At 46.0% G+C, this 101,627-nt stretch overlaps 1 protein-coding gene and 1 long non-coding RNA gene across 2 annotated transcripts; both read left to right on the forward strand.

Annotated features, from left to right (window-relative positions):
• Positions 1-4,355: 4,355 nt before the first annotated feature.
• Positions 4,356-85,395, forward strand: LOC139050927 (multidrug resistance-associated protein 1-like). The gene is made up of 28 exons (XM_070527791.1): positions 4,356-4,613; positions 17,797-17,973; positions 18,278-18,406; positions 19,167-19,337; positions 20,982-21,113; positions 29,845-30,050; positions 31,858-32,136; positions 34,396-34,570; positions 36,650-36,904; positions 39,292-39,495; positions 41,386-41,532; positions 43,044-43,125; positions 44,406-44,602; positions 45,868-46,044; positions 49,118-49,285; positions 51,250-51,491; positions 54,394-54,697; positions 55,234-55,450; positions 58,565-58,719; positions 62,630-62,785; positions 63,613-63,812; positions 66,353-66,479; positions 66,610-66,711; positions 69,792-69,938; positions 74,387-74,545; positions 77,685-77,851; positions 78,728-78,922; positions 81,383-85,395. Exons 1-28 carry the CDS (start codon positions 4,575-4,577, stop codon positions 81,492-81,494), a joined length of 4,821 nt encoding a protein of 1,606 aa, XP_070383892.1. The 5' UTR covers positions 4,356-4,574; the 3' UTR covers positions 81,495-85,395.
• A 7,093-nt stretch (positions 85,396-92,488) lies between these two features.
• LOC139050505 (uncharacterized) lies at positions 92,489-93,949 on the forward strand. Its single transcript, XR_011508907.1, has 2 exons — positions 92,489-92,578; positions 92,641-93,949. It is a non-coding gene; the product is annotated as an uncharacterized lncRNA (long non-coding RNA).
• Positions 93,950-101,627: the final 7,678 nt, after the last annotated feature.

Consider the following 101,627-nt stretch of genomic DNA (forward strand, 5'->3'; position numbering starts at 1 on the left):
ACCCAAATAAAGTAGCGGTTACTTCCTACTGCCCCAATCTGTTTTATATTCTTCTTCGCCAAAGACAAGCAAAGAGTGGAAATACCTTCTGCCCTCTGTTACTGCCACAGATGGAGGAATTTCGCTTTGCGAAGTACGTTTTCTCTTTTAACTCGTGTATTGCTTGATCTGGCAATATTACTGCGTGCTAAGCTACAATGCTCTTTTATACCACAATATTTCGTACCCAGACCCTTCGTAACGCTCTTTGGGCCATGAGGGTGTGCTCTTAAAGCGACACTAAAGCGAAACAATAAATAAGTTTAGACTAATAAAGCATTGTTTGAGAACTCTGCAGGCAGTCATTTCCAAATAATAGTTTGGTTATTAGATGAGAAAATGAAGGTCGAAGTACCAGTATTTGAATTTCGCGCCGAAACCCCGACGCCAGTACGTCAATGTGACGTCAGGGACTCCAAAGTGTGTTTTCGCGTTTGGGCCACGTTGGCTGAGTAAAGGTTCCCGAAACTTGCCAGGTTTAATATTTGGTTCCTTTAGAACACAATGTAGTCAATCTGTACCGCAATATACTTAAGTAGGCCCTAGAAGATACCATCAAAATCCATGACGTCAGAGCGACCAGGTAGGGGAATTTCAAGGAGGTGTCGCCACCCGTCCTTCGTTCTTGCGCTTTTTCTGGCTTACCAAGCGTCTTATCGTGGTAAGAGTGGTGTTTTTGGCGTCGTAGAAAGGTAACTTACTGATGCAGAAGAAATTATTTTTCTCTTTAGTGTTCCTTTAAAACATAAATATAAAGATAGTCCCCGTACAGTGTCCTTCCCATACAATTTCTCGAGCCGAGATGAGCGTTAAGTAAAAGAACGTCTAGAATTACTGAGGTATAAATATGTCTGGGGCTAAGCTCATCTCGCCGTTCTGAATGACCGAAGCTATTACCTTATTTACTGTGTAACGGGCCGCGAAATAGTGAAGTAAGACCAAGACAGCAAAAAGTGTCTCTCGCAGACGGTCCTGGTGTCCACTTTATTTCGCTTCTCATTACGCCATAATATGTATGAACCATGTGCACCGGCCACGTAATGCATAGGATGGATAACCGGTGGACCATTGGAGTTACAGAATGAGTGCCAAGAGAAAGGAAGCGCAGTCGAGGACGGCAGAAGACAAGGTGGGGGGGGGGGATGAAATTAGGGAATTCGCAGGCGCAGGTTGGAATCAGTTGGCGCAGGGCATAGGTAATTGGAGATCGCTGGTAGAGGCCTTCGTTCTGCAGTGGACATAAAAATAGGCTGTTTAATTATGATTATGATGATGATGACGTATGACCCAACTATAGCCCAGCAATAGTGAATATATTGCTGTTCCGGCAATAGGCTTGTCTAACTATAGAACCACCGGGTCCTTCGGGAGACAACTGTATCTCCAGAACGCCTCTGAATCGTGTCAACAGTTTAACCTCACCTGAACGATCCTCACGCGGCGGCAACAACGCAGAGACAATTGGGGAACACAAGCTCAGCCTCGCCGGACTCACGATGATAAGATAATTAAGCGTTCTGACTGGGAATATACACGCAGTTTGCGAAAGTTATCTCCGCCTTTCGCTGCGCGCGATAACATCTGGGTCACTCACGGACCTGAGAACGAGACTGTAACACTGTGAAGGCGTCAGGAGGCGATATCGCCTAATTGCGATGCGCCGGCATCTGGTGGCCTCGAAGTTATCAGATGCCATCTGGAGGTGGGCAGGCCTGCTTATCTCGTTATCTTCGAGCATCTGCTCGAAGATAACACTTGAATGTAGCTATATGTAGGCGTCGGCGTTTGCATTGGACGGTTGCTGCGAAGTGACGACTGAAGGAACAGAAATAGTCAGTCAATGGGGAGATAAAACGCGAATCGTAACAATTACGCATCAGTTACACGGTAACGAATCCCAGGCGATCGAAATTAATGCCGGGTCCTGCCACTATACGGTGTTCCTCATAATGAGAATGAGGTCTTGGCACTTGAAACCACAGAATTTAATTTTGTATACGCTATAGTAGGCTAGGCAAAGAAGGCCTCGCTTTAATAACAACTAAAGAGTTCTACCAGCTGTAAATCACACAACCACTCTGTTCAACCGGTTAGGTTTTAGTCTTTAGATCATTCCACGCTAACTGTCAACCGACTTGCATAAGCGCCTGTCTAATTACTGTACCGAGTTATTTTAGAGTTTAGGACTCCGTGATAAAAACGGTGCTGAGAAATCCGCTTTACTCATGAGCGCATTTGTTGAAACATTCTCAATATTTCAAAGAGTGGTTCGAAACGGGAATCTCGAAGCCAGACTACATTAATATGCTGCACAACAATGTCTTTTGACCGTTATAATATTTTGGACTCAACGAATCCAGCTTCGTCACATTGTGCGTCACTCCGTTTGGTATTTCATGCCAAAAAGTCGCGCCATGTAGCTAAACTTACAACCAAATTTTGCAGTGTTGGGTCTCAAATACATCTTTTTTCATCCAAAAAATCGTCTTTAAAAGTTTTGCTCCGAGTAAATACTTGATGTTCTTCTCTATATGATGACCACTAATTGCCAAATCTTTGCAGGGACCACCACAACATTCTACTGAAGCGTAAACATGCATAGGCCGAAATACTGTGTTTTCAAAGTGTAGTACTTTAGCTGTATAAACTCGTAGCGGTGACAATACTCGGACGAGAAATCGAAGTGTATAATCGACTAATTAGCAAAATTTAACTATTTATACGTTAATCAATAAATTTCCGGCACCTATCGCAATTTACGGATCGTAGGCGGTGAGTTTGCAAGGCATATCCACATGGAACGACTTAGATATGCGCCGTGAAACTTGCAGCAAATGCTTCTCCAAGAGGCGTCACACGACGTCATCTGGTGACATCATCACTTAACGAATACGTCGTCGCGTGACATCATCAGATTACGCCATCAGGCGATATCGTCACATGACGATGCAGTTATTCTCGTATGTTCGAATTACAATCCGAAGCTGTCATGTCTGCAGCTTGCGTGTAAGTCGTACCACACGAATTTTCCCGGCACAATTTGCCTTGAGGAATTTAATTAACTCACTTGCGCTTGGCAGATGGCCTGGGAGAATGAGGACGTACGGTGCAATACATAGTATGCACGTACGTCATTCAAGGATACTCCGTGACTTCCGGTTTACGGCAGAGTCATCTTGGGGAACCTATAGTATAGTGAACTAGAATATTCTAGTACACTGTACCTATAGGCCTATGCGCGCGCCTGTTGATAAGGTTCCCCAAGATGGCGGAAGGTAGCGGAAGCAGACGACAAAAGCGGATGTGACGTCATGTGCGTGCGTGACGCACATCGCTTGGGCTGGTGGTGCTTGTCCAACGCTGGCAACATTTTCGCTGTACATCCACTTTCACGGGGTGGAATGGAGGCAGATTTTTGATGCATCGAAGCAAACAAGAAACCGGAGAGCCCATGTATTTCGTTGCATACTTTGGCAATGAATATCTCGAAAGTGCTGTCATCCTGAAATATCGCTCTAACCCTTGCAAGCTCACAGGCTACAATTCACAAATTGCAGTATGGATCCTAAAGCAATTACTTAAAACCTAATTTAGTGATTATTTTGTTAGCTGGTCAATTATAGATTTAGATTTCTCGTGCAAGTGATTTCCGCCTCCTTCGGTAATCCAGCTCACTGAATAGACTTATATATTGCCTGCCACAGGCGATTTTTAAAAATTCTGTATGCTGAAAAAAGAAAAGGCCTGGTATAATTTACCCATCTGTCTGGGGTATAAATCAATCTTGTGACAATGAAGAAAATAACGATCTTAGGTAATTTTGTTTCTTACTACTAGTTTGGCGCCGTTATATGACCCTGAAATTTGCAAAGCTAATATTTTGCTGACGTAATTTGAGGAAAGGTTACTATTTATCTTGAACCTTCTCGAATAAAATCTGAGACGGTCGAGCGCAGCACATCGCATGGAATTACCCTATCGCAACCCTAGGAGTCTACCTATTCAATGATAAGCATACGAAAATTCTTTGCACTGGCTCCCAGACGCCCGCTAACTAACGCAAACACTTGCAAGCTCGCTTGCTTATGGCGCAAGCCGCGTAACCCGCATTAGTCACGGATAAAGTCGCACCCACCGCGAGATATCTCTTTCAAGACGTCCCGATTCATTACCGCAGCTTCTAGAACCTTAGTCACCCACCGGACGCGATCGGCGAGGCGCCCGGGGTTATCACCGCAGCCGACGAACTGACGCAACAAGCGCGGATCGCTGACGTCACCCACCGAGGCTCGCTCTCCTGCGCGTAAAAACAGTTAGCGACACGGGATCGCGACGCCGTGGCCCTTATCGCGCGCACAACTGCGCCCTGCGGTGACGGCAACAGTTGGCGTTCACGACCGCCCACCGTAGTACTTCCGAAAGTCGCGCTTCGCACGCGGCATCAACTTTGTGGCGCGGCGGGGAAGCTCGTCGCATTTGACATTTTCGTTTCCTGCTGATTCTCTCTCCAGTCGCCAGGCGTCGCGTGGGCAGGAATGAGTTCCATGGATGCGTTCTGTGGCTCGCGGTTCTGGGTGAGTATTTTTCCGCATATTTTCGGCGTTCTAAACGCGCCTGGCCCGTGTGCGATGGCTCATGCGGGTTCTCGAAGGGCTCCCGAACCGCGACGATCGGTTACCGAGCGATGTTGATCGCTTCGAGCGACGCGGCCTTGTGTAACCGGCGCCGGGATGCGCTCGAGAGAAACCGGGACCCGATCGCTGGATCTCTTGGAGGTTGATTCATAGGGGTGGGGGGAAGGAACACTTTTGTTTCGCTGCCGGAAATGAGGGGGCAAAAAAGAAAACTCATGTTTCGGCTCCAATGTGGCCTGACGTGACCGACGGTGAAGAATTCTTGGGGGGAACGCGGCTCTGCTTGTCGCGTACGGCGGCTTTTCTTTCATCGTCCGCCTGCCTTCCCTTTAATTAGCGAACCGATCGCTCCGTGCACGTGTTGCGCCTTCCAGCCGCCTGCGCTTCTCCGGTTGACACATGACCGTGCGTTTCCTGCGGCCCTCGCGAAGCTGCCGTCGTACGCCCCCCTTTTCCTTGCCCCGGTCGACGTACGGTCATTCGAGAGCGGTGCCAGCTTCGCCTTCGGCGCACATCGCCGGCGGCTGTCTCGGCTCGTGATCCCGTCAGTAGTGCAAACACGGGATGATGCGCTTCTCAATTCGTTCTGCGCCGTGCGATCGAACGCTATTCGTGATCGCGACTCGGTGCAAATGTCGCGCCGGCTCTGTTGGCAACAACAACAAAAAAAAAGTCGAGAGGCGTACTCGCACGTGGTTTGATTTCCCCGGCGCTGTAATGTTGCAATATTCGGATGCGTGAGGGATTCCTGATGGTGCGGTAGGACGGACAAAAAAATAAGTCACCGATTTTGCAGCTGCGCGATGCGTCAGAGAGCGGTGGCTTCATGCGTTCAACTTTTCCGTTGTAATGTTTGGCGATATGCGCATTTTAGGTAGCGGATGCGCTGTTCCAAGGACACTAGCTGCGCTCCCGAGCCGTTTAATATTTTGTGCCCTACTCGATGCGCTGACTTCCGAGTTTGTCGGCGCGATTTCTCTCCCGTTTCGTCCGCCCTGTTCGATTTTCTTTTTAATGCGATAGCATCAAAGGCCCCGCGTCGCAGAAAATCCAGCGTCGGACGTCTCATATACAAAAAGAATTTCGTACCAAATCCAAAACTATGCATACCCAACCGCTCTTATACCAACAAAGTTGCTCATACCTTGTCTTTCATTCTTCATTAAGTTATTCCTCGGAATTTTGAGAACGGCAGCCCACAAACAAATGCAATGAAAAAAAAAAGAACACCAACAGCGCATATCTCTTGTGTTAGCTCTTCTCAGAATGAAATATTAAAAGTGCGAAACAGTAACAGGAGATCGATCCATGCAAGAGGCTGCGTTTCTACCAGAAAGCTTGCCATCGTGCGTAGTGTTTGCTGCCAGCATTTCCCAGTAAACATGGTTATACACAAGCTGCAGTTACAGGGAAGCGTGAGACACAGTCAGGGGTCTTTGAATGCTATCACGTCCCACTCTTAAAGGCAAAGCTTAAGCATTCTCCAAATTTTTCACTTGCTTGCACATCGAACAGTGTGTCTCTTCTGTTAAAAAAGAAAAAGGTGTTTCGATAGGCCTCAGGTTTATTTTTCCCTTGCTCTAATATGGCCCTTAAGAAAGGGTGCATATGATTTTCTAAATAAACAAACCAATTCGATGCTGATGCGGCACGGTGGAAAAGCGTACAATGTGTTTCAAATCCTACAGAATGACCGCGTTTTTGGTTAGCACGCAGCAATGCATAACATTGAAACCTGCTGAAAGAAAGGTGTATATACAGCACCTTGGAGACAATTTAAATTTTAGCTGAGTGCTGCCTATATTTAGAGTCTGGTTTCATACGTCACACAAATGGGGCGTGGTAAAGTTCTTGTAGCAAAGAATCAAGTTGCAGAAAGATGTGTTTTACGCTGACACACCTGCTATGGTGATAAAAGGAGTCTTGATGCATTACCATTGTGTTTCTTTATGAATGGGCTGTCATCGCATTAGCTAAGCCCTCTAGTCTAGCGATTGTGTAGGGTTGATGTGCTGTATTGAGCTTTCACTACAAATTACCCTGTCTCTTTCACCTGACAGCTAGTTGTAGAATTGTCAAGTGAATCACTTATCATATATTCGCATTGTTCTTAGTGTGAGGTATGAAGCATGTGTGCTCTCCGATGCCAATGCTTTGCCCTCTCCCTCTTTCTTTCTTGTTCAGTAGTCGTGCGTCACTGCTATGCACATTATACTGCATTAAAGATGTAAGAACGACATAAAAAGTAACTTAAAGTAAGAAATACTTCATACACCAATTCGCACCTGCTCCCTGGATTGTTATAAGTATCGGCTAATGATGTCGTCGTTCAGTAATGTCAGCCAGATTTCAAGGAATGTGTCATGGATAGAGGGATAATGGTCACAAAGGGAAATGGCTCATTCCAGGCTTAATTTCATCATCACCCATCTATCTTTTGTTCACTGCAGGATGAAGGCTTCTCCCAGTGACCTCGAATAACTCCTTTCATGCATTATCTAACTGTCTCCAGTGCCTACAAATTTCCTCTACAAATTCCCTAATTTCATCACACCACCTTTACCTTTGCTGACCTTGACCATGTTTTCCTTCCCTTGGAACTTATTCTTTAGGACTGATGGACCACCTCTATGCATTGCATGTCCTGCCTAACTCTATTTCTTCTTTGAAACCTTAACTAGGATGTCATGTATGCCCAATTGCTCTCTGATCCACATCGTAGTTTTCCTGTCTCAACATTACACCCATCATTCTTGTTCCATCAGTCATGGTGCAATTTTTGGCTTCAGGAATTTATTTTTTGGCAAGTGCTCATGTTTAGTCCTGGTTCAATAGAAGCGGTCTGTCAGCACACTTGCAAACTCCAAAATTTCCTTGAAACTTTATGAATTTCGGTTTGCTTTTATGACTTTACGAATGTTGCATCAAGTTTTACGAAAAAATAAATTCTATTAGCAAAAGATTCCCTGTTCGGTCTCCAAACCTGCCTTTGGAAGTCTTCGGATACGTTAAGGATGCAAGATGGGCAGATGCTTTGATCAAATTTATACAACTAAGTGCCAAAACATGTGAAATTGCCAGCAGCAAACTTGATAAAGTAGCTGTGATCTAAAAAGTGGTACTTGTTAGTCTCTGTTGTTCCAGCCAAGTTTGCTATTTGGGTGCTGCATGTAAAGCTACTCAGCGCAAGCTTTAAAATTACAAAAAAAGCATGCTGTTCCATGCCTCCTTCCCATGATGTCGTGTCTGTGTGATATTTACAAAATCTGAGCTTCGCAGGTTAGCAGCTATGCTTTCAGACACCCAAGGGTACTTGTATCTTTGGAGTCTTTGTATCAGTTTGACGTGCTTCAGCAAGCGCGAATGGGAATCTTGTGTCAAGTGGGTTTCACCATATGGAGTGCTGTGGTACATGAAGCATTTTAATCTGAGTGACGCAGAGGTCAACGATAACACAATGTTCGAGTCGTCGGCTGAAGTAAGCATGTCGTCAGGACATTCCTGTTCTTGTTTCTTGCCTAGTTCGCCAACCTGCTTGCATGCTTAGCAATTACGTGGTGTCTGAGCTAATGTTGCTGTGGTAGGAGTATCGTCAGCTTGTCATGTCGCTTGGTTCTAACTGTTGTTTCGGGATTCATAGTAGTCTTTGCACCAAATTTAGTGCATCATAATGGTATAACGTTGAACTGAAGATAATAATGACAATGAGGAAGAGGAAAGTTTTGCATATTCAGACTAGGCCTGTACATTGAGGGGCGTGTAGTGGAAGGCTCTCGGTTAATTTCATCTGTGTTGTGTTCCTGGAACTGAGCCAAATTCCTGTGTCACGATACACGGGTATTTTTTCTTTTTCATGCTGCATTATTTTGATGTTTTCTGTCGTACGTACGGTTGCTACGTTTTGAAGGCTTAAATTCAGTGGGCTGTAAAACCTGCAATGGAGTAATAAACTGGTTTCAGCATTCCGTTCCTTAGTCTATATAGGCTAGTAACTATGCCTTAAATGTAACTTCTTCTAACCCAGCAGGGTAGCCCAGTGGCAATGGGGGTGTGCTGCTTAGCTTAATTTCGCAGGTTCAGTCACAGTCACGGCAGCTGAATTTCTGTAATAATGTATTGCAAAAACCTTAATGCACAAAAGAACTTCAGGTGTACAAAACTAATGCAACCACTGCGGCCTGCCTCATAGTCAGATTGGGATTGTGGTACAAAAAACACAAGAAATTTATTTGATTAATTTTTTTTCCTAACTATGCAATTGAAATGTTAACTAGCTCAAGAAGTAATCAGCCTACACCGAAACTTAATCCTGCACATATGCAGTGTGTACATAAAACGTTAAGTTTCAAAGTTTCACGAGTGCTGATTTAAAAAAGAAGCTGAATACCAGTGCCCCCCCCCCCCCCCCCAAACCTTCTTCAATATTAGCTGGAAGGGATAGTCCCCAGAGTAATAGTTTTTCATTTCTGTGATCCAAGCTTTCAACTTCATTTTGATTTCTGCCTCTGGCTGTTCAGAGAACTTGTACTTACAGCAGCAGTTGCTCCCCTATTATCCTTCTGAAAGCTTGAAACCACAAAGTGGCTTTGTGGTCATGTCTGTGTTGTCAGGGAAATTGCTAGATATATGGGCCTCATGTCAGACTCTCGCTTCCATGATAACCATGGGAGAGCACTTGTGACAAGCACATCTGTTTAAACTTGTTTAGCAGCACATTCTCTCCTAAGCCTTTACATTCAGTGACTGGTCAGTAATGAGTTTGAACAGAGTGCGCTTTTGATAACATCCTTTGAACCGCCTTCTTTATTTTTTGGGACTGTGGAGAAATCTCTTGGGGCTAACAAAGCCCCATGGACACACCATCCACTAGTTTGCAGAACTTTTCCACCTTAAGGTGGCATACTTTTCTGACATAACATTGCACAAAAGTGAAATTTTGTTGAGAAAATAGAGATGTAAAAATTTCACTTCCCCCCGTCTTTTTTATCTGCCCCATAAAATCCAAGAGCACACACCAGCTCGTCCAGCTTAAGTTCTCCAGACAACACCTGATAAAATCCCAAACTGATTACTTATTTGAACTTGGCACGTCATAATGCTTAAGGAGTCCCAGTGTCATTGATTCATAATCACAGATAGAGATTGAAAAGCAGGATCCCCGCCTTCCGCGCCTTATCAGTGTACAAGCTTGAAGACAGGAGGTTGGTCTTCAAGAGGTGCGTGACAATTTTTGAGAAGGAAACCCACCAATGCACATGGGCTTTTGATGTGTGCTTGTTACGTGTGCTGGGCTGATTGACTTGACAAGTAGACCACTTGGAGGTTGCGTATCTTTCAGTGCCTCATGACATCGCTTAGCATAAGAAAATCTGCTACCACTCCATTTCAAGTTGTTTGCATGCGACAAGGAGGTGACGGGCTCCTGATAAGACATCGTAGATTGCTGATATTTCTCAGGTGTTCAAGAGGCAGCGCAGAACGAACCTCTTGAATGATTGTGGCAAGCACCTCTGTGCAAGGAATGACTTTCCATGCAGCACACCCTTGACCTTTCGATATGGCTCTGACATTTGCTGATTCAGTTCAAGAGCATTTGCGACACGGAAGTTGCACTGAACTGTCGAGCAGCAAAATGATCTCCGTTCAAGCCTCTGCATGTTTCAGTCGGTGTTGGCCACCTGGTGGTGCTTGAATTTTGTTCCATTAATGCATTGCTAATGACACAGTACTCCACGAATGAAGCGATACTTTTTCTTGCTCACAATCTGTGTAGCTCGTGCGGCCTTTGTACCATGCTCAGGTTGTAAGATGTTTGACACGCCCCGTAATCACAGTTATTATCATCAGCCTACATTAAGACCACTGCAGTGCATGCCTTTAGAAGTCTCCTGTTACTCCTAAGTTGCATCAACTGATTTGTCTTTCGCCTGCAAAGTTGCCAATTTTCATCGGACCGCCTATTTTTCTGCCACCTCTAACTGTGCTTCCTTTCTCTTGGCACCCATCCTGTAGCTCTAATAGACCACCAGTCATCTGTTCTACACATTACGTGGCCTGCCCAATTTCATTTGTACCTCTTAATCGAAACCAGAACATCGTCTACCCCCGTTTGCTCCCTAATCACCATTCATCTATGTTTGATCTTGGTCCGTACATGCCTGTCTCTTTCTTTTTTTTTTCAATGGTAGTTTAATGCAAATGTCATGGAAGGATTAGAAGTGCAAAATAGGTTAGCCCTTCCCCAGTATCTGCAGTTAGATGTTGTTTACAGTTGGCTTACACGACCTGCAACTTCTACTGTGCTGCACGGAATTGCTGAGATGGTCTGCAGCTGGATGTAGGTGCACACATTTGGCTCCTGCAGCTGTGTTGCTTTTCTGTCTAAAGAAGACGGAGAAAATAACTACCGAATATCTTGAGAAAAATGTGAAAATTTTTAATTTTATGCGGTGTGCAAATAGCAAGTTCTGAGTTCACCTGGGCAGTAGCTTTAGAAAGCATACGCACAAGAAGGAACCTTTCAAATGCTTTTTACAACGGTGGACGTATGCTGTAACTACAAGACTGCACTTTCTTATACAAGACATTCATTTGAGACTCTTTTATTTTTTCAGTTCATTTTCTTAGATATCCTATTGTTTGCACTCGAGTCTACACATTCGGTTGTCAGAACTGGCACGAAAATGAGTGAGAGGATACTTTCGCTCTGGGCCAACTCCCATTTTCATATTTGAATACATGTGAAAACAAGAAATGCCCTCATCAGACTAAATGGATTAGGATGAAAATTGTTGCATTTAAGAGAGAAAAAGCTGAATTCTACTACCTTTTGGAAGCCAAACCTTGATTGAAGGCCTCGATTTAGTTTTTTACAAGAACTGCCAAAAATCTGAAAGCTTCAGAAAATTTGAAGCACAACGTTTCCAAATATCTAACTCTGCACCAAGAATAGTTATTGAATTTCTTTAAGCACCACCTGTTAAAGCAACTGAAGTGAAGAAATGCTGCATGAGTTTACATTTCACAGGAAATTTTTTATGTGCTTGGAAGGTTTTTTTTTTTTTGCAAAAGCCCTTGCAAATTAGTGATATATTACAGAGCAGTGTATAATGCATGAATTTTGTAAACTTTAGATGTACCAATAGATGCAATTTACAGAATTAGAATATATATTTTTTATCTGAGTTGTAAGCTTGCTGCTTCAGTGCTGCTTAAATTTAGCAATTTTCCAATTTTTTAGAAAAATCATGGCCTAAATAAAATATATGCTTTAATCAATCGATAAATTTTAGGAAGCTTTAGCTTGGGGGCTACTATCTATGGGGATGGAGAATTCATTTTTCTTGGCGACCACTGCACCGAATTTAAGATTTGTTGGATTAAAGAAGCTATAAATTCTGCTGACTGTTGGAAGCAAAATTTTGATTTAGTCAGCCATTTTTTTACATAAATAGTTGAAAATTTAGTATTTTAAACAAATGAAACTACCATATTTATGACTGTATAACTCAGCAATGAAAACGATATCACAATTCTGTAAGCTGCTCTTAATAATACATCTAGAGTGGACAAAATTGATATATATCCCTGTTAAAAAAAAAATTATGGGGTTTTACGTGCCAAAACCACTTTCTGATTATGAGGCACGCCGTAGTGGGGGACTCCGGAAATTTCGACCACCTGGGGTTCTTTAACGTGCACCTAAATCTAAGTACACGGGTGTTTTCGCATTTCGCCCCCATCGAAATGCGGCCGCCGTGGCCGGGATTCGATCCCGCGACCTCATGCTCAGCAGCCTAACGCCGCAGCCACTGAGCAACCACGGCGGGTAATATATCCCTGTTCTTAACTTTTATTTAGTTGGGGGCAACTCCCATTCTGCGTATTCAAATTTATGTAAAGCACGAAAATGCATTTTCACACAAAACCCTCAGCCAATTCGAATGAAATTTGTTGCATTTAAGATAATCAAATTCCATTAATTGTAGAAAGCATAATTTTATTTAGAGCAAGGATATTTTTTTCCCCCGAAAATTCCCAAAAATTGTAGGATGCCGATAGCAGGTCCAGGCAGCTGCAGGAAAAAAATAATTCTGGCACAAATTTACAAATCCATGACTCTGCACCCAAAACAGATATTGCAATTCTAAGCAAACTGCATCAGTTAGAGCATCTAAAGTGGACAAATTTTATATGTGAATTTTCAGCTTACACGAGACTGTTACAGTGCTTACGGTGGCATAGCAAAAGTCCTACTTGCAAATTAATAATACCGTATTTACTCTAATGTAACACGAGATGAAAGGAAGAAGAATTGGTACCCTTATTCAAGAAATTGCAGTTCGGAAACAAGTTCTCTTGGGCGATCCCTTCCATAGATAGTTTCACTTTCGCGAGATTTCACGTGACTCAGCGCCGGAAGCATCCCCGGCAGGTGTTTTTGACGCTGTGCCAAGCTCGCTATCATTGCCAAGAGTACGGTCAGGCGTATACTTCGAGGGGTTCAGTGCTGGGATGAGCCAAGCCTTGCAAAAGTGAAACTATCGCCGAAAGTGATCGCCCGAGAATGAAGTCATCTTCGAGCTTGTTTGAGATTAAGTAGTTCTATAAAATGCTGCAAAATTATTTCGTTTGGGGATACTACCAGGCCACTATGAAGTCCACAGAGCCCTTCTGACCGGCCATGGATTTAAAGAGAGCCTCCCGTTGGTCTTGACATCCGCAAATCGTTGACATCGAGCCGCCGAGCCACGGAAAAGTTTGCCAATTTCTCGGCCATCAAAATTGTTCGTCTCTCGAAGCAGGCGTCATACCGAATGCGCTACATTTCCATAATGTCCCGAATAAACGGAGTCAAAGCACAAAAAGCCACAGGGCGCTGCAGCACCGTAACCATACCGGTCACAAGCACAGCGAGAATGGCATCGTTTCGAACAAAAATCAAGTTTTGACTTCAACCAACTTGTTTATAGGTTGGATTGGAGTGTACAGGTTGCCAACATAACAGTAAGAACCACCAAATTTAGGATATTTATTTTCGAATGGTCAATTACGCCGTTATTCGAATGTTATTCGAAGCAATGAAAATAACGAAAAAAAAAAACTCATTTCAGTTGAGTAAATACGGTATACTTCAGAGCGGTGTATAAGATTGTTGTATGCTTTAGATGTTTTAGTAGGTGCAGTTTTTATCGTTTTCGATTGCTAATAGAGAGTTGTAAAGTTGATATTGTAGTTTTCGAAATTTTGCAATATTCAAAAATGTGTGTTAATAATATGATGCCTAAACAAAGAGTCTACTTCCTGGAGTCACTAGATCTTCACTTTTTCCTTTAAATGCAATAAACCTCATCAAATTCAGTACACTCTTAGAAAAATTTACACCTTGGGGGCTTATCTTGTCCCACAACAATAATCGTCATCTTGCTTGCCCGCGTTTCCTTGCTTTAACGCTGCGAGCCCGGTACTTCCCAGTCACGAACCGCATGCGCATTATCAGTGTGACGCAGCATTCTCGACAGGACAGTAGCGAGTGCCGAGTTTTCAAGAAAGGAAATGCAAGCAAGGCAGATGACGATTATTGTTGTGGGACAAATGTACACCCCGAAGGGTGCAATCGTTTTAAGAGTGTACAGTGGTTGCAAAGAAAAACGATTTCTCCACTCCTATGTATTTAATAGGAGCCTCGAAAGCTTCCTGTTGAGTGCAACAGAGCTAATCTTATTTTGTGCAGTAGATGCTGAGAAACAGTTTTTTTCCATTTTTGTGTATTTAGATAAGAGCTCCCAAGATGCACCTTCTTCTCCAGATCTTAATTTTTCCAAGGATGATGGCTGTAATATACAGGCGCATCCCAGTACAAAAAACCGGGACATGCGCTGTAAAGCCCTTCTAGAAAGTGAACATTTCCGCAAGCTTATTTCCTCTAAAGCCAACATGGTTAACACGGTAGCGATTCCGCAAACTGAGAGAAGTGGGCTCTGAAGCACCGCATGCAAATTTAGTCGGCACGCACTTCAGGACGCACTCGTCTTGTTCGGCTTCCGAAAAGGAAATCCTTCAAACGCCGATAAGTGTCGTCAAAGAACTTATCTCTTGAAGTGCTCCTGCAAGAGGCTCTCTGCTGTTGAGAGCTAGTTTGTGTTAGGAGCACAATGTAATCTTGACACACTGAACTGTGTTTGCCTCTGCCTTGCTGTAATTCTTGCAGGCAAATAGTGCTCAGTCTATCTTTGTGTCACTGGGTCAACACTCGCTTTTGTGTTCAGGTATCTCACACCGAGTGCAGCTGTTTGATCTGTATCTATACTTATTGATAACTTGGGAATTCAATGGTGACCCGCTTCCATGGCTCACTGGTTACAGCTACAGTGGCCGCATTTCAATAGGAGCTTGAATGTTGCTGAAATCTGCATATTCTTGGGGGGCGGCACATTATAGAACCCGGGGGGGGGGGGGGGGGGGGTCGAGCAAAATTGTAACGGACACAATTGAAGATGATTGCGAATATCAGCGGTAGCATTCCAGTTACCCTCCCGAGTTCCTCGTGTTTTCCGGTGGGCCTTGGGTTATCAGTGGTTGCACCACTCCTCTGCTGCAACCTCTTTTGCTCTGCATCCGTGGCGGCTTTGCATTGTTGGCGGGTTTCATCTGTTCCAGTCGCCATTCCAATTTTTTGCAGCAGGGTTGTTTTCTCTCGTTTACTGATTCCATTGTAAGAATACATTTGAAAGGCATTCCAGCGCATTTTAAATGGGTACCTCATAAATGACATAGAGCACCCATCTGGGGGGCGCAGGTGTTCCAGTCGCTGTTCCTGTGCTTCAACATTTTTGGCAGCATAGTGCAAACTGAGAAAAGTAGTTAGAGAGAGCTATCGCTTTAATATTAAGTGCCGTTTCACAGCGCTGGTGTTGCTCTGGTACGTTTAACTACCGCTGATAAATGAAGAATTCAGTACTGGTTCCGCCAAGAATACTGTACTGTACCTCATCTTTGTGCCTGCACACTATAAAACTTACTTCCTAAAACATGGTGGTACAGTAAGAAGTCGGCCTGTACCGTGACATCATTAAAATGATCAGACTTAATTCGCTGGCACATCATTAGAAATTTTCTCCAAGTTGTACACTGGTGCAATTGTAACTCTGTTTCTAGCCTATCACCGATTTTAGTTCGATATGTGTGTCTGTGCCTGTGCGTATAAATCGCAGCTATGCAACTACAATCTATGTATACAAAATGTCTCTCGGCAATGTCCCTTTTAAGGATGCATTGGAGAACAGAATAGCTGTATCGCCTAAGCTGATAGGCTGTGATTTTTTTTAAAGATTGTGCGTGACATGTGTTCATCAAAACTGTTGTTCTGTGCTTGCTCAGTTTGCCATTCTCAATTGTGGCATGTTAATTGGCCAGCTTTTGCAACACCATGCACTGATCTTGTGAAATGCTGTCACACAAACGAACTGCCAGGTGATAAGGCAGTAATGAGGAATTTCAGAACAATGATACATTGAAAGTCCTCTCCGTGAAATGGGCCATTGTCAAAGCATAAGAAAAACAAAACACAAGTATTGGTGCCTCAGAGGAGGGCTAATATACTGGTCATATCTTTTAAAAATGTGCAACCATTGATATGTGCTATCTTGGGAATGCGCCCTCGTGGGTTGTAACATTTATCTCATGTACAAAAAATGTGCTCTAACTAAAGGCCAAATGTGAGGCTCCTAAAGAAAGAAAAAAAGATGTGATAACACGGCATTTATCAGACAGAACAAGTGCTTGCTCAATATCTGAGGCACATTGTCTGCTATAATGTATTAACGCATTTCCTGTATTGTTGGTGATAGGCCAGATGCTAGGTAATTTTGTTTACAGCTGGAGTGAATGAAATGGCAGATGAGTGGAAAGTTTTCTGGGCCAACTTTTCTAGGCTATGGATGGACAATGGTGTTGTGTTTGCACTTCCATTGACAGACTTGATGCTTGGTCAGCTTGTTCTCGACCATGTTGGGTACTAGTTTAGCCACTAATTTTTTGCTTTTGTTGGGGAAAACTGCTTGTAGTTGCTCTGTCTGCAGAGAGCATAGTTTTGAAACAGCTAACTGACCTGTTGAAATTTTGTGCATCTGGCATCGACTTTTCCTTAATTGCAGTGTGGGTCTGTATAGAATATTTTTGCAGAAACAAGGTTGTGATAATTGAGTAGACTGACCTCCCAGTGAGGTACAATACACTACTGCTCTGCTGAAAGAATAGGTTATAGTTAAGCTAAATGTATAATGAATTTGTCAACCAGTCGTTAAGGCTGAAAGTGCAATGAGATATGACAAGGTGCATGTAGGTATTTTCTCTAGTTTTTCCATAGTGCAGCTTTCTGTTCTAACTTATGGTTCAAGTCTTGTCTTTTTAACCACGAATCTTGCAGCAGAGTTCTATCTGTCTGTGTTAAAACGAAAACTTTTGACAAATCAGTTTTGTGGAAGCCGACAAGATGGAGGAAGGTTCGTGAAACAGGAAATTGTTGTTCACCTGATGGTAGCAAACACCTACAAAGGAAACCCATGCATGTTTCTCAGAAAGCAAGCTTCGCAGTTGAACTAAAATTTATCCTAGTTTGGGGGGTCCAACCCTGGACCAATGCCTTTCCAGGGTGGTTGTTCTACAATCTGAACTAATGAGCAGAAGGCTAGCTCATTGCAGAGCGAGGCCGAATCGATTGACAGCTTTCCTCCACTTTGCGGGCTTCCGCAGAGCTGATTTGTTATATTATTGTGCCCGTGCTTCTTGTGGTCTAATAATTCGGCCTCACTCTGCGATTGGCTAGCCTTCCACTAATTAGCATACGTGGTAGAGTGAGTTCTCTGAAAATGAGTTGGTTTCGTGTTTGATCTCGAGACCAGGACGAATTTCTCCCTCAAGTGTGAGTCTTTCTTTGTAGCTTCATGCTACAATTCAGCAGATGTCGCTTTTTCCTTCCAAGTGAAGGCATTTGAATAGTGCCCCAGCTTTCCTGGGCATTCTGGATGGGGCCATTAAGGCTTATGTAGGATGTGCACATCATCATCGCACATATGCGCACATATGTGATGTTAATGCACGCATTCTGTGTGCCTGTTCTCAGGACTACAACCAGACATGGAACACGACAGACCCCGACCTGAGCAACTGCTTTCAAGACACCGTGCTGACATGGGTGCCCTGCGGGTTCCTCTGGGTCACAGCTCCCATCGAGACATACCTCCTGCTCAAGAGCAGCAGTCGGCTCATCCCGTGGACTGCGCTCAACCTGGCTAAGTTGGTAAGCACAACTATAATTTCCGAGTCACTGTTTTTGTTAAGGGATAGAGGAGAAGCTGAAAAGTAAACAACATTAAAAAAGCAATAAAAATGAAATTAAAAAAAAGAAAGCAAATTTTATTGTGCTGTAAGGGAGAGTTCCAATAAACTTCGGATTTCTCCAGGGAGAAAAGTTCTGAGGGCTGTAAATGGAGGTAGGGGGTTTTCGCATGCAGGAATGAGTTAAACATGCACAAATGCAGTGTCTGTTTTTACTGTGTGATGTTTAATCGTTCCTCGCCATTTCTCCCCTCTGATTTGTGCAGGCCATCACCTTTGTGCTGTTTGTGATCTCCCTGGTCGAGTTCAGTTATGCGGGCCACGCAGCCCTCTCGGAAGGCATTGCCCTGCCGTCCGTCTACTTCTACACGCCCTTCATCAAGCTGGCAACATTTGTGAGTCGCACCTTAGTCTCTCGGTACCAGCAGCCTTACACTTAATGCCGATATCATTTGTTTGGTATGTGATTCTTTTTGTAGCTGCTTCACACCCCTAGCTCTCTACTGTATTTGGCAGCCTGTTTGTGTGCACTGTTGAACAGAAATAACGACCGAGAAAACTTAAGCCAAAGTTTATTTTAAGAAACTACTTTTCGGAGTCAGACCGGTTCCTTCAAAGGTGAGATGGAGGGACCTGTAGCATTGTGCTTATATGCATTTGTAGCAGTTCAACAGGCATGTGGAGACCTTGTGCATGCCTCGGAAATGCAGGACGGGAAGAGTTCCCGACGAGTGATTGATGTTTCCCGACCATTTCTGAATGTGCAAAAACCAAAAGGAGCCACCTCTGGTGGTTTTCTTTCTCCAACACTACGGTGTCACACTGCCGTCCATTTCCAACGACTGTGCAAGGTCTCCGCATGCCTGTCGAACCACCACAAATGCGTATAAGCACTGATACGCCTCCCGCCATCTCACCTCTGGTGAAACCGGTCTGGCTCTGAAATGTTAGGTTCCTTAATATAAACTTTGGTTGGAGTTCCAGTCATTCAATCAGTTATTATTATTTAAAGATACCTTACAGGCCCCTCGAGGCATTGTGTAAGAGAGGAGAGTACACTCATATACACAATAATTAGAATGCATATGCGAATACACATACAAAAAGAACCACAGTGTAAGAAATGTGCATTACTTTTCATGCCTTCCTGTGTAGTTGCTGGCTGGCCTGCTGCTCCTGGCGGGCCGGAAGCGGGGCAGCCAGACTTCAGCAGTGCTCTTCTTCTTCTGGTTCCTGCTGATGCTCTGCGGCCTGGTGGCATACCGATCGCACCTCAAGCGTGCTTTAGCACCAGCTGATGAAGATGCGCCGGACTATGCGAAAGAAGTAAGTTAGTGGTTTTTGATACTCCAGCTTGGATCCTAATTTTAAAATTTAGTCATGCATTCTTTTTTATCCCGATAGCAGTTTACAAACGCTTTAGGCGTGTTCGTGTCGATGGTGACGGCACCGCTGTTATTGTGTTCCCCCTTTGTGGACTGCCCACGTTGACCCGTAAGCAGTGGGTCTCCATACACACAAAGTACGTTCGACTGCAAAAATTGACTAAGTGAAATGGATGCGCCATCAATGTTCTGCTCGATCTGCTTGTTGGTAGAGCTGGGACAGCATTCTGCTTCCTGCTGCTGGCACGAGTGGTGTGCACGCTAACATTCCTGCTCAGCGGCTGTCTGTACGCACCGTTCTGAGTGGAACAGGCAGTAAACATTAAGCTAATGTTATCTAATAACTGTCTAACACTGACCAATTCGCATCGGTCTTGTGCACGACCGAGGTACGACGCCTGCAGCACCAGTGGGGGTGCTCATCACAGCAGTGTTGTGATACGCCTGGTAGCTGCTAAGGCTCTGTTCCTTGTGCCCTGCAGCAATTAACCTTGCATGCCATTTCACAACGTGTCTCACCGAAGTGTACAGTTGAACCCACTTTTATTGACACCTCTTTTAACAATGTATTGGGTGTAACGATGAGCAGCCAATGCACTGCCAACTTTTGCATGTGTTCTGTAGTGAAATAAACCACTTATGAGAATGTCCCACGCCACGTTATCGATTATAACAATTAGATCTGCCAACTAGATGCTGTGCTGAAAGGTAAAAAGAGTGCAAAATCTTCGAAAAAGAGGAAAGAAAAAATCGACCCGCCACATTCGCCTGCATGCCTTGCACATTTGCCGAGCCAGCCTTTGTGCGAGAGTTGACTGCGCCAACGTCGGAAGAGGTGGAAGAGAAACCGGAGAGGATTGCGCTAGGCCTGCAATGCTTAGGGCGATGCGACAAAGGCATGCCATGAGAGGCGCGTGGCACAAAGGTTGGTGCGGCAAAGGTGTGAGACATGCAGGCGAATGCAGCGGCTCGAATTTCCTTCCTTTGCTTATTTTTTAGGGATCTTGCATTCTTTTTTCTTTCTGCACACCACAAAGTAAGCAGGGTTAACTGTCATGACCGATAACACGGCATGGGGTATTGCAGTAAGCAGGTCACTTTGCGACAGAACGAACAAAAGTTGATGGTGCATTGGCTGAATATTGTTACATCCGAATAGGTATGTTAAAACCTGTAATGCTACAAGTGGGTTTGACTGTACTTCTTTCTGTCTAATTGAAATATTTGGATGTTTGCCGTTCTGTTTTTTTCGTGCGACCCAGTTATAACAATGAGATTTTCTTGGCACTTGAATATTACTATAAGTGAGTTCGACTGTAGTTAGACCTTCATCCTGGGAGCTTATGTGTAACGTGAAACCTTACTACTACTGTCAATTTGTGGGACTGGCAATACTTAAACGTCAGCAGAGCTTGTTGTATCGGTTACTGTATTGCATCATTGTCTGTAGACTTCACGCTTGGTTTCTGCTGCTGATATCAGCTGGCAATTTTTTAACGTCAGTAGAGCTTGTTGTATAGTCTACTCTATTGTGTCATTGTCTGTATACTTAACGCTTGCTTTCTGCTGGTGATGTCACTTGCAGGAGCGGCTGGGCGAGCCGCTGTTCTTCGGGGCATACATGGCATACTACCCGCTGGTGATAATACAGTTCCTGCTTAACTGCTTTGCCGACAGCACGCCCATCTACAGGCAGCATGTGCTGCCACCTGAGGAGGTGAGTTCGATTGCTTTGACTGGCGCAAAATACCGATTCTTTGCTATTGCTGCCCACAACATGCTGTATTTACCCGATCCAAAATGTGCACCTTTTTTCCCGAGAAATGTGTTGGTAAGTTGCCTACGCGTCACCACAGCATTGGCAGCGGCTTACCATCAGAGCCAGGTTCATAGCCTTTGTCATAATAACGTGGTGATGTTAATGTTTCCGTATAGACTGGAAGCAACAGTGCGCCACTTCCATTATGAAAGCAGATTCAAGAGAGGTTATTTTACGTGCTAAGCTACTGATAGTGGAGTAGCATTATGTGGTATTCGCTTTGCAGAGATTTTGATGGCATCGCAGGATAAACCGACGAAGGGGTTAGTCAGGGAACGGGTTACCATCATCCCATTTGCCATTGTTGCAGAGTTGCTAAAAAAATATGGAATGTCAGTTACAGTGGAGTGCATGGAAAGCAGGATCCATAGGCTGTGACAAAGGGCTCTCTGACTATGACGGTGATTGACATCAAGGGTGTATAAATTTTCATTTTGTTGATGTAAATCTTTCAGGTTTTATATTGTTTCGATTGCAAAAATTGAAAGCTTGCTATTCATTATAATACTGCCCAGTGCACTCACCAAACAAGGACACAAGGTAAAGGTAGCATGCAAAATAATCGAGGCCCTCTTATCACAAAGTGTGTAGATACCGTATTTACTCGCATAATGATCGCACTCGCGTAATGATCGCACCCCTAAAATTTGTCGTCAAAATTCGATTTTTTTTATTTCCCGCGTAATGATCGCACCCCGAATTTGCCGCAGCGATATGTCGTGTGCTAAGTCTAGCGAATAATGATCGCGCTTACCACCTGTCGAATGCTACGCGAACGACTCTTCAAGACTAGCCAAGCGGCCTGCACGCACTAAACATTCTTAAGTAGATGCCTCATTTCATTACTTTCATCACTTTCCGCACTTCCATGACAAAATTAGGTACAACCAAACTTGCCTTTATTATGGGTTGGCTTTATAATGGCTGATGTCAACAAAAATAAAGGCGCATTTCGATTCTTTTCATCTGCTTTTGCACTCGTGAGCACGCAACAAATCGCGCGCGGAAATGATAGTAGCCACGTTTACTCTGATACGTTAAAAGTGTACCCTATTCATACGCCGACGCTTGTAACACAGCTAAGATATTCGCCCACCCTTAGCGGAAAGTAGTGAAGACAGATGCCGCAGTTTCCGCAGCATGCCCGTCATGTGTTTCTGTCACTGGCAGCTAAGCGCGCCCACCTATTTCTGTCCCCTCAAAGTGGACATGGCTACGTTATTGCCGCAAACTTGCCGATATTAACGATATTATTCATCACTAATACGGAAGAAACTGTTTCAATGCACGTAATGTACTCACGAGAAGAAAAAAAAAATCGCGTTCGGCGCGTTCGGCTCGCTCCGCTAGCCGCCATTTTTGTTTTGGTGTCCCGCACCCGCAATCTCGCATCCCGCAGCAAACGCGGACGAAAAAAAAAATTTTTTTTTTCCCCGGGAAATTTAACCCGCGTAATGATCGCACCCCTGAATTTGCTTCAATTTTTCTGACAAAAAAAGTGCGATCATTATGCGAGTAAATACGGTATGTGCGTGATCAGTAGTACTGACAAGCAATTTGCATTTTTGAGTGCTACGTCAATCTTTTTGCATATGTAGACACCCTGAGTTTTTATATCTTTATTTCAATTATGATTGCTCTTTACATGCTCACTTTAGTTAGCATGGGTATATATGTATGTATGTGTGCATGTATCTGTGTATATGTGTGTGCATGTGTGTGTGTGTGGGGAGGGGGGTCGTGTAACTTCCTTTCCAAAAATAAACTGAGTTTCAAGTCAGCACTTGTGTGTTACCTTTGCCTTGTGGCCTTGTTTGGTGTGTGCGTGCTGCAGTATCATAATGAATAGCTACCGACTTCGCCAACTTTCAGTACTTTTAGGAAGCTTGCTAGATTTTCCTGGGTATAAAACCTATGGATTTATGGGTCCAGAGCCCATCGAAACTGGGTGCGCTTTATGGAATTGGGGCCACATTAGAATTGGGTATATGCAGTAATTCTTTCATGACAGTATCGTGCTCGTTCTAGTTGTTTTTATGAAGTCTTGTATTGCTGGTTGCCTGTTTAATTTCGTTGCCTTTGGGTGAATATCTTTTTTGTTTTTTGCAGGCTAAGGTAAGGATTTGTTGCATACTGAGTGTAAAGGATGTTGCCAAACGGCGTGGACGCTGAGAGGTCATTTCCCTTCCTAGAATTGGGGGAGGTCGCCGTTTTCGGGCTTAGCCGGGAGTAAAGCCAGCCGGGCGCTTTGTTAATGAGTCGGGAGACGCTCCTTGACGGCAGATAGCCCGCGCCGACGCGTCGGGACATTTTAACCTGTCACGCGTGCGGGCAAAGTGTCGTTAGGATGTCAATGGTCATGCCGGGGGGGTACAAAGCGGCAGCTTATAACCCGAGGGATCGGTGACCCGACGCGCAGTCTCTTAAAACGTAGGCTGGCGCCACCGAGACAAATCCAACGGTGCACTTAGCTTTGCGGGCCAGCCGGACGAGACGAACAATGCACAAGACGGCATTGCGAATCGGCGGGCGCACGTCGGCAAGGGTGTCCTTTGCGGCACGCAGTGCGCGATGGGATTAGTGAAAGTGCGAGGACGGGGCGACGCAGATGGCCGTTTCCCCGTAAGTGTTTTTCAAGGTGTCGGGAGACTTTTCCATGTATGTCGCGGAGGCGAAACGGTTGGGATGTTATTTGTTTATTTGTTGTTTGGTGGTTACTTTCTCTCCCTCTATCTATCTGAATGTTCCGAGGAACGCAGGGAGAGGGTGAGAGAGAGTGCCCAATGAGTGACAGCCCAGTTGACCCAATCAGGTCACTGGGGTGTCGTGATTTGCCGTGAGGGGATTCGGGAGGGGCAACCGAAGGTTTAAAACCTGGCTCCCGACCTCTCACAGGGGTTCCGGGCGCAAGAAAGGTGCTCTGCACTTTCGGCTCTGCCGAGTTAAGGCGCCGGTCCCAGTGTAACCCAAGGGTCTTGACGTACGAACGGTGCTATGTACTATCGGCTATGTCGAGTTGATACGTCGGACCCACTGTAAATAGCTGTCAATGTATATAATGTGTACATAAAGTCTATTCTCCAAGTTCAACGTCTATGGCGTCCCATCTCTGATGGAAGAGGAGAAACGGCGACAGCTGAAGCAAAGTTTTCTCTACCAAGTAAGCTGGTTACGCCAGCTTGGAGGCACTCTGTAAAGAAAATTCACTGGCGCAGTCGACAGGATCGAAACAGTCGACGACAAGGAACGCTCTGCATTCCGACTGAGGCGTCGCAGACAGCGAGGAAGTTCGCCGAAGACGGCAAGAAGCAACTCGGCAACGACATCGAACTTCGGCCTGGGCAAGAAAATCCGCAGCTGAGGAGAAGCAAGCCGTCAATCCAAGGGCATCGACGATTCCTGGCCGTCTCCACTTCGGGCAAGGTCCCGTGAGGACATTGGAACTTTGGTGCGACCGACGGTGCCGACTCCGCAACGGGCAAGGCGTGGCAGCAGCGACCAGCAGCATCTCAGCAAGTGGTGAGTCCTCTCGTTCTTACACCTCGGGGGTACCGCTGCCTGGTCGTACTGTAGCGTATGAACACGAGGTTCGGTCACTTGAACCCCGACAGGAGAAATCAGCCCACGATGAGTGAACCGGAAGCCGAGAATGTCGACGACCACTCAGAGGGGTCTGTCGCATCAGAGAGCCAGAGGGAAATGGACCTCAGAGCCCTCGCGGATCGGCGCCGGGTGCTTGAGTTGGAGGTGGAGCTTGCGCGACTTAGGCAGAACGGAAGTGGGAGCTCACGGGAAAGCGGGCACGCATTCGGTGTGCATGATCGCTGCAGTGAGCTCAGACGCTATTCCAAGTGTCTCACTGGAGTGCTTCCCAAATTTCCGTCAGAGGCCGAGGCTCCGGTGTAGTTTGAGTCGGTTGAGAGCGCCCTGACGGCGTATGAAGTGCCGAGGGGGTTTTGGGGACAGATTGTTTTCCCGTTGGTGGCGGAGAAGGTTCCGTTTTTGTCCACAAGACTTAGCCCGGCGGAACACAAGGATTATCCAAAAGTCAAGGAAACAGTACTTGACGAGCTCAAACTTTCCGCAGGGGAATACCTCAAAAGGTTCTTGGGGTCAGGAAAGCGTATGAATGAAGGATGGAGACCTTATGCAACTCGCCTTCAAAGCTACCTGCACTTCTACCTTGACTCGAGAAGAGTGTCGACGTTTGAGGAACTCGTTAAACTGTTGGTTGCAGACCAATTGAAGAAAAACCTGTCAGATGACGCACTCCGGTACGTCACGCTGCAGGAAGGGAAAACGTGGCTAAAAGCACCAGAACTAGCCGCGCTAATGCGGACATTCAAGGAGGCGCGAGGCAAGAACAGTGCTGGGAAGCAGCTGAAAGAAAAGACGGCAGAGTCGCAAGGCCAGAGTGTTAAGCCAGGCGTACCGCAAGGTAGTCGCGGCGGTGGGAAATGTCAAGGTGCGGAGACAAAACCCAAGTTCAGAGGCTGCTTCTCATGCGGCTCTAGTGGGCATATGAAGTGGAATTGCCCACTGAGCCCGGGGCAGCAAACATCGAACGTTCCGAGTACTAAGAGCGATAATTTGTCGGCGCACGTGGCGATAGGAGAGCCAGCAGCCGGGCACAGCGACCTCATTCCCGTGGTTCTAGAATGTAAGGATAGGCATATCGACGCAATTTTGGACACGGGAGCAGAAATTACAGTGTTGCGCGAGAGCGTAGTTCCGCAAGCGATCGTACAGGCGCACGGAACGATCAGCCTAACCTCCGCCTTGGGAGATAAGGTGAGGGCAAAGCTCGCGGTGGTCCCGTTAACAATGTCCCGCGAATGTGGCGTTTTCGCAAACGTAAAAGAGGCGGTGCCGGTGCTGTGTGCGTTAACGGACAAGCTCACGGAACGGACCGATTGCCTGCTGTCAGAGGAAGCATGGCAGTTACTTAAGGACGAGCGTGGTTTCGAGGGGGTAGTGAAAATCAGAGAGCAAAAGGCAGACGGCGCCCAGCCAGAACTCGAGGGCATTCCGTCGGACACAGGAGCTGTGAGGGCAAACGAGAAGTGTGCTTCCGATGTAGACCGCGAGATGCCAGTGGCATGCCTTTCTGAAGAGTGCGGCGCAGCCGCGCAGACTACCGTTTCTGCTTCGCTTACGGAGGCGCAGCGGCGACAGTCGGGTGCGGCTGAGTTGTCGAGAGAGGGTGACGGGGTTAATCCCGAAGTGTCGCTAAGCGGCCAGGCCGATGACAAGAAATCCGGTCAGGAGATCGTGGAGGGAGAGCCAGGAGGATCGAGTGTCTCCGAATTCGGGGCTGATAGCTGTGTTGACCGAGAGTGCGGCGGCGCTGCGGTTGCGATGCAAGCATGCACTGAGGTTGCAGAAAAGCAGCAGACGGCAGCTACAGCGTCCGTGGACTCATGGGTGGTCGATCAGGTTCTGGCAATGGCCGATGTCACTCTGGTGAAAGTTCCAGATGTACCAAAAGAAGAGGAGACTCCGGGCGACGTGACTTTCGCTGATGGCGGCGTTATGGAGCGTCATTGTGAGGTGCGTTGTGGCCAGAAACGCGATGGGATCACGACGAGATATCGGGGAGTAGAGCTAAATGTAGTCCCGCTCGAACATCTTCAATGTATAACTGAACCAAGCGAGGGTTGTGCTCCCATTCGCGAGACACAAGTGACGGCCGTGCTGAAGTTAAGCGCCGCCGTCAGTGTTCCCGTGGCGACAACTGCGGTGTCTATAAAAGCAGACGAGGCCGCCATGTGCGAACCAACCGAAGTCTCGGCTCGATTCTCGATGCCTCCGAAAGGGCGAGCGTGCAGGCCTGGTCAGGCGGTTTCTATCGTAGCACTGAATCCAGGTGCGCTCAGGCCGATGGGGAGCATGAGTTTTTCGAAGCGGTCGTGGCGCGAAGAAAACGTCGTTTCCGAACAGATGGTTTGTCGCAGCGTGCGCCGCGAGATCACCCGTACACGCTGCGGGGAGCACCCATTCGACCCCGGCGGCTAAGTAGGAGCTGTGGGGGGGTTTCCACTCCACCTATGTTTTACCTTAGTTTAAGGTGTCGGATGCTTATGGCATAGTTGAAGGCATGCTTGGGTAAAGGCAGCGGTGTTTCCGAGGGAGATAAGATACGGGAGGACTATGCAGTGAACACTCGCGCGGAAAAGAGTGACCTGCGGAACTATTGAACTATAGAACAGAACTGTGCGATGAAGTGTGTTCTTCAGTGAAATAAGTGTTTTCCTGTCGTAGTATTGCAAGCGTTCAAGGAGTTCTTGTGGTTCTGTTGTGCCTTGTTTTGTTTTTGTGTGTGCGGTCATTATAGTGACAGCGTGACTCGCGATGCTGTGCATGAGCCATGTTCGTTGTTTGTTATTGCTTTGTTCTTTTTCATTCGTTAGTGCTTGTGCATTTTATATGCCTGTACGGCCTTTCGTTCACGTAGAGTTATTGTATGACCACTGTGCGCTTGCATTCAGTGTTAGCGCAGAGGGGCTCGGTTGTTAAGGAGCGATGCTAGCTCAGGCCGCCCGGGCAGGGACATAGAAATCCTAGTGCCGAAAGCGTGACATTTGCTTTACTTTCCTTGCACCATCCTTTTTGTTTTGTTAGTATTCAGGTACCCGCATTTGAGCGCGTACATGAATCTTAGGGAGGACGTGTAAAGGATGTTGCCAAACGGCGTGGACGCTGAGAGGTCATTTCCCTTCCTAGAATTGGGGGAGGTCGCCGTTTTCGGGCTTAGCCGGGAGTAAAGCCAGCCGGGCGCTTTGTTAATGAGTCGGGAGACGCTCCTTGACGGCAGATAGCCCGCGCCGACGCATCGGGACATTTTAACCTGTCACGCGTGCGGGCAAAGCGTCGTTAGGATGTCAGTGGTCATGCCGGGGGGGTACAAAGCGGCAGCTTATAACCCGAGGGATCGGTGACCCGACGTGCAGTCTCTTAAAACGTAGGCTGGCGCCACCGAGACAAATCCAACGGTGCACTTAGCTTTGCGGGCCAGCCGGACGAGACGAACAATGCACAAGACGGCATTGCGAATCGGCGGGCGCACGTCGGCAAGGGTGTCCTTTGCGGCACGCAGTGCGCGATGGGATTAGTGAAAGTGCGAGGACGGGGCGACGCAGATGGCCGTTTCCCCGTAAGTGTTTTTCAAGGTGTCGGGAGACTTTTCCATGTATGTCGCAGAGGCGAAACGGTTGGGATGTTATTTGTTTATTTGTTGTTTGGTGGTTACTTTCTCTCCCTCTATCTATCTGAATGTTCCGAGGAACGCAGGGAGAGGGTGAGAGAGAGTGCCCAATGAGTGACAGCCCAGTTGACCCAATCAGGTCACTGGGGTGTCGTGATTTGCCGTGAGGGGATTCGGGAGGGGCAACCGAAGGTTTAAAACCTGGCTCCCGACCTCTCACAGGGGTTCCGGGCGCAAGAAAGGTGCTCTGCACTTTCGGCTCTGCCGAGTTAAGGCGCCGGTCCCAGTGTAACCCAAGGGTCTTGACGTACGAACGGTGCTATGTACTATCGGCTATGTCGAGTTGATACGTCGGACCCACTGTAAATAGCTGTCAATGTATATAATGTGTACATAAAGTCTATTCTCCAAGTTCAACGTCTATGGCGTCCCATCTCTGATGGAAGAGGAGAAACGGCGACAGCTGAAGCAAAGTTTTCTCTACCAAGTAAGCTGGTTACGCCAGCTTGGAGGCACTCTGTAAAGAAAATTCACTCTGAGTGAAGTGGCTGCTTCTTAATGTGCCCGTTAAAGTGAACTGATAGATTTGTAGGTGTAATCCTTTGCCTTATGCTTTCTTTAATGTCCCCCGAAGCAGGTATTTTCATGTAGTCTCCATTCTTCTTACGCTATATTAAAAAAAAATAAGTAAAAAGTATGGATCTGCAAATATTTTTGTTTCTGTTGCAGATCTGGGTAAGGATTTGACTTTCCTCCATTTCAAGTAACTCTTTGTTAAATGAACATGCTCTGAGGCATGCATCTTCCGAGCCGTCATCCGTGTGGGAAAACTCCTGGGTTCTTTGGGGTGAAGCTTTTAGTTTTGTGAGCTTCTGGGAGAATTATTGTAGGTGCCCATTCATTTGTTGGGCTTTGTTCATTGTTGTCTAGCTAGCTGCTAGGCTTTCTTGTTTTTCGAAGTAATGCGCAGACCATTTTCGATTTTATCTGGGTTTAATCAACCTTGCATAAACTTTTGATTGCTTTACTCAGCAACAGTCTTTGTTGAAGGGCTGTTTGTCCAAGCTATTTTTTTCATGCATGTCAAGGGCCAACATGCATTTCAGGGGTCAAGGACGTCGGGCTTCTCTGCGCTCTTCGAAATCCCCTCAAAAATAATGCCATGAGGTCAAACAGCCCTTTCGGCATCACTGACATACCGGTTAATTTCCATGTTTCTCTCACGCCATGTTCCTTTTGACACTCCTTTGTCAGATAGGAATGTGGGGACCACACCAAGAGAGCATTTGCCATTAACTGTGCCATTCCTTGAACCGAAGAATGTTTGGTCTAAGGCCCAACTCTTACCTTGCAGCTGCAAATGTCATTGACCCGGTAAGGTAAGCTCATTGACTCACCACTGCCCTCGGCATTGTCCACTTGCAGAAGGAGTGCCCGGAGGCTGGTTCCTCGTTCCTCTCCCAAATGCTGTTCTCGTGGTTCGACGCGCTGGCCTACAAGGGCTGGCGGCGACCCCTCGAGACCTCCGACCTCTGGGCACTGAACTTCAATGACCGCACCGACCAAGTCGTGCCGGGCTTTGACCGCCACTGGCTCAAGCAGGTTGCGGCCGCTCAGTTTCACAAGGACAGGTAGGTGTGTGTGTGTGTGTGTGTGTGTGTGTGTGTGTGTGTGTGTGTGTGTGTGTGTGTGTGTGTGTGTGTGTGTGTGTGTGTGTGTGTGTGTGTGTGTGCGCGCATGCGCGTGTGTGATCACTGTTTTCTTTTTTTCTTTTTTACTGCTGTAGCTCTTATGGGCATCCTCCACTGGCTTGAGAGAGCGATAAAGGCAAAGGGAAGACAGAAGTTAAGCAGAGCATATCTTAGATTGGCTAATCTGTGCTGGTGAAGGGGAAAGGGGTGCGAAATACATGTAAGAATGAACAATACAGTAGAGGTCCATTAATTTGACTCTTGTTAATTCAGTTTTTTTTATTAATTCGATCCTGACCTAAGGTCCCGGCTGGTGCCCAAGTATGGGCCCAAACTTTTGTTATTTCGATCCTGAAATTTGCCTTTGCTGGGTGATTCAAGCTTGACCAGTCAGCATGCATGCATCCAATAGCGACCCCTTTAGTGGTAGCATCCGTCTCAGTGGAGCTTAGGGGACATATCATCTCCCATCGAAAACTGCTATTTTCGACCTGCCCTAGGAAGATTTTTGAGCAATAACCGTAACTTGCATGTATGGTTAGTATTGATTACTGTATTAAGTGAATTCTAAAGTGTGCCTTTATGTTTATCTAAAAAATTGGGTCAGAACTGCCTGCGCGATGCAATCAGATACAAAATGAAAACCGCTTTTGCGGCATTTGTATGCTTTACCGCATGACAGAGATGTAATGCGGCGATGCTCACTTTACGGAACCATGCGGTGAAGCTGACTTTTAGAAACCGGCTACCATTGTGAAACACATTTTTATTGCTAAAAGATTCGGTGCACAATAAATTTCTACTTTGTTTAAACTAATGTTTAAATGATATTAAACTTTGCGGTTTAATATCATTTCTACATTAGTTTTCTACTTTGGACACATAGAAAGTGGGCACCCCTTTATTTCAGGGTTGCGTTAGAATCATGCAAATGCTGGCAAGTAAATCAGTGGTGTTTTTTTGCTGCATGTGTATAATCCGACTCGCTGGATAATTCGGTCAATTTCGTCAGTCCCGTCAGGGTCGAATTATAGTCAACTGTATAAACTGTCTGTGTTGGCATTGTCACACAGTTTGTGAAACACCATATAGCGGTACAGTGTCGATTGCCCCACAGAGACGTACATTGCACATTGCACAGTGTCTCACAGTCACAATTGGTTGCACACTCTGGTGTCATTTAGGTAATGAAGCAGCGCAATGTAACGGAATGATGTAAGCAGTACAGTGAAACCCTCTTATAGTGATCCCGTATGCAACGATGTATCGGTTATGACAATAGCTTTTCTACAGCCAGTTTCGGTTTTGCTTCTACTCTGTTGTGATGTCATGTTGTGATGCAGCAGGTGGTCACGTGGAAGCAAAACATTGCGAGGTATTGACACTCGCTCAGGCTCTCTCAGTCGCCTCCTCGTTGTGAGGGCCGAAGTAGCAGCAGAGGAGGCAGTCGAGCAAGCCAGAACGATTGTCAAAATGTCGCAATGTCCTACTCCCATGGGATCACCTTGCGTGTGATGACGTCAGGACACAGGAGAAATTAAACTGAAAGTGGCCGTGTAAAAATAATAAATTTTTTAGGGCACTCTGAAGCTTGTATTGTTTCTAGGGCTTAGAGGTCCCAGATGTTCATCCAACGAAAAAAATATAAAGAAGAGCCGAAAATATGTTGGCATAGCCTTGAAGGAGTGTGGGCTATATATATATGGGTTGCACATTTGAAAACACAGGAATTCTCTCTCTTCGGCAGGGCTGCAGCAGCCGGGGCTGCAGCAGGGGGCGACGTGTCGGCCACTTTCCACCACAACCATGCCAACCACGACGGCGGCGAGGTGAAGTTCTCCGACCGGAGCTCTCACAAGAAGACGGGAATGGGCAGCACAGCTTCGCTGCCGGCTGGCGGCGAGCGGCGTGCCCGGCTCAGCATCGTCAAGGCGCTTATCCAGACATTTGGGCCAAGCTTTGCCATCGGCAGCATCCTCAAGTTGGTCCACGACACTCTGCAGTTCATTTCGCCGCAGCTGCTCCGGTAAGTGTGGCTGCTTCTGCTGCAGAATGTGAAGGAGTGCTGACTAAGTTAAGGGGGGAGGCTACCTTGGAGACCAAACTTTTTTGTTTTTCAAGATATCCGGATGAAACTTTCAGGGTACGTTCACACCACCAAGCTATGGGGAACTGCAAAGTTTCATGAATAGGTGTTTATTAGTTCCAGAGTTCTTGAGGTCTAATTAGGTGGTTCATGAGTATGCCCGAGGAAGAGCCTGGAGAAATCCCAGGACATCGTAGGAAGCTGAAATTCGCTGTGATGATCCCTTGATAGATATCCCAGGGGCTACAAAGCCCTTTTTCTTTTATTTCCCCTCCAAAAAATTCTAACACAACTTTGAATTTAATGTAGCCATGAATGACCACATTCATCAAAAATTAATTGCTTACTATAATTTAACTGCACCAGCTTTCAAAAAAAGAAGCTTGTTACACCCTGGCAAGGTCATTCAGGAACAGAATAAAAGAAAAGGGCGCACAAATCTGAAGAGCGGTTCTTGAGATATCGCCCTCCCCAGCACCACTACTAGCGAAAACCACTCTGAGAAAACAGGCCTTAAAGTTCAACACGTATATTTTTATTAGAAAGATCCTACGGAGCTTTTAATTAGCTCTTGCGGCTGCAGGCACACTGTGTCGGTTTCTCGACTGGCAACAGCCGACAGCGCAGTTCCGCCGCTGCAAGTGTCTACAAAGTCGGCACTCGCTGTGGAAGTTCGGAAGTTCGATGCTCATACAAGTCGCATATCGCGCTTCTATGCACCGAACATCTGCACTTTCTTGGGCTTCATTGCTGGCATCGCGTGCGACAAAGAACTAGTGAACAAAAAGAAGAGCTGAGAAAATAATCTAAAAGATAGCCCAAGGCGATGAGCAGTTCGCAAGCAGATGTCTGTTGAGGTGGAAGGAGCAAGGGGCAACAATGACACGAGTGCGCCGGGCACAGCACCGAAGAAAGCAGCCACCGCCGTCACGGCCAATGGCAGGCGCACTTTAGCCCACGGGATTTGAATGCGCTGCTCCGGCCAATCAGCGCTCCGCATCGCATCGCGGAAAAACGCCAATAGCACCTCAACCGCGCTGATGATGCCATGTTGCAAGGCAGCAAAACAGAGAGAAAGAATTCATAGTCAAAATAACACCAAGATGGTGCGGGCAGGCCGCATGGACCGGGAATGGCGCGCGCGCTAAGTTTAATTTCATTTCAGCATTTGTCCGTGTTTTGTGGGCCGCAGTGGCCTTAAAGGTAGCATTCTTTTTTTTTTTTTTACCTTGTGGTTGAATTAGGTAGTGATAATTACAGATCAGGTAGTTCATGAGACGTACAACCCAAAAATATTGTTTTTCAAACTTTGTGATTTTTCAGTTTTCAAGGGTGGCGTCCCCCCTTAAGGCATTGTCTGAAGCTTTCCTGTGTGTCCAGGATGTGCTATTTCAAGTTGCTCTTGGTATTTTTGTACACAGATGATGGAGTGCTTTCAAACATGGCTACATGCTATGTACCTATTTCTCATTTAGTTACCTACCAGAACCTGTTGATGCTACACTCATTGTGAAGTTATCTTTGATGGCAATGTCTTTCTTTTAAACCTACCTTCGTACACATATGTGCGTGCATGTCCAATATCACATTAACCAATATTATATTATGTTTTCATAATATTTCATTGTAGTGTGGGTATCTGAGGTGATAGCATCGGGGAGCCAATAAGCACCAGCAGAAACCCCATAACAGTGTCTTGCTGTTGAATGCTTTACTTCATGGCAAATATGCTTCACTGCAATACAGTGTGTATGCTTTGTCGCCTGACACAACTCTACTGTGGCGAAGCTGACCGAAAAAAAAACTAACAATTTTTGGGGGGTTTCGAATATTTCGAATAGTAAAAGTGTCTTTCAAATCGAATCAAGTACCATTTCGAACTGAATATTTGAACTTTTGAAGATTTGCGTTGAGTGTTACCGAGGCCAGAGCTCCTGAAGCAGAAAACGTAAATTCTCGGACGATTACTTATGCAGAAGTTTAATTGAAGTTGATTACGACATTTTGAGGAAGGTGGCACTAAATAATGGGTGAATATATGATGCACATGACACAAGCACTACTGGCAAGCGAAGGTAACTCAATGCTTGGCCACAATGGCACTCCTTCGCACTGCCTTCTTCAATATAAATAAACCAGCTTTACTTTCAATGTGTTAAAACTCTTCCTTCTTTCCTGTTTCCCTCCCCCCCTCTGCAGAGCGATGATAGGTTTTGTGGGCTCCGACGAGCCCGCCTGGAAAGGCGTGTTCTACGCGGTGCTCATGTTTGCCACAGCATCGACCCAGTCGATGGTGCTGTCGCGGTACTTTCACCGCATGTACATAGTTGGCATGCGCATCCGCACCTGTCTCATCTCAGCCATCTATCGCAAAGTGAGTAGGCCTACACAAGTGTCTTGTGTCCTTCATAGTTTATGGATAGCTTACGTAGGTGCTACTTTATTGGCCACAGACCAATGAATAAGGACACATTGTTACTGCGAATTTGTTGTACTGTATGCTTCGCCGTCACGGACTCTGCATCGGCCGCTTTTTGGTACTTGGTACATGCTTTTTGTTACTGCGAACGCCAATAAACGTCACGGCTGCAGTGTTATAGAGATTACCTGGTGCCGCTTCCAGGCAGTACACCTCGTAGATAAAGAGCATTAGCCTCCAAGATGTAACGTGAAAAAAAGAAAGGCGCAGTTTCGCCTGAAAGGCGAAGTGTCGATTGTGATTGCAAATACAGGCGTACGAAGTAAAAATAGTACTTTTATCGGTCGCATGAACTTGTAAACATCCGCTTGCTAACTATAATACTAAGCATGCTGTCAGGTTGCACAGCATACATGAACACGTCACAACTGACGACTACAGACACTCGCTGTCAAAATGCTGGCGTAAGGAAACGCGGCAACAGCAGTGAGCAAAGCGACATTTGGGCTGTCTTATCGCTTAAGTGCAAAGTGAGCGCCGACAACACACAGCATGCGGAAAGCTACGAGCCACCGACACAACTAGACTCTGCCCCCAACGCAGATCGCTCTCATACAGCCGGGTGACTGCACGCAGCCGTCACATGCGTAGTTCCACCCAGAGAGAATGCAAACGCCCCCCCCTACCCGGCACCTTGCAATGTTGGGTGCCTCGTGCGCGAGGGAAGACAGCACGCTTCCGCTTCGCATTCGTCCCATCACACGGGTGGGATTGAGCCACAATCGTCGGCTCCCCTCGCACGCTTTTACTCGCTCGCCCTTGGACTTTCGTCTGACGTTGCGATTACGCCGGCGGCAGATGTGCGCTTAGAGTGTCCATGCAATTGCAATCGCAATAAATAAATAAATAAAACATGCAGTGACGCATCCGCGTTTCTTTCTTAAAAGTCTTGAGAGTGGGAGAGAACCAACCTGCAACAGACGGCCGCAGATGGAAAGAGCAAAGCTGCGCGGCCGCAATCATCGCCATCGTGCTCCCGTGCACTAGCACTCTCCCCATCCACGATGGCACAGAGTTCGAATTATCGTTGGCGGTGCGGATTTCAGTGTGAATTAGCGGGATGCGTTACATATTGCTTTCAACACATTGTTGGAAGGACCCCGGTGGCTACTTCGAATTTTCTGAAATATCAAATTAATGAGTTGTGAACTAACAAGCTTTTACTGTATGTGTGAAAAACATTGTGATGTTCGGTTTTACTGGCTACTGTTACAGGCTGCACAGTTGTCAAAGATATAGCGCCCAGTGCATTGTAAAAATGGTAATTAGTTTAGTTGGTGGTCGGCTGGTAAACAACAATGGCCACATTCTGATGAAGGTAAGGTACAGAAACGTGCATCTTAGATTTAGGGGCAGGTTTAAAAAAAAGCAAAAAAACAAAGTGGTAAAAGTTAATCCGCAGCTTTCCAATCATAACATACTGTGCCCTTTCGGGATGTTGCCATATTTACTTCATTTTAACTTGCACTTTTTTTTTCTGTGAAAGTTTTATAAAGTATGATAGGCATGTTAGAATCTTGTACTAAACTAAAACGCCACTAGGTGCGGTCCAGATATATCCCCCAAGTCTTCTAGGGGGATAAAGAGTCATTGGACAGCAGGGACAAGTAGCAATTGGTCCTGTGTAGCTGCGATGGAACATTTCTTTTGCTTTTTGCTATATTCTTTTAAAACAAGAACAAATCTCAATTTCTTGATCTGGTAATAGAACAATAAAAAGTATCGCATTTTTCTTTTTTTTTTTTCTAGTATGAAAATCGAGGTGCTCGTTACAAGAGCTCGTTTCACTTTAAATGTCTGGCAGGGAAAAAGCAGGTGCCAATTGCAGTCAAGGGCACTTTAGAATCGAGTATGTACCATCAGACCCCATAATTTGATTTTAACTGCCGTTTGTCAGAGACCCTCCCCTTTTTGCTTATTAATTTTTCTGATTGGCCTTCGCTGCATTTTACATTATTTTGCTTTTTTTTTCAGAGCCTGGTGCTGTCCAATGCAGCCAAGAAAGAGTCAACGACAGGCGAGATCGTGAATCTCATGTCGAATGACGCCCAGCGCTTCATGGAGCTCATGGTGTTCCTCAACATGCTGTGGTCGGCGCCCTACCAGATTGCGCTGGCGCTCTACTTCCTCTGGCAGCTGCTGGGGGTCGCTGTGCTTTCGGGCGTCGGCATCATGGTGCTGATGGTGCCCATCAACGGTTTCCTGGCTGCCTACTCCAAAAAACTCCAGGTTTGTTTTAGACTTTAAAGTGAAGCTTTTTAGACAAACCCTCCTTCAATCTGCTTGAAATATTGTGATGGGTCAAGGTCATGGGAGCGTTCCGCGTTCGCCCGTCGTGCGTCCTCGCGATGCTGTAAAGTGTGACACTGTGCAACACCAGCAGTCTATGCTGTATTGCGCATATGTTTTCCGTCTACACGAGAGCTTAAACCATTTCGTTCTGTAAGCGTGCAGACGAACCTGGTAGGCACACTCCCCAGTCTATCCTGTGCACATAATTTCAAGCTCGATCACCGATGGAGGGCAAACTTACTGTGATGGTTGGCCACCCATTGCCATGCCTTCCTTGGCTCTTAAACCCAACAAGCGCTGCTTTGCCAGGTGTTGGCGACGAAAGTTATGATTTAGTGCTGCGTTTAAGCAAATCTATTCAGTGGCTGTATGGCTCTCAGGAGTGCGGGGTACAACCTAAATGGCACTATCCTCACTACCACCATACTTAATGGTACCATGTGTAGATAACATTTTAGAAACTGAGTCGGGCATCTAACAGGCATTCAAAACTTCAGTGGTTGCTGTATATTGGTTCAATAAAGGGAGTGTTCGTGCCATGGGACCAATATTTAAATAACCGAGCAGCTGCAAATATCAGTAGGCCACTGTAAGTAAATTTGTCTTTGCCTTTTATTGCCTATGAGCCATGCAATGCAACTTGCTCACCGCAGCCAAAACTGTCAATTATACGTTTGTATTTCTGCACGGATCATCAGCACCAAAATTTTTTGACATATAACAGTAAAATCGGGAGTTGGGGTTATACGCGAATTTCGTATTGATGTGTGGCATCACAGCAGCGCGGCCACGCTGGTGTGAAGGCACCTTTGTATGCTGAAGTTCTCTACCATCCGAAGCTAGGCAAAGTGCCAGGAACGCTGTCCATTCGGCCACGGTGGCCGAATTTCTGGGAGGAAAAATGCAAAATTAAGCGTATACCGTGCATCGGGTGCATTTCAACGAACTCCAGGTGGTCATGATTAATCTGGAGTTCCCCAGAATTTAATTTTAATTTTACCACAGTCGGGCGTATATGCGGACACGTCAGGCGCCGAGTCGCATAAAATCTTGGGAAAGTGGCACTGCCTCTGAAAGTGATTGTCCGAGAATACCATCCCCCAAGTCCAATTTCAATGAGCAGCAGAAGCTGAAGGTTATGAGTGTAAATGAGAAGAGGTAACGAACAGAGCCGCTAGCCAAAGATACGACGTGAACGAGTTGTGCATCTGCGACTGGAGACTGCTTTTAAAGAGGTTTGTATGTTGCTTTATGCTGTTAATTCAGCGGCTTATTCATGCAAATGTTTTTTTCTTCCCGAGGTGTTGAAATTGGGCCATGTGGCTTATACGTGTAAAAATAAACACGCATTCATTCGTTTTGAATGCTTCGGAATGTTCGAATATTGAAATTTGAGCTGAAGTAAATATCGGTTGGCGTAATATTCGATGGAATCTTGACACAATGTTGTGGGCTTTCAACAATGCGGGAAGGCGTGCGCAAAGGTCAGCGCCGTGAGAGATGATGAAGCATGTTGCCTGCACCCTCTTCTTCTGGTCTGTCATTAAAGAGACAGCGTCTACTTTGCCAGCTTCTGTCTTCAACCTTTGTTACAATATTCGAAAACATTGAACATTCACCCAAGCCTAGAATAAGTGAATATAGTTTTAACGGAATCGGCTCGCGTATCTATGCAAATTCTTTTTTAGTTAATGGTGTATTGCCACTTGGTCCTTAGGTTGTCACCATCTGTATTCTGCGCACCCACCCAAGGCCATGCTGCAGAAATAGATACCTTGCAACAATCTCTTAATTATGTTTTTTTTTCTTCCTTTCATTCTTGGTCATTTATTTCTGCCCGTCAGTGGCTTCCTAGGTCTTGCTAGGTCTGGCTTCCTAAGCACTAGGCAGTTGGCTACTTCTGGAAGCTCCAGGTTTTGCTTGGACTTTTTGACAGAGGTTCAAACCCTTCTTGAAGCCTCTTGTCCAACCTGCCTGAAGCACAGTGAAAGTAGTTGTTAGCATGACTGACTGTGCGAATCACCATGCACACCAAAGAGCATTGCGCTGCTAAGCACAAGGTCCTGTGTTCAATTCTGGGACGTGGCAGCCACATTCCAAACGGGGGTAGAATGCAAAAACGCCCGCACACTTGTAGTTAGGTGCACATTTAAGAAACCTAGGTGGTTGGAATAGGTTTGGAGTTCCTGACTGCGGCGTTTCTTGTCACCTCAGTGTTGCTTTTGGGTGTTAGGCCGCACGAATTGGTCAGGCCATTAGTTGTTGCAGATGGACGTGACCTGTGACGTTCTCTTGCCGAAAATTTCTGGTTCCTGCGTTTGCAGACGCGCCAGATGAAGCACAAGGACGAGCGCATCAAGTTGATGAACGAGATCCTGGGCGGCATGAAAGTGCTGAAGCTGTACGCCTGGGAGCCCTCGTTCCAGGACCACGTGCAGAGCATCCGCGAGCGCGAGGTGCGCAACCTGCGGCGCTTGGCCTACGTGCAGGGCATCATGTCCTTCCTGTGGACCTGTGCCCCTTTCCTGGTGAGTCATTCTCGGCTCCCCTTCCAAAAGCGGCAGTTGTCCGCCAAGAATTTTTATGGTGCTGTAACTTGAGGATTACAAAGACTAAAAGTGGGCACAGCCGAAGCACTTATGTTGATTAGCACTTAAGTGTTAAGTTGGCTTATACAAGCTGCCAGAAGCCCTACAACTGCTTCTCATGCGTCTGTTTCCGCGCGTCTGTTTCTTTTTTGCTTCTTTTTCCTCGCTTGATCATATGTCCTACTGTATTTATTCGAAATAGGTCGACCTTTTTTTTTTCTAGGAGTCTTACCCATAATTAGCTATCGACCACCTATATTCGTGACCAAAGCTAGCAAAAGTACCGAGCTAATGGAGTTCAGTGTGGGGAACAGAGTTGCAAGGGCTACGGATCCAAACGAAAAACCCTGGCATGCATGTCGATACCATACGTCAAAGCTGCAGTCATGCAAAACACAAATACCGTATTTACTCAATTTGAATGCACCCTACGATTGTAATGCGCACCCGCGCAGTACCGTGCAGTACCGCGCACCTCATTCTTTCATACAGAAATATAACTTTGTCTCATGGGGAAAAACCAAGATTTACTCCCAATGCACTAAAGTTGCGGTGAATAAAGAAAAATGTCAGTTTTGCCCGACAGGTGAAACATCGATTGCGAATTAGTAGGCAGCTATGCAAAGTAAGGATAGTAGTTTTATCAGCCGTATAAACTTGTAGTAAACATTTGCTTGCTAACTAAATTAACGCGCACAAGCAAATGTGAACCCATCTCGCTCAATGACCGTGGAAACTCGCTGTCAGAACGCTGAAGTGAGAAAGCACGGCATCAGCTGCCTCTCACTTTCACGCAAACTATGAGTGGCAAAAACGCAGCGTGCGGCGGACTGTGTCCCCGCCGCAGATCGCTTTCAAGAAAGGGGCCGAGGCGATCGTTCGTCGAAGTGTATGGTCGCAAATTCGCTCTGCTTCGGCCCACCGTGTTCCTTTGCTGATGAAAACCCTCTCCTGCTTGCACCAGTCCCGCACGCAAGTTTCGGATGCTTCGAACGTCCATGATGCGGCTCACTTTCCAACCGCCTCCACACACATGATCACCTTTAAATGTAGCATCATGATGCACTCAGCACTTCGTGCTGATAGAGCAAATGCAGAAAACGGGAAGACAGACGGCAGGCTAATGCCTAACCACACGTACTGCAGCATGTGGAGGAAGCTATGGCAGCTAGACTCGAAGTGCGTGTGAGGCGGCCGCATGGAAATGCCAATGATGATGCGGTAACACACACCGTGGTACTCCATTCTAATGTGCCAGTTCTAATGGGTGAACCTATATTCAAATATATTTTTTATTTCTCGGAGAGCACTATATATATAGGGGTCGACCTATATTCATGCTCAACCTCTTTTCAAGTAAATATGGTAATTGAAATAAAATTTGATGGCGTTTTCTCCTTATTTGTTTCTTCACATTTGGCTTAGAAGCACTACATAAGTGTAAATACGCACAGGAATTCCTGCCACATTGGTTACAACGGGAAAACTCCACTCTGAGGTCACATCTAGGTATTGCCTGTTGTATATTTCAAGCAAACATTGTTTAACTGCGCGAGCAAACGAACCACAAAGACAGCGAGGAACAAGGACTGTCGCTGTCTTTGTGGTTCGTTTGCTCGCGCAGTTAAACAATGTTCGCTAATATCTACCAACTCGCCCAACAACAAGTTCTACTAAACTATATATTTCAAGTTGTCCATATTTTACTTAAGTTTCTATGACGCCCTTTACCTGTGATCATCATTATGGGGAACGTGCTTTTCCTTTTACGATACCATGACTCGTATTTGAGTTGAAAAATATTTTTCTTTGTGTTGTGTTCGCACCCAGGTGTCGCTGATGTCATTCATGACGTACGTGCTCATGGACGAAAAGAATGTGCTAGATCCTCAGCGGGCATTTGTATCGCTCACGCTGTTCCACATCCTTCGCTTCCCGCTGTCCATGCTGCCCATGTTAATCTCCATGCTCGTGCAGGTGAGCACAAAAACAAACAAACAAACAAAATGTGGTTGGCTTCTCTGCACAATTTTTGTACTTGAAATTTGTTATTGCATTGCAGCCATATTTTTGGTGTTTCATCTTTGGTGTGGAAGAGATTAAACTCATCCAGGGAGGCCAGATCGTTTTGTTAATTACAGCCAGATGAAGAAAAGAGACAATGATGCCATACAAATTATAGGACAACTTAATTATTTTTCATGTTAGAACACATGAAACATAAAAACATGTTAGACATGGACATACGTGGAACATGTTAGGCATAGACTTACAGGAGAAATGGCAAACACAGATGGCGTTAGTGTCGCCTGTTTCTTTTTGTGTCTGTGTCTGTATGCCCAACTTCTTTTGCTAACATGAATCACTATGAACTAGCTCAATTTCTTGCCATTCTAAGCTTAGTTATGTTTAATTTACATGCAGAAATATCAATGCACAGGTGATCCAGAAGTAAGAGAAAACAAAAATTCAAGCATTCGAAAAGTATACAGGGGGAAAAAAGTAATTCAAGTATCTCCAAGAAATGGCAAACAACATTACCTTTGTTCTGTCCAACTATGTGGCATTTGCATATCTTTTAAACTCTGGCTAAAGTTAGCTAGGACACCCTGTAGACAATAGCATGGTGCAGTTTTTACAGAAATGTGCAGAAAGACAAAGAATTAGAGAAAAAAAAATTGCAAGGATAGTTGCGTGTGCCACCGACAGGTGGTGCTTCAGTTGTCAAATGTGTTGACACCATGCTGGACTGCAATAGATGACGTAAAACCCCACTAGCTCAAACGAGCCAGGCAACTACTTGTTGCCACCCCATTTCAAGGCAGATGCTGATAGAAACCATCATTATCATAGTGCTGCAGTGCTACTTGTCCATGACAAATGTGGTTGTTGTGGAAATATTTTTTTGATTTATTTTTATCTTGTGACTGTGCTTGTAAAGAATTTAACATTTGCCTCCAACATGTGGTGCCTCACTTGAGTGGCACACAGTGATATAGTGCTATCTGTTGGTGACAAATTTAGTTATTCAAACGGTACAATATTTCATTATTAAAAGAAAATATTATACTTTTCTGACCATTTCTGTAAAAAATGCATTGTGCTGCTATCTGCACTTATCGAATTATTGAATTTTCAGTACTTTCGTTGTGCTTAAATCTTCCTGTACGCTGGAAACTAAAAAAAAACATTGCTTATGCTTTCCTATTTAACTATAGACAACATGTTAACAGACAACTTGAATTTGATGCTGGTTGAATGTAGAAACAGTCAAATTACTCTATGTTCAAATTAAGTGATGTCTGTGAGAGGTATTAGCACTCCTTACTGACCTCTTTCAAACTATGCTCTGATAAAGATAGGTTTATTCCATAATCTCTTCATCTGTTTTGCCAGCACAGATAAAGTGCATTCTCACAGTTTGTCACTTAGCAGGCTAGAAACACTACCCTTCTGCAGATGTGAAGCCTTGTTGATTTGACCTGCAGGCAAGCGTGTCAGTGAAGCGGATGAACAAGTACCTAGGCCATGAAGAGCTCGAAGAGTACGTCTCTCATGAGAAGGATGACGGTAAGCTGGATCAACAGCCTCTCATTTACTTTGTGTACTCCGTCTCCTAAGTCGTTTGCAGCACTGTAGAAGCTGCAAGACTCTTTAGCAAATGGGAAGGCCGAAAGCCCCTTGAGATGTGTTCATCTGCATTGCGTCGTCTGCTCTGGTGAATTCACTGTACACAGCATGCATGCGCAGTGGTGCTGACATGCCATGTATTACTGTAGCGTACCATGTGCCAAGCAAAAGCAAAACTCTCCTCTCATCCCAGATATTCTGTACCTTGACAGTTACCCCTTTCCACTCCTGATATGCTTCACCACAGTACATTGCGTATGTTTCACCACGTAACACCGCTGTATTGCGGTGAATCTGACTGGGGAATTGGCATTATGCAACACGTGCTTTCCACGCTTCAAAGCCATTGGTGAGGATTGCAAAGGTGGAATCGATGCCATTGCCGACAGTGGTAAATTGTCTCAATGAAAAATGCGACACCAAACAGCACAAAACTTGGCAGCAAACGTTGAAGCAGCTAGGCCTAGCATTTCCGTGGTGGCGGCCATGGCTGACAGTGGATGCCTTTTGAGAATGCCGTTTCGAGACTGTGAGATAGTCAAAATAGTGGCGGTGGTGGATTCGATTAATGTCATTTTGAACCTGTGGCTTCAGCAAAAAGTCCAGAAAATCGGAGCGCAGAGGGTGTTTGCATCCAAAATTTCCACCGTTTTTCTATGCTGACTCTATGTGTACATGTCAGGGCCACGAAGGCGTCCAAACTATCGCAGATTCGAAAAACCAGTCTTTGACTGCAATAAAAGGCAACCCGTGTGGTACTTTCTTGTTTATATGTTTTGGAGAAACCTGGGACATATGCTAACTGGGAAAATGTACCATTCGAAGTTGCAAAACAATTTGACAGACTCAAGCGTAGTTGACATCTACGTAGTGTGAAGTTTTGTTCGCGTTGTTGCAGCATGAGGGGGCACCGATGCTTGCTGGGCTGATGGGGCCTGATCAGTCCAAAGCGCGTAGTCGTGCGCACACACATTGGCATTTCCATTGAGCGTCTGTGTGCATACCACACCGTAGGACATGTACTGGCGCGAGAAGGACGGACAGTAAACGCCAAGCTGAATCCATGTAATCCTATCTGTTCACACTTACAAATGCAGATGGATTTCCTTTGAACTCGTCTCATGCACCACCGATGGCACACTACCATTCCGCATTTTTTCTATTTCTTTTGCATCCTTGTGCGGGAAAACGCTCATTCATTGTTGGTCCTTTCTTTTCAGTGTCCACTCCAATTTGGATTCGCAACGGCTCATTTTCCTGGATCAAGGACGAGGAGGCCGTGCTGCGGGAAGTGGACGTCCAGGTGCCCAAAGGTGCACTGGTAGCTATCGTGGGGCAGGTGGGGTCGGGCAAGTCATCGCTCCTCTCTGCGCTGCTTGGTGACATGGAGCGCCTCGACGGCACTGTAAACATCCAGGTGTGTCTCTTCTGCCATCTCCCAACTTTCTGTCTGCTGCAAGCCCAAGCTTCATTTAGCTTGGTCAGGAAGCTTGCCAGTCACCAGTCAGTGACTTACCTAGGCCCCTTACATTCAAAGTCAGAAATATTGAAAAAGAATGAAAAAAAATTTTTTTGTTGAAGTTATCTGCCGTGATACACGCATTCACAGTACAATTATCTTTGAGTGTGTGCTGATTAGGTGGAAAGCTCTGGTCGTGATGGAAGACTGATTGAAAATAAAGTGGAACTTGATCAGTCACGCTGAATCTTGGATAAACTTGTGCGTGGCGTGTAGCCAGTGGTAGGCGTTATTCTTTACATCAATGGTGTTGTTGTCTGCAGTTTTAGTGAGTTGTCAGACGCTTGAATTGTGTAACAGCTACCCCCTGCCAAGATACCGAAAACTAAGTGTAGGTCTTACACGAGTAAATGCTGTAAATTAAGAGAACCAGTACGCGCAATCCCTTATTCATTATTTTTGCCTCACAGCACCTACTATTTGCCTACCTGCTATTTGCCCACCTACTATTTGCCAGCTGTGTCAGTTTGAAGTGGCAATCCTACAGCTGCGCTCTGGTGCCTGCGATAACATTTTTTGCGAAATCGACAACAGCCAACTGAATGTGAAGGTGGCTGTATCTGTATTTATTTGTAACTGTACCACATGACATACAAGTACTAAAAACGTGTTCAGCTGCTTTTCAAGCTATCCAGAAGTTCAGAACAACAGAGCTTTATTTGCTTTATTTTGTTAACACATCCGTACTGAAACGGGTGCATTGTTTTGCTTTTTTTGCTCGTGGCCATTCTTAGCCTGATCATCACTGGTACCATGTTGTCACTCAGTGCAAGACGCAGCTGCTGTATCTACAATTTCTTGAATGTTGTGCGAGATTCTTTAATGTTCTATAGCGGAAGAGCCTTGTCTAAACAAATTGCACACGCAGTACAACTAGCGTTGCACGTTCTCAAATGTACGCGAGCACTAGCGGTTAGTTGAGAATGTAAGGTAATAAATGTTTAAAAAGCCAACGGACGTGCCCTGCAAATTCGACTTCAACGACCCACGACTATGCTCACTACTATCGTGTCTCATGTGCTGCCTGTCTTTCTGGGGACAAGTTTGATCCATAACTGATGTTTTTGACGGTTCTTTTTTTACGCCTCGCTGTAGCTACACAAACGGTATGGTGGCGACTTGGGCATTTGGATTGCAGTTTTTCACCCTCCGCTTTTATCCAGGGCTCGGTGGCGTACGTGGCGCAGCAGGCGTGGATCCAGAATGCCACGGTGCGCGACAACATTCTCTTCCAGAAGACGATGGAGCGCGACCGTTACAAACGCACCCTCGACCAGTGCGCCTTGCAGTCGGACCTCAACATCCTGCCCGGCGGAGACCTCACCGAGATTGGCGAGAAGGTACGCTCACCTGCCAAACTGTACTAACTGCACTTCAAGCTGTTATATTAGAGGTGTACTGATGTGGCATTTTCAGCATATCTTTATTGCGATTGCAATTATACGCATGCTCGAGGTGCGTTTGCGCAGTTGGTGCCACTGTCATGCTGTCACAGTATCGACATGCATGCATGGCCTGCACGCAAGCTGTTTTTTAGGTCTCCAGAGATGCATAGCTTGTTTGGCGGTAAATTGATAAAGCCAAGTGGACCCACTTTCACGTTTTGCTCGATGGGCTCCACCGGAGCCAGGGCACCGTTGTGGCTACCACTGCTGTCATGTGTGTTGTGCACACACAAGTTTGTGTCTCTGTCGAGCGTCTCGTGTGCATACTGCACCGTTAAGCACACAATGGTACGAGCACGATGGACAATAAACGTCAAGCTCAATCAACCTAATCTGATCTGTTGACACTGACAAACGCAACCGATTTTCTTATGATCCCGTCTCGTGCACCACCGAAGTGCGACACCACTGCGCATCATGCCAGCGTGCTAGACGCCTTCCGTGCAACGCTTTAAATGCTACGCCTTTGTGCAAAATTGCCAAACTTTTTTTCTACTACGTGAAGGTCCAAGTCCTCTAAATCCTTAAAAAAAAGAAAGAAAACAAGCAAAAAAATGTATCTGGCAGGCATCAGAACAATCTGAATAGTTTAGTGTAATACTTGTTCATATGAAACTGTTTCAGGACCCAGGAGGCGGATGTAGCAGTTTTAGGTGATTTGGTAATCTGTCTACACTCATGATATATTGATGATTTGTCTTAGTAGCCAAACAAATCCTGTAACACGGTTGAATGTAATGCACGACAGAGGTATCTTCATGGAGCATTGTGCTGGCAGATGTCCTGCACCCAGTAGCAATGCTGCATTCCATGCATTACAAAGATGTCCACTTGTGGCAAGTGCTGGGAAATATCCAGAATATGTCAGCGTATGTCCTGGATTGACCATATGTTTAATCCTCCCCGGTCTAAATTTTTTGAATTGAAGTGAAAATTTTGTGTTACGTGAACCTGAAAGACAAGACGAAGAAAAAAAATGAATCCCACTGGAATTTTTCGGCAGTGAATCGGAAGGTCTTTCCAGTGATTTGCCAACAACTGAATGAGTTGCGTAAACAGCATGTGGTTCTTCATAGTGGTGCAAAAACAGATTATTCCAAATATTATTTTTGTGCCCCTCAAGGCAGGTTGTAGGCGACAGGCTCGAAAGCTAGACCATAGAGGCCTAACCACAGCATGAGGCATCCTATAGACACTTTTGTTATATTGGGGACAGCCATATTTATCTGCGGCGGAAAGTTGACAGTGAATAATATGGACAGTGGAACCTTGTTGATACAGTTTTGCACAATGCATTTTTCAGGATGACGTCTTTTATGCGAAGCATACTAGCCGCACAACCACGTTCTTCCTTGCTGCGCCGTGCGCGGCCGCGTAGCTACCATATGACGGCATAACAGCTGCAAAGACGGAGGCTCAACTTGTGCGCTCGCTTGCGGCCGCGTAGCTACATAGCCGGGTCTCAGCTCGTGCGCTCGCCTGCGGTTGCACAGATGGTACTGCGGCCTAACTCCCGCTCCTCCCGCTAGGGCACTGACGTCACAACAGCTGCAAGCCGGGCTCAACTCTTGCGCTCGCCTGCGGTCGCACAGCCGGTGCTGCGGCCTAACTCCCGTTCCTCCCGCTAGGGCACTGGCGTCATAACAGCTGTATAAAAGAGCGGTGCGCTCTCGTCGAGGCCAGTTGTATAGCGCGAGGGCGGGAAAGGAAATTGATCAACGACAGCGAGATAAGCGATGTTCAAACAAAGAGCCACTACTTTACTGATCACCACAGCATATTTATTGGTTTGAAAATAAAGGAATAAGCAGAGTAACGCATGAGTTGTTTCTTCGTCTAGCCGAACCAAATATAGCCAAGCAACAGCAGTTCACCAGGCTAAACAGTGGTTCAACAACTGAAATAAAGGCTAGTATGCTTCGCATCCTGGGCTTAACCTTAGCTAATCCACAGCCATTTTTTCTTTTCTTTTCCCAGCTAGCGTCCCATAGAAGCAATGTATTTTCATAGGGTTGTCGCGATCGTGTCTTCACATGAATTTGAATAATGGACTGCAGATGTGGGCTTTTATTGGTATTTATAGAACTCGTAGCTTCATATTCCAGTGCACTAGCTTAAATAACATTCCAAAGGCTCATGAACAGCATGTTAAGCCTTACGCATACTGGAGAAAAAACAGACGCAGTGCGCCACTGCTCATCAGTTGAGTGAGAAAACAGCAGCTTCATTTATTTTTTTTAGTTTCACAATAACTTTTCATGTGCATTGAAAAGAAGAAAGTTCAGCGCAAACTGACAAGCTATTTTAACGTTGCTGAATAGAAGTGCTTTAGCTGTGGCTCACGTGGCGTCAAGCTTAAGGGCTGTGTTCTGAAACGATTGAAATCGGTAATACTATCGCCGAGGTGATAGTATTGCTGTCAGGCACATGCACCAATTGGCTGGATTGTGCAAAATTGGGTGACGTAGGGCTCAACCAGTCAGTCGGCTCATCCGATTTTGCTGAAACAGCCAGTCGACGTGCGCCTACGGTGAAGGTGTGGCCAAGGCTTTTAATAGTATCACCGAAAAGTGATTGTTTCAGAATATGACCCCAATGCTGCTTTGCGTAACGTCTTATGTGGAGTAGTATCACTCGAAGCCACGCTATTGGGTTTGTGACAGAGTACACCTGTTTTCATACGTTTTGGAGCTTGCATTGGATAATGAAATTTTCGGTTGATACACTTCGTTTCCCGGACAATACACTTCATTTTCCGGTTCCCGTGAAGATAGTATCAACAAGATTCCACTGTAATTAGCGTTGCTGACACTCGCATTCCTTACAATGGCTTTGTTTGTTTTCCTCTGTGTTGGATATTTCCTGCAAAACATCGGTTCCTATAGCAATCATTGGACCAACAAGGGTTAGCACTGCCTCTAACAGCAGATACTTTAGTATGCATTCTCAGTAATGACGCTCTCTGCAGGGCATCAACCTTAGCGGCGGCCAGAAGCAACGTGTCAGCCTGGCTCGTGCGGTGTACAGTGATGCCGACATCTACCTGCTGGACGACCCGCTGAGCGCCGTCGACTCGCACGTGGGCAAGCACATCTTCGACAATGTCATCGGCCCCAAGGGTGTACTCAAGGACAAGGCAAGTGAGAGGAGCTACCATAGCCTCTGCCGTTGTGTCTTTTTTTCCACACCGACAGTCGTCGTGGAACGTTTCAGCGCTTGACACATCCAAGCAGCTGTGCATGAGTTGTGCCTCAATACTGTATTTACTTGATTCCAGCGTGTACTCGTATGGAGACCTAGGCCCGCTAGCAGATGACATTCTTATTAGATCGACGTTGTAAGGGCCTTCATCGCCTCTGGATCTGCCTAGCCAAAGTAGCACTGCTACCATGTCTACATGTAGCCTCCGTTTTTGGCCTGTTATGGTTAATCTCGAAGGCCATTGCTCTCTTAAGGAAGGAACGCACTATAACACATGGACAAGGAAATCTTTCTTTTTTTCCTGCATTACCCAGCATGCAGCAGTGCCCCTTAGCGAATTGAAATGCTTGTCATGCATTGTTTCGGAACCGATGCAGTGCATTTAGGAAACCATGCATTTTAGCAACCAGGTGCATTTAGCACCTGAGCCATGAATAACACATTAATGTGCATTTGTTACAATATGCCGTTTCATCGGCCAGTACAGTAAATTCCGGTCCCGCGAAATTCATTCCGGTCCCGGTCCAGTTGCCAGTCCCGCGAAATTCATTCGAGTTTCGCGGGACTGGAAAAAAAAACCAGCTGAATTAACTGAATATCGAATTATCCAGGGTATCATAAAAACAATAAATAAATGCTTGTTCTGCCAATCCCCCTTTACTCAATAAATTTGCAACTCTTGCTTCTGTTTCGCACGAAATCAATGCAGAAATAGTAATTCGTCATCTCGTGACTGATCAGCAATCATAGTGACGAAAACGTCGCGACTTAATTCGCAGTGCGGCCTGCTTGGCCATGCTGGAACACCCACAGTCTTCATTTGAGTAAACACGCTTTTTACTAACGTGCATGCATCCTGTTTGTTTTTTCACCACCATCCGTCGCGATGTAGCCAGTGGTTTGAAGCCATTGTGCAGGTCTCAGCAGAATTGGTCTTTGTTCTTGACAGTTTCTGTGCTGTTTCTGATATTTCGTGGCACATTTCGTCCACTGAGCCGACTGAAACTATTTCTCTCGACAATCGCTGCACACGAAAGCGCAGTCGTCAATGTGACCAAGGGATGGCAACTACACAGTTCTGACGGCACGTATGGCCGAAGCGGTGTTAACGTGTGGCGGTAAATGCACAAACGCGCAAATAGACATGAAGAGATTGGCGTTTTTCTTTCCCGTATGGTTTCTGCTGGCGACTATGGTGATGGAGGTCCTGTTACCTTGTTTCAATTGGTCGCAAGCGCCGTTTTTGCTCTTTTGTGTCGTGCATTTACGGCGGTTGTTGCGCACCGAGGGTTGTCCAAATTGACAGGTGTGTGGCCAGATGTGTCTGAATTAACAAGAGTTTGGTGCTAATAAATAATGCATGCGCTTGCCGGGACCAAAGGACAAGTCTGAATTTCTGAATTCAAGAGGGTCGAATTATGTTGCAATCCTTCAGTAAAAAAAAAGTTGACCAGGCAGGTGCCAATAAATTTTGAAGTGGCTCTCAGCTTGCACAATTTTCAAGTCGATTCCTGCTCAGTGTTGCAAACTGTGCTGATAACGAAATCAAACCACTCAGCGTGGTCACCATGGGCCCACAAATTGCACAATGATAAGTCTTGTGAGCTGCCACAATGTGGGTCTCTTGCTGCTCGCATACTTCTGAAGTACTGATTTGGCGTGCTTGTGAAACCCTAAGATGCTTTTTGTGGAACCCCTGAGTTCCGGGGAACCCAGTTTTGAGAACCCCTGAACTATATATTAGGATGAATGAATATAAAACGAAGCGTAGGTGCTTTTGTGTCTGATGTGACTTTGTTACAGACAGGGTATAAACTGCTGTTTGCAATAATTTATTGAAGAGAGTCAAAGGATCGCTAGAGTCCCATAGTTTCCTGGTTTCTTTTGGCGCCCTCGCAGACGCGGTTGCTGGTGACGCATGGCATCTCGTACCTGCCTCAAGTGGACCGCGTGATCGTGCTGCGGGACGGGCGCATCGAGGAACAGGGCACCTACAAGGAGCTGCTGGCCCGCAAGGGGGCCCTGGCAGAGTTGCTGCTGCACTTCCTCCGCGAGGAAAGCCAGGACGATGAGCTGCTCAACGAGGATCCCAACGTGGTCGAGGACCTTCTGCTGCGCGTCGGCTCCCCAGAGATCAGCAAGTACGTTTTGCCGCCTACTTTTCTTTCTTTCGCTTCTTTTTTTATGCGAAGCATATTACGAGAGCTCAACCCAGCTCCTCAGGCGCGGCGGTGTCGCCTTCAATACCACGTGACACCGTGACGTCACGACAGAGAAGTGGCTTTCGCTCAACTCTTGCAAGATGGGCTGGGTGGGAATCGAACCAGGGTCTCCGGAGTGTGAGACGGAGACGCTACCACTGAGCCACGAGTTCGATGCTTCAAAGCGGTACAAAAGCGCCTCTAGTGAATGCGGTGTTGCCTTAGAAACGAGCTGTTTCTAAGGCTCAGGCGTGCGTCGCTTGCTCAGGCGCACATTTCGTTGCCGCGCCGAACGCTGCGTTGCTCGACGCTCACCGCGTCCAATGCGGGGCGCGTAGTCGCTGCGCCGTAGCCCATTGTCGTACACCCCTTGGCGGGTCGACGGGAACGCTGTCGCGTTCCACTCTTGAAGGCGAAGCAGAGTAACGCATGAGTTGTTTCTTCGTCTAGCCGAACCAAATATAGCCAAGCAACAGCAGTTCACCAGGCTAAACAGTGGTTCAACAACTAAAATAAAGGCTAGTATGCTTCGCATCCTGGGCTTAACCTTAGCTAAGCCACAGCCATTTTTTTTTAATTTAATAGCTTGGCAAGACAAAGTGTTCCCACCTGCATCTGACAAGGAAATCGGCAAGTACATGAAGGGGATCATCATCAGCCTATTTTATGTCCGTTGCAGGACGACGGCCTCTTCCTGCGATCTCCAATTACCCCTGTCCTGCGCCAGCTGATTCCAGCTTGTGCCTGCAAATTTCCTAATTTCATCGGCCCACCGAGTTTTTCTGTCATCCTTGACTGCGCTTTCCTTCTCTTGGCGCCCATTCTGTAACCCTGATGGTCCAGTGGTTATCCAACCTACGCATTACGGGGCCTGCCCAGCTTCATCTCTTTCTGTTAATAGAGACTTTTAGCGTGTCCGGTATTCGGGCAAGTGCGGGCGGTTTTCCGGTTTAGCGGGGGCGTCAAGGTGAGCGGCCAGATTGGTGGCGCCGCCTGGTGGCGCAAAGCTCAACCACACAAACACAGAGCTAATTACTATATTCTGCTTGGCGGCTGGCGTAAATTTTCGACAGTGGCGTAATCGTGTTCACAATTGCGCCGCTGCCAAAAATTTGCACGAGTGGCGAAGCAGGATATGGTGAGTTACTGCAGTTTTAGCTGTGCGTTTGTCTGGTTGAGCTCTACGACACCAGGCGGCTTCCCCGCTCACGTTTACGCCCCGACCATCCGGTAATCCGCCCAAACCGCTCCCGTTTACCGGAATAGCGTACAAGCTAAAAGTCTCTAATGTCAATTAGAATATCGGCTATCCCTGTTTGCTCTCTGATCCACACTGCTCTCTTCCTGTCTCTTAACGTTGCACCCACCATTCTTCGTTCCATTGCTCTTTGCGCAGTACTTGTCCTCAAGCTTCTTTGACAGCCTCCATGAAGGAAACATTTAGTTGTGCGCAGCGGTGGACTTCACTGGGAGTGAACCTGTCTAGCCATGGTTATCCAGCAAACTTGGCTCATACTTGTAGTCTTCTTCTTGGGAGCCATGTAAGCGATGGTTATGCAGCTACGCGTTTGCCCAGCATTTCTTCATTTTTCCGCCATCTTGGGTTGCATATATGAAAAATGCCAGCAAGACTTTGCTAACCTTTACGGGTGCAATTTTGTTGCATGGTTCCATTTGGAATCGGTGGTACTCTGTGGTATAATGTGCCAAATAAGCATATCGCTGTGCCTGACTGGCTCGTAAGAAATTGTTGTTCATTGAAAGTCTGTCTTGGATTTGTAACTAGGGTCTTCTTACTTCCGCTATTTTTATCAAACCATGAACGCTTTCTCGAGCACAGTTTATATGGTTCAACTCTCAATGTTTCTCTTTTCTCTCTCTCTGTAGTCTTCTTCACAGAAGTGCTGGGGGTGTACGTAAAGCAGAGTCATAAGTTTTTCATGAAGCAACGTTATAAAACATTGCATCCTCACGAAGAACTTAAGAAGAGATTCTACAATGACCCATGACAGTTGTCCAGGTTCTTGTAAGATATTCAGACCATCGAGATCTCTATCGGTATTGTATCATTAGTACCACAACTCTTCCCTTTTTTGACTTTGTTCACAGACTACAGTTACAGGGCTGTTTCTGATGACGTTGGCGATTTTGTTAGGGCTACTGCATTACTGCCATTACTTTCTATTTTATCATCATCAACATGGTAAATAGAGACAACAAAATTTGGTTATATTTTTGACGTCATATTCAGCATTTTTTCTTTCTGTAACTGATCTAATTTCTTCCTCTTACGAGTATCATGATTCCATATGCATCTCTGACACGTCGTGTGGCGATAAAATAAAAGCTGTCAGTTTTCACATCAATCTTACAAAAAAGCAGCTGCTTATGATGACCAATAATTGCAGGAGCAAGCTTTTTCATCAGGAATCCGTAATTTTTTAACCAGTAATCCGTAATTTTTAACCAGTAATCCGTCATTGGTACCAACTCCATCCACATTGAAGGTCAGCTAGGTGTTTGTACGACTACGGCGGTGAAAGCTGACGGCGCGGTGCTGCAACACAGCCTGCATGGTAGCCATCACTAAGAATAACCAGCCACAGCTTCACTTGGATGCAGTAACAATACAGTGCTGCTGTTCCGTCTGTGGTCGTGAGCCAGCAGACAGACACCTGATACTTCCGAAAGCTGCGAGAACTTGCTTATACAGCTTTGCTGTCTTTGATGTATCAGTTGTCAGATTGGCATGCACCATGAAGGATTTCCTTGTGGCCCATTTTGTGATTTTAGTTTTGTAAGGGTGAACTTCATCGAATCAATGCACCTTGCAACTTTGCAGGCAGCTGTCGCAGCACAAGTCGACGTCAGAACTCTCGCTGGCGGAGCGCAAGGAGTTCCTTCGAAGCCTGTCCCGGCAGCTGTCCGAGACGCAGAGCCAATCCTCCAATGGGCCCGGCTCGGTCCCGCAGACTGCAGGGCCAGGCGTCGGTCATCGCCGCTCAAGTGCCGGCACCGAGTCTATGTCGGGCCGGTCGCTAACACGCTCGCAGTCGACGTTGCGCGCTGGGCAAGGGGACAAGTCTTCCGTGGCGGAAGAGGCCGGCACAAAGCTGGTTCAGGCTGAGGCAGCCGAGACTGGACGGGTGAGCTGTTCTTCTCACTTTTGTTTATCACCCTTCGGCCAAGTATTGCCAGGCCTGAATGCGAGGCAAGCATGTCTCTCGAAGGGTGGATTCAGGACTCTTGGTCTTTTTCGTGAAATTTTGGACAGTGCCGCAAGATCTGTGATTGTTGGCAACACTAAAGTGGCTGATATACTCCACCGTTCTAAGCGCACTGCACCACGTTGGTGAAAAACGGGGACGGAGCTACTCACGCGCCCGACGGTGCCAGGCACGGCGGTTGCATTGTGTCATTGGAGTAAAGCTACTGGCTGTTCGCCACCGTGACATCGCAGATGTGAAAGTGCACACACGCACATTACGTCGGAGTATGTCTGAGGCTTAAGCATCTCTATGTGATTGGTGTGATCATTCAGAATTTCATGTGCTTGGACCAGTTTGCTCCTCAAGTCTTATAACAAACTTGCTTTTTGTCCTGCTGCGTGTCCCATTTTATACCCCTGTTTAATCCACAGTGCAACTATGCTTTTCCTCATTCGTGAGTGTGTGCAATGCAGGTCAAGTGGCGGGTGTACTTTGCATACTTCGGCGCAATTGGGGTGGTCTGGATGGTGCCCATTGTAGTGATGAACGTGGCTTCGCAAGCCTTCTCGCTCGGCTCCAATGTGTGGCTGACCGCCTGGAGTAACGACCCTCCGACGCCCGACGGATCACAAGACCTGGCCAAGCGGGACCTGCGCCTCGGAGTCTACGGAGCACTGGGCCTGGCGCAGGGTGAGCGACTGGGAGTGGTCGGCACCAGACGTCTGGTGCTAATCTTTTCAAGATTATCAATCAATCAGTGCTATTGCTTCATTATCAAAAAGTGCATTCGTTGAAATAGAACTTACCAAAAATTATGCAGCTGAACCCGCTTATAATGATCACAGATATAACGATTTATCGGTTATAATGAACACATTGCACTGCGTTTATGATTTTCCTATCCTAGCTATTGAAACTGCGCCCTGATATAAAAAACATTTTTGACAGCACCGTACTGCTGTTACAATGAATACTTCAAAACCGGTTGCAGTAAAAGGAGAGCACATGCACAGTTCCAAAGCACGTAATCTCGAACAAACTGGGCACACAGCAGCCCCCCTCCCCCACGCTCCAGTCCAACAACGAACGAGTGCCGAGCACAAATTCAGAAGCCACAAGGAACGTTACTTGCTCTTGCCTGAAATACAGAGTAATTGGAGGTTCCTGCAATACTCTGTGCTGGCTGTATGCATATTCTGCCTTGATGTGTGACTTCACAGCAGCTCAGATTTTACCCCATGGTGGGGCCAAATTTTATGGCAAATATTATTTATTAGGAGTGATCATGATGCAGTGTCAACTAACCTATGCATTGTGTAAGAACACTATTTCCTCTGCTTACAACGAGTTGCTCAGAAAGTGGCAAAATACCGACGACAAAGTGGGCTTGTCATAAGCCCAAAAGTGACTGTCGCTCATGGCGTGCTGAGATCATCAAGATCTCTTAAAGGGGCACTACAGTCGCCGACCGTTTATTCGGACCTCACGGGGACTGCGGAAATGTCCGAATAAACAGGTGTCCGAAAAAGCAGATTAAGAAAAAAAAATGAAATCCTTTATTTCCACGCACTTATTCGGGCTCGGCAGTAGGCTTGAAGAAATCGTGAATGCGCCGTTGCACGCTGTTCCGTTTACGCGCAATCAGATAAGCCTGAATCTCGGAAAGGGTCGTACGGTCACTATAGGCGGCTGAAAGCACAGTCCCTGCTTGTACACGATCCGCATGCGACGGCAGCATAGCACATGGTGCGTCAACTTCCGACTCGATCATCGTCCAGCGGTGCAGCAGAAACCTGACGAATGATCTCGCCGTCGTCGAGTTCTGCGCATGTCAGTACAGCAGTGTCACCACCTGTAAAGCAACCACTGCGCAAGTCTCGGCAGAACATTTTCCGCGTCGGTAGGGAGCACATCGGAAGGCGACAAATCTTAGGCCTCCCGGCACCCGCTTGCCAGCATTTTGCAGTGCAGTCTGCGCGGGCACTGTCGGCGCCATTAGAGGCTTGACGCGATGAGTCCGTATGCCGCGTTGGATCACCGAAACCTCGACACAGCACACAAAGCAAACACCACCGTGCCGACACCAGTCACACAAACGAAAAAACGCGGCCTGCTCGCAGCGTCGTGCGCGAAGAAACAAGTCAGCTGCTGGATTGTCTTGACATGGCTTACTAAGCTGAAACCGGAACTGCTGTAGAGCCACTCTATCGACCCAGGCAGAAACGATGATGATGAGCGGGGATTTCCAGTAGCGCCACTTCGTGGGCCATCAAGGAAGCTCCGTTCAAAACAAAAATGGCGTTCAGCAAGTCGAACCATGCACCGGTCAGTGTCGGTGCACGGTGCTCTCGACCGAGTTGGTTCAAGGAGAGTCTGAAAAATCCGACGAGAGGTTGCAAAGTGTCCGAACTTTCGGCAGTTGTTATACATTATGGTCTATGGGGAGAATGGCGGTGCCACGAAGCTGACCGAATAATCGGGCATGTCCGAATTTTTGGAGTCCGAAAAATCGGTCGGCGACTGTAAAGAGAAACACTAAACCGGACTAAGCGAAACACTAAGCCATCACTAAGTATTATTCGAAAACATTATTTCTGTTAATTTCGCATTATTAGGTTGATTATTAGATGATAAAATGAAGATCAAACTTTCACTTTATTGAATTTCATGCCAGTAGTCAGTGGGACATCCTGGATTCCGAAGTATCTTTTTGCGTTTGGGCCGTGTTGGGTCAGTAAAAGATTCAGAAGCTTGTCATGTTCACTCTTTGTCTCGTTTAGGACACATAATGTAGTTCCGTTTTCACCGATGAACAATTAACGAGGTGCTAACAGACCCTGGCAATATCTGTGATGTCACGGCAAGCTGGTGCTAGAACTACAAGGCCTCTTTACTTTTTGTGCCTTTCCTGGCTTAGCAAGACTGTTCTCACGGTAAGAGTGGTGTTTTAGGTACTTCAGAAGGGTAATCTACAGGGGCGCGCAAATATGTGAAAATTCTGATTATTATCGAATATTATATTTTTAGTATTCATATTCAATTTGAAAAATAGGTATTCGAAAACTTTCGCACATTCGATTTGATACGAATATTGGAAACAAATAGCATATATTGCTGGCTGTGCGGGAGCGAACAAGGTTCTCAGCCATTTATATCTAATCTAAGAAAGTGCGTCTGATATTGTGCTCAATTTTGCAATAATTTCATGCTGCTGGCAAAACTTCGCTTGTAAAACATGCTTAGCCACAGGATGCCTAGGCTGTGCAGGGAAGCCAGGCTCTCAGTAGCAAGGGGCATGGGTTTGCGAACAGCAAGGTTCTTTTGCAGGTTTTGCCCCCAGTCCTAAGCCTAATTGCTTGAAAGCAAATGCAATGAATGACAGCTGGTACAGGGTCAAATGCCTCTGTACATACGGGAAATTGATGCAGTTTAATTAAGGCAGAGGTTGGCGAGAACAGATAACTCGTGTAAATTATTCAATTTTCCAAATACACAATCTTTTAATATGATGGCTTACTAGAGTAACATTTTTGCCAATTACAATGTAGTTGCAATGTTCCAACACGCTAAAATAAACCAACTTGCTATTAAATGCATGTGCCTATCGTTATTCGATATTCGATGCCAAGTGTTTGTATTCGATTCGAATGAGAGAATTTTGATATTCGCCCACCCCTAGTAATCTACTAATGCAGGTGAAATCATTTTTCTCTTTAGTGTATCCTTTAAGGGGTCAATGCCTTGATGGGCTTTCGGGAACAGAAAGGACTTGAAATGCTGCTTGCTGTCATCCCGCGTGTGCAGGTGTGACGATCCTTCTCGGCACGCTGGCGCTGTCGCTGGGCAGCCTGAAGGGCGCCATGCTCCTGCACAACGGCCTGCTGCACAACATCCTGCGCTCGCCCATGTCCTTCTTCGACACCACTCCTCTGGGGCGCATTGTCAACCGCTTCTCCAAGGTTGGTTAATGTTAATGTCGGTTAATTAACCCTTCATGGACGAGTGTTGCCAGAAAAAGAAATGTTTCTTTTTAAAATGTTGCCAAGTTTTGGTAATTGATACTTTTAGTTTGTACGCTATTCCGGTAAACGGGAGTGGTTTGGGCGGATTACCGGATGGTCGGGGCGTAAACGTGAGCGGTGAAGCCGCATGGTGTTGTAGAGCTCAACCAGACAAACGCATAGCTAAAACTGCAGTAACTCACCATATCCTGCTTCGCCACCCGTGCAAATTTTTGGCAGCGACGTAATTGCTAACACGATTACGCCACTGTCGAAAATTTACGCTAGCAGCTAAGCAGAATATAGTAATTAGCTCTGTGTTTGTGTGGTTGAGCTTTGCGCCACCAGCTGGCGCCACCAATCTGGCCGCTCAGGTTGGTGCCCCCGCTAAACTGGAAAACCACCCGCGCTTGCTTGAATACCGGACACGCTAAAAGTCTCTATTGACAGCGGTGTTCCTCGCCAAATGTCTTCTGCCAACACTGAATCACCGGCAGAAAGCGCCATTTGTTGGATTAGAGCAGGAAGACGGGATGAGGAAGAAGTTTGGCACATTACTCGGTTCCTTTTGAGAGCACTGTCAGAGAAGTCGGACCGATGCAAGACTTCCTGCTGCAGCGCTATCACACACATAACGTAAAGCAAATGCAACGTACACCTGTGGTTCCCATATGGCAAGAGCAGTCTGTTTAAATTCTAAATGTAGTAGCCCTATGTGGCCTTGGGTGAAAACCACTTTCATTGCTCTGCCTGGTGCTGCCCCCTCTATTGCCGAAAAAGCATCCACAAAATATTTTTCTTCTTTTCATTGATTATGCTTGTTCTCTGTGTATTTCACTCATTTAGATGGAAATTTAAAAATTATACGGGTATTTACATGTCTCATCCTTCAAGAGTTAAAGGGCAAATTTCAAAGAGCAACTCGAAATCAGCTTAGACTGGCAGAGCGTTCTTCAAAAAACTGTTTTCACGTCTTTGGCAGGGAGAGGCTGATTACAGTCAGGCCTGATTACCGTATTTACTCGCATAATGATCGCACTCGCGTAATGATCGCACCCCTGAATATTGTCGTCAAAATTCGATTTTTTTAATTTCCCGTGTAATGATCGCACCCCGAACTTGCCGCAGCGATATGTGGTGTTCCAAGTCTAGCTAACAATGATCGCGCTTACCATATGTCGAATGCTACGCGAACGACTCGCCTGCACGCACCAAACATTCTTAAGTGGACGCCTCATTTCATTACTTTCATCTCTTTCCGCACTTCCATGACAAAAAGAGGTACAACCAAACTTGCCTTTATTATGGGTAGGCTTTATAATCGTTGTGGTCAACAAAAACAAAAGAGGCGCCTTTCGATTCTTTTCATCTGCACTCGTGAGCACGCAACAAATCGCGTGCGGCAATGATAGTAGCCACGTTTACACGGATACGTTAAATGTGTACCCTATTCATACGCCGACACTTGTAACACAGCTAAGATATTCGCCCACCCTTAGCGAAAACGTGCCGTGTTAGGAGAGTAGTGAAACCGGTGCCGCAGTTTCCGTAGCACACCGGCCATGTGTTTCTGTCCCCTCAAAGTGGACATGGCTACGTTATTGCTGCAAACGTGCCGATATTAACGATATTATTCATCACTGATACGGAAGAAACATTTTCAATGCACGTAATGCACTCACGACAAGAAAAAAAAAATCGCGTTCGGCGCGTTCAGCTTGCTCTGCCGGCCGCCATTTTTGTTTTGGTGTCCCGCACCCGCATCCCGCAGCAAACGCGGGACGAAAAAAAAAAATTTTTTTTCATGGGAAATTTAACCCGCGTAATGATCGCACCCCTGAATTTGCGTCCATTTTCCTGGCGAAAAAAGTGCGATCATTATGCAAGTAAATACGGTATAATGAATTGGGTTAAAGTGAACTAATGGATATGACAAAATATCATAATTAACTCTGAAGCTTAACTGTTTCTCCAAGGTTGATTGACATTCACTCAGCTGTTCCTCTTTGCTTCCAGCGTGCTGTCAAAAGGCGACCATAAAAAGCAATGCAAATTCAGTTTCATCTGCTGGAACATGCTTCTAAAACTGTCTTTTGCAGGAAGAGATTGATTACAGCGAAACTACTTTATGAAGTAACAAGTTGAAATTAAGCAGGTTGAAATGTGAATGTGATAAAGCAATTGTCATCATGTCTGAAGCTTTCACAGAAACCCTCACGTTTAAAACATCATTTTGCTGCACACGCCCATGTACTTCTTGCACACCACTTTGCTGGGGTACGTCGACAAATGCTTCTCCAAGGTCGGTTGGGGGCCACCAAGTCATCCTATTCATTTTCAGTGCACTTTTGAGGAGCAACAGCCATCCAAAATCAGCTTAGTCCGTTTTAGTATTCTAGAGATCTTTCAGCTCTTTGGAGAAATATGTTGATTATAGTCTAACCTCATTATAAATAAATGGGTTAAAATGAATGTGACAGAGCAATCGTAATTCGCCTTAGAAGTTTGTGCTGAAACCTGTGCATTTAAATTGTTGTTTTAACAAAGCTGGAATGTCCTGGAAGTGCATATGACAAATGTTTTTGTTAATACAAATAACGATTAATCATTTCATGCAGACTAGGCATACATTTGTAAGTGCATGGCCCTGCTTGTTTCCCATCTGGCAGTTCAACGCTCCCCTGAGCTGCCGTTGGCAGTGTGTGGTTTGGCTGTTGTATCAGCTTAATCTTACCCAGTGGTAACTCTGCTCCCTCTACCCCCACTCCCTTTCCAACAAGCCATGTTATGACAAACAGTGGTTATTACAGTACTTATTACAATTAGGGATGTGCAAATAACAAAATTTTCGAATACGAATCGAATACAAATAGCATCGATTATCGAATAATGATATGCACATACATTTATTAGCAGGTTGGTTTGTTTTGACATGTTGGAACATTGCAATTACATTGTCATTGGTAAAAAAAATTAACTAGTAAGCCGTTATACTAAAAGATTGTATATTTGGCTCATGTTAGCTTTGCAAAATTGAGTAATTTCTGCTAGCTGTCTGTTGTCACCAACCTGTGTCCTAATATGCTGCATCAGTTTCCCGTAAACTCAAGGCATGTGACCAGCCGTCACTCATTGCATTTGCTTAAAGCAATAAAAGGGTGCTCCCTGGCTACTGAGAGGCTGGTTTTCCTGCGAAGCTTACACGTTCAGTGGCTAAGTGTGTTTTACAATCGAAATTTAGCCAGCAGCATGAAATTATTGCAAAATTCGGCACAGAATCAGACAGACTGACTTAGATGGAAATAAATGCTAAGAACCACATTTGCTCTCGCACAGCCATCAATATATTAGCTTTGTTTTGAATATTCGTATCAAATCGAATATTCAAAAATTTTCGAATATATAGTTTTCGAATCTAATAGAATATGAAAACTATAATATTCCATAATGTTCGAAATTTTCTCATATTTGCAAGCCCTTAGCTATAACTGTTAAATTCCTAACTATCACTTGATGGTGCTCGTGTCCTGTAGTCTCCTTTTCGTTGCTGTCAACACACTAAAGTTCCTGTCTACAAACATATAGAGGATCCTGTGGTGAACCCTTAAGTGCAATTTTCTGTGAAATGGTAATGCTGTCTGCCACTTTGTAATAAGCTGAAACTCGATATAACACATCGATATGGTGAACTACAAAACATAACAAAGCAAACGTAGAATGTGTCTCACCAATATCAGCGTGTAACAAATGTATGCCTCTAACAAATATATGATGTAACAAAGACATGTTCTTGTCAGGTGCGACATTGTTATAACAAGTTGTGACCGAGTGTGAAACGGGCAGTGATGACCATGCATCCTTCGTGCAGGATGTGGACACGATGGACCTAGCAATCCCGATGACAGTGCGGTCGTGGCTCATGTGCTTCCTGCAAGTGGTCTCCACGCTGATCATCATCACCATGACAACACCCATCTTCCTGGCTGTTGCAGTTCCCGTGTTTGTCCTCTACTACCTCATACAGGTGAGCAGTGGTTTCTTTTTCCTGAAGGTTAGGTTGCATGTTGAGCCTGCTTAGGTGCAGTGAACCTGGTGCTGGACACGAGCAGCACAGATGTGGTGCGTTTCTCTTGTCTGTGCCATCTGGTGACACCAGCATTGGAAGGCCTGCGCCATCTCTTGTTGCAGCCGTGCAAATGGGACACCGGTCCCCACGTGTCTTCTTGCAGGGAAGCTGAATGCTAGAAGACGAGACTTGTGCGTGAAAGACTAATGTCCTTTGCTGAGCTTAGGCAAAGTGCATGGAACACAGGATCTAGAGTAGTGACACAGACACCTTGCATGCATGTGTTAATTGACACCATCAGGTGGCACTACACTCACACCACCTCTCGTTCTAGCCTCCCCTGACACCGGCTCCCACCATCACGTGGGTCGTGCAGAAAAGCTGAAGTTGTGAGATACAGTAGTTGCGTGGAAGTCGCAACATAGGTTATTGAATTTAGCTGCGGTGAATGCAATGAGGACAGAGAGTGACACACACGCACTCGCCTTGTGTCTGTCCATGCTGTCAGGTGGCGCCAGCATAGGAACACTCACGTCATCTCTCCTAGCTTTGTGACTACAACACTCTGGCATGACTCCCACAATTCTGCATGTGTTGTGTGGGGAAGGTAAATGCCCCCTGCAGAGCTCGGGTGTAGCACACCCACCAGACGCAAGAGCAATGCAGGTGCACACAGAGTGTGCATATAGATTTCTCAATCAATAAGTTGTGAACATGTGACTGTTGAAGCAGTTGCTGATGTGCGACTCTGTTCTTGCACCACCATCATCCTTGGCTGTTTCCAGGCATTCTATGTGGCCACATCGCGGCAGCTGAAGCGGCTCGAGTCGGTGACGCGGTCACCCATCTACACGCACTTCTCGGAGACCTTGTCGGGCGTGAGCACGATCCGCGCGTACGGAGCGCAGGAGCGCTTCGTGCACGAGTCCAACCAGCGTGTCGACCACAACCAGATGTGCTACTACCCGTCCACCATCTCCAACAGGCAAGTTCTTTTTCAGGCTTTTCTCTTCTAAGGTTTTTTTCGCTGAACACTGCATTGTCTCACATTGTCTCAGTGTCTGTTTGTTTCGTATGAGCTTTGCATTTTGAAGCAGTTCAAAAGTGGCCATTACACTTCTAATTTTCGGAGCATAGTGGTTATCTGTGGGGCAGTAGTCTGCGCGGATAACCAGCACATCTTTTCTTTCTGCATGGGATGACATATTGCTGTGCATAAGTCAGTAAAACTTGTAAACCTGTATAGCGGCCGACAGATTTTTCGGACTCCAAAAATTCGGACTTCATGGATATTATGGATATTACAGATTTTATATATTCACCGTCTGGGTTCCCATAGAGCTAAGAGCTATTCTTAGGACAAATTCAGGCTTCAAAGTTCGATTTTTCAGACTATATCACAGACTAACCGAACTTGGACTCCGCCGTGTTGGATTTTCCGCTGGCTTGGCCAGGCTTGGCTTTCAGTGGCTTACTCTATAGCCTTGAACATTGGGAGGCGCACACTAGACAGATTTAGTATAGCAAATAGCAGCGAACGCAAGGAGTTAATGTTTCGTGCTCCACACTGTGCATTCATTGTACGTAAACGGTGCTGGATCTCTTCCACTAAGCAGTGCACGTTTATTACAGTTTTAGTTGGCGTGCAAGCTCTTCTGATCTCAGAGGCCATATGCCATCGTCACGGCTATCTTCCAACTTAGCTGATAAGTAATGCTGACATCTCAAAGATTTATTTCATTAGGCTTCGACATGTTCAAAAAGAGAAGTGATCTTGAAAACTCTGTAAAGTTATCCATAAAACTTTGTCATCGAGGCTGCCTGAGACTAAGCGAAAGCCATTTTCACAGTCATCTGCTATGAACGAAGTGAATTTTAGAAAAGCAGCGGTAAATTCAATTCACAGCGGGCAGCTGGGACCCCCCACCAGGTTTTACACAAACTATGTAAACCACACAAGGATAGCAACACTAAATCTGAGAAATAGCATGCGTACGCAATACGCAGCGAGTCGTTTAGCATTTTGCGCATGCGCAGGGTCGACCCGCTATATTACCTATATCATATGCAATGGTATAGCATACACTAAACTAAAACTGTCTGCTATCAATAGAGAGCGCAGGCCGTCCTGTCGTCTCGGAGGCTGTGCTTGCTCTTCCTTGGCTGACAAAATGCTCAAGGGGAGGGCACTTTTTCTTTCTTTTTTCATTTTTCCTTCTTTTCTTTCCATCAGCGCGATCATCATAATCACTATGCGAGACCCTTTTTTCTTTTTACTTTTTTTGAATTAATGATTTTTTTTTTTTTTCGACTGCCGTTTTGCACATGGTGTGTCCCCTGAATAGGTGTGTCTTCGAGGCGTTTCATCTTTGTGTGTGTGTGTGTGTGCGTGTGTGTGCAGCTTCGCATTTGTGCGATCGGCGCCATTTTCTGTGCTTTCGGGAGAGCGAAGTGGTCGAAGAAACGTGGCTCATTTTTTTTTTATCACCGTGGCGAATTCTGTTGGCGGAGATTACCAACATGGTGACACTCTTGTTGGATTGTATACGAAGACGATGTCACTCTTGTGCAAGTCCAAGCAAATATGATTGCCTCCAAGCATAGTGTGACGCATGGCATTGTTAGAGATTATTTTAAGCCACTCTAAGCTTAGTAAACTTTTTTTGCTGAGCGGGCTTTTCAGACTGTTCACTTTTTTGACGATTTCTCGGTCCCCGCAAGGTCTGGAAAATCAGTCGCCTACTGTATATTCATTGATGTCTCTCCCCTTTTTTTTCTCCTTCTTTTTTTCATTTACTTGAACTCTACAAATGCCCTTTTCTGCTTGGACCTTAGTGTAAAGTCTGCAGTATTTTGTAAATAAATAAATAAATAATATAAACTCCAAACGAGTCAACTTTCTTTTCTCCTGCAGAAACAAGCCACGAGTCATGACAAATTTATTTTCTAATTGAAAGCTCAGCCCTTCTAACTGCTTTCTGTGGAAATCCTGGGCCTCTGTCTATACTGCCATAGAACAATGAACCTTGGAGCCGGAAGATGCCGCAGCAGCCAGAAGAGAGCCTTCTCCAAAGTTTTAAACGTGTTTTTGTGAATTTCTGAAAATATGAGCGATCCCTATGAAGACTCTGACACTAGCTTAAGATTGCATTCAGAAAGTTCTTGCATGTAGCGTGCAATAGATTTTGATAAAAGCTGAGTGTCCTCATGAAAATTTATAGTACTTCTTTTTATTGTTGCACTCTACACCAGCATTTTTATCATACTCGAAGACAGATAATTATTTATTAATATTACATTGAGCCTTTGCAACTTTGTGGCCATTGTAAGTGAGCCATCATACCAGTAAACTCCATTAATAATCACAATGCTATAGAAATTTACTCTTGGCTAGTGCTATTCTTGACATATGCCTACACAGTGTTTGCCTATATATCTGCTAAGTTTTTAAGCATTAGCTTTGTATAGAACGCTGTCGAAAAATGGTGCGTGACATCCTTTCTCTCTCTTTCTCTCTCTTCCAAGGTGGCTGGCTGTGCGTCTGGAGTTCTGCGGCAACCTGATCGTTTTGTTCGCTGCCTTATTCGCCGTCTTCGGCAGCGATCACCTGGACGGGGGCACCGTTGGCCTCTCGCTCTCCTATGCGCTTTCAGTGAGTTCTCGTGGCATCAGCGAGTTGTTTGGTTCGTAGAGGTGGAGTCAAATTTTGAACGGCAGGAGCATACGTGCAAGCTTCAGTGTGGGCAGGCTGTTACATGTGATGGCGCATTTCACTTGCCCAGATCACGGCCACTATGAACTGGATGGTGCGCATGAGTTGCGAGTTTGAGACCAACATCGTGGCCGTCGAGCGGATCATGGAGTACACCCGGTCACCCACTGAGGTAAGCTTCAACGACGTCCTCAAAACTTGTCCACTTACTGCAGTAGCTGTTAAGAGTAGGGGTTTGCAAATATCTGAATATACAGTTTCCAATTGAACAGTGAAAGTTGTGATAACTTGATTAACAAATCGAATATCGGTACCTTCGGTGAATGACACGGATGCGGTCGATGCCTTGATGCGCACAGTGTTCCATAGGTGTGCGATCTCTCTGCACAAGGCTCATCCAGGTTGACGATGCTGATCGAAATTATTAACGCAATGTAGATAGAGAGAACTACATCAGCAGGGCATATGAAGAGCATGAGAGCATGTGCGAAGATCGGTCTGATTGGTCTGAAGACCGAAAGGCACGCTGATCGCATTGCATAGGCAAGCTCAGTGTTCACGCACACAGAATTGCAAATGTGGGAGCTCTCTACCCCCATGCGAGCACACAGACAGAACTTGGCACACTTACTCGCGATAGTTGCTGGCTGGTCAACTGTGAACCCGAATGCCGCTTTAATGGCCGTCGGTCTAACCCGTACACATGACTTTGCAACCGATCACTGATGAGCCATCCAAAGGAACATATTAGGGACAAGCTTTCCACAGTAGTTTGTGGCCTGTTATCACATCGGCTGGTGGCAAGGAAAGTTGCGCGGCCCTGGCAAAGCCGACAAACCACTTCACCAATGAAAGCGAGTGTACGGCCACCATTTTTTGCAAAATACTGTAGGGTGGTCCCTCATTCCAAACAACCTTCGTAGGCACACCACAGTCTCTCTTCATAGCTTCGAGTGACCCGTCATAAGACTAGCTTTGGATTTACGTGGTGGGCTCAAAGAATATGTGACAATGCACTGACCCCCAGCTGTAAGCACATTTACACAGACACCAGATGGTGGATGAAAACGGGGCAGGGAAGAGGGGGGGGGGGGGGGGGCAGGATGTCGCATGAACTTGTCGCAGGCCTCCCGATTTCAGAACTCGGCACCCACCGCATTCGACGCATGCGGCACCAATGATTCACAAAACCCGCCTGCCATAAAGATGAAAAAAACCTGTTTTCTGGAAGAAAACTGAAAAGCAATACTTTCTAAGCAATAGAAAATTGCCATTAGGTGCAGTATGTCCCACTGTTTAACTGAAAACCCCATGGGTACTTGGGACAACGTTGCTATTTCTTAAGCTTCAGAGTGAAAAAAGGCACTTAATTCTGTTTGACCGACATTCCATTGATAAAAAATATTTCCTGACAAAAGACGAAGCACTCCGCTCCCGTACACCTGCGTAACGTGGGTACCCGGACACGAGGGACTAGAGGGGAACGAAGTGGCCCACGCCGCTGCCCGCGAGCACGTCAGCCGGGCTCCCCACTCCCCACGCGCTCTCGGACCCGTGACAGAAGAGGCGGAGGCCGTACCCATCAACTATTCGGCCATATTGCAGCATTACAGGCTCGAGCGTCGAGTGTACCCTCCACCGCACCCTAAACTCGACAGAGAAGAAAGCCTAATCCTTAGACGCCTGCAAAGTAACACATACATGCACGGAACGATGATGCATCGCCTCTACCCGACACTCCACGGCTACTTCTGCCCACTGTGCAACGTACCCGACACTCTGGCACACTTGCTCCTGGAATGCCCGTGGCAGGAAGGCAGCGAAATGCAACCAGAAACGCAGGCAAACGACCTGTTCGAAACGTGGGAGGCCAAGCTAACCCTCGGGGACCTGGAAGACCAACGACAACTCGTCGCCAGGGCTAAGAGGGCAGTCGAAGCCAGAGGGTTCCTGGACTAAGGAGCCCTCCCACCTTAGGGTGATACCCGGCCTCGCTCGGGACACTGTTTCGTCTAATAAACGTTTCTCTCTCTCTCTCCTGACCTTTGTATATGAACTGAGTTGTTATCATATGCTGGCATACAAATTTGGTGTTCCCTTTAGTAAGGGTGGAGCATGATATGCATCTCATTTGATAGGTACCTAAATTACTGATAGCTATAAAGGTTCTTCTAAAGTGATGTGGCCTCTTAAAGCACGTACAGCACTGTGTCTTTGTACAAAATTTCGAAGCATAAAAGGTTGAGTTAAACTTTCTTATATTCGATTCAATATTCACCTTTCTTTTTTTCTTGATTCAATTCAATATTCACACGCCCCTAGTTAAGAGGTTTTGTCACCAGTTTATACACGGAAGAACGAAAGCTCACGAGACACCCCAGCCAGCGCGGCTGAGTTGAAGAGTGCGTGGCAGATGTCACGTGCTGTCTTTTGTAAAGGAGCACTGGGATTGGTGGTCCAAACATCCTCGTTTCCATGGCAACTGCATCTGCGGAGCTCTCGCTGCTCTCGGGCCTTTGAAAAGTGAAATTAAAGTTTTCGACCTGGGCCTTTCAAAGCACATTCCACTTGCGAGACAAGCTGTTTTTGGAGTATTGTTGAGAGGGCTATGGAGGTTGCTGTTATCGTTGGAAAGTGGCAGGTGGCTCTCCTGTGCTATGCGTATTTACATGTTCTGGATTGAAATTAAAGGTGGCAGTTCATCCCGAGCTGTCACCAGGCGTCTTCAATTTGTTGTCCCAAACAGCCTAGAGGACTGTCAGAAGAGCTGTGGATGCCAACACTCATTGCTCAAGCAATGTCTCAAGCATTGCTTGAGACATTGATCAAGCAATGTCTTGATCGGTCCCGGGTAGTCGGGGATGACAAATCAAGGACACCCACTGTCGTAGTCTCCTAGTTGCCCCGGTGTGCTCCTGCTCACTGCTGAACCACACATAAGCATTATGTAAATAGGTTTATGCACACAACTTATTTAGGTTGCGTACACAACTATAAATCCATTAGCAATTTCATTCCGTCGAGGATTGACTAAAAATGAAAAAGTGGACTTGGCTATGAAGACTCAGTTGCGTATGCTTTCTTTGAGAGTGTGATGAAATGAATAGGCAGCCATAGGGTAAAGTTATTCGAGGCAAGACTGTGGTTAACGGGAGATTGCTGGGTGAGGCCTTTGGCCAGCAATGGACATTGATTAGGTTGATTATGATGATGAACAGAGCCATAAATGGCACTGCACGCAACTGTGCACAGGCCGCATGGGACGTTCCGGAGTCCAAGCCCCCCGTCGAGTGGCCCAAGGACGGCGAGGTGCAGTTCCGGGAGTATGCGACCCGTTACCGTGAGGGACTGGACCTTATCATCAAGGACATCACGGTCTCCGTCCACCCCGGCGAGAAGGTACGCTCCTGCCTAGACTTCTTCAATGCGAGAGCATATCTCTGGCTACCCCAACCCACTTTAGCCAACCTGATCTGGATACGAGATACGAGATCTGGGTACTGAGAAATAGAACTGGGGCCTGCAGCATGGTAGGCGAGTATGTATGCTCAGCTGCACGCCAGCAGTTAAGCGATGGCACAGAATGCATGTGACAATAGAGTGGATAAGTGCCTGCTACTGTCATGCTGTCACGATATCAATGTGCTTGTACGACTCACACGTGGGCGGTTAGCTCTCCAGAGACGCGCAGTGCGTTTGGCTGCAAAAGCGACGAAGCCAAATGGACGCAGCATCGTACTCCACTCAATCAACCCTGATGGAACTTTAGTAAAATCTATGTGCAGTGCAAACGCTTGCATTGCAGATGGCTTGTGCCGGTTTTTTCTATGAGTTCCTGTTTTATCTCTTAAGAGGAGACTAAAGAACAACACTAAATTAACATAAACTGATAAAGTATTCTATCAGTCCATATTAGTGTCGATATTAATTTAGTGCAGTGTATGGCCTTTGGCTGTGCGGCGAAAAATGTGCGTGGCATACTGCAATTTGGACACAAAACATCCTTAAAGGGGTCAGAGGATAGAACAGAAAGGGAAAGTGTTGAAACCTTTCATATTTTGAAGTCTGGTGACAAATGCATTAGTACACCCTCTTTAGCACTTTGCAATAAGAAAACCGCCTACCTGGAAAGACGTGTATAAGGTATGACGCAGCCACGCACCTTTCGAGTATAATTTTTCTGTCATGTACACTCATGTTTAACAGACGCAGAACATCGTTCTTAAGTGAGGTTATTGTTTTTCTGTTTTGTCTACTTGGGTTGAACCGATGCAGTGCATGGTTATCTTATTCCTTCTTTATTGCATAAGTAGAGCCATTGTCTTGTTTTATGGGTAGGTGTTTTCATTTTTCTTTGTTGTGTTCTCTCTTATCCTTGCTGGTTTTTCCATTCAAACTTTCAATTTTTGTTTTTAATTTTTGAGTTGTACTTTTCTTTAATTTGTAGTTTTAGTCCAGCCAACGCCCAAGTATCTCGCGAGAAATGTGCTGTTCTGTGCTTTCTAGATTGCTTGTTCATCTCCGCCGCAGATGCATACAGTTAATTTCTTAAGCAAAGGAATGTGGTGACGAGTGTGGTTTTTTGGGCCTCGGTGACTCTTTGTATTGTGAAGGTAATACCTGTTTACACGTCTCGGGATATACACGAATTTCATATTTCCTGAATAAACCACGGTTGAAAGTTAGCACCAGTCCTGTGTTCTCATCTCGTCCTCGTTTCTACTGCGCTACTATATTTTACTTCTCATCCATGAACCGACTTGGCCAAAAAACATTTTAACTAAGTCTAAAATTTCCTTTCCTTAACTGTGCTCTAAGAGGTCGATCAGACAAAAAGAAAATGAAGGCCAACTTCCATTCCTTAAATTTTGTGCCAGACCCCAGCACCGCTACGTCAGTGTGACGTCACTGATTTCAAAGTATTGTCTCATATTTGGACCATTGTGGCTGAGTAACTGTTCTTTAAATTTGTCAAGTTGAACCTTTGGCTCCTCTAGAAAACAATATGACCCATCTTTATTGATAAAACCCTAACTAAGCCGGATGAGATGCCGTTAGAGTTTCTGATACCACGCTGATGTGTTGCAGGTAGTCAAACGTTATAGCACCATCTGTTTTTCGTTTTATCACCTTTCCTGGCTTATCAAACCTCCCTTTTCGGTGACAGTGGCTTTAGAAGTGTCAAATGATAATTCATTAACATAGCTCAGGTTATTACTTTTTTTCTGTTTGAGGTCATTTTAATCTCGCTTTCCATGGATACTCACCAGCATTACACACACCTGCTTATGCCTTTTTTCATATTCCACGAGCAATAACCTATAATGCATCTTCACATATACATGCTGGCACTTGCCTGTAAGTATGTCACCTGACTGTTGCCAAACCACTTTTCTCAGAAACGTCCAGCAGCGGTCTCAACTGTTTCTGCTTGGAAACATATTGAACTGGGCACATGTTTTCGAACCTGAACTTTTCTGGTGAGCTGAAGTTGCTATCGCAAAAAACTAGGGTATCCTGACAGACCATAATCACAAACCTAGCAAGTGCAATCTGCATCTGTCTACTATCGTTGGTAAAGCCTAGCAAAGCCTATGCCACTCTGTCCTGTGATACCACGGCAAACCCTGCCTACCAACGAGACACTCGGGCAGCCACATTCTGGTTGGCTTCTGCCACATGGCTTTAGGTGCATCCCGATATATGACTGGTATAAACGTCTGCAGAACTTGTCGTGCTGAGTGCCCGAGCTGCCTCGTGCTGTCGTTTCTATGTCCTGTTTCTATGTCCCGTTCCTACCCGTTTCTGTCTCGTTTCTACCCGTGTCTATGTCCTGATGCATGTGAGTGTGGAGTGCCGCATTTACAGCTGAGTACGTAATGTTTTGATGTATCAGAGCTACGTTGGCGTGATGTAGTCCAGAGTAGCACGCAGTCACGATCGAAACCCAGCTAGTCTTTGGTGTCACTGTGCAGACCAAACTGTAAAACCATTTAGGATGTTTCGCACACATGGAGGTCTCATAGTTGGTGTATGTGGACCTGCTGCACTGTCTAGAAGGATGATACAGTATACTTCCATAAATTCAACTCCAGTTTAATTATATTTCTCGGATGATTTGACTTCGACCGAAGGTCCCGGTCTGCATTTATGCATTCATATGGGTCAGAACCTGAAATTGACCTTCACCGCATAATCCAAACTTGACGAGTCAGCACACATGTGCTTGACCCCTTGGTCACCCCAATAGTGATTCCTTTAGTGGCAGCATGTCTTGGCGGAGCTTAGGCAACGGGGATCGTATTGAACACACATCTCCCGTTGTAAATGCTCATTTTCAGTTTGCCCTAAAAAGATTTTCAAGCAATAATGGAAACTCAAAATATTTTATTTACCCACTCCTGACGCACATGTTTTTTCCCCCCAGAAAATTGAGCCAGAAACTGTGCTTGTGGCATTTGTATGCTTTGCCGCAGAACATGGCTGTATCGTAGCAAAGCTGACTATGGGAAGCCAACCAAATCAGATCAAATCAAATTCTTTATTTCTGCCTTGTACAGATACAGACAGTGGAGATGCAGAAAAAGCTGTCAGAAAAAACTGCCATTGTGCAACATATATTAGAGCCTTGGCCACTTTTCTTGCTAAAAGGTCAGGTGCACCTTAGATTTCTAGTTTGTTTAGGAGCTTTAATATTATTTTCACGTTAGTTTTATATGTGGATACAGAGAGCAGGCTTATGTCCGATTCAGAGGCCTGCTAGTATAGGGCATCATCATCAGCAGCAGCAGCCTGGTTACTCCCACTGCAGGGCAAAGGCCTCTCCCGTACTTCTCCAACTACCCCGGTCATGTACTAATTGCGGCCATGTCGTTCCTGCAAGCTTCTTAATCTCATCCGCCCACCTAACTTTCTGCCGCCCCATGCTATGCTTCCCTTCCCTGGGAATCCAGTCCATAACCCTTAACGACCATCGGTTATCTTCCCTCCTCATTACAGGTCCTGCCCATGCCCATTTCTTTTTCTTGATTTCAACTAAGATGCCATTAACTCGCGTTTCTTCCCTCACCCACTCTGCTCTTTTCTTATCCCTTAACGTTACACCCATCATTCTTCTTTCCATAGCTCGTTGCGTCGTCCTCAATTTAAGTAGAACCCTTCTTGTAAGCCTCCAGGCTTCTGCCCCATACGTGAGTACTGGTAAGACACAGCTGTTATACACTTTTCTCTTGAGGGATAATGGCAACCTGCTGTTCATGATCTGCGAATGCCAGCCAAATGCACCCCAGCCCATTCTTATTCTTCTGATTATTTCAGTCTAATGATCCGGATCCGCAGTCACTACCTGCCCTAAGTAGATGTATTCCCTTACCACTTGCAGTGTCTCGCTACCTATCGTAAACTGCTGTTCTCTTCCGAGACTGTTAAACATTACTTAATTTTTCTTCAGATTAATTTTTAGACCCACCCTTCTGCTTTGCCTGTCCAGGTCAGTGAGCATGCATTGCAATTGGTCCCCTGAGTTACTAAGCAAGGCAATATAATCAGCGAATCGCAAGTTACTACTACATGAATAGTTACCTCCTACAGTTACCAAGTTACCTCCTACATGAATACAACAATAGTATAGGGCAAATACTGCCAAATGAAACAGAAGTGTGTTTGGATTTTTTTCTGCATCTTGTTTAATTCAACCCGCTGTGTTATTCTATCACTTTCGTCGACCCCGTCAGGGTCAAATTAGCGGAAGGCGATTGTATTCGTATTTTAGCCTTTTAGGTTGATTCATTGTCTTTAGCGTAAGCTGTACCAGCGTCTCCTGTCTCATCCTCCACCCTTTACTCTAGGTTGGCATTGTGGGCCGGACTGGCGCAGGCAAGAGCTCCCTGATGCTGTCCCTCTTCCGCATTATTGAGCCTGCCCAGGGCACCATCCTGATTGATGGCGTCGACGTCACCAAGATTGGCCTGCACGACCTCCGCTCAAAGCTGACCATCATACCGCAGGCAAGGCCTCTCTCTCTCTCTTTTAAGGGGTGGACATTCGATGAGTGGTGTTGCTTCCATTTGTCCACGAGTCCTTAAGGGTGATGTCTGCTTACAAACCAGTGCATTTACTTCTTGGACATGTAGACAGGCCTGGCACAGCCATGTTGACTTTTCAACAAACCATTTTTGATGAGCCTTGATCGTCGGTGCCATGCCGTCTCCGAAACACCTTACACAAGCCGAGCTTATCTAGACTCACTAGTTTGCCACTTCAAGTAAACCATCTATGCCAAGCTGTCTCCAAAATATCTTACACATGCCCAGCTTATCAAGGCTTGCCAATTTGCTACTAAATACAGTGAAATCTTGTTGTTAGCATGTCAAATTGTTGGCATGACATGGAAACTGAATAACTATTGTTATTCTGAAAAGTGAGGTATTAATCTTTTGTTCGCAATACTGAAATATTTTTACATTGAAACTGTAACCATCAGGAAGGGATTTCCGAAAAGTTCTTTAATGTGGTGTTCGTAGTAACGAGGTTTTACTGTACGCATGTGCAAATAGTCGCTAATTTTGAACAAACAATCAAACATATTTATATTTGATTCAGTGCTCAAGTTGAATAGTTTATATCCAAACACCACTCATCCAAACTCCGCTCGCACGTTTCAGTATGAAACAGTTATGGAATAGTTTTTGAATAATTAAGCACCGACCTGCAAGCACTCGCAAAAAAAAAAAGCTACAACAGCACCTGGATCTAATGCACAACCAAAGCTTTTAGTCAACGTCCGATTTTTATGGCTCTCTAGGAGCCGTGAGAATGTCAAAAAAATTGCACAGTCAGGAAAATAAAAATGCAGAAACACCTCGGTGAGTTGCCTAAATATGCGTAAGCATCGTGGCACTTGCTCATCTAGGCGCAGCCTGGTGTCGTTATTAGTATTGTGAAACTTGATCTGGCCAGTACAAACGACAGCACTGTGGTGACATGAGCCGGTGCAGACCGCAGTACAAGGAGCATTGGTGACATTTCGATCATTATAAGCTCTTATCGCTCTTTAGCGCTTTATCCATCTGCATCGAGCCATTATGAACTGTGACCAAATGCACTCAGGCAGCGGCTTCATATGGCATCGCTGCGCAGACCATACCTTGAAAGCGATCTGTGATGCCGACAAAGAGTGCCGACTGCTCACAGCTTCGTGCGCTGTATTCTCGTTGCTAACTTAGTGTTGAAGAGAGTCGCATGGGCCTGTATCTTGAAAGTCATCTGCGAGTGAACTCCATGAGACCTCCATGAGTGCCACTCTGTTGGCGTTAAAAGTGAAAGACAGCACGAGGGCACTTTCTTGAAGGCAGTCGTCTTACGGGACGGACAGACGGTTTTCTCATTGGGTAAAGTGCTTACACATTTAAAAATGAGCATGCCTTTTACTGCCTCCATGGGCTCGAATCACCACAGGCTTGTCCAGAACAGCTCTCAAGGCCTGAAGGCCGACCCGTACACTTACTAGGCATATTGGTACTTGTACTGTGATAGGAGACAGTAGATGCACTCATGTATAAATAAGTATTACATACTGTGTCGCTTGACAGTGCCCCCCCCCCCTTAGTATTGGTATGCTTCACCGTGTAGCACCTCTGTATTGCGGCGAAGCTGACTTTCAAAAACTGGCATAATGCATGCTCGATGCTGTGTAGCACCTCTGTATTGCGGCGAAGCTGACTTTCAAAAACTGGCACAATGCATGCTCGATGCTGTACTTTCTGCACTTTGAAACCACCGGCGAGGATGACAAAGGGAGACACCACCTAATTCTTTCAATGAAGAATGCTTTGCTGAACAGCAGGAAGCTTGTTACGAACGTCGAAGCTGCTAGGCCTAGCGTTGCCGAGGTTACTACAGCTGCAAGTGGATCAGCATGATCTGATCTGATTCTGATCGGCATGTGAGATAATCAAAATGGCTACGATTATTGCCATTTCAGGCCTGCAGTCATGGCAAGAAGTCCAGAAAATTGGATAGAGAAGGCTTTCAGCATCCGAAATTTCATATGTCCTTATACTTGGCTCTATGGAGTACGTGAGGTGCCATAAAAGCATCCGAAAGATCGGTCCATTGCCTGTATACTATTGTGCCTCCTCACAGCGCACCGTGCCGACCAAGGTCATGTCACATAAATGTTGGGGAATGCAACCCGACCCCAATCATGGTTTCCAAATCCATGCCCTGCAAGGGCTTTTTCCAAGCGATAGACACTGATCTTGAAAGCTGTGCTTATGCTGGCGGCATGCTCTGTAAGCATCGTGCATCATGCCAGAAGGACGCGATCTCCGCCATGTTATGTACACTGCCTACAGTCGAAGAACGCCTCTACAACGGAGTGCCCTGTATAACGAAGGAATGATTCTGTCCCAGTTCTATCATGAGCTGTGCCATTTGCGACCCTTTATAGTGAAGTGAGCTGCATAAGGAAATTATTCTGGAGGTCCCAAGCGCTTCGTTATCACGGTGTTTGACTGTACTTGGCCCATGAACAGGGGGAGGAAATGGCAAAGGACTTCCACCGAACTTTGCGTTGCATCTTCGATTGCTGGAGCCTCTTATCAGTACCTTACCCTGCACAGCACAGACGTCACCTTGTAACAGGGCAGCATTGCTTGCGCTTGATGAGCCACACGCTGCGCTCTCCACTTGTTCATTCCTCCACTCTGTCACTCGTACATAGGGGTGTGCAAATTCTCGAATATCACCGAATCAAATAGTGAATGTTCAAATAATTTCATTCATAAATCGAATATCTGCTATTCGATTTTTCAAATATTCAATGTATCTGAGTAGAGATCCATGCAATGCCACATCTCACCTGTGCCCTGTAGCACCCCCCCCCCCCCCCCCCTGTGTTTGTTGCAAAATGAGCGTCGACCGTGCCACAGAGAGGCCAGCCCAGCTGACACAGCAGCGGACATTGTTACTGCGAGTGCTCCCCTATGTTGGCATTCCTCGACGGTGATTTTGCTTTGTGCAGTTGTTTCTGTCTGTGAACTTTGGGTAACCTGGTCATGTCGTTAAATGTTGTACAGAATGAAATTCTGAACGCAGTGCGTTTTCGTCAGATGTCTTTTTCACTGCCGCCCTCCAATCCCGCAGGACCCGATTTTGTTCTCCGGCACCGTGCGCACCAACCTGGACCCATTCAAGTCCAAGAGCGATGAGGAGATCTGGGCAGCCCTGGAGCTCTCGCACCTGAAGACGTTCATCTCGGGCCTCGACCGCGGCCTTGAGCATGAAGTTCAGGAGGGTGGCGAGAACCTCAGGTCAGTTCATGCTCTCTTTTCTTTCAGCTTTCCTGCCATTATACTTGTTTTAGAAAATGGTTCTTTTTGGATCATGTAAACCTTGCATCACGAAGTAGACGCATAGGAGAGGGGACACAGTCGACAAACATAACTTCCGAATTACCATATTAACTCACTTTTAACATGAAGCCTGCTTTTACGGGTTCAAGGGAAGAAAGTAATGTGCATTGGAATATCGTGCATACCCTGTTTTATAGCGAGAAAAACAAATTGTATGCTTCAGATTGTCAGTCGGATAAAGATGAAACCTGCAGGATTTACCTTCCCCGTATATGATTTAACATTTGATGCCCATCCCCACTGTCAGACGACTATCTCTGTCTACAAAGCATGTGTCAACCTCCCTGCGATCCATTGTGTTTAATATTCATAATTTCTTGTACAGTTGTACTCTTGAATGTGATTGTGATTCACAACTCTACTTTGCCAACATGTGACGTGGCTGTTGCCACTAACTTAGCATGTAAAACACCATATATTTTAAATGATTTTTCATAATGAAAGTAGTACATTATCACCGCCAACCTATGCGAGAACTAGTTCTGTTGCCAGTATGTGAGGACAGTGACAATGGCGCTAGCTCTGACGGTGGGCCATTGCCAATGCCTTGAATGCAGTTTGTTTTTGGATCAGATTGTAATGCTCTGGCAGTTGTGAAACCATTTTCTTTGGAAAAAGGTGCACAATAGAAGCCCTACAAATGTATTTCCGGCGGTCGTTCCACGTGCTCAATTCGATTTTCTAGCTTTGCCTTCACAGCCAGAAAAAAAAGTTGTCTGCAAATGTGATACTGGCACGCCGACACCTACTCAAGATTCAGTTTGAACTGCGCAGTGTGGGCCAGCGTCAGCTGCTGTGTCTGGCACGGGCGCTGCTGCGAAAGTCCAAGGTGCTCGTGCTGGACGAGGCGACAGCGGCCGTGGACATGGAGACGGACGAGCTCATCCAGCAGACAATCCGGCGGGAGTTTGCCGGCTCCACAATCCTCACCATCGCCCACCGGCTCAACACCATCCTGGACTACGACAGGTTGGTGTAGTGCTCGCCCTGCCCCCTCTAGGTTCTTCGGTGTACTCTTAGTGATGAAATGTTAATGCAGTTAGCATTCTTTGGGAACTTCACGCAGTTTGCGGTATGTCTGTTTGTCTGCACCCAACTATTTCCCCATCAAGTTTGCTCGCTGGGTAGTCCAAGCTCTAATCGGTAGAACACGGGCTGCCGTGCTGCGAAAAGCAGGTTCGAAACCAACCATCCGACCAATTTGGGTCGCTAGATATGTAACACTTGGCATCCAGGTGCGCGTTATATTTTTACTTTGTGTAGGAGCTTTAACGTAATTTCTACGTTAGTTTTCCACTTTGGACCACCAAATGAATCAGTGGTAAATTTTGGCATTCTTTTATTATCTTGTTTAATTCGACACGCCAGATGATTTGATCAGTATTGTCATTCCCGTCAGGGTTGAATTAACGCAACTCTTAAAGCTGTGAAAATGATAAAGGGGACTTCGATAGAGGTCACCACCAGGGGTGTGTGAATGTTCAAAAATTTCGAATATTATATTTTTAATTCGTATTCGATTTGAAAACCAGGTATGTTAAATTTTTTGAATATTCGACTGGATATGGATATTCGAACCAGATTGAATTGTTGCTGGCTGTGCGGGAACAAACAAGGTTCTTGGCGTTAGGTTTGTGAACAGCGAGGGTGCACTCTTTTGCAGGTTCCACACCCAATCCTGAGCTTATTGCTTGACAGAAAATGCGATGAATGATAACTAGTACAGGATCAAGTGCCTCTGAGTTTGCAATTGACGCAGTACAATAGGGCACAGGTTAAGCAAGAACAGAGAACTAACAGAAATTATTCAACTTTCCAAATCTAACGCGAGCCAATGCATTGTTTCAGTATAACAGCTTACTAGTTTAAACTTTGTACGAATGACAATGTAATTGCAGTGTTCCAACGTTTTAAAATAAACCAACTTGCTAATAAGTGCATGTGTATGTCATTATTCAATATTCGAGGCTAAGTATTCATGCTCAATTCGTATTCGAAAATTTTTATACTCACACATCCCTAGTCAGTACACATTGCATCAAAAACTGTTTTGGAAGGGCTGGATTGCTGTGTGGGTCATGAAAGTCAGGAACTGTGGAGCCCTGAAGCGATGACGGCCGTCTTGCAGCTTTACGGCAGGGCATCACTGAAATTAATATTGTGGAAGGGGATTAATATCCCCTTTCTTTTTTCACATGTCTGGCAGAAAGTTTTGTCTAAAGTATACAGTGAAACCTCGTTAAACCGTAGTTGGCCGGAGCTGGGAAAATGTACGTGCTAAACGGTAGTACTGTTTAACCAAAATAGCACGAGATCAACCACTGACTTGTCAAAAATGGAACTCAGAGAGGGTGCGATGAAAGGGGGAAAAAAAACATGCAGTATTTATTCACTTCGTGCGACAAGTGTTGTTTTTGTTTGATGCCGCTGTTGCCTAGCAGCGCCAGCGGCCTCAGACTTACTGAAGCTGCAAGGCAGCTTTTCAGCCAGTCCCCTCTTCTTGGCAAATACTCGCATGGCAGATTCCTCGTTGGCGTTGCGTATTCTCCGTGCACGTGCGTGGTAGCGCTGCAGAAGTCGCGGGGCGCCTTTTTCATTGCGGGGTGCTGTTCTCACCGCGACAGTTGCATTCATGAGGTTGACGTAACGTGCAGCCTCTGTCACTGTCGAGCCTGAATCTCCCGTGCTGTTGCTTTCCATGTTGTCCTGATGTTGCTACCCGATGCTTCGGCAGCAACAGAGGCAACGATGGCGAAAAGTCGAACCTCGCAGCAAACATCTCTTTGCGGTTGCAGTAGCGCTACTGCGCACCTTCTTCGCATTCGAAATGCCACACACCGTAGTCAACAGCAGATCCCTGTCGCGTGCCAGCGCCGACTTCTTCGTGTCGTGTTCGATAGCATGAACAATGTCTAATTTTTCTTCTATGCTGAGCATCCAGCATCTTTTTTTATCCGAGCTTCGGCATGACGCGAGTCCTTGCTTGTGCGACGCCACAACGCTCACTGGCACACTGCCGAAATGATGTTGATTTGGCTTCATGCCGAAACACACAGGGCGATTGGAGGCCATTGTTCTGATCTCTGAGGCTAGTTGTTCTGCCGGACCACCCGATGGAGACGACGCACCGCCGTGTTTGCGCGACGAAAAGTGGAAACACTGCGTGCTAACCGATATGTATGCAATAAGCTGGTACGGTTTATGCGGATACAAAACACATTGTGTTTAATGGCCGCTGAGTCAGTGATTTGACTGTACTACTTTTAAAACGAAATTACCGTTTAAGCAGGTATGGTTTAACGAGGTTCTACTGTAGTCAGCTACGTTCTTTTGCAATGAATTTCTATATATGCATTTTAGAGCTCCAGTTTGTCGTATTCTCCCTCAAGTCAGCCAATCAGTTTACACCGATTGCCAATTGATGCGCAGGATCCTGGTGCTGGAGCAAGGGAGGGTGGCCGAGTTTGACACGCCGACCAGCCTGCTGGCCGCCGAGAATTCCATCTTTCACGGCATGGCCAAGGACGCGGGCCTGGCCTGATTGACGATGCACAATTAGCCTATGTTATTATTATCGTTAATATTATTATGCACATTGTTCACCACCGCCATCCTTCTAGGCCCCTACCTTTTCCTTCCGCTCTCACCACACACCCTCTCCCATTTCCCTGTCCGCCATCTCACCAGGCATAGGTGGGCACGTCAAGCGTGCCTTAGATCGCAGCGGCTGCCATGTCAGGACGCTGTGCAGATTTCAGATTTATCTTGTGTTCTTTTTCATTTTATTTCGAGTTCCTCTTAGCCCCAGTGCACTGCATTGCTATGGAGAAGCTCATTTCCTACGCCGTCAGTGAGCTTATGAGCTTTTGTCTCAGGATTGCTCGGCGTGAAATCTTTTGTTGAGCTTATGAGCTTTTGTCTCAGGATTGCTCGGCGTGAAATCTTTTGTTCACCTTTCTTTAACCCGTGCTCCTTTCAGCTAGGTTGTGGGTTTGCTGAAGTGGCAAAAGGCAGGGTTTCTTTCATTTCACATGTCAGAACCCACATATAGACTTATGTTGTGTCCTGGAGGTGTTGTGGCTCGCAGAAGAGCTGAAGTCCATTGTGAACATCTTCTGGCGGGTTGGGGTTATTAGCATTGTAGGAATCTCGGAGGAGCGCAAGGGAATGTGAACACATTTTTATATCAATACTTGGCTATTGAATAAAAGCCACGGATCCATATCGTGCCGAGAAGCTGCAAAGGGTCACTTCTTGAAGTCCAGTCAAAATGTGTGTTAGGTGAATGAAGTAGGTTTCTTAGGAATCTCGGAGAAGAGTACATTTCAAAGGCTTTTGTAACCAACATTTTGTCACAGAATAAAAACAATTTAGTCATAAAAAAAAGTGGCATGTGCCGATCCTGAAAATGAGAAGGGGTCTCATTGCCAGTGACTGTGCCACTTGTTGTATAAATGATTGCAGTAGTCCTCATACTTTTTTTTATGTTTAAAGTCTGGATTTGCAATGGCGAACCGTACGTCAGGCTTCCTGTCGAGAAACGAACAGGCTTCAAGGGCCAACATTTGACGCAAGTGCCTGAGGCTTTGTGCAATTTCTCTTTGGTTCCTTGTCAGTACATGCTCATGGACAGAATGTTGAATGTGTATGTGCAAAGCGTCTACAAGATCAAGGTACTTCAACTTAAGTTACTGTGTGTAGTGCAGACTGTAAGCTGTGCTTTGGACAGCTGGTTTAAACTGACCTGATTTTCTAAATGGCAATCCACGAGGCTTGGCTAAATTTCCGAAGAGTGCAAGGCATTGCTTATGAGAACCATCTATTATTGTGGTGGTAAAAACTTGAAAAAAAAAAAAAACAGTGAACTTATCAATCATTAGAGATCTATCGGTTACTTCAGCAATCCCCAAATCTTAGTCACAGTTGTTCTAACCTGATCTATATTTGGCGCTTGTTGTCTGCAAGGCATGGCCCAGTTATCCAGTCAGTTGGAAGTGTTGCTCACTAGCACCACCTATTATAGTTGGCATGAACTATGCAGGAAAGTTTCAGCATCTAAAGCTACACTCTGATGAGCTGTAGGATTTAGTTGCTGCGTAACAGAACCTCATATTGTTAGTGTCACGCACCTATAGCCAACTTGCACTGATTGAGAATTTTTAAAATATTTTACAAGCAGTTGGGACTACCATATTGAGTGAACCTATGAGGCATCTGGGATCTTGTGCCATTCATCCTTATATGCTGCACTTCGGAAATACTGGGCCGTTGTTTAATGCCATTGCCATGATGCAATAAGATGCAGCACTGTTATTGTAGTCATTTTTCGAGCCAGCTATAACTGCTTGCTCAGGCTCGGTTTGGGCATTGACGTAACATTGTGCATCACAAGGACTTCGTAAAATCGGAATGTGAAGAACCTTACTGGTACCTTTGTCTTGAAGTTGTGTTATTGGTCATAATGAGGATTCGAAAATGTGTTGCGTTTATGCCTTTCTTTGCACTAAGTGTTCCATTTTACTCTTAATTTATGGTGTCACATTTGTTGGGGCTGTAATAATGACTGCCACTCATCATAGTGTTTCTTGCATCAGTGTTTCTCTCTCTCCCCTCTCGTAATGTGCTACGACGTGCGAACAAAAGTCACGGATTTGTTTGATTGCTCCCGCATTTTTCATTCGTTATGCTACGTCATTGTACTATTCACTTTACGCAGCTGTCTATGTGTTCAGCACTGTCGATATTTGAATAGACCATAAGTGTTTCACTGTGTACCTTTGCTAATCGGCATGGTGTGTTTACACATCTTGTGTAATTTTTCGTGGAATTTCTGCAGCTTCAGCCTTAAAAAATTTAGAAGGTGGTCTTTTGAGAAATGCATATAACAGTGTTCTTTAGACTCGTTATGCTTTTTTTGTGCATCTGTGTATTGTTGTCCAACCTTGGGAAAATGCCGTGCATCACTGCTCGTAGCGGCCTGTAACCTGACCTGGCCTTGGCAGTGTCAATCTGTAACGATTGGCCCAGGCCGCCAATCAACACACATCGTTGCTCACCAGTGCCACCTGTTGTAGTTAATGTGAACTAAGGCAGGAAGCTTTCAGCTCTTGATGCGAAAGACCTGCGTGGTTGTTAATCTTACTTCAATGTGGGGCCAGTGATGGCGTCATATCGGCTGCAAAGGAGAATGTTGAAGTTGCATTGGCTTGGAATACCAACGCATTGTCCCCTCAAAGAATGGACAATACTGTATATTGTTTCTTAATGGGGCTCAAGATAGTACCAGTTTTTTGATTAATAATTTGAAAACTTTTGGGCACTGAAACCACAGCAAGCGTTTCATTATTGTGCAACTCTGTTTGCACAATTTAAAAAATGCAGAGAGAAAGAAATTACGAAAGCTTAGGTTTGTGTCAACGCACTGCTTTGGTATTAATGTTGAAAATTTGCACACAACTGTACAAGTCTTTGCATGGCTTTTGTAAACCAGTATGTAGTGAATATGATGATGCCTTGGTCGGCCTCTTGTCGATCCTTCAGTCCATATACAGTAATAATCCGAAGCAGTGTGGTAGAGAGATTTCGTGAGCGAGGTGTTTCTGGCTGTTAACCCTTTTAGTACTGACAAGAAATTTGACTTGAAAAGAAAATAGCCGGACATCCTTTATGAAGGATGGCATTTGTTGGACTTTAGGCACCTTTAGCACTAAGAAAAAGAAGGGGGGGGGGGGGGATGCAACGCCATTCAGATGCTGTCAAAATGCGTTCTCGCACTTCCTGGTGCATACTCAGCAAGCAATACGACATCCACAAGCGTACAGTATGTACGATCTGCAGATGAATTAGATGAAAAACTGAGTTGACAACTTTCACTTCTGTCACCTCTGTATTTCAATATAATGGATTCAAGGCAGGCGTCAAGTCAGTAAGGAAAGGGTTAACGAGTAAACTGTAATGGTGTTCGTTGCATGACTTGTAAGTGCGGCAATACAACAATGCGCATAGACTCTGTATTCGTACATTTTTGAAGTGGCTACGTGGCATGCGGGGACTTATTACCTTCCAGCCACGAGTATAGTATTCAATTGCCGCCAAAGGACTGTTTTCCAGGCAGCACAGGGCATTGTGAATGAATCTTTGTCTTTTGCAATCGCTCTGATATATGTATAAATATATATAAATATTTAATAAGCATTTTTCAGAAGTACGCACGCTAGAAAAAAAAAAAGGGCTGCTTGTGACAGAGCCAGTGTGATACCTCTTTCGCGTACTTTGTACCATAGTTTTTTAGGACATTTGTACTTTATTGCATACGGGTTGCAGACCAGTGTTTTGCTGCTCGCTGCTGCTGCATGCACCATGTGGGCAGGTGGAAACACAAATGTCCAGTTTTTTTTGTGCGTTTTTTATGACACTTGAAATAAAATGACATTTTCATGAAAGTTGGCAGCAGTGTCGTGCTTGTGTTCAGACCACTTCGAGGTGCTAGCAGTCTTAGCCCCCATGTCACCTGTAGCACTTCAATTATTTTTGTTGGATCTGCTGATTGCCATGATCTGATGTATCAACTGTCTCACTTAACATGAAGTAACTTTCAAAAAGGAAACAGTGACTTCTGTGCGGATGAAATAAGCTGTACGTTGTTAGCAACCTCCTGAAGAAGCTGCCACTATTTTTTGTTTTTATTAATCAGTAGTGACTAGTTATGTTCGTATTCTAATGCTACAAGATTTTTCAGAGAACATTTGACAAAAAAAATCGCCACCCAAGAATCCGTACAAATAGTTAATCAGCGAAGCTGAAACATGCAGCCCCGGTGTGAATCCTGATGGTTCATTAAACGATGGCTTGGTAGGCTGCTGGATCCTCAGTACGCAGTTGCTAATTGCACTCAGTTGCATGAGCCTCTTTTGAGCCTGGGCTGCAGCATCGGCATAGCGTAGACAAGCTCGTTCCTGGTTCTACCCGCAGCGTTGCTCATCAAGAGCTGTGCTCCTCAGGAGTATGTATGACGTGTGTCCTACCCGTTTCGGAGCCGGAGAGAGAAACTGATCCCCATGCTCGGCTGCGACAGAGCAATGACATCACTGCTGGTGCAGCCAATTACGCGGCTCTCTTTCCCTCTTGTTTTTGTGCATGGGGTCGAGCTGGAGGAGTTTTCAGCATACAGACAAATCCGCTAACCATATACAGCTTCACTGTAAAACATTACTTTCAATTGTTTTGTGAGCTCTTCCTTTTGGGTCACTCGTTTTTCGTATTAAACGAAAGCCTCTGCAACAAATAGATGAATGGTGGGCAATGACAGAACATTTTAGTTTTCTTTTGAACACGTAAAAGAGAACTATACAAATCGTAATGCTTTGCAAACAGCTTGAAGCGGTGTCCAAGTAAGCTCTACAAGCTATATATATGGACCTTGTCACGATAACGTTTGGAGAGAGTTCATTTTAACAATAGATGCAGTACAGGTCGGCGCACCATGAATGAATGAATGAATGTTTCATGTTTAATGGGGCAAAAGCCAGGTATGGCCAAAGAGTGCCATGCCCGTGGTAATGAGTTCACAGTGGTTATGAGTTCTATAAATTTGGTGTGACGTGGCTGTAAAGGGGCTTTAAATATGGTTGCTCTAAAGTGCATAAAGTCTATGTGTAATAAGATTATGGTGATGACAAACTATGTGTACTATGAGCATTAAGCTCATAGTATGAGCTCTCTGGACCAGCTTGAGCTGGTCGTCGAGGGCCGAGCTGGACTGCAGTGCCTCCCATTGCTCCTTCGTGGTGTTTGTGTCGGGGTTCAGTTCAGTTTATTATTTTTTTAAGTACAATGAATTGGTAAGAAACAATATACAGACAAGGGTCCCAAAGTCAAAGACTGCAACAGGACCCTCGGTTAATAATAACAATGTAGAGATGTATTAAAGAAGAGTTGTGTAGTGTGCACTCCCACGTAATGTGGTATTGGGTTGGTGTGGCCCCACACAGGCATTCGTCCCTGTAGGCTGTGGGGTGTATGCGATGTGATGCGTGTAGATTCACGTAAGTGCCTGTCTGGAGCCTACACCAGGCAGTGGCATCCTGTCTTTAGATTTCGATGGAGTGGTGGATAACGCAAGCGACGCCTTGTGTGCTCAGTTATGTACGAATTCTCGAGCTGGTCTGTCGGCCTGCAGGTTACCCGTGATGCCAGTGTGGCCTGGTATCCAGATGATGGTTTGGTTGGTGTAGTCCTCGAGGTCGTCCTTGAGTATTTGGGCTAGGACTTGTGCAGCAGGTCTTCCACTTCCCTGTAGGAAGTTACGGCAGGCCTGCTGGCAATCCGTGAGGATTGTCAGTGGTTGGTTTGCGTGTAGGCCCTTGCCGATGGCTAACGCTATGGCCAGCTCTTCGGCTTCCGTAATCGTGCAGGGGCGGGTCGATGCAGCGGTGGTAACATGGCCTTGGTGGTCGCATACCACTGCCACTGCGCCCTTGTTGTTCGTCCCATACATGGCAGCATCCGTAAAACTGGCTGTGGTATTGAACCTGAACACTTTCTCCATGTACTGGGCCGTCGCTCTCCTCCTGCTGGAGTGTAGGTTAGAATCCATGTTACATGGTATCGGGGCAACGTGAAACCTGTCCTGGATGTGACGAGGTATCAAGCAGGTTTCTTGGGTTCGTGTTGTTATAGCTGGGAACCCCAAGATTTGTAGGACCTGCCGGCCCATGCGAGCCCGCGCAAGTCTCTGTTGTTGCGAGATGTAAAGGGCTTCTGTCAGTTCGCTGAGGGTGTTGTCCAACCCTTGCGCCAATAATTTTTCAGTCAATGTATTCATTGGCAGGCGAAGAGCAGTCTTGGAAGCCATCCTCAAAAGTGTGTCGGCCTGCTTCGTCTCGGACTGCGTGAGATGGTAGTAGGGCAGGCTGTATGTGATTCTGCTCACCACCAGGCTTCTGACCAGTCGTAGGGTGTCCCTTTCCTTCATGCCTCTGTTCATGGACGTTACACGGGAGATCATGCATGATATCGCCTTGACACTGGTTTTGAGGAGTGTAATTGTGTGTGTGGCCCGCTGGTTGGACTGCAGCCACATGCCCAGCACCCTGTGCAATGGCTTCTCTGGTATGAGGCCCCTGTTGAGGCGTACCTCAAGTTTTCTTGTTGGGTCTGTGTGTACCGTGTGGTTACCCTGGCCTCACCAAACTCGTAGGAGCTCAGATTTCTTGGTGGAGCATTGTAGTCCCCCTTGGCTGACATATTCTTGGATGAGATTTGCTGCAGTTTGCAGCTGTTCTTTTTCAACGAGGGACCCTGTTATGGTCCAGAGTGTTATGTCGTCTGCCTAGATTGCGTGCCGAAGACCTGCTATGTCCTGCAGTTTGCTTGCGAGGCCGATCATGTTGATGTTGAACAGCGTGGGAGAGATGACAGCACCTTGTGCCCTTGTTGGGAGGGTGGTACACTGGAGTCTGGATCTCTCCCATCTTCAGCTCTGCCATGCGGTGGCTCAGGAAGCTCTGAACATACTTGTACCTTTGCTTGCCGCAGTTGGTGTTGGCCAGCCCTTCTAGGATTCCTTGGTGGCTGACGTCGTCGAAAGCCCCTTTGATGTCTTGGTAGGAGGACGTGTTCGCCGCTGCAGGAAACGTTGCTGAGGACTTCTTCCTGCCAAGACGTACTCGTATCTGAGAGCATAAGAGTCTCCAAGCCAGCCGTACAGTGACTGGTGAAGGGAGATATGACCACTGCGTTTAGTAATTCGTTACATTCTTTAATTGCCCTCAGAAAAAAGCTATATTTGAATGTATCCTTCCATGTAACTTGCGGCTGTATGTGTAAACTGTGCATGTGTCAGAGCGTTGATCTGATGAAATTAGAGTTACAGATAAATTATCTTTAGCCTGATGATGAATAATTAGAAATAAAAAATTCCATCGGTCAAACTGAGTCCTTACTTCTATATCGCTAGTCTCCGCGTTTTCTACCGCTGTGTTATCGAGACCATGCTCTCCCGGCTCTTGTTGTGGCCAGGTGGGATGGAAGACGTACAAAGCGACAAAAATTCTGAGAACTGTCTACTAATGCGCAAGCACTGCTTGGGTCGGCTGCGACTTTGTTTGGCTTACTTATGCTTACTTGCCTCTCCTAGCTCATGCACGTCTACCCATGGTATTTCCGGTGGCAAAGAATCGTTAGGCTTTAGTACACAACTGTCACATTTTTTTCGCCGCGTGCGGCCCCTTTAATGCAACGGCACCGATTGAGCTGGAACGCCGGGCACGAGCGCGCCTTGACGGACCAGAGCGGGAGAAAGTGAACACTACAGTTGCCTCGGTAGCGCGTGAGGCGTTGCGTGGCACGGACTCCGCAAGCCCGTGTTATGCGTGTGTGCTTTGTCCGCGTAAGACAGAGACAGAGAGAAATAACTTTTATTTGCGCCCGTCAAAAATGACACCAAAGGGGGGAGAGAAGAAGGCTTTAGCCTCAACCTCCATTCATTCCCCTAACCGTCGGCCGGAATCCCTTGGGACTGGGCTGCTGACCGATGACTTTGCGTTGCTCTTCCGCTTCGCGGTTGAGTAATAAGGTCTCCCAGGATTCTTCATATATATTCGGGTCGTTCTAGGAAGGGCAGGTCCAGACCACGTGTAGATCTGCAATGCTATTCAGGGTGTCTACCAAGTTGACATTTACAAGTTCCCCGAGTTTTCCAGGTTTTCCCTGAGTGATGCAGAACTACGTTTTATGTCAAGACGGGCTGAAACCATATTGGCCGATGCTATCACTCTCTACCAAGCGTATGACAACAATTTAAAGAAAAGACGACTTAATCCAATTTGAATACTAAGGAGTAGTGTTTATGTTATTCAAAAATAGAATAGAAGGGAGGGGTTAGTAAAATGCACAGCAAATAAAATGTCTTCGAAAAAAATTGCAAATGGAGTTGGACATTCTCAAATACGAATAAAAAAGGAGATGCATACAGAAGCAAATATTTTCGAATATGAGCTAATATCAACTGATAGCAAGCTCAGCGGTATGAGGCCCGAACGTTGTCACAATTAATATTCTCTAGCTCTACACAGCTCGTAAGTCAACCTCAACTGCCTTGACTGTCAGCCCGCGCACGACGCCTCGTTGTTGTGTTTCACTGCTTTAAACAGTTGATTTTGGTTTGAATGAGGGAGACCTGCATCTAGGTATCAGCCAGCACTTTCGTTTTGAGCTCAAGCTCCTTCAAAACGGCGACAGCATGCTTCCTTTCCCGTTCATTCCTGTAGGTGCTTTCTGTTCTTGTACTCCTTCCGCCACTAGTTCGACCCACGGACCATTTGAAGCATCTTCTTGGTGAGTTGCACAGTCCATGTCCGATTTTTCGGACTCCCTAAAGGGTGCGAAAACGTCCGAAAAATTGCCCAGTTGGAAAAAATAAATGCATGTCATTTACTGCCCTTAAGGGCTCAAACCACCACAGGCACATTTGAAAACGCTCTGAAGGCCTGTCGGTACACATATTAGGCACATCGGTGCTGCTACTCGTACATCGGTGCTCGTACATACTGTGTCCCGTGGCAATAGCCCCTTCCCAGGCTTGTTGTGCTTCACTGCAATACTTTTGCGTATGCTTCACCAAGTAACATTTCTGTAAAGAGGCGAAGCTGCCTTTCGGGAGCCGGCTTTATACAACGCACCGTGCTTTCCAAGCTTCTAAGCCAATCGCGATGACCACAGAGGCGGAGTCCGTGCCATTGCTGACAGCAGCGAATTCTTTCAATAAGAAACAAGCACCCAACGGCGAGAAGCTTCACAGCGAACGTCGAAGCAGCTAGGCCTAGCGTTGCCGCAGCGGTTGCTACGTACGGCTGCCAGCAGATCTGCGTGCGTGAGCGCAGGTTCGAGGCAGCGAGATAATCAAAATGGCAGCGGTGGTGGCTTTGACTAATGACGTTTCGGACCTGCGGTCACGGCAAAACGTGCGGAAAACCGGACGGCGAAGAGTTCTTGCGTCAGAAATTTCAGACGTTCCGATATATTGACCCAGTGGGGTACGTGGTACGTGGTGCCGCGAAGCCGTCCAAATTATCGGGAATTCGGAAAGTCGGTCGTTGACTCTACACTGGCAACTCCTCCAGCCGACGACAGGACGTCAAAGACGCTTCATTAAGATTCCTGTCAGTTACTAGAGCCAGCATTACCGCGACTTTCGACCCTTTCAATAAAATTACAGCTAATTTTCCCTGATAGGGGCACAAATTCCCTGAGTTTTCCCCGAGTTTTTCCAGACTACTCGAAATCCCTGAGAATTCCGTTTTCCCGGTTTCGGATCCGGGTTGGTAGACACCCTGATGGGCTATTGCAGTGGGTACATCAACGATTAAAAACTTCCCAAGTAACCACGGATATCCGTGGGACGTCCACCATAAGTCCCAACGTCCATCCATCCGGATATCCAACATGGACGTCCGTGGGACGTACAGGAGAAGTCCGTATCCTGTTTGGATGTCCGAAGGACATCCCACCGGGATGTCCATTGGACATCCCATTTTGAACGTCCGCTGGCTGTCCATAAATAGGCATGCCCAGGATATACACTAGTGAGTTATATATAAACTAGCATAAATATATTGCCGGAAATTTTAGTTTTTTCATATTATATTTGTTTATTTTTGTTCTCTATCGGACACAGTTCATTCTTTTTTCAAAGCAAAATAAATATATTTCCAACTTGATATAAATTCTGCCCACTTTAACATTGCAGTATTAAAATACGATTTTTTTTTCTATCGATAGGTCATACAAACAATTTGTAGTTTGCTCTAAAAAAAATGCTTGTGGATGACTAGCAGAATATATAAGCGCCCATTTGAAGCCACTTATTCGACCTAGAGCCAAGCACTCAAGTTACCCCTCATTATGAAAAGTTCCTGATCATAGAGTTTTGGTCCTGACCTCCGAACATGTAACTTGGACTTAGGCTATGTAGGTTCAGGTTTATCATTGAAACAGGAAGTAAAACACGTTGTTGGGCTAGTTGGTGCATTGTATTAGGAAAAAACCAGCAAAAAAAAGACGGACACAGGAAACATACACAAGACAGGCCTCTTCCAGCCTCTTTTCTGTCTTCTCGTATGTTTCCTGTGTGCGCCTGTTTTTGACTGGTTTCTTAAAACAGGAAGTTGTCTGCAGTGTTCAATTGTGCATACAATAATATCATTATAGGTAACAAAAGCAAATCTCAAAGGCTACGCTTTTGGTGGCTGCGTGCGTTGAAAGCGATTACGAAAGCTATAATGCGTCAGAGCCGCCATGCATTGACAGTAATCTCAAAGGCTATGTTTTTCTGGCGCCGACAGCTTAGCAGAAACTAAAAACTCGAAAATCAGATACCGAATATTCCCAGAATAAGTAAATATTTCACTGTGTAATAATAGAATATTTTAAAAACCTATTTATGTTTGCGTAGATGCACGTGGAAGTGTTAGAACCTTGGCAAAGCAGAACGCTGCAGTCATCCAATCCAATCCAAGCTCTAGCCATTGTCGCCACGCCATTTTTCATTCTGCGATCGTTGTAAGGGCAGCGGAGCAGCGTTTGTCACCTTCCGTGCCTGCTGAAGTCTCCTACTCAGCTACCAAGGTATGACAGCTACATATTTCTTTTTTAATTCGTTTGGGTATTGAAATGTGTTTTCTTCACAGGTGCCAGGATGCCTAGACTGCGGGAGAAGCCGCACGCGCGACAAAGAGCGTCGCTGGAAACAAAGACGATATTCGAGGACTTCGGATCTCGCACCGGCAGCCAGCAGTCAACAGCTCGAGAATTCGCAAGTCTAGAGCTGTGCAGTGGCGCGTATACCCCGCACGCATGCATTAACATGTGCGGTCGGGCTGTCCCTGCAAACATTTGTACGCCTTGTGATGCTGGTCGCTGCACCGAGGCGACATCGGAAGTTCAGGACGGTGGTTGTGAGACTACGCGCACTAAGGACAATGTGCCTTGCTTCCCTGATGGATATACTCTACATCAAGCTTCGGATGGTTCACTTCGCTGTGAGAACGGAACAGGATCCCTTAGGAGAGGTGTACGCACAAGTCAATGCGGGTTTTCTGGTAAGCAGGACCCCGGAGTCTACATTTGCTTTAGCTACCGCGGACTCTTCATCGGCGCCCTTTGATTCTCCTGGCAAACAGCTTCTCCTGGCTAATGCGCTCGTGATCAGAGCTGTAGCCGTCAGTAGGGGCAAGATCGCCTGCTGATCTCTGCGAAAATAAAAAGCTCCTTTTAAAAAATTGAAGAATATATTAGTTGTTTTTATCTACAAGTTTGTTTAATATCGTGAGAATATGGTCACTACGGCCACGGCGGGGACATTGTAAACGAGAGTACGCATTCGATGGCCAAGTGAGTTTTAATAATTGTAAGAACGCACTACGCCACGAGAAAGAGCTATTGTTTAAAGAAAGTGAAGAATATATTGATTGTTCTTCACTAATAGTTCGTTCAGCCACGTCAGAATGTGGAGACATTGGGAACGAGAGTACGCATTTGACGGCAAGTTGACTTACGAGAACGCACTACGTCGCGAATAACATTTAAGCTGCAATACCATTAAGCATGTCCGTGTGGCACCCCGCGAATGACATTAAAGTTTAAGGCATTAGCCAGTTAATGTCATTTCTTGTGCCCGTGTCGAAGAGTGCTAGTGAAGTGATGTAGTCAAGATTAATTCCTTCTTGTCATTTCTGTTGCTTTCGCTGCTTAATAATGCTAATTGATGTATTTTTGCTCTTTCTTTTTATTCCATGCTGCAAACTCAAATGTCAAAGCAGGGTGGGCAATAAGTATTTTTGTTCTGCTGTTCTCTACCTTGTGTTGTGCTATTGAAATTGCAAGTTTTCTTCTTTATCCGTGTATTTATTTGTTCTTTGAACAGTACGCATATATCTGCTTATTGGTCTTTTTATGTATATGTATAAGGTGACAATAAACGTTTAATTGTATGTGGAAGTTGGTGTACGTTCATTTCTCGTTTATTTAAAACAAAAATGCATTCAAGCATTAGACCAATGTAATATATATAATGGTCCGGTGCTTGAATGTGTCCCGGCCACTATTGTCGCTTCAAGGCATGTGTATATCTGGAATATCCCCGGGAAGACACACACACACACACACGCGCACACACACACACACACACACACACACACACACACACACACACACACACACACACACATATATATATGTCCTGAACGGCCGCTGAATGTCCATGCTGGATGTCCGCGTCGGACGTACTACGGATGCCAAAGCGATTACCTTTGGATTTCCCAGGGACGTCCCTCGGACGTACGTCGGACATTCATGGATATCCCACGGACATCCCGAATATCCAGAAAGGACGTCCGTCGGACGTCGCCCGGATATCCGTGGTTACTTGGGTTCCGCATCCCATATACCGCACATTTGAGGGTTTAGAAACACCCCGGTTTGCAATTTCCTCCACATGACTTCCTTTTTTTTTCTTTTTACTGAGCCGTTTATCCGCCGCTGGATAGGTCTTACGACCGAGCTTATCATGAGAAATTATTTCCTGGGGTGCTCTTAGTTCATTACCCTTAGGGAGGGGTTCCTCGCGTGGAAGCGGCGAGTCAGAGGCGACCGACCGGAAAGTGAGCCCTCATGTGGTAGTGTGCGCAATTCTCGTTCCCCCACAGGCACTGATGCGCCGGGGTCCATAACAGTGACATTTGCTCTGCGGGTAACTTGCCCTTCTCTCAGAATTTTGGCGGATGTAGCAGAGATCATGCCCCTATCGTAATTCCTAATGCCTGCCCTATAGAGTTACAAACAATCACCCTTAATTGTACCGCTTTGTGTTATTGCTAGAGCAATGGCAACCCCTTTTGCCTCAGTTGCACTTTTGTCTTCTAACGGCGCAGCGCGAGACCGGGTCCCCACTCTCACAAACCACTGCCGCTGTGTGCGCTGCCTTGCTATCGTATGCGGCAGCGTCCGTGTAGAGCACATCCGATCTACGCAAGCTCTAGCCTGCGTTCCAACTGCGCTTCGGTGAAGACTAACGAAGACGCGCCAAGCGTCTCAATGGGCTCGCTTGCCCGCGAGGTGTTCATCACTCGAAGGACGCTCAGCAGCCTTCAGTTGGACATTGCTTGGGACACCCCAAAATCTCAAGCTGGCGCACCCCTAAATTTCAGGGAGCCCACGTTCAAATTTCAAGTTGGCCTACCTACATATTTCATGTTGGCCCACACACAAAGTTCACTTGGTCCGCCACCAAATTTCAAGTTAACCGACCCCCGAATTTCAGTTGGCCCACCCCTACCATAAGCTTCCCCATGCATTTTCTAAGGAGCTCTGTGTATGGATAAGCATCTCTATCTCTATAAGCATTTATTTGTATCAGTAAATTGTTCCTCGTCGCTTAACAGCAACCGATTACCTGTACTTACGCTATAATAACGTATAAATGTCTTTGTAAATTACGGATTTTCAATTTAAGGCATTACACTTTTCACTTATCACAGGGCAGGGGAGCTCGCCAAAGAATGCTTGCGCATTGAAAGCGTGAAACGGGCGCGCATGCAACGTCATATACACCACGTACGAAGCCGCGGACGAAGGACGATCTGGGAATACATTTAACGTCTTCGGTGGATTCATGCTGACATCACAGGCTGAAATCGCCGTGCTTCAGAATATGTATACGATAAACGCCTTGCAGATCAATGACAGCTGCGCAGTGTTCCTGCTTTTGACAGCGGACGACGAATTAAAAGAAGAGGCTGCTGTGAATAGTTAAGGGACGAACCCTCATTACCGTGGATATCTCTGTGATCGAGGAACGCAGGGAAGTGAAGGTTACACTTGCTCTTACTTACACTGACACAAATCCGCTTTGAGCATATTGAAAAGGAAATGTTCCGATGCATGGCGACCGTCTTTGCATTAAACGCATTCTAGTACAATCTGCTATTTTGTAGACATGAGCTCAAACCCAACTTGAAACTGTTTGCTCCAAAGCAAAACTTTCGCAGCCCTAATGCTGCTGGCCATCGCGAGTCGTAAGCAAAAAAGACCAACTGAAAAGCTCCGTGATTACACGATCAACAACGTGAATATTTTGAAGCACATCGTTAGTGGATAGCTTACGTCGATCTGTGCGGCAGTCAGATACAATGAATGCAAGCCCCGAAAAGATCAGTGGCAAGTATACCCGGGAGTACCAGGGCTATTGCAGGTGATGTGGGCCAGCTAATCCACATTGTTTTAAGCTTTAAGGCGAAAGCCTTTAGATCCTTATATTTCAAAGCGGCGTTGTGAACAGAAAACACGTGACCTAAGGCCAGAGGCGACCCAAAGCATTCCCCCCCCCCCTGTCTAAAGGAATACCATGTTAACTAATGATTCATTAGGGATTGAATTAAGGTGAATTAGGTTGAATGAAGGTGGATTAGAATGTATTAAGGTACATGAATAAGGATTAAGATGTATGAAAGAGGATTAAGGTGGATGAACGAGCATTAAGGTGGATTCAGGTGAATTAAGCTTGATGAACGGGTATTAAGACCGATTAGGGTGTATTATGGTACGTGAACTAGGATGAAGGAGGATATGGTTGATGAAGGAGCATTAAGGTTGCAAAGCCAACAGCAATAAATTTTAATCCATGCTAATCCTTCATCCACCATAATCCGCCTTAATTCACCACAATCTACCTTCATCGACCTTAGTCCACCATAATTCTCCTTAATCCACTATAATCCTCCTTCATTCACTTTAATCCACGAGAATCTGCACCCTAATCCACCTTCACCGACTTAAATCCCCCTTAATCCAGCCTAATCCTTCATTCCACCCTAATCTTCCTTAATTCACCGTCCTCGACCTTAATCCACTATAACGCTTTTTAATGCACCCTAATCCTCTATTCACCTTAGTCCACGATAATCCTCCTTCATGCACCGTAATCCATCTTCATCGACTTTAATCTATCCTAATCCTCCTTCATTCACTTCAATCCACTCTAATCCTCCTTATGGCCTTAATTATCCTTAGTGCACCCTAACCTTCATTCAATTTAATCCCCCTAATCCACCTTCAATCACCTTAGTTTTCCTTATTCCACCTTAATCCTCATTAATCAAATCACTAATCAATAATTACTTAACTTTGCTAATCAGTAATAATCTCTTATACACGGCTGCACATGCCCTGGTGCGCTTCCGGCCTTGCTTCGGCCACGTGATATTTGTTGTAGCTTACAACGCAACCTTGAAACGGAGATCTAAGGCTTTCACTTCGTAAGCCACACACAAAGGGATGTGCCACAAGCAATACTAGATCAGACGCACAAAGTAAAGCATGTCATCATGTGGCAGAAAAATTGTCTGGAGTACAGAACTCGCCTGAAAGCTCCTTTTACATCAGTATAGCCCGTCCATACGGCTTTAGTAATATACCAGCCTCCTCATAAACGTTGCCTGCAGGGTTATCGATGCTGTTATCAGCATTTTTCAAAATTTTCAACACCACTGGGGCGCGCAACTGGCCCAAAATAACACGCCTCCATAGAATGCTGCCGCCCGTCCGCTGGAGCCCGAGAGAAAAAGCGTGCCGTGCGCAGCCGGCGGGCGAGGAGAATCGAGGAGGAAAGCACCGCGAGGAGGAAGAGTGTCACTACTTTCAAATTATCAAGTGGTTATATACATCGATGCCTCTATCCATGTCTGTACGTTTGTATGAATTCATTAGGCCAATCAAGTGCGATCACGCCACTCGTGTAACAGCCAATGGCATGACGCCACCTGTCCGCGAAATGCCATTTGAGCCAAGTAAACGCCACGTTGGTCAGACCATAGATATGGTCAGACCCTCTCAACCGGAACGAGCTCCTGCCTGTCTCGCGGCGTCGTCTTAGCGGACGCTAGGAAACCGCCTCGACCGGTTCGCCGAATCTGAAGAACCTGCCATGCTGAGTAAGTAAGTGACAATGCTACTTGCTTGCCGCCACTCTACTTGCTCGCATGACTTCGAAGTCTCTTCGTATGCTTAAGTTGGGATTGGCCGTCTGCGGCCATTTTCGGCGACGCCATAGCTCCCTCGCATTCTCTAGCCCCACTTCGACTTGCAACGCTCAAGCATGACGTCCCCATCTTAGCAAACCTTCCGCCGTACCGCGATTTACCTGGCACGCATCCAATTCCGTGGTACAGATGGGAAAAAATTTGGGGCACGCCTTGAAGAGTGGAACGTGATAGGATTAAAATATCCCTGATTGCGTCTGAACGCTTCCCGGCAACTGCAGCTTATGTCTACCGAGAGACGGCGGCCAACGCTATGCACGAAGACGAGCTTGCCGGTCGAAACGCGGCCTCTTGCGTGGGCCAATCTTCGGTTATTAGACAGTTTTAGTACTGCGTCATGACGATACGTACGCAAGTGCTTTGCGGAACGTAGGAGCGCGTGTCGCGTTAGGGCTTTTAGTATTGCGAAATGCCTACGTACGTAAGAGGCGAGCGTTAGACGCCGGGCGCGTCGGAGCGCATTGGCCGCGTCCGCCAGTACGTCGAACCGTCGGTCGAACAAGACGCTGTTGATCTCGCTAACGTGATGTAACGTGTGGGCGCGTTCCCGCTTCGTTGAACTACGTATTGAGGCCTCTAAGAGGCTCTACATTTAATACGGATGAAATACACGAATCATATCGAGAAAAATGAAAACCGAGTTCTTACTTTCCGAGGCTGGCACGGTCATGTGCGACGAACTGCACCAAAAGCAGGTCGAGTCTTTCGCGTAAGCAGTGCACACTGAACAATGTCTCAAAAACAAAGTCCCTATTTTTGCTATGCTTTCCCACCGTGCAGGATCCCGGAACGGCGTCTGCGCGTTCACTTCACGCAGCAAAGCCAAATCGTAGGCCATTGAAAAGCACAGCCTTCCGCTGGTCGCCTTTGACGCTGCCATTTTGGGAAACTCTTTTATCTCGCGCTCTCCCGAACAAACAAGAACCACGAGAGCAGCCCGCAAGGCTCCCTACGAACGCACGCAGTCGGATGCGTGCGTAAGCAGCGGCCGCGTACGCATCACGCACTGTTCGTGTTGCGTTCTGCACATGCGCACTTTGCAGAACGTAGCGATCTTACGTACGCAACGCCGTTGCGTACGTTCCGTACGAAGTACCAAAACTGTCTATTGTTTCGCACTTTTAAAGCGATAGCTTTACCTGGCCGCCAACTTGCAATTTCCCCGTGGCCGTGCTCAGAGGAGGCACGTGATGTCACACCGCGTTCCTCGTCGCTGCGTTCGCCTCCGCTCGCATGCCTGATAACATGTCGGAGGATTCAAAAGGAGAGCTCGCGTGCGCCGCAACCACAGTTGAGGCGGCAGTATGGATGGCGACAATTCTGATAAGCAGGAGGAGGCCTGGAATATACATTGGAACGAGATGAGGAGGAAACAAATCGCCCAGGAAACAGACGAACAGCACGCCGAACTAACAGCTAAACGCCCTAACATAGCTAGACAACCAGACTAACCTGGACTTGCGACCAAGATTAACCAAGGCTAACCATGCTATGCCTTAGCTTTCGCTACGTATATCCTGGCATAGCCGAGCTAAGCCACTGCCAATATTTTTTTTGTATTTGTGTTTGAGAGGATTTTACATAAAATGCATGCGCTGTTTTGTTTCATGACATTTGTTTGTGAGCTGTCATTCTCATACTGTTGAGGAATAACTTATTCTCATTTGACGCCTACGCGGGCTACGACGCCGACACTGGATTTTCTGCTACACGGGGCGCGTAACGCTATCGAGTTAGAACAATTATAGGTGCACACGCCTGAAGGGGGCCGGCGGGAGTGAACGGGAGGACAGACGTCGAGCGTCGGTTTTCATAGCGTCGTCGGCAGGGAAGGCCTGCGGAAATACTTCGCAGCAGAAGTGCAAGCAGCAACTATACGTGCACAACGGGGGGGGGGGGGGGGGGGGGGGAATGCGACTCAGACTAGCAGTACGTCAACTACGGAGAGGGCGGTGACCACAAGTGAGTATACGAGGACCTACTGAAACTCTTGGATCGGCTTTTCCCGGAGACTACAAGTGTACTGGCGGAGCGACATCTGTTCACCAACTGGAATCATTTGCCGGGTGAGTTTCGTGGAGTACGTCACGGCCCTGAAGGAGAAAACGCTCGCTTGCAAATTCGGCACTACTTGCGATGACCGGATCCGAGATCAAATAATTCATGGAGCCGCCAACTCACATGTCCGAAACAAGTTACTGTCACAAGGCAAACATCTGACCTTGGATAAAGCCGAAGAAATTGGTCGCGAGTTAGAAGCAATGCAGAAAGCCAGCCTAGCGTCCGGCGACATCGAGCGTGTTCAGCGCGTCGGACCGCCGCGAGATGGCGGTCCGGTGGTGAAGTACCCGGGTCAAGATGGCCACATCCACCCTCTCGGCAAGGCGGGAAGCCGTACCGAAAATGGCTGCGCATGCTCACACCTTTCCGAGGTCTCAGCAGGAGCGCGTTCAAACTAGGCACAATCGGCCAAATGAAGATCAAGTTCTACGGATAAACTCGGTACATATTACTGGTGTGGCGCCGTTGGAACACTTAGCGTCTTCAAAAAATAGCGCTGCCAGGAAGGACTTGCAACTTCTGCCCCATCAAGATACGCATGGCCACAGTTCGTCGAAGGAAACAAGGCGCATCGCCAGGTCAGAATGTTACTCCTGTGCAAGCAGAAACCGCACATATGGCATCGGTTTGGTCAAGACGTACGCCTGGAGCTTCTAGTGGATGTGGGAGCTGCCCTTTAATTTACTCATGACGAATTTAATAAATTCTTTGGACACAAATATGAACTTCTGAACACTTTGGCTCAGCTTCAAAATGACTTCTCCAAATGGCGCATCGAGATGAAGACTTCATTCACTATGGGGTCTCGACGCTACCCAGCAACTTGGTCTTCAGATTGACGGCACAACTTTAACGTGTCGATTGGCGACACATTTATCTTAACTTCCTGCAGGCGTGTTTCTGGGGTACGAGCGTCTCTCCGATTGCGAGCATGGGCTCGATAAGGGTCGGGCCCACCGGATTAAGCGGCGGCAGTGCATATCTTGCCGGTGTCCACCAAGCGGCGGCGACTACCCCTGGGTCTTAGCAGGTCGCCACATTAACTATCGTGCGAAATTCAACAGAATGCATTACCGGTGTCACACGGGGTCTTTTCTTGATCGCAGACAGGGAATGGAATCTATCCGTCACAATTAGCTCATTGCGGAAGCTGGGTTATCGCGATCGAAAGCGCACGAGATGTCATGTGACGTCGCTGACTTACGCCTCTCCAGTAATGATTCGTACCCTCAGTTCTAATATTGCATTTAGCTCCTTCCTATAATAAAATTTTGGTTACAATTTGCTTAAAACCATAATCTCATTTTACTTCAGGTGCGCACCAACTATGGCAAACAATCCGACAATCTTTTGCATTTTGGAATTCCATGCCACTTTCGTGGAAGAAAATCCTTCAAACGTTAACATTTTTTCACCCTTATTTCTTCGAATATTCCGCTGTTCCGGAACCTTTCTTTTTCACTAATGGTCACGTATATTTTGAAGTTTTTTTTGTTTGTACCGTTGCATGTGTGGGTGAT

This window comes from Dermacentor albipictus, chromosome 10, assembly GCF_038994185.2.
Source record: "Dermacentor albipictus isolate Rhodes 1998 colony chromosome 10, USDA_Dalb.pri_finalv2, whole genome shotgun sequence".
In the NCBI taxonomy this organism is placed as follows: Eukaryota; Metazoa; Arthropoda; class Arachnida; order Ixodida; family Ixodidae; genus Dermacentor; species Dermacentor albipictus.

Excerpts from the sequence above, each read along its gene's own strand:
- LOC139050927 (XM_070527791.1), top strand. The coding sequence starts at position 4,575 with ATGAGTTCCATGGATGCGTTCTGTGGCTCGCGGTTCTGG. Across the intron at positions 46,045-49,117 it reads TCACCGAGATTGGCGAGAAG|GGCATCAACCTTAGCGGCGG; the intron begins GTACGCTCACCT and ends CGCTCTCTGCAG. Across the intron at positions 74,546-77,684 it reads AGCTGACCATCATACCGCAG|GACCCGATTTTGTTCTCCGG; the intron begins GCAAGGCCTCTC and ends CCAATCCCGCAG.